Source organism: Myodes glareolus, chromosome 5 (assembly GCF_982192425.1).
Source record: "Myodes glareolus chromosome 5, mMyoGla1.1, whole genome shotgun sequence".
Classification (NCBI taxonomy): Eukaryota; Metazoa; Chordata; class Mammalia; order Rodentia; family Cricetidae; genus Myodes; species Myodes glareolus.
The window spans coordinates 32,507,652-32,643,656 of NC_142030.1; the positions used below are offsets into that span (position 1 = coordinate 32,507,652).

At 41.0% G+C, this 136,005-nt stretch overlaps 3 protein-coding genes across 3 annotated transcripts; 2 read left to right on the forward strand and 1 right to left on the reverse strand.

Annotated features, from left to right (window-relative positions):
• The first annotated feature begins 9,764 nt into the window (after positions 1-9,764).
• On the forward strand, positions 9,765-39,966 carry LOC146894867 (uncharacterized). The gene is made up of 6 exons (XM_087906637.1): positions 9,765-9,921; positions 22,051-22,223; positions 36,922-37,048; positions 37,326-37,386; positions 38,499-38,582; positions 38,667-39,966. Exons 1-6 carry the CDS (start codon positions 9,765-9,767, stop codon positions 39,964-39,966), a joined length of 1,902 nt encoding a protein of 633 aa, XP_087762763.1.
• A 7,060-nt stretch (positions 39,967-47,026) lies between these two features.
• Positions 47,027-47,979, forward strand: LOC148122056 (histone H3.3A-like). The gene has a single exon (XM_087906218.1). The coding sequence runs from the start codon at positions 47,045-47,047 to the stop codon at positions 47,453-47,455; it is 411 nt and encodes a 136-aa protein (XP_087762344.1). The 5' UTR covers positions 47,027-47,044; the 3' UTR covers positions 47,456-47,979.
• Positions 47,980-76,481: 28,502 nt separating this feature from the next.
• On the reverse strand, positions 76,482-103,865 carry LOC146894868 (uncharacterized). The gene is made up of 6 exons (XM_087906219.1): positions 103,774-103,865; positions 103,202-103,241; positions 102,317-102,588; positions 80,589-80,715; positions 80,251-80,311; positions 76,482-79,152 (listed from the first exon to the last, which is right to left on the reverse strand). The coding sequence occupies exons 3-6, from the start codon at positions 102,332-102,334 to the stop codon at positions 77,925-77,927; spliced, it is 1,434 nt and encodes a 477-aa protein (XP_087762345.1). The 5' UTR covers positions 102,335-102,588; positions 103,202-103,241; positions 103,774-103,865; the 3' UTR covers positions 76,482-77,924.
• Positions 103,866-136,005: the final 32,140 nt, after the last annotated feature.

Sequence of the window (136,005 nt, forward strand, 5' to 3'; positions counted from 1 at the left end):
TGCTCAAGTGGGCTGGTAACTCAAAGGTTACTGGATGAAGGAGTTCCTGTAGCAGATAAGGCATATTAATAGGCAAGAATTTCAAAACTATGGACTTAGCCTAGGGAATCCTTTTGTTTTTAGATGGACTTTGATACAGGTTCCAGTCTCCAATTCAGATCTCAGAGCTGCAGGGAAGCAATCCCTCATTTGGATGATCACCCATGAGTTCCTGCATGTTAATCTCAATTCAGATTTGGTTTTCAACATTATCAGATGGAGAAGAAGAATATTCTATACTCATCTGCTTTGATTGGGTTTGGTACTGTTGGGCAGCCTAGCTGAATGCTGAGGCCGTGATGGCCAGGAGGAGGTCATGTTTCTCACAGACACCCTTTGTTTGGATCCAGTAAGCACGGCTGCTGCTGGGTTATCAGCATTGTCTTCAGTGCAGGAACTACAGAGCCTCAACGCATTCATTTATTGAAAAAGTGAAGCCACCAACAAGCTGAGAGACACAGGCTCAGGCTTGGACCCTGTGCGGTTAGCATGATGGTGAAACACAAGTCACATGCCCTTCCTTGTTCATAGGTAGAGACATGAACTTGACAATAATCTGAGTTTGCCTTTGTGAGACTTCTAGAAATTAATATAATGTCACAGCATGCCAGAGGATGCATCCAAACCTCCTCCCCATCCTGGAAACTGATTAAGAGGAAATGTTCTGCCAGAGACCAACTCTAAACTCTCTAGTCTTTTCTACATGTACAAAAAAAAAGTGGGAATCTGCCCAGTGTGGAGGCTCCCTGTGGATGAGTTTTTGTCTCAAGTAACACAAAAAAACTGTCCTAGAAACTTGCTTCTCTTGAGTGAGCATTTCTCTGCTGTTTTAATGCCTTGCATTCTTTTGTAGAAATTTGAGCACTTGACACACTGCAACAAAAACAGTACAACAGCTTCTCCCAGTTTCAATACCATGGCTTTGTTTAAAGGAAGATTATCTGTCAACCTGGATAGAAACTGTGTGCCTCTTAAGCCTGGTCTGGTTTGGGTGTGTCGGTTTTTTGTTTGTTTGTTTGTTTAGTTTTGTTTTTGTTTTTGTTTTTGGTTTTGGTTTTGGTTTTTCAAGACAGAGTTTCTCTGTAGTTTTGGAGCCTGTCCTAGAGAGTGTGCAGTTTTCACTTGAGCTTTGTTCTGGCTCTTCTCCGCAACCTATAATGTGCCCCACACCGCCACCTGGTGTCTGTTGGAAATACTGCAATGTCTTTGACTCTAGAACAACTAAGACCCCTTTGGAAATGTAATTGGCTTTCCACTGATCATCTAAAGAATGCTATTTTTCTCTACTCAGTATTTGTGTTATTTGAGACTCATCCACAGGCAGTTCTGATTTGGGTATGTTCCCACAAATATTTAAAAAATGACCATCAATAAAAAACGCTCTCCAAGAACAGCAGGTGCTCTTAACGGCTGTCATTGCTTTTGTGCTAGAAACTTTAAAGCCTCTCGAGGGTTAAAGATGTGCCTCAGGCACCCCCCCCCCCCCCCCCCCACACACACACGACTTCAGAGTCTCTCTGACAGACTGCAACCGCACAGAGTGGACCAAGAGATGAGTGATAGCTCCCCAGGTGAACAGTCCAATCTCTAGGACCTAGCTCCCAAACCAACACCCGGGGCCCCTCCAGCACACGCTTCAGCTTCACTAGCCAGCTACTAGGCAAGCATCCTGCAGGTAGGCTGTCACAATAGCTGCAGATTGATCAGACTCTGCAGTCTACAAGTTCCACTCCACTCCCAAACGCACACATCTCTCATGAATTCACTGACTCTCTGAGACACAGACAACAATTGCACAGAGCAGATCGAGAGGTGAGCTACTATCTCCACAGACAGACAGCCCAGTCTCCAGGGCCTAAGCCCCTGCAAAACCCCAGACCCCTCCTAAGCCCGGTGCAGCTCTGCTAGCTGGCCAGCAAGCAAGCCTCCTGCAGACAGGCTGCTCCAACACCCTCCCATCAGTCAGACCCTGTAATCTCCAAGTCCCACTCCACCCTCATCTCCAGAGATGTCAACTGCTCCCTGAGAAACAGACAGCGACTGCAAAGAACAGACCAAGAGTAACTCCCTAAGACATAGACAGCAACTGCAATGTTCGCTCCAAGAGAGGATCACTGAGACACAGACACTGACTGCAAGGTACCAAGAGGCAAAGACACTGCCCGCACAAATTAGAGGAAGAGATGGGTAGGAGCCAATGCAAGAATACATTTTAAATATATTTTTAATTGATATTTATTGAGCTCTACATTTTTCTCTTCTCCACTCCCTGCCTTTTCCCCTCCCCCTTCAACCTTCCCCCAAGGTCCCCATGCTCCCAATTTACTCAGGAGATCTTGTCTTTTACTACTTTCTACTTCCCATGTAGATTATATCTATGTAAGTCTATTTTAGTGTCCTCATTGCTGTCTAAGTTCTCTGGGACTGTGGCTTGTAAGCTGGCTTTCTTTGCTTTATGTTTAAAAATCACCTATGAGTGAGTACATGTGATAAATGTCTTTCTGTGTCTGGGTTACCTCACTCAAAATTCAAGCTGTTGTTATTTTTTTCAGCTGTGTAGTACTCCATTGTGTAAATATACCACATTTTTCTTATCCATTCTTCAGTTGAGGGGCATTTAGGTTGTTTCTAGGTTCTGGCTATGACGTACAAAGCTGCTATGAACATAGTTGAGCGCATGTCTTTGGTATGATTGAGCATCCTTTGGATATAACCCAAAAGTGGTATTACTGGGTCTTGAGGAAGGTTGTTTCCTAATTTTCTGAGAAATTGCCACATTGACATCCAAAGGGGCTGTACCAGCTTGTATCCCCACCAGCAATGCAGGAGTGTTCCCTTTACCCTATAACCTCTCCAGCATAAGTTGTCATCAGTGTTTTTTGATCTTGGCCATTCTTACAGGTGTAAGATGGAATCTCAGAGTTGTTTTGATTTTCATTTTTCTGATGACTAAGGATGTTGAACATTTCTTTAAGTGTCTTTCAGCCATTTTAGATTTCTCTGTTGAGAGTTCTCTGTTTAGGTCTGTACTCCATTTTTTTTATTGGATTATGTGATCTTTTGGAGTCCAATTTCTTCTTGAGTTCTTTGTATATTTTGGAGATCAGACCTCTGTCTGATGTGGGGTTAGTGAAGATCGTTTCCCATTCTGTAGGCTGTCGTTGTGTCTTGTTGACCATGTTCTTTGCTTTACAGAAGCTTTTCAGTTTCAGGAGGTCTCATTTATTAATTTTTTCTCTCAGTGTCTGTGCTGCTGGGGTTATATTTAGGAAGTGGTTCCCTGTACCAATGTGTTCAACTGTACTTCCCACTTTCCCTTCTATAACGTTCAGGGTGGCTGGCTTTATGTTGAGGTCTTTGATCCATTTGGACTTGAGTTTTGTGGATGGTGATAGATATGGATCTATTCTCATTCTTCTGCATGTTGATATCCAGTTATGCTAGCATCACTTGTTAAATATGCTTTCTTTTTCCATTTGATATTTTTGCTTCTTTATCAAAGATCAGGTGTTCAAAGATGTGTGGATTGATATCCGGGTCTTCTATTTGTTTCCATTGGTCCTCCTGTCTGTTCTTATGCCAATACCAAACTGTTTTCAGTACTGTAACTCTGTAGTAGAGTATAAAGTCAGGGATTGTGATGCCTCCAGAAGTTCTTTTATTGTACAGGACTGTTTTGGCTATCCTAGTTTTTTTTTCTTTTCCATATGAAGTTGATTACCGTTTTTCAAGGTTTTTGAAGAATTTTGCTGGAATTTTGCTGGGCACACTAAACAATTCATAGAAGCAACATGGCATCATCAGAAACCAGTGGTCATACAACAGGAAGATATAAATATCCTAACCCAGAAGAAGCAGAAGAAAATGATTTTAAATTTAAATTGATGAAGATGATAGAAACTCTTAAAGAGGGAATGAAGAATTCCCTTAAAGAACAAAAAAAAATTGGAAGAAATCAATAAACTTCTTAAAGACACCCAAGAAAACCAAGGAAAAAACAATCAAACAGGTGAAGCAAACAATTCAAGACTTGAAAACTGAAATATAGGCAATGAAAAAAACATAAACTGAGGGAATTCTGGAAATGGAAAATATGGGTAAATGCACAGGAACTACAGATACAAGCAAACCAACAGAATATAAGAGATAGAAGAGAGACTCTTAGGCAATGAAGAATACAATAGAGGAAATAGATTTATCAGCCAAAGAAAATGTTAAATCCAACAAATTCTTAACACAAAACCTCCAGGAAATCTGGAACACCATGAAAAGACCAAACCTAAGATATAATAGGGATTGAAGAATGAGAAGAACTCCAACACTAAGTCAGAGAAAATATATTTAACAAAATCATAGAAGAAAACTTTCCCAACCTAGAGAAGGATGTGCTTATGAAGGTATAAGAAGCTTACAGAACAGCAAATAGACACCAAAAAAGGTCCCTTGCATATGATGATTAAAACATTAAACATACAGAATAAAAAATATATTAAGAGCTGCAAAGGAAGATGAACAAGTAATATATAAAGGCAGATCTATCCGAATTATACCTAACTTCTAAATGGAAACTCTAAAAGCAAAAAGGTCCTGGACAGATGTACTACAGATAATAAAGACCACAGATTCAAACCCAGATTACTATACCCAGCAAAACTTTCATTCACCATATACAGAGAAAACAAGAAATTTCATGGCAAAGCCAGAATTAGAAAAATACCTATCCGAGACCTAAGCTAAGACACCTGTGGGTCTGGTCATGAGTCTAGGACCTCTGAGAAACTATGCCTAAGCCAGGACTTCTGCCAGTCTGCAAGTGAATCTGAGACCCCTGAGGGGGTAGGCAGGAACCAGAGATCTCTGCAGGTCCAGGCATGAGTCTGGAACCTCAGAGGGAGTAGGTCTGAGCCAGGACTTCTTGGGTCTGGGCATTGGTCTAGGATATGAAAGGGAATAGGCCGGAACCTGAAACCTCTGTGGATCCAATCTTGAGCCTGGGACTTCTGAGGGAGTAAGCCTGAGCCAGGTTCTTTGCGGTTCTGGGTGCACCTGAGCCTGGGAACTCTGAGGCAGTAAACCTGAGCTAGAGACCTTTGCAGGACCAACTCCAAGACAGGGACCTCCGCAGGAGGGGATCCAGACCAGGATTTACAGAAACACGGCAAAGCTTAGGCCAAAGTGGGCCTCAGACAGCAAGCTCCAAGGGAGTGGAGCAAAGCCCAAATACTGAGTTATCTCCACGAATAATCGATGGGGTAACTAGAACTGTGGCATTGACTGTACCATGAGGAACAACCATCTGAGCTTTGGATTTACTGGCACCTAGAAGATTAATCAACAGAATCTCAGATAGCCCAAACCACACCTCTTAGAGGAAAAGATGAGTAGAAAAGGTAAAAACAGAAGTAATATCACAAAAAGCAGCACAACACCAGTAAAACCTAAAGACCCTACAACACCAAGACTTGAACAACTAAATATAGATGAAGCAGAAGAAAATTACCTAAAATAATAACTTCAGGAGAATGTTTGAAACTCTTAAAGAGGAAATGAGAACTTCCCTCAAATAAATGGAGTAAAAGACAAACAAAAAAAATGGAAGACATCAGCAAATCCCTTAAAGAAAACCAAGACAAAGTAATCAAACATACGAAAGAAACTATTCAAGACTTGAAAACTGATATAGAGACAATAAAGGAGACACAAGACAAGGGAATTATAGAAACAGAAATCATAAGAAAATGATCAGGAACAACAAACACAAGCATGAACAGCAGAATACAAGAGATGAAAGACAGAAGCGCTGAAGATACAATAGAGGAAATAGACTCATCAGTTAAAGAAAACATTAAATCTAACAAAAGCTTAACCCAAAATATCCAGGAAATATGGAACACCATAAGAAGGCCAAATCTAGGAATAATAGGTATAGAAGAAAGAGAAGTTCAATTCTAAAGCACAGTACATATATTTAACAAAATCCTAGAAAAAAACGTTTCCAATCTAAAGAAAGACATGCCTATGAAGATACAAGAAGCTTACAACACATCAAACTGACTGGATCCAAACAAAAGTCCCCTTGCCACATAATAATCAAAACACTAAACATACAGAGTAAAGAAATAATATTAAGAGATGCAAAAAAAAGGCCAAGTAACATATAAAGGTAGACCTATCAGAATTACACCTGACTTCTCATTGGAGACAATGAAAGCCAGAAGGGCTTGGTCAAACATTATTCAGACATTAAGAGACCACGGATGCCAGCCCAGACTACTATACCCAGCAAAACCTTCAAACACCATAGAAGGGCAAAACAAGATATTTTATGACAAAACCAGATTTAACTAATACTTAGCCAAAAACCCAGCCCTATACAAAATACTAGAAGGAAAACTCCAACCCAAGAAGTTAGCTAAACCAACAAAAAAACAGGTCTCATAGCAGCAAATCCCAAAGAAGGGAAAAGCACACAAATTAACATCACCAACAACAAAAACTAAATTAACAAGAGATAGCAACCACTGGTCATTAATATCCCTTAATTTAAATGGACTCAACTCACCTATAAAAATATGAAAACAGAATCCATCCTTGTTCTGCATACAAGAAACACATCTCAACCTCAAAGACAGATATCATCTCAGAGTAAAGGGTTGGGAAAAAATATTTCAATCAGATGGACCTAATGAACAAGCATGTGTAGCTATCCTACTATCTAACAAAATAGATTTTAAGCAGAAATCAATCAAAAGAGACAAAGAAGGACATTTTGTATTAGTCACAGGAAAAATCTATCAAGAGGAAATCTCAATACTGAACATGTATGCGCCAAATACAAGGGCACCCTCATATATAAAAGAAACACTTCTAAAGCTTAAATCATACATTAAACCCAACATGCTAATAATGAGAGACTTCAACACTACCCTCACACCACTGGACAGGCCAATCAGACAAAAAATGAACAGAGAAATAAGGGATGTTATGACTCAAATGGACTTAACAGATATCTATAGAATATTTCATCCAAACATAAAAGAATATATCTTTTTCTCAGCACCTCATGGAACCCTCTCAAAAATTGACCACATACTTGGTAACCAAACAAACCTCAACAAATACAAAAAAATTGGAATAACCCAATGTATCTTATGAGATCACTATGGCTTAAAACTAGAATCCAACAACAACTAAGTCTAGAAAACTCACAAACACATGGAAATTAAACAATGCTCACCTGAATCATCAATGGGTCAAGGAAGAAATAAAGGGAGAAATTAAAGACTTCCTAAAATTCAATGAAAATGTCTACACAACATACCCAAATTTATGGGACGCAATGAAAGTGGTATTAAGAAGCAAGTTCATAGCCATTAATGCCTACATAAAGAAGCTGGAAAAATCCCACACTTGTGAGTTAAAACTCTAGAACAAAAAGAAGCAAACTCACCCAGGAGTACTAGATGGCAGGATATGACCAAATTGAGTGCTGAAATTAATAAAATAGAAACAGAGAAAAAATACAAAGAACCAATGAGACACAGCATACTCTTTGAGAAAAATAACAAAATAGATAAACCTTTATCCAAAGTAACCAAAAGGCAGAGAGAGAATACCCAAATTAACAAAATGAGAAATGAAAAGGGGGCCATACCAACAGACATAGAAGAAATCCAGAGAATCATTAGGACATATTTTGAAAACTTGTATTCCACGTAATTGGAAAAGTTAAAGGAAATGGACAATTTTCCTTTTTTGTTTATTAAAAATTTCCACTGAAACTGAGAAGCTTCTGTAAAGCAAAGGATACTGTCATTAAAACAAAAAGGCAACCTACTGAATGGGAGAAGATCTTCACCAATCCCACATCAGACAAAGGCCTGATCTCCAAAATATATAAAGAACTCAAGAAATTAGACATTAAAATTCTGAATAACCCAATTAAAAAATGGAGCACCGAACTGAACAGAGAATTCTCAACAGAAGTTCAAATGGCCAAAAGATACATAAGGTCATGTTCAACTTCCTTAGCAATCAGAGAAATGCAAATCAAAACAACTTTGAGATACCATCTTATACCTATCAGAATGGATAAAATCAAAAACACCAATGATAATCTATGCTGGAGAGGATGTGGAGTAAGGGGAACACTCATCCATTGTTGGTGGGACTGCAAACTTGTGCAACCACTGTGGAAATCAGTGTGGCGGTTTATCAGGAAACTGGAAGTCAACTTACCTCAGGATCCAGCATTCCACTCTTGTGAATATACCCAAGAGATGCCCAATCATACTACAAAAGCATTTGTTCAACTATGTTCACAGCAGCACTATTTGTAATAGACAGAACCTGGAAACAACCTAGGTGCCCCTTAAATAGAAGAATGGACAAAGAGCACATATACACTTTAGAGTTCTACTCAGCGGTAAAAGACCATGACATCTTGAATTTTGCATGCAAATGGATGGAAATAGAAAACACTTTACTAAGTGAAATAACCCAGACCCAAAAAGATGAATATGGTATGTACTCACAAATAAGTGGATTCTAGCCATAAACAAAGGACATTGAGCCTATAATTCGTGATCCTAGAGAAGCTAAATAAGAAGGTGAACCCAAAGAAAAACATATTTATCCTCTTGGATATTGGAAGTAGACAAGATCTCCAGGCAAAAGTTGGGAGCATGGGGGTGGAGTGGAGGGGGAAGAAGGGGAGACGGGGAAAGAGGAGGGAGACGGGAGGACTGGGGAGAGCTTGGGGGAGTGGTATGGTTGAGATGGAGGAAGGGTGGATATGGGAGCAGGGAAGAAGATATCTTAATTAAGGGAGCCATTTTACGGTTGGCAAGAGACTTGGCTCTAGAGGGTTTCCCAGGTGTTTAAGGGGATGTCCCCAGTTAGGTCCTTGAGCAGCAGAGGAGAGGGTGCCTGAACTGGCCTTATCCAATAGCCACACTGATGAATATTTTGCATATCACCATAGAGCCTTCATTCAGTGATGGATGGAGATAGAGACAGAGACCCACATTGGAGCACTGGACTGAGCTCCCAAGGTCCAGATGAAGAGCAGAAGGAGGGAGAACATGAGCAAGGAAGTCAGGACCGCGAGGGGTTCGTTCACCCACTGAGACAGTGTGACTGATCGAATGGGAGCTCACCAAGGCTACCTGGACTGGGACTGAAAGAGCATGTGATCAGACTGGACTCTCTGAATGTGGCTGACAATGGGGGCTGACTGAGAAGCCAATGATAATGGCACTGGGTTTTGATTCTACTGCATGTACTGGTGTTTTGAGAACCTAGTCTGTTTGAATGCACACCTCCCTAGACCTGGATGGAGGCTGGAGGGCACTCTGACTTCTCTTAGGACTGGAGAGGGAGGGGGGAGTGAGAGAGAAATGGGAGGAGGGGAGGAGGTGGAAATTCCCCCACTCCCCTCCCTCTCCAGATATTTGATTATAAATGCTGCTGGATTAATCCAACATATATATTTTGAAAATGTATTGACTTCAAAATTTAAGTCAAAAGATATGTACTTTGGAGAATAGGCTCTTCTTTTGTTTCCATAGGAAATGAGAGAGCTCATGGAGGTGGAGGCCTCTTACTCTGAACTCCCCTCCATTGCAGGCAACCCCACCTACGAGCAGCAGGCAGCTCTGCCCTAGGAAGAGACCTGTACTGGTCAGGACTTGGAGATATTGGCATGTGGCCTCCAGGCACACCTGATGCATGGGGTGCAGGAGCAGATCTACATTGCATACATCATGGCCTCTCCAGACTGCCTAGAGCCATATACTGACTGCGGCCTGGAGCACCCTGCTGTCCAGAGCAGTGTGACCCTCCACCCTGTTGCGCCTGTTGGCAGGGACGATGTTTATCCTGGTAGTGGCAGCTGAACCCTGACTACCTAAGCTCACTGGACTCCACCCCAGTGTCCCACAGCTGGCTTCAGTGCCTGCCTCCAGTACAGTTTTCTGTACTCTACCCATCCCTCCAGTTTCTTTCCTCATTTCCCAGTTTCTAACCTCAGATCTAAGTCAAGTTGCCAACCCTGTAGCCCCACCTACAGTTCTATCAGACCTCAGAGTGTCCCGACAGCACTTCCTTCCTTGCAGACAGACACGGCAATCTCTAGTACTTATTGACCATAGTAGAACCATCAGGAAGCCACAGAGAAGCCAGTGCCTTCAGGATCAAGAGTCTGAGTCAACATACAGCCTACATTTCTCAGTTGGCTTCTGTTGCACCTTGGGTAATGGGTCCAGCAAAGCTTTGAATCAGGCATACACTGGTCGTTATTAGGCTACCTACCTCTATCTAGACTCCTTCAAGAGGTCCAGCACAAGAGAGAGAGCCTTTCCCCCGTCCCCAAACATCCGGGTGGTAGCAGCACTTTGTTTCCTCCTCAGTCCACTGGGCCTGAGCCTGGCAACTTTTTTACCTCCAGGTTTTGAGACAGGGACTTCCCCCATCTAGATTTTAGTCAACCATTTTACCTCAACTTCTTAAACTCTAGGATTATATGTGCCCCCTACTGTGTCTGACTGACACAAAGATGTAGAACTTTTCCCAACTTTCTAGTCCCTCCATTTTCCTGGGAAAAATAAAATCAACTGTTACACAATATCAGTCAGTAGTATTTGTTCACCTAAAGCCACTGGAAGGGTGGTCTCTGGGTAGGGATGGAAGTGGGCACACTAACACAAGAGATCTGATGGCAGTAGTGGGCTGGTCAGTTATGATCATGCCACAGGGGAGCTTTTGTCAGATGGATTGGCCATGCAGCCAGCCCCTGTACATGAATGAGAGGTTCTGGCACTGAATGGTCGGTGCCATGCTGGCCTACAGGAAAGAGCAGCATGAAGGCCTTGCATTCAGGATAATCCTTCTTCAGGTTCTGCAACCTGCTGCTCTGGGGTCAGGTGATGAACATCAACATTTTTGCAGAGATAGCAAAGTTCCCTAGGTTCCACAGATGCCACACTGACTTATATACTTGATCTCTTGGAATTCACGGTAGTGCACAGTCATGGAATGCAGAGTCTCTATTGTGCCAATGCCTCAGGTTCTTGGTTGCTTATACCTCAGACCTTGGGGCCACTTCTTCAGGAAGAGCAGGGTCTGGCTCTGAGGAATGCTTCATCCTGTTTCAGCTCAGGAGCTGGGAGTGGGGAGAGTCAAGGCAGAGACATTCCAGGACCTGGAGACTTCAAGGGATTCAATAAAGGCCCGAGTCTTGGCCCCTCTCTGCTGCTTTTGAATGAGAAGACAGAGGTTCTGAGTAGCTATCACTTCTTCCAACCATAATCAAGTCATTAGATGCCTTTCCTCATCCTGCAAAAACATGCCAGGCTACAGATTTGAGAGTTCCTTGCTTGAAAACAGGAAAGCACAGGGCATTGAGACTGACACATGGTAGATCTTCATTGACAGCCTGATTCTTTTCGTCTTTGCCTTTCTTGTCCAATGTCTGCTTCAATTAGGGCCAGGTAGGAGACAGGAACAATGGGAGCTGGTGATAGGGAGGTGGTGATGCAAACCATTAACCCCCCTCCACTTGGGAGGTAGAGGCAGGGAGATCACTTAGATCAAAGACAGCCTGGACTAAAGAGAGTTCTAGGACTCACAGAGGCTCACAGAGGAACCCTGAATTGAAAAACCAAAACCTAAAACAAAATAGTGGTGACTGGAGAATGGAGATGAAGTAAGGGGCATCTTTTTGACCTTGTAGCCTGTCCATTCTCAGTTTGGACTAAGAGCCACTTTTCGTGGTGATGGTGAGACAGGATCTCCTTTATTCCAGGCTGGGCCTGAAATTCCTAAGTAACTGGATGACTTTGAACTTCTGAGCTTCTTGCCTCTACCATCTGAATGCTAAAATTATAGACAGGTAATGCTGTGCCCTCTTTGAACTAGGCTGGGAGAATCAAACTTTGCATGTTGGGCAAGCACTCTACCAACTGGGCCAAACCCCCAGCCCTGTGATTCTCAAAATAGACAAAGAGCAAGAGTTTGTCCTCTTACAAGGCTGATTGCTGTTATCCCAGCTCCAGGTAGGAGCTCTCTCCATGAACGTTCCCCCTGTTGGAGATAGTCCTGTCCCTCAAAATCTCTTCATACAGAGACCCCTTGTGCCTTGACTACAGATGCAGAAGTACAGCAGTTCATTAATGCTCTTTTCTGGGAAATAGTGGTGCCTCTTCTCTTGGAAGTCTCCTTTCTATCCCCACCAAAGGGCCCTGGCAAGCTCTTCAGTACATGGGATGCCCATTCCTTTCTGGAGGTAGAACGAGCAGAGCAAAGCCTCTCAGAACTTTTTCAAGACAGGAGAGCCTGGGTAGCACCTATTTTTAACTCCAGTCCTGCACCTGACTTGAAGACCCACTATGATTACAAGGCTTGTCTTTTGTTTTGAAGGTTGGGTATGGCCTCCTGTATCTCTACCTTGCCCTCCCTCACAGGGATGACCATGACAGATCTACTTAGAATTACTAAAACAGGGAGGCATCTACTGTCAATCATGAGTAAAGAGCAACTGTATTTCAAGCAGGAAAACTGAAAGCAATTCCAATACATCCTCCCTAGGTGATTATTGAGGTTAGAAGGCAGATGGAACGACTTATATCAGTCTGTTATTTTTATAATAAAATATCTGAGGCTAGGTAGCTTACAAGAAGCGGAAATGTGTTTTCCTACTGTTTTGAAGGTTGGAACATTCTGTCCCAGAACCTTCTCTACCAGCATCTTCACTGTGGGTTTCTGTGGTGTCAGGTAGCTTATAAAGTCAGTGATGCCCCTCTCCACACTCATGATTGTCCTGGGCATTGAAATTTAGTACCTCAAACTACTACTGAACTATAATATATTCTTAGTGTTTGATTTTGAAAAATGTTTTACTGTGGGTGAAATGCCACCAAGAAGCCCAGCATACTGATGTGTGTGTGTGTGTGTGTGTGTGTGTGTGTGTGTGTGTGTGTGTAAGAGTCAGTGGACATTGGAAACTTAACTGGTGACCTATTTGAAGAAGTTGTCACAGATACCCAACCTTTAGCCTGTATAGAAACCCTGCATCAAACAACAGCTATGAAAGCCAAAATAATACTGCACCCCCAGCAAAAACAACACACAATGCTGAAGGCTGTGACAACCCCTTTAAGGCAAGTTTTTCTTGTAGCATATTGACCTCAGTATTACCCTCCTGCTGACTCAACTTCCTGAGTTCCAAATGTACACATGTGTTACACTCAGTTGTCCCAGGTTGTTTGGGAGCTCACTATGTAGTCTAGGTTGCCTCAGGCTCCCAAGTGCTACCCTTAAAAACATGAGATTGCACATCTGTTATCATCAATAGTTCTTGGCTGTAGCATACTTTCATTTACATTAATTTCTTATTTATTCTCTCCATGTGCATGTGAACTTGTACTAGGGCCATGTGAGTGTGGAGGTCAAAGGGCAACTCTCAAGTGTTGGTTCTCCAAATAATCCAATAATAAAAATGGAGTACAGACCTAAACAGAGAACTCTCAACAGAGGAATTTAATATGGCTGAAAGACACTGAAGGAAGTGCCCAACATCCTTAGCCATCAGAGAAATGCAAAGCAAAACAATTCTGAGATTAAATCTTACACCTGTAAGAATGGCCAGGATCAAAAACACTGATGACAACTTATACTGGAGACGATGTGGGGAAAAGGAAACTCTCCTGCATTGCTGGTGGGAGCGCAAACTGGTACAGCCCCTTTGGATATCAGTATGGCAATCTGAAACAACTTTCCTCAATACCCAGCAATACCACTTGTGGGTATATATCCAAAGGATGCTCAATCATGCCAGAACGACATGTGCTCAACTATGTTCATAGCAGCATTGTTTGTCATAGCTAGAAACTGGAAACAACCTAAATGCCCCATTGACCAAAGAATGGATAAGGAAAATGTGGTATATTTACACAATGGTACTACACAGCAGAAAAAAATAATGACATCTTGAAATTTGCAGGCACATGGATGGAGCCAGAAAACATCATTTTGAGTGAAGTAACCCAGATCCAGAAAGACAATTATCACATGTACTCACTCATTCGTGGTTTTTAAATATAAAGCAAAGAAAACCATCTTACAAATCACAACCTCATTGAACCTAGACAACAACGAGTGACATACATAGATCTAATCTACATGGGAAGTAGAAAAAGACAAGATCTCCTAAGTAAATTGGGAGTATGGGGACCATGGGAGAGAGTTGAAGGGGAGGGAAATGGAAGGGAGGGGAGCAGAGAAAAATATATAGCTCAAGGAAATCAATTAAAAAAAAAGAATTGGTTCTCCTCTTCCACCATGTGGGTTCTAGGGATGAAACTAAGAGTTTCAGCTTCAGGGGCCAGTGGTTTATCCATCTTATTGGATCTGTAACATACTTCTAAGTTAGTGAACATGTATTATTTAGAAATAATGCAATCATATCACTATTACACAAACTATAAACACAATTTTATATGCTATTGGAAATAACAGAAATAGTAACAACAAAATCCACATGACTTTCTTTAAGGTATTATTTACTTCTGTGGTTGTGCCAGCTAGTTGTATGTCAATTTGACTCCAGTCAGGGTCATCTGAGGGAAGAGAGTGTCAAAATAGGGAAAATATTTTCATAATGTTGGAAATGCTGGTAAAATGTAGGGCATTTCTTCTGTCGATGTGAGTGCTACTTTTGCTGGGCATTTTAGTCTATGCTGGCATCTGTGGCCTGCGACAACTTGTCCAACATCTACCCAGGTATTTCTGTATTTCAGAGTATCCATTGAAAAGTTAGGGATTAGGCTGGTGGGTCATCCTTTGTATGTGGTGTGGTCAACTTCCTATTTTGGCGTTAGTGAACTTTTGCTCTGTTTGTTTGGTGTTTTGGTTATTTATGTGTTATATAGGGTTTCTTTGCTGGCCATGTCTGCTTGGTGTTCCATATGCCTCTTGTTCTTTAATAAACATCCCATTCTTTAGATTGGGAAAATTGTTTTCAGACAATTAATATACAAGAAGTTATCTCAGTACGTTCAATAGAGTCAGGAGAAACTCAAACTAAGTTACTCTAAGAAAAGGCAAACACAAGTTAAGCTCACCATTACACTCCAGACCAGGAAGGTTTGCTGTTTTGAAACAGGGTATATGAATCTATTACCAAGGAATGGCTCAAATTTGTGATTTTTCTGCCTTGATTTTCTTTTTACTTTCTCTCTTTCTTTTTCTTTCTTTCTTTCTTTCTTTTTTTTTTGGTTGTTTTTTAGAGACAGGGTTTCTCTGTGGCTTTGGAGCCTGCTTTGGAACTAGCTCTTGTAGACCAAGCTGGTCTTGAACTCACAAAGATCTGCCTGCCTCTGCCTCCCAAGTGCTGGGATTAAAGGCGTGTGCCACCATCACCTGGTACTGCCTTGATTTTCTAAATACCACAGATTGCAGGTAGGTATATAGCAACTCTTGAATAAATAAATACAAGGAAACAAACAAAAATATAAAATATGTGTGATGCACAATTAATAAAAGCCCAGAGACAAATATTGGGGTTCAAACTGAAGACCAGAAAAGCAAAGGAACCAGTCAATGGCTCTTACCTTGACCTCAGTTTGAAAATGGCAATTCGGGGCTGGAGAGATGGCTCATTTCTGAATTATAGTTCATTCCAGATATAACCAAGTTGTCAACCAAGAATAATCATTATAACAGATTCAAGGCAATGCCTATCAAAATCCCAGCAAAATTCTTCAAAGACCTTGAAAAAACAGTACTCAATTTCATTTGGAAAAGCAAAAAAACCCAGGATAGCTGAAACAATCCTATGCAATAAAAGAACTTCTGGAGCCATCGCAATCCCTGACTTCAAACTCTACTACAGAGATAAGGTACTGAAAACAGTCTGGTATTGGCATAAGAACAGACAGGAGGATCACTGGAACCAAATAGAAGACCCGGATATCAATCCACATGTTTCGAACACCTGGTCTTTGATAAAGAAGCAAAAATTGTAAAATGAAAAAAGAAAGCATATTTTGTTGGACTCAAAGTCCAAACATCAGGGAGGAGTTGCTTCAGACAACACTCACACAACCACAAGTGATGCAAATGCAAGAGGATTTTTATTCTGTCATGACAGGGCCCTTCAGGCTCAGGATACGAAGGACATCCGATAGCTGTTATAGCCCATCCTTTAAAGCAAAAAGCCACAGAAATAAAGGGAGAACCTGAGAGTTGCTTTCCAACTAATTGGATTGGCTTAGTTGATGGGCTACTAGCTGTGTAGCTGTGATTGGTGTAATGGTTTTCTGTCTCTTTAAGAGACAAGCCACGTCCACTCCCTCCCCCATCCGCTGAGGCAGGCTGATCTTCAGCTTCCGTCCTTAGTTCACTCTCTTTTTTCTCTTCCTCTTGGAGAGGCAGCTTCGCTTCTGCCTCTCTCCCCACTTCTCCACTTCCCCCCTTCTCTCTATGTGTCTTTCTCCTCTCTCTCTCTCTCTCTCTCTCTCTCTCTCTCTCTCTCTCTCTGTCTCTGCCCCTCCCTTCTCCCTTTCCTCTCCATAACTCCCTGAATAAATATTCAACCTCACTCAGCATGTCGTGTCTATCCATGTCTCTGTCTCCTGCCCGCCCACCATGTGTCTCCCTGCCTGGGACCAGCCATTGCTCTGGGACTGGCAGCCATCTCTGCCTGGGACTGGCTGCTCCCAGAGCCCGCTACCTGCCACCACATGGCCCGCCACCACCATTCAGGCCACCGCTCTGCCTGGAACTGGCTGCTCCCAGAGTATTTCTGCTGCGTACTGCCACCGGGGATCTTGCAGCATTTTTAAAAAAATTATAAAAATTGGTCTGTGCTAGGGCAGAATAGCTGCATGATCGGGTGAGGTAAGGGGGAGTATCTGTGCGTCATACTGACCTTGTTCCAGTGACTAAATCAATACATTAGGAACTGAGTCAACATCTGTGGGTTGTCTTTGCCTCAATTCCCAGAATGGAGTTGTTTCCAAATGCTAAGAGGCTTCAGAAAATGTCTTTAGAGCTGAGAGGCCTCAGAAATGCATTTGGAGTTTCCAAATGCTAAGAGGCTTCAGAAAATGTCTTTAGAGCTGAGAGGCCTCAGAAATGCATTTGGAGTCTTTCAATTTAATGAAGTGGTGCTGGCATAATTGGATATCAACATGTAGAAAAATGAAAATAGATCCATATCTATCACCATGCACAAAACTCAAGTCCAAATGGATCAAAGACCTCAACATAAAGCCAGCTACAATGAATCTTATAGAAGAGAAAGTGGGGGGGGGGTTGGAGAGATGGCTCAGTGGTTAAGAGCATTGCCTGCTCTTCCAGAGGTCCTGAGTTCAATTCCCAGCAACCGCATGGTGGCTCACAACCATCTGTAATGAGGTCTGGTGCCCTCTTCTGGCCTGCAGGCATACATACAGACAGAATATTGTATACATAATAAATAAATAAATATTTAAACAAAAAAATAAAAAAAAAAGAAGAGAAAGTGGGAAGTGCACTTGAATGCATTGGCACAGGGAACCACTTCCTAAATATAACCCAAGCAACACAGACACTGAGAGAAATAATTAATGAATGGGACCTCCTGAAACTGAAAATCTTCTGTAAAGCAAAGAACACGGTCAACAAAACAAAATGACAGCCTACAGAATGGGAAACTATCTTCAATAACCCCACATCAGGCAGAGGTCTGATCTCCAAAATATACAAAGAACTCAAGAAATTGGACACCAAAAGATCACATAATCCAATAAAAAATGGAGTACAGACCGAAACAGAAAACTCTCAAAGGAGGAATCTAAAATGGCTGAAAGACACTTAAAGAAATGTTCAACATCCTTAGTCATCAGAGAAACGCAAATCAAAACAACTCTGAGATTCCATCTTACACCTGTAAGACGAGCCAAGATAAAAAACCTTGAGGACATCTTATGCTGGAGAGGTTGTGGGGAAAAGGGAACACTTCTGCATTGCTGTTGGGAATGCAAGCTTGTACAACCCCTTTGGATGTTCACTGTGGCAACTTCTCAGAAAATTAAGAAACAACCTTCCTCAAGACCCAGTAATACCACTTTTGGGTATATATTGAAAGGATGCTCAATCATGCCACAAGGACATGTGCTCAACTATGTTCATAGCAGCATTGTTTGTCATAGCCAGAACCTGGAAACAACCTAAATGCCAATCGATCAAAGAATGGATAAGGAAAATATGGTACGTTTATACAATAGAGTACTATACAGCAGAAAAAAATAATGACAACTTGAATTTTGCAGAAAAATGGAAGGAGTTAGAAAACATTATTTTGAGTGAGGTAACCCAGATACAGAAAGATGATTATCACATGTACTCACTCATAGGTGGTTTTTAAACATAAAGGCAAGAAACTAGTCTACAAACCACAATCCCAGAGAATTTGGACAACAATGCGGACTTACATGGATATAATCAACATGGAAAGTAGAAAGTAGAAAAAACAAGATCTCCTGAGTAAATTGGGAACATGGGGATCTTGGGGGAGGGTTGAAGGGGGGGAGGGAAAAGGCAGGGAGGGGAGCAGAGAAAAATGTAGAGCTCAATAAATATCAATACAATAAAAAGAAAAGAATAAAAAATAATCATTATAACCCACCCCTTGTTTACTTGACACACAATCATATCCCCTTATGTCATGATTAATTTCTGAATGGAAAACAATAACTAAGTCATAATCATGGCTAAACATAACCTATCGATCTTACATATAATTGCAAATATATTATATATTTAGAATAGTGGCAATATCTTTTGGGGGGACATCTTCCTAATATATCCAACTTATATATTCTCTTAATTGATGTTTCAACATATGATAAGGCAATTGAAAGACCATATGAATATATGTACAAATACATTACTAAAAAACAGAACAGAAGCATTCATGTCAGTTATAATTTTCATTTCTGCAACTAGTCACAAGACCTTCGAGGGTATGAAGAGCTACCTTCCTCTACTGCCCATTCTCTATTTCTTACAACCTCTTCAAGCGCTTCAGCAGGTCTTGGTGATCCATACCTTCATTCCTGAGGGGTCTGTGTCCTTTGTCATCCTTCCTCGATTAGAGTGTTGTAGTTTCCAGTTAACTTTAGGACCATGAGATGCCCTAAAGGATTTCCTGAATTCTAGAAAAAATCCTTCTTATCTCCATTGTGAAGGAGCAATCCAATTTCCACATGGTAACCTGGAAATATTACCTCTCCTGTAGGTGCTATTTCTTTCTTAGTCTGTTGGTTTCAGGGCATTTGAAGTCCAAAATGAACAGAGGGAAGTCTGAGTTGCCACTTAAATGGAAGGTTTTGTTATGGTATCTGGCAGGGACACTCCCCACTCTGGAACCAATACTTCTAGTTCAGCACAATTTAAGAGTTCCAGAATCAGGAAGCAAAAACTTTTGCTAGATTGTATTGGAGTTTAAAAAATTGCCACAAAGAGAAGTTGTGCCATACAACAGAACTCTCATGGGAGGTTTATTTGAAGAGGAGAGAAGAAGGGCACAAGAAAGCACAAAAGAGGGTGCTGGAGAGATGGCTCAGTGGTTAAGAGCACTGGCTGCTCTTCCAGAGGTCCTGAGTTCAATTTATAGCAACCACAGGATAGCTCACAACCATCTGTAATGGCGCCCTCTTCTGGCATGCTGGCATACATGGAGGCAGATAATTGTATACGTAATAAATGAATAAATAAATCTAAAAAAAAAAAGGTAGTCAACCAAATTTACCTGGTCAGTGGTCATACTTTTTTAAAAAAAAGAAAGCACAGAGGGTGCAGAGATAAGTCCTTGGGGACAAGAAGAGAGGGAGAGAGAGAGAGAGAAAGAGAGAGAGAGAGAGAGAGAGAGAGAGAGAGAGAGGAGGTGGGCAAAGCTGACCTTTTAATAGGGAACTTAGCAAGCATACACAGGGGCCACTCTTAGTAACTGCAGCTGAGGGTGTATCCTGTTAGTACCCCAAGGGTGGGCACACCAGTACAGATGCATAAATACCAACAAATGGTCACTTGAGGTGTTGGTGAGTGGAAATATTTCCCTTTCTACTTCTTGATTCCTCAGTCCATGCATTCAGGTCATATTAGAAACCATACCACAGTTGGGCAGTGGTGGCTCACGCCTTTAATCAAAGCAATGAGAGGCAGAGGCAGGCAGATCTCTGTGAGTTCAAGGCCAGCCTGGTCTACAAGAGCTAGTTCCAGGTTAGTCACATTTTCATCAGACTGGTTTCTTCAGGATGCTATGTAATGTGTAATGTGGTAAGATCAGTGGGTTCCATAACTGCGGGCCCACTGTCAAGCTTCTCTGCCAGAAGCAATACTATGTGAAATAGCATGTTAGTGGGTGTAATATTCTCTAAATCCATTGATGGTGATTTTGGCAGAGTCATTACATGTAAGAAAGGTAAATCCATAAACAGGATTAGTACTACTTATTTAAAAGAGTTGTCTTTTCCATGGAGGAAGAGGTTCAACCTGCCACTAGGTTGCTGGCTGGTCACCCCAGGGAATGGTGCCATATCTGGGACTCAGCCTTGGACTCTGCTATTGGCTGATCTACACTCAGCAGCAGCTACAGCCAAGTCAGCTATAGTGAGTGGAAGTCCATGCCTAACCCTCATCTCTGCCACCATGATTACTTTGTTCATGGGTCCATTGGGCAATGGCATGAACAACTTGGAAAAGAGGCTGACTGTCCACAGAAAGAGTCATCCTATCTACTTGATCAATGGACTCTTCCTCAGCTGAAGTCACCTTTTGGTGAGCATTTACATGGGATTTACGAGGATCTTCATACCCTTTTCCCATTTGATGAGATCTATCCACATACTTCTTCCCCAGGTATCTTTTCTCACCAATTTTCCAATCATGCTCTTTCCAAGTCCCTGACCATCCTGTCAATCCACTGGCTACAGCCCATTAACTAGTAAGTAGTTGCACATTTGGCCATTTCTCCATCCAAACCATCTGTATAAAGATGTGTATTGTTTGAAGCTCTCTCCACTATGAAGATTTCCCTTCACCAGTATCTTTCAGGGTTTTTCCCAGAATGGAGCTGTAATGCTGTAGCTGTCCACTTATGGGTGGCGCCTCCACGATGTACAGAACCATCAGTAAACCAGGCACTAGTCTTCTCTTCCTTAGTTGACCAATCATAGGAAACACCCCATGAGGTAATAGGTGCAAGCGGGCAGCAGAAGGCAGTGCAACAGGAGTGGAAGCCATGGGCATTTGGACAACTTCTTCAGGTAGCTTGTTTGAGCCTTCTGGACCTGCCTAGGCCTGATCTCTTATATACCACTATCATTTGATAAGAGATTACTGTGCACGTTCTACTTTCTGATTTACTGAGTAGGATAACAGCTCATGAGAGATATTTGAGATTGCTTGGTAAGGTGGTGGCCCACTGTCGAACATTTAGTTTCTCCAAGAGACTGGGATAGGCAGCATGTGCTCAAATGCCTGGCCAGATATATTTTTGAAAATGATTCCATGGGCACCGGTGGCAGACACTTGAATTTACTTTATGAAGTATTACATTGTCCCATTTCTTCAATGTTCCTTTTCTTGTATGTTATTCAGTTTTCTTCTTTTCCTGTGTGTGTGTGTGTGTGTGTGTGTGTGTGTGTGTGTGTGTAGACTATGTGGCACAGGCTTTAAACCTCAAAGTGATCTTCTTGACTCTGTGTCCAGATTGCTGGTACTAAAAGAATGCCCTACCACACAGAGCTTGAAAAATAATTTTTATTGTGCAATTCTCCTCTTCTTCTGACGGCCAAGGAGGCCAGGAGACGGTATCAAAACCCCTGATACTAGAGTTAAAGATTGTAGTGAGCTTCTATGTGTACTGAGAGTGGAAGCTGGATTCTTTGAAAGAATTTTTCATGTTCTTAACTGCTAAGGTATTTTCCGCCCTAAGTTTTCTACTCTTAATTGTGTTTCTTGTCCAAGGCAACTTAGTCAGTATCAGACACCTGATGCTAATTAAAAGTGGAATTCTCCTCCGTTTTAGAGAATTAGCCTCAGGCAGCGATGAGCTTCCCAACTTCATCCAATGCAATGTGCCCAACCCATTATCCATATTTACACAACCAACAAAAATGGATGCAGCAGGTCGTACTCATGTATTTCAGCATGTTTATTCCCTGGTACTTAACAAGGAAGAAATTGGAAGGATTTCAGAAGGGATGGAATGAAGAGGTAGAGAGGAAGAGTGATATATTATCTTTTAATTAACAATTTATGGAAATAAATTTTAAATAAAAAAGAGGCATTAGATAGATGGTTCAGCAATTCAGAACACCGAGTCTTGTTACAGAGGACTCACATTCCTTTTCCAGAACCCACATGGTAGCTGACCATTTGCTGTAACTCTAGTCCCACGCATCTCCTGCCTTGTTCTGGCCTCTGTAGTTACTGTGTACAGGCACATACAGGCAAAATGACAGATAACTATTTTTTTTTTAAAGTAGAAAAAGGAAAGAATAAAATTCTTTATAGTGATGTCACAGTCCTGAGACACAGAAGCTAGGGTTAGTTAAAATGAATTCCTTCTGGTCTTGCATGGAAGTAGTCATGGCCTTCTGCCAAGCCTGCCTGCTCAGAGGTGAAAGCAGATTCGTTCTGAGGTTAGTAGAGATCATCATTGCCTTTCATCTAAAAGCAGAATATACAGTGCTGTTAGGTGCTTTTTATTGATGTTTTCTTATTTGTCTTCTCTATCTTTTGCATCTGTGAGAACTGTGGCATTGGTACAGTTATCTTTAAGATCAAGAGGATCAAGACTGCATTGGCAAATTGGCAAAGCAATTGACTTTTATTTGTGTCATTTACTTGATTTTCAGGTATTTCTTTCCATCATTTTTATCATTTAAATGCCCCGGAAAGACTTTGTTGCAAGAGTGTCCCTATGTCCCTAAATGTCTTTGATTTTAAATTGTGATCTTATTCAGACGTGGATTTGTTATCTGAGCAAGCTTAGCACCAGGCAGAGCTCTACATGTGCAGATTCCCTAAGTAAAATCTCCATGATCCCTTTGTTTAGGAAAAACATTGTTTTAGAAATAACTCCCATGCTCTTCTTGCCTCCTGCAGGTAGGAACTCTTTCTCATTTCTTCTGTCTTGGATGTTGTGATGGCTATTCTTGGTATTCAAATTTTTACCTCTGAAATTAAAACCCACAGAGTTGGGTACACCTCTAGGGATTTTTCTTAAGATTTTGAAATTAAGACCCATTTTAATCTGTATCATTTGAGATGATAATATCCACATTTAGCTGCTTGGTGGCAGTGCACACCTTTAACCTCAGTACTCAGGAGGCAGAGACAGTCACATTTTCTGAGTTTGAGGCCAGCCTGGTCTGTGGAATGAGTTCCAGAGTCACACAGATAAACCCTTTTTCAATAACACCAAAAACATTCCCCCCCAAAAAAATCAAACAAGGAACAAAGTTCATTTTAATCTGAATTGTACCTCCTGGGAGCAACTGACTTATATAAAGGATATTTAAGAAGGAATTTTTGCATGCTTGCACCATTATTTCTTTACTAACATTAGAGCCTATTTTATTGGAATTTTTTTGTATACTGTAGACCAGCTGAAACATTCAGCCTCATGGATTGAGCAACTATTGGACTCTTCAAATTTTGATTAGTAGGCAGCTGTCAATGGACTACCCAACCACAGCTGCCGTGTGACATTTTAATCCACTTACTATCCACATACATGGAGAGATTAATTCTATTGCTCCTGCTCATGTAGAGAACCAAGAATAATGTAGGTGTGATTTTTTTTTTATTACCGGCTCACTGAAGAAGTTGTGCTAGCTAACAATAGTGTTCATAAACACATTAAGCCTAGCTCCATTATTCTCTAAGTAGTCAATTTTGCACAAAGACTGCTGTTTTTATTATTATTCATATGACAAGAATTTGTTCTGAATTTCAGGAATAATACTACTAAAGCAACAGAGCCATCACCCAGCCTTCTGAGTGGAGAAAGACTTATTACCTTGTTAGAGGTCAGGTTCCTGCTTTTCCTGGTTGTCTGAATTCCCTGTGACAACCTCAACATGAAATCACAGAGCAAACATCTCCTTTTCTGTCCTTAAATGTCTTTTAAATATTAATGTTCCGGAAAGCTTCCACCTGCTTGAAACCATGATACAGCAGGCTGTACAAGCTAGCTAGACCTGTTGTGTCCAGAAGGAAGAAGGGGCAGGGCCTATGGAGTGCAGGAAGACAGCAGGGACTGCTAGCTATTGGATCCAGGGGCAATTGCTATTGTAATGCATTTCTCTGCTGATCCAGATAAGGTCTTTGTCTGGTGTGCAAGGCAGGATCAGGAACCCTAGTGCTGTGTCTTTAAGCACAGCCTAACCCCATGGAAGGTGTTCTTGTCACTCAGGCCTCACTGGCCAATCAGGCCCTCCAGACAACCTGCCAGTCAGAAGTGGTGCAGGGCCCTTCCTGCACAGGTTTTAGGCTTGGCTTTGAAGAGGAACTGGCACTAGTGGTTTTGTGTGTTGTCCTGCAAGTTGTACTACAGGGAGCTGAGTGGAAAGCTTGGGCATGCTGGGAAATCACAACATGGTGAGTAGGGGCTGTTGTCCCCAGACAGGAAGGAGATGATGGTGAGGTGTAGGAGCCAGTGTGGTGGGGCCTCCCATATCAGGTTTGGAACCTGCAGCCATATTCCCTATCCTGTGAGGTCCCACGTGGTCCTTGCCACTCCCTGGACCTAGGAGTAAGCCTCTGAATAGCTTAGCTCTGGGGACTCTATACTGAGAGCATAGGGTACAGGGAGTTGTGTGTAAAACATCAACATGCTTTAGGTGCATTCATGGAAAGCAGGTCACTAAACTCAGGCCTATTTTCCCCACTATCTGCCAGGTGTTCAGCACTTCATATTTTTCCTTAATGTTTTTTCTCTTTTTTTAATTGAAATTTATTGAGCTCTACATATTTCTCTACTCCCCTTCCCTCTTTCAGCCCTCCCTCAAGGTTCCCATGCTTTCAATTTACTCAGGAGATCTTGTCTTTTTCTATTTTCTACTTCCCATGCAGATTAGATCTATGTAAGTCTCTCAGTGTCCTCAGTGTTGTTTAAATTCTCTGGGATCGTCGTTTGTAGGCTGGCTTTCTTTGCTTTATGTTAAAAAAAAACCACCTACGCGTGAGTACTTGTGATAATTGTCTTTCTGTGTCTGGGTTACCTCACTCAAAATAATGTTTTCTAGCTCCTTCCATTTTCCTGAAAAATTCAGGCTGTCGTTATTTTTTTCTGCAGTGTAGTACTCTATTGTGTAAATGTACCACATTTTCCTTATCCATTCTTCAATCGAGGGGCATTTAGGTTGTTTCTAGGTTCTGGCCGTGACAAACAAAGCTGCTATGAACATAGCTGAGCACATGTCCTTGTGGAAAGATTGAACATCCTTTGAATATATACCCAACAGTGGTATTACTGGGTCTTGAGGAAGGTAGTTTTCTAATTTATTGAGAAATCACCATACTGACATCCAAAGGGGTTGTACCAGCTTGCATTCCCAACAGTAATGCAGAAGTGTTCCCTTTTCCCCACAACCTCTCCAGCATAACTTGTCATCAGTGTTTTTTATTTTGGCCATTCTTACAGGTGTAAGATGGAATCTCAGAGTTGTTTTGATTTGCATTTCTCTGGTTACTAAAGATGTTGAACATTTCCTTAAGTGTCTTTCAGCCATTTTAGATTCATCCTTTGAGAGTTCTCTTTTTAGGTCTGTACTCCATTTTTTTTTTATTGAATTATGTATCTTTTGTTGTCAATTTCTTGAGTTCTTTGTATATTTTGATCAGACCTCTGATGTGGGGTAACTGAAGATCTTCTCCCATTCTGCTGGCTGTCATTTTGTCTTGTTGACCTTGTCCTTTGCTTTACAGAACCTTTTCAGTTTCAGGAGGTCCCATTTATTAATTGTTTTTCTCAGTGTCTGTGTTTCTGAGGTTATATTTAGGAAGTGGTTCCCTGTGCCATCCTTAATGTTTAAGATCCAATTTTTGCTAATTTGGTTCACTGAAATGTCGAAGAATTGGAGATATAAAGAATTTACCAATGCTTAGGAAATAGTAAGTCTCACAAAGTAGAACTTAAGCTGATAGAGGAAGGCCTCTAAAACACCCAAAAGATAAATCTATGCTAACCAGGCCTGTTAGAGATTGGGATGATAGGATACACATTGCTCACTAGGGTTGTCCAGACATTTGGCTCCAAATCTTTACAAAGAGACCTCCCCTGATATACAAATCAGCCATTAGGCCCATCCCCATCATCAAAGAGCAAGTCTCTAACAAGCTACTCTAGGAGGCATTTCAGGGTCACAACTAACCTTAAGGCCTGGTGTGCCATAAAGTTCCAGATTTCTTCTTTTGAAAAGCATAATTCTGTCAGGTGGCAAATAGGACATCAGGTGACAACTATTTGAAAGGTAGAACTTTGTTGTGTTAAGGGTTAAGGACTTAGCTGAGCAATCAAGGCTTTCATTTAGGCCCTCAGACAGGGAGGAGGAACATTCTTGTGAGAGATATTAATAGCCTGGGGCCTAGACCTTGGGATCTTTCCCTAAGGGCCTGCTGTATTGACAAGAAAGCAGAGCCCCTTTTCTAAAAGCAGAACTATGCTTGGGACAGCTGATAATAGTCTAGGGCCAAGGCCTTTATGGAAGGGTTGCTTCAGTTCCTGAAAACCCATCTCTTCTTACCCTGTGAAGCTTTGGTTACCAGTCCCAAGGCCATTGTTGGCTTAGTAGTAATATTCTTGGAATAGCCTGTTGTCCCCTTTTGTAACATTGTTGGAGTAGCCTCCTCTTGAATTTGTCCCATTGTATGATAATTTCTACTGACTTCATAGAGTTCCCCTATTTCCTTTCATTTTCCCCCTGGAAGTAGTATACAAGATACAGTTCATCTTAAGAAGCTTGTTTGGCATAGACCATGGCTTGTGCAAGATCAACCTACGCAATCTCTTATATTTTCTACCTTATATTTTTCCTAACTTTCTCATCCCCTGCTACATTCACCTCAGGACCCCGTCACTGAAGGTCACTGGTGTACTTAGAACATTATCCTGGGAATATCTTTGTTGTGTAACCCTATTATCAGTCTAAGTGGCTAGACCTGCAAGTTGCCTGTTTCTATTTAAATTGTTCAAAGTGTAAACTGGAGCATGAATGGAAAAGACACTTAAGGCTGACGGCATGTGTGGAATACAAAATCTGTCTAATCAGGTTCCTCTCTGAGCCTTAGCCAGAGATGAATGTCTACCATTGTTAAAGAAACCTTTCTTTATGATTCTCCCAAGTATGTGAAGTGATTTCCGAAGGGGAAGGCATATTCTAAAGCAGCTGCATTTCCAATCTGTTGGAAATAATGGTCTTGAGTCAAATTTTCATGTTACCTCAGGTGGCCTTGATTCCAGTATATTTTACTCCAGGGAGATGACCTTGCTTCCTCTATATTACACCTTCAAAATTCTTAAATGACGGTACCACCTTAGAGTTTTACATTTGAGTCATGTAGTCAACTATCCAATGCAGTCACAGGAAAAGGATTCATGTATGCAATATTGCTTCTGTCTTCAGGACAAAATAGGAGGAATAGTTTATCCTGCATATTGCAGGAGAAGCAATCAGCTGCTAGATTCACCATTATGGAAACTGACATGATTGTGGTAGAAGGTATTTCCCAGCATATTTCAATTCTTGTCATGTGAGTGAACAGAAATCAGTGTGGGTTACAGTTTGGGAAGGCTATCTCGAGGCAATGACTATTGAATTTTCAATGAGGCAACTATCCTATGAAGGTGCTGGTGTGTTCTGTAAGCTCAGAAGTTTGAGAAACAGGTTATTGACTGTAACTCTATGTGTCAGGTTATAGATCTCAGCAGCCAACATATCCATATAGATAACACTAATTTATCTCTTATTAATGATATTCCCTCACTATGGAAGGGACTACTCTTTTGCAAAGTCAATACCTCTAAGTTCTTTCAATTTTAAGAATATTTTATTTTTGTCATTTTACAAAACACTTTTTGACATGTTTTTAAAGCACATTGTTTCTCTTCTTTCTGTTTGTGTTCTGCAGTTTTTCTAGGTCATTAATAGTTTCATTCCTTTTCTCTCAAGTGATGGTGATTATTGATTTCTCTATAGAGCAATGTGTCCTATAGCTTAGACTTGCACTGTACTATGTAATTGAAAATACCTTTTAACACCTAACCTTGACTCTGCTGCCCAGTGCGAAGAAGACAGACTTGTAACTCCTTCTAGGCTGGGCCGTGACTGTTCATTCATTGAGAAGGAAAAGTAAACCATTCATTGGGTAAACTCTAGCCTATCTGGTTTCCTCATTGTTGTCTAAGTTCTCGGGGATTGTGGTTTGTAGGCTGGATTTTTTTTTGCTTAATGTTTAAAAACCACCTATGAGTAAGTGCACGTGAATCGTCTTTCTGTGTCTGGGTTACCTCACTCAAATTTCTTGCTTATTTGTCAAAAATCAGGTGTTCGAAGATGATTGATGTCTTTGATTAAGTTCTATTGGTCCTCCTGTCTGTTCTTATTCCAATACCAGGCTGTTTTCAGTACTGAAGCTCTATAGTAGAGTTTGCAGTCACGGATTGTGATGCCTCCAGAAGTTCTTCTATTGTACAGAATTGTTTTGGCTATCCTGGGTTTTTTTTTTTTGATTTTCCATATGACGTTGAGTACTGTTCTTTCGAGGTATGTGAAGAATTTTGCTAAGATTTTGATGGACATTGTGTTGAATCTATATTCCAATTTTCCTGTATTTGTTGAGGTTTGTTTTGTTAACAAGAATGTGGTCAATTTTTGAGACAGTTCCATGAGGTGCTGAGAAGAAGGTATATTCTTTTCTGTTTGGATAAAATATTCTATAGATGTCTGTTAAGTCCATTTGAGTCATAACATCTGGTAGTTACCTTATTTCTCTGTTCATTTTTTGTCTCACTGACCTGTTCAGTGGTGTGACTGGAGTGTTGAAGTCTCCCACTATTAGTGTGTGCAGTTTAATGTATGATTTAGGCCTTAGAAGTGTTTCTCTTATACATGAGGGTACCCTTGTATTTGTAGCATAGATGTTCAGTATTGAGATTTCTTCTTGATGGATTTTTCCTGTTGACTAACAAGAAATGCCCTTCTCTGTCTCTTTTGGTTGATTTTAGCTTGAAGTCTAGTTTGTTAGGCATTTGGACAGTTACACCCTCTTGTTTTTTAGGTCCATTTGATTGAATATTTTTCCCAAAGCTTTACTCTGACAAAGTCTGTCTTTGACTCTGAAATGTGTTTCTTGTATGCAGAACAAGGATGGATTCTGTTTACTTATACAATCTGTCAGCCTGTGCCTTTTTATAGGTGAGTTTGGTTCATTTATAATATGAGATATTAATGACCAATCATTGCTATCTTCTGTTAAGTTTGTATTCATTCTTGGTGATGTTAATTCACCATTTCACTGTTGGTGATGCGTTTTTCCCTTCTTTGGGATTTGCTGCTATGAGACTATCAATTGTCTGTGGTTTTGTTGGTGAGGCCAACTTCCTTGGGTTGGAGTTTTCCTTCAAGTATTTTGTGTAGTCCTGGGTTTTTGGCTAGGTATTGCTTAAATCTAGTTTTGTCATGGAATATCTTGTTTTGTCCTTCTATGGTGATTGAAAGTTTTGCTGGGTATGGTAGTCTGGGCTGGCATCTGTGGTCTCTTAATGTCTGCAAAACACGTGACCACACCCTTCTGGCTTTCATTGCCTCCAATGAGAAGGCAAGTGTAATTCTGATAGGCCTACTTTTACATGTTACGTTTCTTTTTGCCTTTTCAACTATTAATATTCTTTCTTTACTCTGTGTGTTTAGTGTTTTGATTATCATTTGGTGAGGGGACTTTTTTATCTCATCTATTTGGTGTTCTGTAAGCTTCTTGTGTCTACCTAGGCATATCTTTCTTTAGGTTGGGAAAGTTTTCTTGTATGATTTTGTTAAATATATTTTCTGTGCTTTTGAGTTGAACTTCTTCTCTTTTTTCTGTACCTATTATTCTTAGGTTTGTCCTTTTTATGGTGTCCCATATTTCCTGGATATGTTTGGTTAAACTTTTGATAGTTTTAATGTTTTCTTTAACTGATGAATCTATTCCCTTTATTGTATCTTCAGTGCTTGAGATTCTGTATTCCATATCTTGTGTCCTGTTGTTCATGCTTTTGTTTGTGGTTCCTGATCATTTTCTCATGATTTCCGTTTCTATGATTTCCTCAACTTGTGGGGTGTTTTTTTTTTTGTCTCTATTTCAATTTTCAAGTCTTGAATAGTTTCTTTCATATGTGTGATTTTTCTTTGTTTGTTTTCTTTAAGGGATTTGCTGATGTCTTCAAATTTTCTGTCTTTTCCTCCACTTCTTTGAGAGAATTTTTCATTTTCTCTTTAAAAGATTCTAACATTCTCTTGAAGTTATTTTTAGGGCATTTTCTTCTGCTTCATCTATTTTTAGTTGTTCAAGTCTTGCTGTTGCAAGGTCTTTAGGTTTCAATGGTGTTGTGTTGCTCTTGCTGTTGCATGTGTTCTTATCTGTTCTACTCATCTTTTCCTCTAGTACATATGGTTGGGGCTATCAGAGATTCTGTTGATTAGTCTTCTAGGTGCCAATGAATTCAAAGCTCAGATGGTTGTTTCTCTTGGTATAGTCAGTGCCACAGTTCTAGTTACCCTGTTGTTTACTCTGTGTTCCTAGAGATAGCTCAGCCCTCCTGGGCTTTTCTCCAGTCCCTTGGAGTTTGCTGTCTCAGGCCCACTTTGGCCTGCATTGCTGGCTTTGACCTCTTTCTGTAAATCCTGGTCTGGATCCCCTCCTGCAGAAGTGCCTGTCTTGGAGTTGGTCCTGCAAGGGTCTCTGGCTCCAGTCTACTGCCTCAGAATTCCCAGGCTTGGGTGCACCCAGAATAACAGAAGACCTGACTCAGGCTTATCCCTCAGAGGCCTCACACTCAAGTCTGGCCCCACAGAGATCTCTGATTCCTGCCTACTCCCTTGGCAGTCCCAGATTCATGCGCAGAACCACAGAGGTCCTGGCTCAGGTCTCGTTCGTTGGAGGTCCTAGACTCATGCCCAGACTCACAGGAGTCCTGGCTTAGGTCTACTCCCTTGAAGGTTCCAGATTCACATCCTAACTCTCAGCAGTCTCTGGCTCTGGCTCAGTCACTCAGCAGTTACTCCCCTGTACCTTTTCCAATGCAGTTTGCTGTCTCTGGTGCTCTGGACCAGGTCGCTGGCTCAGACCTCCAGACATTCTTTTCTTTATCATAGAAAATGAGATCCCATCGGTAGTCAATACTATTGTCTAAAAAGTTAATACATAAGAAGACATCAAGTGAACCTCTTCAATTTTTGTGGAACAAGCCTCTACACTAAAGTCATTTTTTGCTATTGTTAAAAGAGAAAACGGGAGTGCATAGGATGAGTCCTGCTCAGTGATTTCTTGGAGTTTTATTTTTGTATCAAACCTGTAGTTCTTATTTAAGGAATGGTAATATGTATTTGTAGGTCTCTCTTTGTGTCATTGTTTGTCAGTGGAGCCCATTTTTGTTGTTATTTTATTCATTGTTATCCAAGTATATTGTTAATATTCTGCAAAATGGTGGTCTCACCAATTTTGTGTTCAGAAAATTTCTCATGTTATGAGTTCCTTGAGTTTGTGTTGGTTTGGGAAGTGAGACAGTTTTGGTTTCCTCTTCTTGATCTTAGATACTTGCCTCTTTCCATTTCCTGGCATCTTCATGCTTTTGTTTTTTCTGCTTATGTGATTGATTAGTACATTGACTTTTGAATCTTTATAGCCCTCTTGTATATTATTGTCTCTTTCCTAATTAGCCTCAGCTATCAAGATAGCATAGCCTAGAGTGATCTGAGGGAATACCAATTGAGGGTATGTCTAGATCAGAATATCTGATTACTGTGTCTGAGAGAGATTGTGTTGATTTTGGGCTCTCTCTTCCATAGAGTTGGCAATATCTTGACCAGGCAGACCTGGGATGGATAGGAGAGCTAGCTGTGCACAAGACACCGACAAAGCAAGAGAGAAAGCCAGAAAACAATTCTCCCTGTTTTGCTCTTTGGTATTAGCTTGAGTTTCTATCCTAAGCTCCCATAAGGAAGGACTGTAAAATAGGAGTAGCAACCAAATAAACCTGTTCATTACCTGAGTTGCTTTTGGTTAGATAATTTAATAACAGCAACAGACCAGAAAGTTGGAACAAAAATAGGACTCAAAGAGATTTTGTTGCTGCTAGGTACCTGGAAATGGTGCTTCTTGGAAGAATGTTGAAAATATCAGAACTTTAGATGGCAAAAACCATAGAGAGTGGGACAAAGAGCTTCATCAGTTCTTCTTGTAGGACGAAGAAGATGGGAATGTTGAATGATGGACAGTGGAGGTCAATGGTGTAGGATTTTAGTGGGCAATAGGCTCTGTAGGGAACCTTGGTATTGACCTACCTGCCTTGAGAGACCAGTGTCATGGGTAATTCAGGTTAAATCTGGGGTTTATGGGACATAATGTGCTTCCAAGGTCCTGACAGACTATTGCATTCCCTCAGGCAGCGAAATATTCGGGCTGATTTGTGCTTTTTTTGTATGATCCCTTAGTAGTCAAATAATCATGAAAGCATTTTTAAAAAATATTTCTTTATTTACTTATTATGTATACAGTTTTCTGTCTGCATGTATGCCTGCAGGCCAGAGGAGGGAACCAGACCTCATTACAGATGGTTGTGAGCCACCATGTGGTTGCCAGGAATTGAACTCAGGACCTTTGAAAGAGCAGGCAATGCTCTTAACCGCTGAGCCATCTCTCCAGCCCCTGAATCAGGAAAGCTTAGAAGGACAATTGGACTTAGACATTAATCTTGTATATGTGGTAGAGGATGCAAACTTCATTGTATCCTGGAAACTACAACTGTATGGATCCTAGAAATTTCCATTTTCTTCTGTTTCTGATAAAGAAATAAAGAGTCAGCAAGGAATTCAAGACCATGATGTGTTCATCCATCTAGACAGTTTATCTGAGCTAATGGTAGCTCACCAATTCCAAATGAACTGGGAATAAATGAGTGTGTAAACAAACAAGTCCCTGTGGATGACAGTTGGGTCAGACTAAGGGGCCACTGATAATGAAACTGGGATTTGTCTCTACTGCATGTACTGGTTTCTTGGAATCCTATTCTTTTTGGATGTATACCTTGCTCAACATGTAGTAGGGAGGGGCTTGGACTTTCCACAGGGTGGGGTGCATTGGAGGGGGTGGGGTTGGAGATTCTGTGGAGGGATTGGGAGGCGAATGGGAGGAGGGGAGGGAGTGGGAATTTGAATTGGTATTTTTTAAGCAATAATGAAAAAAAGGGTGGAAAAAAAGAAAAGAAATAAAGAGTCTGATTCCTCTCAATAAGACATAGCCTTGCCTTACTATGGCCTTTCCAGCCCAAGTCTGGCTTCCTTCCTCGTGGCCCCATCAGGTGATTGTAGCTTGGTACATAAGCACAGGTGCTTAGAAGAATTCATGAAAATTTTATCTAGAGATCATTTGTGTGATATTTTTACCCCTATCTTTCTTATTTTCTCAATGTGCCGAGAAAGTAAGCAAAGCAGAAATAAAACGGAATAGACTGACTTCTTATACAAAATATTGCTTCTATTCGATGGTTATTACTGATGGCTCATTCAGGTCTAGAGTGAAAAAGAAACAAGTAGGAAGAAATAAAAAATGTAGCTGCAAGTTTCTCTCCTGTTTACCAGCTACCAAATAACTACTCAGAGGCTTATATTAATTATGAATATTTGGACAATGGCTCAGACTATTACTGGCTACCTATTACGTTTAAATTGACTCATACTTTTTATATATGCTTTGCCACATGGTTCATGGCTTGTTATGTCACATCTTGTTTCTCCTGTGCCTCTTGGATTCTTGACTTCATCTCCTTTCTCTCTGTATCCACTTGGATTTACCAGCTAGCTATATTCTGTCCTGTCATAGGCCAAACAGCTTTATTCATCAACCAATAAAAGCAACACATATTAATAACATACAGAAGGTAAAGTCTGTGTTTTGTTAATTAAAACTATACTAGGTAGTTTCAGATGGCAGTCCAGTGGTGAAAAAGGTGCGGACAGTGTCAAGAATTTCAGCACCATCAAAGCGTAGAGCCTGACTGTGCATTTGAAGCCTAGGGACATGCTCCAGGTGTAAGACTGCATCTAGTTAAGTCCTTAATTTATGGAAGGAGTATATACAGTAATTTCTTGTGTCAGAACAACATCATGCAGAATTTGCAGCAAATTTTGCCCAAACTTGGCGGGGTCCATCTAATCTTGGCAGGATCACCTATGTCATACAGATACAGAAAACAAGAAAGATGTAAAATGTAAAGGTCATGGGTTCTTCTCTGTGGTTAGCTCATCACGATTGTACTCATCTATGTTTGGCAGAGTCAGAGCTGCAGTGAAGAAGATATTGTAAGTGTTCATTACACAAAATGGTGAAGATGAAGCTGGGTTGCATTTCAGACCACAGGATGTTGAGATACCAAAGCTATGAGGCATCTGCCATGGAGAACTGCATAGGGGCGTGGAAGTTGCAAGAGTGAGACACAAGAGAGGTTGCAGGGTGCTGTGTGATATTTTGATCATAGTTTAATCATGAAGAATGTTTGGAGTCAGAGAGCAAAGCTTACATATTTATTGAACAAAAATGGCATAGGGGTTTGGAGGGCTGTCGATAGGAGACAAGAAGAAGTATGGTTCAGATGAGAGAAGATCATGGGCTTTATTTAGATGTCAGAATGGAAAAGGGAGGAGTCCCTGGTGGCTTCTCCACTGCTTCTCTGACAACCCCCATATCTGACTTCCACTTTATAATGATAAAGATTAATGAGTTAACACTTCATCTGGCCCCCTGAAAGACATGCTTAGTAAACAGAAAGTGGAAATTAAGACTCCCAGATATAGATTACACAGTAGTTTATTATCTTTAAAAGTTTTTAATGCTAATGAAAAGGAAATGGCAGCTTGCAGAAGCCATGGAGCCACCAGAGGGGAAAGATGCGAGCTCCCAGTTGGTACCTTGCTGGTTGGCAAGGAGGCATGTTCACTGCCTCTGAGAGACATTCTCTTTGCACCAGATTTAGGGTCACAGTGGGTCTGTGCCACCTTTAAGCAATGTGTAACACTTTGTTCACAGACCCATTTTACTGCTTGGCTTCCTGAGAGAGCCAGAGTTTGTACTGCCAGCATGAACCAGGAAGCCACCATTTTGAAACCACATGTATTTCTGCTACCAAGAATCAGGAAGACCTCTCTTAAAGGACCCATGGCACCCTGTTTACTACCAGCAAATAGAGCCTGTCAAAAATAAATAAATAAATACCGGCTACCAATAAGTTGTGCTTAACTCTGTTGTTGGTTTTTTTCGGCCTAGAATTGCTTTCCAAGCTCTCTCAGGTTTTCTGAATGTAGTCAGTCACATTGGTGCCAATTTCTAGGTGGAAGTGTTCATTCATGCTCAGATGGCCAGAGCCAAAGTAATCATACAGAAACTACAGTATTTGCAGTGCTATTTAGCCAATAGCTTAAGATACTTCTAGCTATATCTTATTTCCTAAACTAACCCATCTCCATTAATGTGTATATCACCATGAGGTTGTGGCCTACTGCCAAGTTTCTGGCTGACTCTGGTGAGGGCATCTGTCTCCTGCAGAGGCTACATGGCTTCTCTCTGACTTTGCCTACTCTCTCTCTACATCTCTGCTCTGATTTCCCTCCTGACTTTACTGTGGTAAACCATTGGCTGAAAACAGCTTCATTAATTAACTAATAAAAGCAACACATATACAGAAGGACTTCCCACACCATACATGGATATGCCCCATGTATGGACCTAGTCCTTACAGTGATCAAAATATGGTACCAGAAACCTCGAACTTGGAATGATGGTAACTTGGATCTGCCATCTAAGTCCTTGAACCCACCTGTATGCAAGGCCAGGAGGGCTCTTTACTGTCAAGCCATATTTCCTGCACAGTATTGATTATTTGTGAACATCATAAATGTTGGTAACGATTTTATTTGGTTATTTGTAACTTTTAAGCACACAGTGCCTTTTGGTAAAATCTTATTGATATTACAATTTAAATTGAGGCATTTTAAGTTTCTGGACGATGAATACAGAGCTGGAGTGAATGCATAGCTCTTTGTAGGAAATTCAGAAAAAACTCTGGGTTCTTTTTATCTTTATGTTTGTTTGATTTTTCATGGTAAACAGGGAGTTAATATGTATTTCTGACTGTCCTAGAAGTGATTTCATAGATTATGCTGGCATTCAACTGAGAGGCAGATATTCATGCCTCCAACTTCTGAGAGGTAGGATTAAAGACATGACCCAAGGCATACAGCTTGACTCTCCTATTTTTTTCTTTGTAGTTAGGAATTAATCATCCATAGAACATCTCTCACATGTATTATGTACTGTTCATTTGTTCACGTGTCTTTCATTGTTTGCTAATAGGCATTTCTCGTGCAAGTGATCTTCCTTTCATAGGCTTCATAAATGACAGGTGAACCTCCTATTTAGTTTGCTTCTCAAGTGACTTAGTGATTAAACTATGATGTCTGTGTCATGGAGTAAGTACAGGAAAAACCACATTTCTATGACCATACTGTCAAAGAAGTATACATTTACAGTGCTGTCAATATCATGCTTTTTGTTTTACACATGTATGGGATATTTTAGAATACAGTGACATATGATGATGTGCATGTTGACTTCACTTGGGAAGAATGGAGTTTGTTGGATACTTCCCAGAAGACTCTCTACAAAGATGTGATGCTGGAGACCTATGGAAACCTTACTACTATAGGTAAGACAGAATTTTCTTTCATGTTTCAAAATAAGGGTTAAGTATGAGAGCTAAGCTAGTTCCAGGACAGCCAGGACTGTAACACAGAGAAATCCTGTCTCAAATAAAAAGTACTCAAAATCAGGAAAGAATCGTTCATTGGTGACTGATGGTCTTTTGTAATATGACTGAGAAAGAAGAAGAAGTCAGGCATGGTTGTAAGGTTCACTGAAGATAGTAATTAATTTTTTAAAAAAATTTAACTACATAACATACATTTTCTCTTACTATATTTTAGGATACAATTGGGAAGACCATAATATTGAAGAACATTGGCAAAGTACTAGAATACATGAAAGGTAATGTTCAATCTATAAGCTGAGAGGAATTTACCTTTGAAGAATTTGCAATGTTTCCTAAAAGTTTTAAAAGGAAGCAACAATGTAGATAATAAAGTGTACCAATGTTTATTGAATTCTCACAGAATTGTATACCTCAATTTTAGGTAACCAAACTGCATTTGTAGGCCATTTTTTAAAAGAAAGAAGTTAAGAAAACAATGCCTTAACCTATATCACCATTTGAATCATAATACAAGAGCTATGTTGTAAAATTGTCAATCCATTTATTTCATACTATTCATGTAATAAAAGGTATACATTTTGAAAAGTGATAAATATATCTCTAAAACTGTCTACTACACTAATAGTCCATAGAAAAGCTAATGTAACCCATGTACTTGTGACTATGCTAAGTTTAGAGAGGGGGTACTCAGAGTAGAGCATCAAGGTTTTGTTGTTATGCAGAAATATGCAGAAACATAAATCCAGATACCACAAGTCTATGAGGACATAAAGTTAAACTGGGAAAGTGTGGTAACCTTACATTTATTATTTTTCCTTAAGTAGGTACATCATATGCTACTGTCTATGCAAGCCATGTGAGCATAGGGATGGGTCTAGCTATACCTCTCTCTCACAACAATTAGAAGATGTGTAGCGGTCTACATGCTGCATATACTTGTTGAATTTGACGAACAAGTGTACAAGTAATAGGAATAGGAATACTATGAATACTAGCAGTATTAGAACTGTGTGAAAATTTGTGTTTGTCATACTTCACTTAAGAAATATAGTATCACTCACAGTATAGAAAACTTTATGTATGCGATAAGGGTAGTAAAGTTTTGAACTTTTTTCATTTCCTTTCAAATATGTGAAAATTCTCATAGAGGAAAAAAGATTCTGTAAATGTGAACTATGTAATAAAGGATGTTATTATCATTCATCTTCAAAGATGCAAAGCAAGCCTTAATGTAGGGGAACAACATGAGTTTAAACACCATTATAAAACCTTAAGATATAATTCCTCTTTAAAATTGAATCAAATTTTATATTAACTCATAGAAATGAAAATATTCAACAATGTATTCAATGTCATTATGCTTTGACATGTATCATTATCATTGCAGGAATGAAAGAAGTCAAACTAGAGGGAAAACTTCTTCATATACTCAATGTGTTGAAGACGTTGCACGTGACAGTCATCTTAAGAGGCATGAAAAACCACAAAATAGATTGAAACCCTATGAATGCAATGAGTGTAGTAAAGCCTTTGCACAACACAGTCATCTTCAAAGGCATAAAAGAACCCATACAGGGGAGAAACCCTTTGCATGTAATCAGTGTGTTAAAGCCTTTGCAGTTCGCAGATCTCTTTACAAGCATGAAAGAAGCCACAGTGGAGAGAAACTCTATGAATGCAATCAATGTGGTAAAGCCTTTGCACAACACAGTCATCTTCAAAGGCATGAAAGAACCCACACTGGAGAGAAACCGTATGATTGTAATCAGTGTGGTAAGGCCTTTGCACATCGCAGTACTCTTCAAATACATCAAAGAACCCATACTGGAGAGAAACCCTATAAATGCAATCATTGTGGTAAAGCCTTTGCACATTCCTCTCATCTTTACAGTCATGAAAGAATCCATACTGGAGAGAAACCCTATCAATGTAATCAGTGTGGTAAAGCCTTTGCACAACACAGTCATCTTAAAAGGCATAAAAGAACCCATACTGGAGAGAAACCCTATGATTGTAATCAGTGTGGTAAAGCATTTACAGATCACAGAACTCTTCAACGGCATGAAAGAATCCATACTGGAGAGAAACCCTATCGATGTAATCAGTGTGGTGAAATCTTTGCAGTTCGCATATCTCTTTACATTCATGAAAGAAGCCACACTGGAGAGAAACCCTATGAATGTAACCAGTGTGGTAAAGCCTTTTCAGATCACAGAATTCTTCGAATGCATGAAAGAAGCCATACTGGAGAGAAGCCCTATAAATGCAATCATTGTGGTAAATCCTTTTCAGATCACAGAATTCTTCGAAGGCATGAAAAAAGCCATACTGGAGAGAAACCCTATAAATGCAATCATTGTGGTAAAGCCTTTGCAGTTCGCAGTAATCTTCAAACACATCAAAGAAGCCATACTGGAGAGAAACCCTATCAATGTAATCATTGTGGTAAATCCTTTGCACAACACAGTACTCTACAAAGGCATAAAAGAACCCATACTGGAGAGAAACCCTATGATTGTAATCATTGTGGTAAAGCCTTTTCAGATCACAAAACTCTTCAAGAGCATGAAAGAATCCATACTGGAGAGAAACCCTATGAATGTAATCAGTGTGGTAAAGCCTTTGCAGTTCGCAGTACTTTTCAAAGGCATCAAAGAACCCATACTGGAGACAAACCCTATGAATGTAATCAGTGTGGTAAAGCCTTTGCCCAACACAGTCCTCTTCAAAGGCATAAAAGAACCCATACTGGAGAGAAACCTTATGATTGTAATCAGTTTGGTAAGGCCTTTGCACATTGCCGTAGTCTTCAAATGCATGAAAGAACCCATATAGGAGAGAAGCCTATGTGTTAAAGCCTTTGTGTGTCATAGTACTTTTCACATACATGAAAGAAGCCATACTTACACATTGTTTACATTTTGAAGGCATTATCCTCATTTGTTGCACATTTGTTTACAGATTATTTAATATTTGGACATGAATTTTTAGTCTTTAAGTTAAACAGATATTAAATATTATTGTTCAATAGTTGTTCATGTTTGTTGTATACACATTCATATCAGTTAAGTCCTTTAGATAGATAGGTAGATAGATAGATAGAGGTTGTATTTTGTCTAGATAGGAAGTTTTAACCACTCAAGGATCTGTAGAACATAGCGTTGAAATAACTTAGGGTTCTGTTGACATGAGACATGATTGCTCCTGACAGCATCAATCTACTCCCAAGAAAATGTTTAACAGCGAAGACACTCCACTTAAAGTTTGTTTTCTTTTTGGCACAATTGGTCTTTGGGCAAGGAACTGCCCACACCTCAACCACTGACAAAGTACATGGTTTTCAGATATGGATAAGCAGGACACAAGGGAAAAGACTGTCAAATCTTGCCCAGACAAGGTAAGATGGTTCTGAAAATTTTCCTACCTTTGAAAATGGATTGCCAATTACACCAGGCCTTAGCCAAAGTTGGTTGCTTCAATGTTGCAAAATGAGACTTTGGGTGATGACTTAGATAGCTAATTGTCTCTGCCATATACTGCTTACTTTGGAAGCTGCTTTGCTGTACTTTCTGTCTGCTCAAGTAATATTATGTCCCTTCTCAGGCCTTCAGTGGGGCTGAAGATTTTATAGTCATATTTACTGTGCTCTTAGGATCAAGCCAAGCCATTTCCTATACAAGTCTTAGACTCCTAGGATAGAATGTTTATTAAAACATTTTGCATGCATTCCTTGCTTAATATTGTTTATGCTGCTTGTAATTCTAATTATAATTGATATCCGTTCCTGTTGTATATAGTTTTGTATTGGGTTTGATAGTCTTACATAAACAAAAGCAGGAAGTGCTGTTGGAGCACATTCCACCTCTTCAGCCAGTAGCATTTAAGATACCAGCCCACTTGAGTGTGGTCTCTAGTAATGTAAAAAGCATCTGTAAAATGTATGCTCTGTCTTGCTTCTGGCTCCTGTTTCCAAATGCTAGACTCTGTTGCCTTTTTGCACAGAAGACTGTTATCTAGGACAGTGATCTGTACGTTTCCCCTAAAATAAATAATCCTTTTATAAATCTGAAGTGGTGTGGGATTATTTTATGTCTTTCATCTTCACTGTGTCTGTTCAGTGGGTATCTGCCCATTTACTCCCTGTCAGAGGCAGCCACTCTTTTGGATTCATCCCTTCCATGTAAATCTCTTGAATGAGTTTTGGGTGAAGACATTTCACCAGAGTGATCAGAAAATCTGTAGTGATTTTGAACATAGAAACATTGATCGCCTCTGCTGGCAAATACCCTTAAAGGAACAGAGGAGAAGTAGCAACTTTTCACCAGAGATTGCAACATTTCTGCAGCAATTTCCCCTATACTTAAGTGAAGCAGAGAAGAAGCAATTTGTGCTAAAGCTGAGAAAAAATTGAAATCTCTGTTAGGAAACTCCCTTGTAGAGTGAAATGTAGAAGCATTGGACACTTCTGCTGGAAAATTCTCTCAGGGCAGTGGAGCAGAACAATAATGGAATCTCTTCTTTGAAACACTCTTTGCAGTGTAGAGCATGGTCCAGTTATAATAGTTCTCTGTTGGAGAGGAGCAGGATTGCTACATCCTACAGGGAGCACATCCCCCACTGGAACACAGCCTCAGGTATAATTAGAGATCCTTACAGTCAGGATATGTCAGGGACCAGCTTTGACAAGGATAGCACTTACCACTAGGAGTATGGGAATTAGAAAAATAAGGAAAGATTCAATACGGGCTCTGTGTAACCCTCCCATAATCCTGCACCCATACTTGGGGGACATAAGAGGTGAGTATGCAGCAGTCTTGTGGCTCCAGATCCTCAACTCCCTAAGTCCTCCATGTGGGGAAAAAGCCAGGGGCCCCACCCCAGGTCCCTTGTCCATTCTAGCTGCCATCAGGGAGCTTGCCAGCTAGCCCTCAATCCACCTTGACCCCAACTCACCATTCTCTGTGAGCTCAGTGGAACCCTGCCATATATCCTGCCTCACTTCTTAGGGGACATAAGAGTTCCCTGGGCATTTCTAGCTGTCAGCAGGGAACTTCCCTGCTAGCCCTAACCCACCATTTCCTGTGATCTCCATGGAGTCCTGTGAAACACAGCCTGCGCTAATGCTGAGTGGACCTAAGAGATAGCCACAGCAAAAACTGGACCAGGAAGTTAAGACACTGCTGTTCTCATCTGAATGAACAGATGGGTAGGCACCAATGCAAGAACTCCAACATCCTAAAATACAACATGGTAACACCAGAACCCAGCAGGAAAACTTAATCATCCTAACCCAGAAGATGGAGAAGAAAATGACTTTAAACACAACTTTATGAAAATCCGGGAGAGCTTTAAAGAGCAAGTGAAATCTCCCTTAAAGAAATATACCAACAGAAAGCTGGAAGAATTTAATAAATCTTTCATAGTAATCCAAGAATACAAAGAAAAAGCAATCAAACAGGTGAAGGAAACATTTCAAGACTTGAAGATTGAAATAGAGATAATAAAGAAAACACAAGTTATTGAGGGAACTTGGGAAATGAAAAACCTGGGTAAATGAACAGGAACTACAGAGACAAGTATAATGAACAGAATATAAGAGATAGAAAAATCTCAGGCACTGAAGATACTATAGAAGAAATAGACGAAGTGATCAATGAAAACAACAAATCCAACAAATTCTTAACACAAAATTTCATTAATTCTGGGACACCTTGAAAGACCAAACCTAAGAATAATAGGGGTAGAAGTAGGAGAATTCCAGCTCAAAGGCACAGAAAACATTCAACAAAATCACAGAACTTTTCATCCTACAGAAGGATATCCAATGTAGGTATAAAAAGCCTACAGAACACAAAATAGACTGGATCAAAAAAAAATACCCTTGCCATATAATAGTCAAAACACAAAACATACATAACAAAGAAAGAAAGGTACAAAGGAAAACAGTCAAGTAACATAAAGTAAACCTATCAGAATTATTCCTGACTTCTCAATGGAAATCATGAAAGCCAGAAGGTCCTGGATAGATGTGCTACAGACACAAAGAGACCATGGATGGAAGCCCAGACTACTATTCCTAGCAAACTTTAGTTTACCATTGATGGAGAAAACAAGATATTCAATGACAAAAACAGATGTAAACAATATGTATCCACAAACCCAGCCTTACAGAAAGTACTAGAAGGAAAACCCAAGGAAGCTAACTACACCCACAAAAACACAGATATCTGATAATCTCCCACCAGCATAACCCAAAAAAGGGAAACACACAAACACTACTACTGAAAGATTACCTGAGTTAACAACCACTGATCATTAATATTGCCTAATATCAATGGACTCAATTCACCTACAAAAAGACACAGGTTAAGAGAATGGATATAAAAACAGGATCCACCATTCTGCTGTTTACACAAAACACACCTCAACCTCAAAGACAGACACTACCTCAGAGTAAACAGTTGGGAAAAGATTTTCCAATCAAATGGACCTAAGAAACAAACGGGGTAGATATCTTAATATCTAACAAAATTGATTTCAAACTAACATCAATTAGAAGAGATGGAGGACACTTTATGCTCATAACAGGAACAATTCATCAAGATGAATTCTCAATCCTGAATAACTGCTCCTAATACAAGAGTACCCACATATGTAAAAAAAAAATACTAAAAGTTAATTTGCACAAGAAACCCCACACACGAATAGTAGATCTCAACACTCCTTTCTTGACAATGGCAGGTCAAACTGACTATAGAACATTCCACCCAAACAAAAAGAATATACCTTCTCAGCACCTCAAGGAACCTTCTCTAAAATTGATTACATTCTCGGTAACAAAGCAAACATCCACAAGTAAAAAAAAAAAATTGGAGTAATTCAGTGTGTCTTATCAGATCACCATGAAATAAAGTTAGAATGCAACAAAAATACTACTCCCAGAAAGCCTACAAACTCAGGGAAACTGAATAGTCAACTACAGAACCACCCCTGGGTCAAGAAAGGAAGAAATTAAGGAGACAAGCTCCACTGGGAACAGAAGCCAGGAGCAAATCCAGCCCTGGGAGAAAACCCAGTCTTGGGACACTGGCAGACCAGGAATGAGCTAATGACCTTACTCAGAGTTTGCGACCTCTACCGGAATCAGAGTGGGACTGAACCAGCTACCTAAGACACAGAACAAGCACCACCAGGAGCAGAAGCCAGGAGCAAACCCAGTTCCATGACACAGGCAAATCAGGATTGACCCAGTGACCAGACCTAGAGCCAGCAATTGGCACCAGAATAGGTCCAACTCTAAGCCAGGGACTTCTGCAAGAGGAGATCCAGGTCAAGATTTACAGATACAGCCAGTAGCCTAGGCCAAAGTAGGCCCAAGACAGTAAACTCCAAGGGAGCTGACCAAAGCACAGGAGAACTGAGCTACCTCCAGGAACACGAATAACCAATGGGGTAACTAGAACTGTTACACTGACTGTACCATGAGGAACAACCATCTGAGCTTGTATTTACTGGTACCTAGAAGATTATTCAACAGAATCTCAGAAAGCCCCAACCATACCTATTAGAGGAAAAGATGAGTAGAAAAAGAAAGATCACATGCTAAAGCACAAAGAGCAACAAAATGCCTGTAAAACATAAAGACCCTACAACATAAAGACCCTACAACAGCAAGACCTGAACAACCAAATAGGGATGAACCAGAAGAAAATGATCTAAAAAATAACGTTAACAGAATATATAAAATTCTTAAAGATGAAGTGAGAAATTCCCATAAAGAAATGGAGGAAAAAACAAACAAAAAATTGGAAGATATCAGCAAAACACTTAAAGAAAACAAAGAACTCAAACACATAAAAGAAACTATTCAGGAATTGAAATGGAGATAGAAAAAATAAAGAAAACACAAGCCAAAGGAATTATAGAAACAGAAATAATAAGAAAAAGAACAGGAACCACAAATGCAAGTATGAACAACAGAATATAAGAAATGGAAGAGAAAATATCAAGCACTGAAGATAAAATAGAGGAAAAAAACTCATCAGTTAAAGAAAACATTAAATCTAACAAAAGTTTAACCCAAAATATCCATGAAATATGGGACAACATAAAAAGGCCAAATCTTAGCATAATAGGTATAAAAGAAGGTGAAGAAGTTCAACTCAAAGGCACAGAAAATTTATTTAACAAAATCATAGAAGAAAGATTTCCCTACCTAAAGAAAGATATGCCTATGAAGATAAAAGAAGCTTACAGAACACCAAGTAGACTAAATACAAAAAAGTCTTCTCGGCACATAATAATTAAAATACTAAACATACAGAGTAAAGAAAGAATATGAATATCTGCAAAGAAAAAAGGCCAAGTAGCATATAAAGGTAGACCATCAGAATTACACCTCACTTATCAGTGGAGACAATGAAAGCATGAAGGTCATGACCAAGCATTATGCAGACATTAAGAGACCACAGATGACAGCCCAAACTACTATACCCAGCAAAATTGTTGACCACCATAGAAGGACAAAACAAGATATTCCACGACAAATCTAGATTTCACCCTTATGTAGCCACAAACCCAGCCCTACACAAAATATGAGAAGGAAAACTCCAACCCAAGGAAGATGGATACACCAACAAAAACACAAACAATTGATCATCTTATTACAGCAAATCCCGAAGAAGAAAAGAATGCACAAATTAACATCACCAACGATGAACACTAAATTAACAGGAGATAGCAACTACTTGTCATTAATATTCATTAATGTAAATGGACTCAACTCACCCATAAAAAGGTACAGGCTACCAGACTGGATAAAAACCCAGAATCCATTATTCTTTTGCATACAAGAAACACATCTCAACCTCAAAGACAGACATCATCTCAGAATAAAAGGTTGGGAAAAAATATACCAATCAAATGGACCTAAGAAACAAGTGGGTGTAGCTATCCTAATATCTAACAAAATAGACTTCGAGCTAAAATTGTTCAAAAGAGGCAAAGAAGGTCATTTCATATTAGTCACAGGAAAAATCCATCAAGAGGAAATTTCAATATTGAACATGTATGCCCCAAATACAAGGGCAACCTCATATGTCACAGAAACACTTCTAAAGCTTAAATCATATATTAAACCCCGCACACTAATAGTGGGAGATTTCAACACTCCCCTCACACCACTGGACAGGACAATCAAACAAAAAATTAACAGAAACATGAGAGAACTAACAGATGTTATGACTCAAATGGACTTAACAGACATCTATAGAATATTCTATTCAAACAGAAAAGAATATACCTCATGGAACCTCCTCAAAAATTGACCACATACTCAGTTACAAAACAAATCTCATCAAATACAAAAAAATGGAATAACCCAATGTACCTTATCAGATCACCGTGCTTTAAAACTAGAAGTCAACAGCAATACCAGTTCCCGAAAACTGAGAAGCACATGGCAATTAACCAATGCTCACCTGAATCATCAATGGGTCAAGGAAGAAATAAAGGGAAAAATTAAAGACTTCTGAAAATTTGATGAAAATGACCATACAATTTATCCAAATTTATGGGACACAGTCAAAGTAGTGTTAAGAGAAAAGTTCATCGCACTAACTGTCTACCTAAAGAAGCTGAAAAAAAAATTCCACACTAGTGAATTAACAGAACATTTGAAAACTTTAGAACGAAAAGAAGCAAACTCACCTAAGAGAACTAGACGGCAGGAAATAATCAAATTGAGAGCTGAAATCAACAAAATAGAAACAAAGAAAACAATACAAAGAATCAATGAGACAGAATTGTGTTTGCAGCCATTGCTGCGCCACCGCCGCTCTCTAACACCAGCGCCGCCTCTCGCTTGCTGAGCTCCAGCCGAAGGAGAAGAGGGTTTTTTAAATGCTGGTAGGTAAGTAAGGAGGTGCCCATACCATGGCTCATACAAAGCAGACTGCCCGTAAATTCACCGGTGGTAAAGCACCCAGGAAACAACTGGCTACAAAAGCCGCTCGCAAGAGTGCGCCCTCTACTGGAGGGGTGAAGAAACCTCATCGTTACAGGCCTGGTACTGTGGCACTCCGTGAAATCAGATGCTATCAGAAATCCACTGAACTTCTGATCCGCAAACTCCCCTTCCAGCGTCTGGTGCGAGAAATTGCTCAGGACTTCAAAACAGATCTGCGCTTCCAGAGTGCAGCTATTGGTGCTTTGCAGGAGGCAGGTGAGGCCTATCTGGTTGGCCTTTTTGAAGATACCAACCTGTGTGCTATCCATGCCAAATGTGTAACAATTATGCCAAAAGATATCCAGCTAGCACGCCGCATACGCGGAGAACGTGCTTAAGAGTCCACTATGAGGGGAAACATTTCATTCTCAAAAAATTTTTTTTCCTCTTCTTCCTGTTATCAGTAGTTCTGAATGTTAGATATTTTTTCCATGGGGTCAAAAGGTACCTAAGTATATGATTGCGAGTGGAAAAATAGGGGACAGAAATCAGGTATTGGCAGTTTTTCCATTTTCATTTGTGTGTGAATTTTTAATATAAATGCAAGATGTAAAGCATTAATGCAAGCAAAATGTTTCAGTGAACACATTTCAACAGTTCAACTTTATAACAATTACAAATAAACCTGTTAAAATTTTCTGGACAATGCCAGCATTTGGATTTTTTTTAAAATAAGTAAATTTCTTATTGACGGCAACTAAATGGTGTTTGTAGCATTTTTATCATACAGTAGATTCCATCATTCACTATACTTTTCTAACTGAGTTGTCCTACATGCAAGTACATGTTTTTAATGTTGTCTGTCTTCTGTGCTGTTCCTGTAAGTTTGCTATTAAAATACATTAAACTATAAAAAAAAGAATCAATGAGACAAAGAGTTGGTTCTGTGAGAAAATCAACAAAATAAACAAACCTATATGCAAACTAACCAAAAGGCAGAGAGAATATCCAAATTAATAAAATCAGAAATGAAAAGGGGGACATAACAACAGACATGAACAAAATACAGAGGATCATCAGGTCATATTTTGAAAACCTGTATTCCACAAAATTGGAAAACGTCAAGAAAATGGACTTTCTGGAAAAATGTCACTTAAGAAAATTAAATCAAGACCAGATAAGCAAATTAAACAGACCTATAACTGCTGAAGAAATAGAAACAGTCATCAAAAGTCTTCCAACCAAAAAAAGCTCAGGACCAGGAGGTTTCAGCTCAGAATTTTACAAGACTTTCAAAGAAGAAATAATACCAATACTCTTCAAGTTAGTCCACACAATAGAAACAGAGGAAATATGGCCAAACTCTTTTTATGAGGCTGCAATTACCCTGCCCACCCAAACCACAGAAAGACATTACTAAACAAGAGAATTACTGACACACTCATGAACAGTGATGCAGAAACACTAAATAAATTACTAGCAAATTGAATTCAGGAACACATCAGAACCATCATCCACCATGATCAAGTCAGATTCATCCCACAGATGCAGGGATGGTTCAACATATGAAAATCTGTCAATGTAATCTACCATATAAACAAACTAAAAAATAAAAACCACTTGATCATCTCATTAGATGCCAAAGAAGCTTTTGACAAAATACAACATCCCTTCATGATAAAGGTCTTGGACAGAGCTGACATAAAAGGAACATACCAAAGTATATTTAAGGCAATATACAGCAAGCCAACAGCCAACATTAAACAAAATTGAGAGAAACTCCCAGTGATTCCAGTGAAATCAGGAACAAGACAAGGTTGTCCACTCTCCCTATATCTATTCAATATAGTTCTTGACATCCTAGTTAGAGCAAGCAATAAGACACCAAAGGGAGATAAAGAAGATACAAATTGAAAAAGAAGAAGTTAAACTCTCACTGTTTGCTGATGATATGATAGTTTACATAAGTGATCCCAAAAAATCTACAAAGGAACTTCTACAACTCATAAACAGTTTCAGCAATGTACCAGGATGTAAGATAAACTCAAAAAAAATATCAGTACACAGATGATAAAAGGGCTGGTGAAGAAATCAGAAAACCAACACCCTTCACAATAGCCACAAATAGCATAACTTGGAGTAACTCTAACCAAACAAGTGGAAGACTTGTATGACAAGAACTTTAAATCTTTGAAGAAAGAAATTGAAGAAGACACCAGAAAGTGGAAAGACCTTCCATGCACTTGGGTAAGGAGAATTAACATAGTAAAAATAGCAATGTTACTGAAAGCAATCTATAGATTCAACACAATGCCCATCAAAATCCCAGCAAAATTCTTCAAAGACTTCGAAAAAAATGGTACTCAACTTCATTAGGGAGGTACCAAGAAACCTGGCTCTAGAATAATGCCCAAGAACCCACAGGGATGACCCCAGCTAAGACCCTAAGCAATAGAGAAGAGGGTGTCTAAACTGGCCCTACCCTGTAGTCAGACTGATGAATATTTTAAATATCACCATAGAACCTTCGTCTCAAAACAGATGGGAATAGAGGCAATCACACACATTAGAACTCTGGAGTGAGCTCCCAAGATCCAGTTGAGGAGTTGAAGGAGTGAGAGTATGAGCAAGGAATTCAAGACCATGAGAAGTTGATCCACTGAGATAGTTTGCTTGAGCTTACCAACTACAACTGGACTAGGACTCAACTCTGAAGTGTGTTGACAGTTGGGACAGACTGAGCGACCACTGGTAATGACACTGGAATTTGTCTTTACAACATCTACTGGCTTCTTGGGATCCTATTCTCTTTGGATGTAATCCTTGCTCAACCTAGATGTAGTAGGGAGGGCCTTGGACTTTCCACAGGGTAAAGAGAAGTGCATGGCCCTCTCTTATGATTGGACGGTATGGGGTGGGAGTGTCTGTGGTGGGGGTGATAACTTGGATTGGTATTTTTAAAGTAATAAAACAATAAGAAGAAGAAGAAGAAATAAAAGTAAAGAGAACAAAGGCGCAAGTTAAAATAACAAAACACAAGTATAGATTAGTACAGGGAGGGAGTTCCAGTGAATACTGAAATCTGCCTATGTTTAATTTTCCATACATTTTTTATTTTTATTGAGCTCTACATTTTTCTCTGCTCCCCTCCCTGCCTCTCACCTCAATTCAATCCTCTCCCAAGGTCCCCAGGCTCCTAATTTACTCAGGGAATCTTGCCTTTTTCTACTCCTCATGTGGATTAGATCTATGTAGGTCTCTCTTAGGTTCCTCATTGTTGTCTGGTTTCTCTAGGATTGTGATTTGTGGGCTCATTTTCTTTGGTTTATATTTAAAAGCCACTTATGAGTGAATACATGTGATAATTGTCTTTCTGTGTCTGGGTTACCTCACTCAAACTCATGTTTTCTAGTTCCATCCATTTTCCTGCAAAATTCAAGATGTCATTTTTTTCTTCTGTGTAGTACTCCATTCTGTAAATATACCACATTTTTCTTATCCATTCTTCAGTCAAGTGGCAATTAGGTTGTTTCCAGGTTCTGGCTATGACAATCAATGCTGGTATGAATATAGTTGAGCACATGTCCTTGTGCATGATTGAGCATCCTTTAACTATATACCCAAACAGTGGTATTGCTGGGTCTTGAAGAAGTTTGTTTCCTACTTTTCTGAGAAATCACCACACTGACATCCAAAGGAGCTGAACCAGCTTGCATTCCCACCAGCAATGCAGGAGTTTTCACATTACCCCATAACTTCACCAGCATAAGTTGTCATAAGGGATTTTGATCTTGGCAATTCTTACAGGTATGTAAGATGGAATTTTACATTTGCATTTCTCTGATGACTTAGGATGTTGAACATTTCCTTAAGTGTCTTTCAGCCATTTTAGATTCCTCTGTTGAGAGTTCTCTGTTTAGGTCTGTACTACATATATATATATATATATATATATATATATATATATATATATATATATATATATGATTATGTGATCTTTTGGTGTCCAATTTCTTGGGTTCTTTGTATATTCTGGAGATCAGACCTCTGTCTGATGTGGGGTTAGTGAAGACCTTTTCCCATTCTGTAGACTGTCGTTTTGTCTTGTTGACTGTGTCCTTTGCTTTACAGAAACTTTTCAGTTTCATGAGGTCCCATTCATTAATTGTTTCTCTCAGTGTCTGTTGTGCTGGGGCTCTATTAGAAAGTGGTCTCCTGTGACAATGCATTCAAGTGTACTTCCAACGTTCTCTTCTATAAGGTTCAGTGTGGCTGGCTTTATGTTGAGGCCTTTTATCCATTTGGACTTGAGTTTTGTGCAATTTTCTCTATGTTGATATCTGGTTATGCCAGCACCATTTGTTAAATATACTTTCATTTTAATATCAGATATGTTTTGCTTCTATGTCAAAATCAGGTATATGAAGGTATGTGGATTAACATCCAGGTCTTGGATTCAATTCCATTGGTCCTCCTGTCTGTTCTTATGTCAATAACCGGCTGTTTTCAGTACTGTAGCTCTGTAGTACTTTGAAGTCAGGGATTGTGATCTTTCCAGAAATTCTTTTATTGTACAGGATTGTTTTGGCTATCCTGGATTTTTTTTGCTTTTCCATATGAAGTTGAGTACCATTTTTCAAGTCCTGTGAAGAATTTTTCTGGGATTTTGATGGGCATTACACTGAATTGATAGATTGTTTCGGTAATATTGCCATTTTTACTATATTAATTTTATGTACTGAAGAGCATGAGAGAATGTTCCACTTTCTGGTATCTTCTTCAATTTCTTTCTTCAAAGATTGAAAGTTCTTTTCACACAATTCTTCCACTTGTTTAGTTAGAGTTACTTCAAAATATTCTACGCTAGGGGGCTGGAGAGATGGCTTAGAGGTTAAGAGCATTGCCTGCTCTTCCAAAGGTCCTGAGTTCAATTCCCAGCAACCACATGGTGGCTCACAACCATCTGTAATGAGGTCTGGTGCCCTCTTCTGGACTGAAGAAAGAATACTGTATACATAATGAGCAAATAAATAAATATTAAAAAAAATATTCTATGCTATTTGTGGCTATTGTGAATAGTAATGTTTATCTGACTTCTTTCCCAGCCCTTAATCATCTGTGCATAGGAGGACTATTGATTTTTTGAGTTATTGTTATATCCTGCTACATTACTGAAAGTGTTTATGAGTTGTAGAAATTCCTTGGTGTAATGTTTGGGGTCACTTATATAAACTATCATATCATCAGCACATAGTGAGAGTTAGACTTCTTTCCTGATTTGGAGTCCTTTGATCTCCTTTTGGTGTCTTGTTTCTGATTTCAGTGGGATTGCTGTGCATTCTCTCCATTTAGTTTGATGTTGGCTGTTTGCTTATTGTATAGTGCCTTAATTATGTTTAGGTGTGTTCTTCAACTCTGTCAAAGACTCCAGAAGGATATAACATTACCTAAGCAAACAAGAAGAAAGCAACTTCCAAACTCTAGAAATGACAGAGACATCTCACTGCCTATACAGTCACCCAAAGTTGTTTTATACTGTTGGGGCATCCATCTTCGGTCTACAGGCCCATAGTATCCAGCAGACGTTTCCATGAAGCAGGAAATTCCAAAGACAGTTCAGTCACTTTCTGCTGTGTCCTGCAGAATGTCTCACAGACACTTTCATGAATCAGAAACCCTGAAAGACCATCTCACCTTTAGGCAAGTTCAGCAGTCCTCTCACTGCGGGTTCGGTGTGTCCAGTTTATGCAACAGTCCAGGCAAGAGCAGTTTCTTGCCCAAATGACAAGCCAACTCCATAAGGAGCCTTTTCGATGCCCATCTTCCTCTTGAAGTAGATTGGTGCTGCCAGGAGCAAACATGTCTCACTGTCATGGAAAGTCCTAAGTTATTAAAACATTAAATGCCATATTCTGTAGTCTTTGAAAGATATGAAGAATGCCTATCTGAAATATATCTATGAACATCTAGAAAGTCTAACTAACATGACTAAAAACTTGATTATAGATGATTATCCATTAACAACCTATATTTCCTAACTATACATTACATTTTTAAATGAACTACACAATCACAATACCTCAATCAAGAGCAGAAATGCATATACATATAACAAAATTGACCTTAAATTTATGTCAACAAAGCAAAATTTATACCAATGTAAATTATTCATATATATATATATATCATATCCCTCTTTAAATGTAAAAGAACATTTATAAACAATATTTGGGAACATGGGTGCAGTGTTTTCTCTCCAAACTGCTTCCTGCTGTAAGAGGGCGCTGTTAATCAGGTCTTTCACGGTAAAACCTGTGTGCTAGTTTCATCTCAGTTGGCAGTTGAATGAAGCAATTTTTTGAGGGTGTTCACAGCAATCTTTCAGGAGAGCATGGTCTATCATACCCTATTGGGATAGAAGTAATCCACAGGGTCTCCTCCTCTGTGAAAACAAAAGAAGGATCTCCTTCCCAAAGCATCATATTCTTAGACCAAAATTTGGAAGTCATGATACCTTTAGAACATACATGTTGGATCAGCATAGCAGCCCATACAATGAAATATCTCTTTGTATTTAGCTCCTTAACAGTCAAAAATTTTAAAGAAAACACAAAGTACATAATCCAGACTCTCTGTGAATTTTCCATTTTTACGTGGTTTATTTTTCTTTATTTTAATCTATAACTATCTGTAATATGTCTCTTTAAAGACTTTACCCTTTTTTAAGGTATTAACTTTATTCTCTATATTCTTTTTCTTCTCTCTCCCAAGCCTATATATACTCATCCAACACTGTGACCCATTTGGAGGTCTTTTATGTCTGAATCTGTCCTATTGTGAATCTGTAATATTTTTACTATCCAGGAGCATTTTTGTTTTTGCAGTTTTAAATCACTAAGCACTTAAGAATCTAAGTTGTGACATTCCTAGGTCAAAAACAGGTACTACCTGCTTGCCCTGCCCAGCCCAACATGGTGGAGCCGCTTGTGACTGAATCAGTTGTGCCTCTGAGTTGTAGAGCCTCCGAGTTGCAGGTCCACCTCTCTCCAATTTCAAAATGGAGGATTTACCATTTTCAGCTAGCTCTGGGGCCGTCAGGTAGGAGCCGCACTCAGCAGTTTAACTCTGAGACTGAGTATGAGGCATAGAAACTCTTTTCATTCAAGTTACAGCCAAATCTGACACGCAGAGCACTGCACAGCCTTGAAACATCTCTCTGTATGGCAGCAGAAATTGGCCATGCTCTCCAGTCTGCCTAAGCCTGATTTGGCTGTCTGCCCAGGTGCAGGCGGGGAGCGCTGAGTCATTGGCATGGGCTCAGAGTACTTCCCTCCCGATCCTGAGTGGGCACACAAACATCCAGTCCCATAAAAGCCATTGAAATGCTTTAAAGCCAGAGTTTGCACTGGTGGCACAGCTCAGGAAGCCGCGTTTTTAAACAGTGCAGCTTTTTTCCTGCCGCTATTGCCGAAACAGAAAATCTCTCTATGGAACGTCCTAGCAGACAACAAAAAGCTGTGTTAAACTCTCTATCCCTTCTTTTTAAGCCCTCTTAGGTTTTTAAGTGGATTTAGTTACCACGTTGGGCAGCCACTCTGTAAAAGGAGCAGCAGGCTGCGTTCTCGGAGCAGCAGGTTGTGTTCTTGCCCGAATTCCGGCTAGCTTACCCCCAAAATAATTACACAGAAACTGTATTCATTTAAACACTGCCTGGCCCATTATCTGTAGCATCTTTGTGACTAACTCTCTCATATTGAGATCTGTGATCTCTTAATGTCTGCATAACACTTGTCCATGACCCTCTGGTTTTCATTGTCTCCAATGAAAATTCAGGTGTAATTCTGATAGGTCTGCCTTTAAATTTACTTTTCCTTTTTCCTTTGCAACTCTTAATATTCTATCTCTACTCTGTATGCTTAGTGTCTTGCTTATTTGGCAAGGGGACTTTTTTATGATGCAGTCTATTTGGTGTTCTGTAAGCATCTTGTATCTTCCTAGGCATATCTTTCTTTAGGTTGGGAAAGTTTTCTTCTATGATTTTGTTAAATATATTTTCTGTGCTTTTGAGTTGAACTTCTCCTTCTTCTATACCTATTATTTATTCTTAGGTTTAGCCTTTTCATTGTGTCCCATATTTCCTGGAAATGTTGGGCTAAGCTTTTGGTAGATTTAATGTTTTCTTTCACTGATAAGTATATTTCCTCTATTGTATCTTCAGCACTGAGATTCTCTCTTCCACCTCTTGTATTCTGTTGTTTATGCTTGTGTTTGTGGTTCCTGGTCATTTTCTCATGATTTCTGTTTCTATAAATCTCTCAGCTTGTGTTTTCTTTGTTGTCTCTCTTTCAGTTTTCATATCTTGAATAGTTTCTTTCATATGTTTCATTGCTTTTTCTTGGTTTTCTTGAAGGGATTTGCTGATGTCTTCCAATTTTTATTTGTCATTTCTTCTATTTCTTTGAGTGAATTACTCATTTCTACTCTAAGAGTTTCGAACATTCTCCTGAAGTTATTTTTTAGGTAATTTTCTTCTGCTTCATCGATATTTAGTTGTTCAAGTGCTGTTGTAGGGTCTTTAGGTTTTTAGTGGTGTCATGTTGCTCTTTGTTGTGTTGCCTGTGTTCTTATCTTTTCTACTCATCTTTTCCTCTAGTGGATGTGGTTGGGGCTGTCTTAGATTCTTTTGATTAATCTTCTAGGTGCCAGTGAATCCAAGGCTCAAATGGTTGTTCCTCATAGTACATTGAGTGCCATGGTTTTTGTTACCCCTTTGGTCACTCTGTTTTCCTGGAGGTTGCTCAGTGCTCCTTGTTCAACTCCATTGTCTCAGGACTGCTGCTACATTGTCAGCTCAGACCTGCTTCTGTAAATGTCCCTGGTCTGGATCCATTCCTTCAGAAGTCTCTGGCTTGGCGTTGATCCTGTAAAGTCTACTCCCTTGGAGTTCCCAGGCTTGGATGCTCCCAGACCTGCAGAAGACCTGACTCGGGCTTACTCCCTTAGAATTTCCAGACCTGCAGAGGTTTCTGGTTCCTGCCTATTCCCTTTAATGTTCCAGACCAACGCCCTGACCTACAGAGGTTCTGGCTGAAACCTGCTCCCTCTGAGGTCTCAGATTCAGAGCTGGTCCTTCAGAGATCTCTGGTTCCTGCCTACTTCCTCAGAGGACCTGGATTCATGCACAGACCCACAGAGGTTTTGGATCAGGCCTAGTCCCTCAGAGATTCTACACTCAGGCCCAGACCCACAGGGGTTCTGTCTTAGGTCTACTCTCTTGAAGGTCCCAGATTCACATCTGTACTCTCAGCGGACTCTGACTCTGGCTCACTTGTTCAGTGCGTGCTCACCTGTATCTGATCCTGTGGATTTTGCTGTCTCAGGTCTGCTCTGACCCAGGTTGCTGGCTCAGTCCACATCTGCCAATGTCCCTGGACTGCATCCACTCCACTTCCATAGAGCTTGCTTTGTGAGGCTCAGTCTGGCCTAAGTAGCTAGTTCAACCCCACTCCTTTGGAATTTGTTGTCTCAGGTCCACTCCAGGCCTAGGTGGAGTTCCTTGCCTCAGGCCTGCTTTAGCCTAGGTTACCAGATTTGACCTGTTTCTGTAAATCCTGGTCTGGATTCACTCCTGCAGAGGTCCTTGGCTTAGAGGTGGTCCTGCAAAGGTCTGTGTCTCTGGTCTACTCCCTTGGCATTCTGAGGCTCTGGTGTGTCCAGACCTGCAGAGAACCTGGCTCAGACTTACTCCCTCAGAGTGTCCAGACTCACATTCAGACCGGCAGAGGTTCTGGTTCCTACCTTTGATGTCCCAGGCCAATGCCCAGACCCACAGAGGTCCTGACTCAAGCCTAGTCCCTCTGACATCCCAGACACATGCCTGGACCCACAGAGATCTCTGGTTCATACCTACTCCCAATATACTTTTATACCCCATTACAACACGGGGAAGAAGACAAAAGACTGCTTTAACACGATACAAAGGACAACTTGAACAGTTACTTGCTTCAATACTTGGAGCCATGAAGTCCTTAGTTCTTGAGAGAACATTCTGTTGTTTAGACATTGAATTCACCCTAGACCTCGTATCCTGAAGGCAGCCATTCTCTAGGTTAAACCTCTTAATTAAAAAGAAAGAATGGAGGTATGTTTGAGTTCTCTGACCTTTGGTCAAGGTGGTGTAAGACTTTAAGACAATTCTGAAGCCATTTCTGACAATTCTGAACCCTCTCAGCCTTTGTGCCTTAGTGCTTCCCCTCCTCCCCCCTGGGAACCAAGGACCTAAGAGCTACACATGCACATATGTTCTCCAGAAATTGGGGCAAGATAACCTTTAAGATGTTGACTCAGTTCCTGAACAATTACCCATACACATATGTTTTGATTCAGTCCCCTGGGAAATGGGGTCAAAATGACCTCACCTCATCTGATCTGACATAGCTCTCCAGCCAATTATTGATATTAGGCCTTTTCAAATAAACCAATCATAATGGTCAAAGAACAACCACCCTTGCTTTTGTGGCCTTCTCCTTTAAAAGTAGACTGTACCAGCTATTTGAGGTCTCTCGGCTTCCCAAATGCTAAGGGACCCTGTCATGACAGAATTAATAAAATCCTCATGTTTTTGCATTGGCTGTAGTGTGAGAGATGGTGTCTGGGGCAACTCTTTCTTGGTGTTTGGACACTAGAGTCCAACAGTGGATTTACCTGCATGGGCCTTCTTAATGTCCCAAACACAAAGCAACCACACTTTAGACATGGTGTTAACAACTTTGAACAATCTCAAGCTCTCTGATGAGAATAGGCTTATATTTTTGGGCTTCCACAATGATACTTTTTCCCTTATAGCTGTAGGTATCCAGTACACCTTCCCTTCACAACTTTAGGTCTAGCCTGAGTTCTTATAGTCAGGGTACCATTTTCTTCATAGCCCTAGGTATCAGGATACCTTCCCTCCACAGCTTTAGTTATAGCCAGACTCCTCAACAGTCTGGATTCCTTTCTTTTTCTCCTCATACCTCTAGGTATCCAGTATACTTTCCCTTCATTGCTGTATGTATGTCCTGACATGACATCAGGGTACCTTTCCTCCACAGCTTCAGGTATAGCCTGACTTACCAACAGTCAGGGTAGCTTTTCTCTCAGCTGTAGATATCTAGGATTGTAGTCAGAGACTGCCTGTTTCCCAGCCTCCTAGACCCAATTAATCACACAGAAAGTATATTAATTATAGCAGTGTTTGGCCTATTTGCTCAGGCTTCTTTTAACTAACTCTTACATCTCAAATTAACCTATTTCTATTAATATGTATATTGTCATGAGGCTGTGGCTTACTGGTTAAAGTTGTATTCTGGTGTCTTTCTACTTCAGCAGCTACATGGTGTCTCTTGGATCCCACCTACTCTGTCTCTTCCAGCCTGACTATAGTCTGTCCTGATGTAGGCTTAAGCAACTTCTTTATTAACCAATGTTAAGAAAACATATTCACAGCATTCAGAGGGAAATCCCACAACACAGGACAACTTCCCTTCACAGATGTGAATATAACCAGACTTCTGATAATCAGGATACCTTACTCCACACAGCTGTAGATATACAAGATGCCTTCCTTTCTTAGTTGTAGGTATAGTCTGACTTCCATCAGTCAGGATAACTTTCTCTCCAGAGCTGTAACACTTGAATTTAATGTAACACTATGAATTTAAATGATAATGTAGCCCTCTTAGATTTTATTTCTTTTTAATTAAATGAAACACTGATTCAGGTATAAAATTTAATTGATTTGTATTAGTTCCTTTTCTGTTGTGATATCATGTCTAGGTCAATTTATAAATTTTAATTTGACCCTTGGTTTCAGAGAGATACAGGATTACCATGAATATGGCATGGCAACTGGTCGGTGGTAGCATATACTTTTAATCACACCACTCAGGAACAGAGGCAGGTGGATCTCTGTGAGTTCAAGGCCAGCCTGGTCTACAAGAGCTGGTTCCAGGACAGGCTCCAAAGCTACAGAAAAACCCTGTCTCAGGGGGAAAACAGAAAAAAGAGAAAGTGACATGGCTACATGTGTCTGACATGGCAGCTAAAACAGGAAGCTTCACATCCTTAACCTGTAGAATGAGGCAGAGAATGTGAACTGGAAATGGTGTGTGTATGTAAATTCTCAAAGTCCACCCCCAGTGACATATGTTTTCCAGCAGGACAACATTTCCTCAGTCTTCCCAAATGATACCATCAACTTACAAGTATTGCTTTCTTGGACTTCAAGCCTACCTGATTGCTTCATGGTGAAGAAAAACTTTGTAAGTAAGTCATTAGGTGCATAAACACCTGTGTTACAGGAATGAATGCTTATAAGAAAAAACTTTCATGAGTGAAAAATTATGGAGAGTTGTTTTAATTGTAATTATGTGATGGCAGTGTGTGTTTGTGTGTATGTGAATGTGCATGTTCGTTTCTGAGAATGTGAGACCCTAAAATCTTGTAGCAAGAATTACAAGAAGTTGTCAAAAATTAGACCTTGATCCTAGGAATGAACATTTCTTAACTGCCCAGCAATGTTTCTAGTGCTGTAAATATTTTAAAGCCTATTTGTATCATTTTGAAGTCACAAAATAAAGATAAAATCATACAAGAGAAAAACTCTATTCCTGAAAACATTTTTGTAAAAATTTTAGACATCACAGTCATCTTCAGCTTCAAGAAAATAAATCATGTTTCATCTATTTTTCATCATAGCCTTGAGAAAAGTAAATTACTTATCTTGTTCACTGAAGACTGATGGTAGAGACCACCACATCATGGTTTCTATTTTGAAACGTTTGAGGTAGATACTCAAGTGTACTACATGTGTAACCAATCCATTTAGTGAAGTTTATTTTGTGGTCCTTATATGTCTTCTGTGACTTTTGTTTATCTATTGTGCTTTTACTTAGTGATAGGTATTTTTCTGCTGTAATATATCATCTAAGTGGTCCATTGTTTATTCACATTTCAGGCAGTGTGTGATCATACTTTTTAAGTAAGGGTGTCTATGAAATGATGGTGGGTTGTTGTTTCTGGTTTTGTTTCACATCTTTCCACAAATTGCCAAATTTTCCTGAGGTTTTCTTGTTTTTTATTCAACTCAGATTTGATGTCAGTAATAATTTAGGGTTACATATGAACTCATGATCCTCATGTGTGAGTACAAGTCTAAGGGTAGATGATGTACTTCCAACATTGGCTATTTTGTCAACACAATTTAACAATGTTAATGTTAAAATGCTTAATAAAGATAATATAGACAACATTAATGACCTCATGTATGTTTTCAAGGCAGTATTTTCATTTCTTTGGTATCTAGACAATCAGTGTTTATTTAAAACATAATAGACAGAATACAGAATTGTCCCTCACCATTTCTGCCTCTTTTTTTTAAACAAAGGAAAATATTCATAGTCCACTTTTTGGGAATGTGGGCATAGTATTCCAGGCTCCTTGCTGCTGGTTGGGACACTGATAATCTTATGGGAACGTAAAGAAAATTTTGAATTATGATCATGTCCTGACTAGTGTATCCTGTGAGTCTTAATCATCTCAGGCAGCAGTCGTGAATCTGTTCTGAATGTAGAACTCAGACATACAGGCCATCTTTTCCTACCAGAGATTTCTCAGGTGGTCTTCCTTGACCAAACCTGATTTTTCTTAACTCAGAATGAATTCACAGTCTCTCATTTTCTGTGAAAACAAAGGCAAAATCTCTTCTCCAAAGTAACATACCTTTTGACTTCAATTTTGAAGTCAAGGTATTTTTAAAATGCCTATCTTGGATTAATTCTGCAGCATTTATAAGAAAATATTGTTTAGCAGCTGTTGTTCCTTCCTCAGCACTCAAACAATTCAAAGAAAGCATAATAACATACACTATCCAGATTTTCTGTGTGTTTTCCTTCTTTATACGGCTTTATTTTAAACTATCTTTTACTTTTATTTTTTTGGCTTTTTGAGACAGGGTTTCTGTGTATTTTTGTCCTGGAACTCCCTCTGTAGACCAGGCTGGCTGTCCTTGAACTCATAGAGATCCACTTGTCTCTGCCTCCCAGTGCTGGGATTAAAGGTGTGTGCTATCATACCTTGAACTCACAGAGATCTGTCTGCCTCTGCCTCCCAGGCATTGGGATTAAAGGTGTGTGCTACCACACCTTGAACTCACAGAGGTCCGTCTACCTCTGCCTCCCAAATGCTGGAATTAAAGGTGTGTGCCACCACACCCAACTACTACTCTCTTTCTTTTTTATTGTAAGGACTTTAACTTTTTTTCAAGCCTTCATATATTTTTAACACACTATAAACCATTTAGAGGTTTTCTTCATCTTTGACTCTCTCTTTACTCTATATCTCTCCTTTTCTGACCACATGAGACTTTAATTTGCTAAGCATTATGGAGAGGATTAAAGCCCTTTCCTTAGCTTTCTGAGATATAGACTCATGGTGGAGGTATTGGCTGTATCCACATTTATTGTCAGAACTCAGTGGCATTTCAAGGTCCCTGCCAGCAAGCAAGCTGCAGCAGTCTGCTCACAAATCATACTCAAATGCTTCTTAGTCGGACTGCCAGCCTGAAAGAGTCAGCGTTTGCCCTGGCAGAAAGGCCCAGAAAGCTGGCATTTTAAAATGGCACAGCTTTTTTACTGCTACGGCTGACAACTGAAAAGCATGTGGTCAGCTTTTTATCAACACTATTTAAGTGTTTTGTGGCAGGACCTCTTAAAGAGCTGCAGGGTTTTGCAGTTAAAGCTGAGTTAGGAAGCCTCTCTTAAATGAGAGCACTTGCCTCTAGCAAGCAGAGCAGACCTGAGAAATTGCTTCTACCAAGAAACCATGCGTAATGCTGTTATTTTGTTCTATAATTACTTCCCAAGCTGTCTCTGGCTTTATGTGGATACAGTTGTCCACATGTTGGTGCCATTCTGTAACATTAGGGTCTGCTTGTTGAGGTTTCTGTCCTAGCAAGTTCCCACAGCTGGTAAATCCCAAATAAAATCACACAGGTCTACATAAGTTATAAACTGATTGGCCCATTAGCTCAGCTTTTGTATTAGCTCTTATAACTTATATTAGCCCATTATTCTTATCTGTGTTAGCCACATGACTCAGCACCTTTTCAGCGGGACAGGTCACATCTTATTCTTTGGTATCTGGACAGGGCTGGAGAGGAATAAGGATATTATATGACACATTTAAATTTCTCTCTTTGGCTAACAAATCGTTAGCCATAATAGGCACTATGAAATTTGACTTTCCCTAGATTTTTTCCACTGTGGAAAAAGACTGACTCCTTCAGGTGAGACTATCTCTACTAAAGAAACATTTAGTCCTTATCTAACCACCATACAGGAGAGACAGGAGTTGAGGTTTGGGGAGAGTTTTAGAGATGGGAAGGCTTTCATTATATGAGTTAGTTATGTTAACTTAGTTGTGTATATCCCTTGCCATATATCTAAACCTGGTAGGACCCCAAGGATAAATTAATTGCCTTATATCTTCATCACCGTTCCAAATTAGTCACACAGAAGATATTGTGTTTATGACTTTTATTACTTATCTTAAAGAATACCCTCATTATGAATCTCTAGCTGTCCTGGAACTCACTGTATAGACTAGGATCTTGTAGAACATCAGAGAGATTTGACCACCTTATCTCCAGTGTACCTGAATAATAGTTGGTCATTTCACAGACAACTAAATCAGTTCTTTTTTGGTGTTCAAGACAGGGTTTCTTTGTGTAGTCTTGGCTGTCCTGCAACTAGCTTTGTAGACCAGGCTGGCCTTAAATTTATAGAGATCTGCCTTTGTCACACTATGTAATTGAGAATTGCTTTGAACACCTAATCCTGCTTCTGCTGCCCAGTGCTGAAAAGAGTGTTCTGCAACTGCTTCAAGGCTGGGCCTTAATTGGCCAGTGAGAAGGAAAATAGATGAGGAAATGAGTAAATGTCCTCCAACTAATCTGGATTTTATTGTGAACTTGCAAATGAAGAGGAACTTGTGTAAGAATCAAATTCACTGATAAACTGTAAAGAGGGATGGGCAAGAAGGAGCATGAAAGCTTCTCCCCTTAGACTGTAGCTCACATTAGAAAAAAGTAGTGAGGTATTCAATTTTAGATGATTCTTAAATGTTCTGACTGGACATTTCTTGCATCCACAAAACAAGGAATCAAGAATCTGGATAAAGAACCGTACGTATCGTGAAACCAAATTACAGTAGTTACACTAGTTTGATCAAAATATACCTGATTTATCAGCCAAAAGTCAGCATGAATCCATTCCCATGAGGCTTCTGGATAGGGAGAGAAGAGGTATTTAGCATCATTTAATTTGGAGGTTAAAATAATCATGGGAATAATATTATATATTATATTTAATATATTAATTTAGAGGTTAAAATAATAGTGGGAATAATAAAACCTGTCCTTTGCTGTGTTCAGGTGCTCTGGGAGCCAAGTTCTGATGTCTCACATCTAGATAATATCTTTTTATTGAGAAGAAAATATTAGTGAGATCTGCTATCTAAATAATATCTCACGTAGACTTACATCTAATGTCTGTAAGAGTGTGATCGCTGTGTTCTTACCAATTCTCTTATCCTTTGACTAAACTTTCTTCTTGAGTACTGAAGACCAATGCAGATAGCAAAACTGAACCTTTCCGTGTCATCAAGATCAATTGAGCAACTAGTTTTAGAGGTCACTTGTGCTTGGAGAAAATCTCAGACTCTTCAAGTCTCTTTTATTAGTTGTCCATCAATGTGAGGATAAGTCAAAAGCTTCGCTTTATGTACTGTGGCTTCCTTTGAAGCCTTGAGAAAAACTTTCCCACATTGATTCTCCTTTTGTAGACTTGATAATGTTTCTGATTCATTGAGTTTGTTCTCCAAGGCCTCCATGAACAGGACAATAAATGATCAACAGCCTTTGTTCCTAGAGACCTCACTGACCTTGTATGGAAATGGGAGGAATATTCCCCCCTTTAGTCTCTCTAACCAAGTTAGAATAGCCTCTAAGAATGATTATTAAACACCTAGAAAATCTGTTTTACCCCAGTTGTGTACTTTTAACTACTTTATAATATTTCAATAGTCAGATACAACTCAATAAACTTTGCCTGACACACATTTTTGCCAATCCTTGAAATAGCTGAAATCTGACCTTGCCAAATTTAAAAAATATATGATCTCCAAATCTCATCCTGTATGTACCTTAAACAACTTACTCAGACCTTCATAACTTGCAAAACCTTTTCAGTATTCTTTATTCTGGAGTCATCCACTCATCATGTTCATATAATTAAGTCATTTTTTCTTTAACTAAGGTCATTTACACATTTATATTCTTCTAATATGTTCTTTTATGTACTGCTTCCTTTTTCTAATACCATGAGAGGTAGGAACATTAGCAAATATGTTTATGATTTGTTGTAAGAACTTTCTCCCCATGGATAAGGAGGAGGCAATGTCTAGCCCATAACCATAAGTCTCAATGAAGATACAGTTTCACCAGAGTCTATCCTGGGGAATCAATGAATTTACTGAGTTTACTTACTGAGCATAGTTGAAAAGATACAAGGGTGTTTTGATTCTGTAGTTGTTTGAATCGAAATGACCCCCAAAGTCCCATGAGCCCCATGAAGAGTAGCATTATTAGGAGGTGCAGCTTTGTTGGAGTAAGTAGTCATAGCCACTTACTTTCTGTTGCCTGCTGATCTGGATGTAGAACTCTCAGCTCTTTCTCCACCACCATTTCTGCCTGCATCCACCATGCTTTCTGCCATGATGATAATGGACTAAACCCTCTGAAGCTCTAAGCCAGCCCCAATCAAATGTTTTTTCCATTAAGTGTTGCTGTAGTCATGGTGTCTCTTCATAGCAATAGAAGCTCTAACTAAGATACCCAAAAGCAGCCACACAGGAATGTCTCCACCCAGTATGTACAATGGCTCTCTCAGCCACATAAGTGGAGCTTACCTTCTCTCTGTTCTTCCACAACCCATATACTCTCCATTACAATATGTTTTTCAGTGAACGTAGGAAGTAAGCCTGATAGCACTCAAGGTAAATTCTCACTTTTAAAGATGGCTTTCTCATAGGTGCATACACAGAATCTACATCCTCACAAGTCTTTCCCAGGCTATGTACTCTAGCTCATCCCTAAAACCACAGGTCACATATTATTAGGCATGATTTATAAACAGTTGCCTTGGAAAGAGGCTGTGTACTCAGATGGAGGGATACTTTCTTTCATGATGGAATATCAACGGTCAGCAAACCTGGTGGTGGTCGTTCTTTGTAAGCAGGCACAGCTGATCGTAGCAAGGTGCCAATTGTTTGTCTTAAGATAGTGCTGAGCAACAACAAATAAAAGAAAGCTGAATAGAAACTGTATAATATAATGTAATAAATTAATATTTCCTGTAACATGAGGGCCGGCTTGTTGGGGTTTCTGTCCCGCCCGGTACCCCACAACCGACAAGTCCCAGAGAATCAATCACACAGAGATCTCTATAAGTTATAAAGCTGATTGGCCCATTAGCTCAGGCATCTTGTTAACTCTTATAACTTTTGTTACCCCATTATCCTTATCTACATTAGCCACACAGCTCAGTACCTTTCTCAGCTGGACAGATTACATGCTGCCTCTTCAGTGGTCTGCACAGGAATGGAGGAGGCTTCCTGCTTCCTAGAATATTCCTGTACTCATTGCCCCACCTCTACTTCCTGTCTAGTTGACCCGCCTATACTTCCTGCCTGGCCAATCAGCGTTTTATTAAAATACATGATTGACAGAATACAGACAATTCTCCCGCACCAATTTCCTAGGTACAAACTGTTCAACTAAACCTTAGATAAAACACAAGACATTCTTCATATGATACATGGCATCATTACTATAACCATGCTTTTGCATTTTAATGTATGTAGTTGATACCAAGAAACACCAAATACATAATAAAACATTGTGGAATTGATGTTTACAGCACCTAGCACAACTAAGAAAACCCTCTTAAAACTATGATGCTCCAGATTACTCTAGAGAGTTCTTTACACAGGGGCTTCTCTATCTTCTCTATGAATGAGCATCTCATTTGTTGTTTTCACTACAGAAGTAAATAAACATTTACATCTTAGCATCCAAATCTCTAACAGGCCTGATTAACATACTATTGGTCTTTAGGGTATTTCAAACGCATCCCTCAGCCAAATTCTACTTTGTGTGACTTACTATCTTCTAAGCATTGGTTAATCCTTTATATTACCAATTCTACTCTTCTACATTGTGACTTAGTAGTGGAGTACTACACAGTACATGAGATTTCATTTACAACTTCCACAAATTAACTCCAAATGGACCTTACACCTAAATGTCAAATGCTGAGTGCAGAACTTCTAGAAGATACTTGAAACTAGGCCTCTCTGAGTTTGACAAACTGCCTAGGCTTTGGGAGGTTTCTCTAAGGTCCTGATGTATAGAGCAATAACAGAGCTCTGTCTCTAATCTTGGGAATACACTTGGGAGAGCTGGTAAAGGTGTGGGGTCAGGGCCTTTAGAAAAGGGTTGTTTCAGATCCTCAGAATCCAAGACTTTTCACAGAAGGGTGAAAATTGTGGTTATAATTCCCAACACCAATGTGAACTTTGTTTATAATGTTCTTGAGTTACCAATGTTCATCTTGTGCAACATTGTCTGATTAGCCTCTTTCTGAATTTGTATACTTCCTTTTAAAACTGCACCCATTGATTTACATAAGCAAGAGACTTGCTGTTGAATTTGGCCAGCCAATCTGGGAAAAGTCTGTCTTTAGATTAGCAGTCAGTGCTGGGAACAATGTGTTGCGTCCCTTCTGCTCACCTGGTTCTGTCACTCAGACCTCACTAGCCAATCATAGCCTCCAGCAGACCCACCAGTCAAATAGGAGGGTTCTTCCAGGAGCCAGACTTCCAGTTTAGCTCTTCCTGAAGAAATCATAGTCTCTCTCATGCACTGTGCCTTGGGCTTCCTTGTAGGGGGATAGCATGTCAGCTCAGCAGCTGCACCATGGTGAGTGAGGGGTTGCTCTCCACAGACAGAAGGAAAGGTGGGCCAAGGTGAGTAAGGGGCCAATGTCCCCAGATGGAGAGGAATGTCTGGCCTTGGTAAGTGAGAAGCTGCTGTGCTCATGTGTGGAGGAGCGACTGGTCTTGACAAGGGAGGGGCCGCTGTCCCCAAACTAGGTGCAGCGGCCTGCTGAGTCTTGGAATAGGTGTGGTGGGTCCTCTCCTTGCTGAGCGGGAGCCAGTGGTCAGACACAGAGTTTAGTATGCTCCTGCCTTGTCCTACCTGGTCCTAAGTGATCCTTGCAACTCCCTGGGCCTGGCTGGAAGCCTCTGAATAACTTCACTCCCAAGGCTGTGTCTGCTCAGAGGATTGGGAGCCGTAAATGGTGGTGCCCATAGTGCACATATTGTTACATGTGGAGAGATTCATCAAATTTGTCAAACTCAGAGAATGCTGGTATTATGATCTGCTCTTCTTTTAAGAGACAAGCCCTGCCCTCTCCCAACACTTCCCCTTCTGCTGAGGGAAGCAGATATCCTGCCTCCTCTAGCCTGCACTCTCTTTCTGTCTCTCTCCTGAAGAAGTGACTTCTATTCTCTCTCTCCCCCTTCTATCTCCTTCTATCCCCCCTTTCTACCTCTATCTTCTTACCCCTTGTCTCCTTCCCCATTCCTTTTCCCTCCATAATCCACTAAATAAACTCTCTACCCAAGCTCCTTCTGCATGAGATACCTGTCTGTCTCTCACCCACCGAGGTCTCCCATCAGTCAAGGTAACTCACCAAGGCCTCAGGCTAGGGTGACCCATCACTATCCCTTGAAGGAGTGGCTGTCCCTCATGGGCCCAACCCACCACCCTTATATCTTTAAAAAAAGAATAACAACTGGTCTCTCTAGTATCTTTAGAAGTTCTGCACTTTGAACATTTAGGTTTAGGATTCACCAGGAATTAATGATGTGGGAGGTTCTTCTGTTTATATGCTGATTTTATTGGTTAATGAACAAAGAAAACTGGCTTGGCCTATAGCATGGGAGGAGGAAAGTAGTGTTAGGGGAAGTCATAGATCTGCCCCATGAGACAGATGCTGGGAACTTTAGTTGGTAAGCCATAGACATGTGGCAACATACAAAATAATAAAATGGGTTAGTTTAGGATATGAGTTTAGCCAGAAGTATGCTTAAGCTACTGGCCAAACAGTATTGCAAATAAAATGGTTTTCTGAGTGGTTATTTTGGGTCTGAGCTGCCAAGCAGCTGGGAAAAAACTAGTAGCCTCTGTGCAACAGATTGGCACCCAATGTGGGGTATGAACCAAAGACCCTGAAATTAAAAGTCTCATGCTCTACCAACTGAGGTAGCTGGGTCATTTCCAATACAAGACTTAGACTCCTTAGGATAGAATGTTTATTAAAACATTTAACATATGTTCCTTGCTTAATATTGCATATGCTGATTGTAAGTGTAAATTTATACTTGATATCTGTTCCTAGGGTATATAGTTTTGTATTAGGTTTGGAACTCTCTTATTTAAACAAAAGGGGGAAGTGCTGTGGGAGCACAATCTGCTCCTGCAGCCAATAGCATTTAAGATACCAGCTCACTTGGGTGTGGTCTCTTATACTGTAAATACAGCTGTAAAGCATGTGCTCTCTCTCTTGCTTGTAAATGGTATCTCCTGTGTAGAGTAGCTATGGCTAAACTGTGATGTGAAAGAGTAGAACTGATAATAGAATTAATGATATAAGGACTTACCAGATGTGAGGAGACATTAAGTCACACAAATGTCTTATGTAAGGGAGGGCTGCATCCCAAATACCCCAAACATAAGTAGTATACTGACAATGCCTGTTAAAGACTAATATGATGAGATGTAAATGTTTGTTTACCAGGATTAATCAGCCATTAAGGTACATTCTATAACAAATGAGAATGTTATTTCTCATTTATTTATTTATTTATTATTATTTATTATTTATTTAAATCATGTTAAAACACCATGATTTACAGTCAGTTAAAAGACCCACTTCTTCATCAAAGGCCTCTAGCATGCTGCTCAAGGGGGTGTTACAGGGTCACAACCTTGTGTGCCATGAAAGTATAATAATTCTAGAACAGCTGCATCTGCTTTTAGGAAAGAAGTTTTGAGTCAATATCTCTTATATTGATTGAGGTGGACTTGAATCCTGTCTGTAGCCCCACAGGGCATTGCCCTTGCTATCCTATTGGATAACCACCATAAATTCTTGTATTAAAAGTATGCTGCACCATAGTTCTAAAATTACCAGTTTGAGTCATATAGTAGGGCTGTTCACTGCAATAACAGTAAAAGGATTTGTGTGTGGAGCATCACTTCTCCCTTCAGACCAGAAGAGTAGGAACAGTGTATTGTGTACACTGGAGTGGGGGGAAACAGACTGGACAATAGCTAGATCACAGACTAAAGTCAGGGGTCAGGGTTAAGGGTTAGGGGTTAGGGTCAAGGTCAGGGTCAAAGCTAGGGTCGAGTTTGGGGTAAGGAGTAGGGTCAGTGGATTAGGGTTAGATGGGTTAGGGTTAGGTTAAGGTTAGAGGTTAGGAGTTAGGGTTAGGGATAGGGTTGGGTTAGCTTTAGGGTTAGTGGTTACTGTTAGGGTTAGGTTTTGTGAAAATGCACTTACCTTCTTTAGTACAATTGTTTTCTTCCATTCAAGGAACCCATGATTCTTTCTATGAAAGAAGCACTTTTCTTTTAACTCTTGCATGTACTTTAGCACATTAACATAACCTAAACCTAATCCCTAACATTAATGCTAAAACACTAAACTAAACCCTAATGTCTCGGTGGATGAACCCCTCATGTCTTGAATTCCTTGCTCATACTTCCTCCTTCTACTCTTCACCTGGATTCTGCAAGCTCACTCCAGAGTTCTGGTGTGTGTCATTGCCTCTGTTTCCATTTGTTGTTGGATAAATGTTCTATGGTGATATTTAAAATAATCATCAGTCTAGGGCTGGATAAATGGCTCAGCATGTAAGAGTACTGACTACTCTTCCAGAGGACCCGGGTTCAATTCCGAGCACCTACATGGCAGCTCACAACTGTCTGAAAATCCAGTTCCAGGGGATCTGACACCTTCACACCAATGCACATAAGATAAAGATAAATAAATCATAAAAAATTTTAAAAAAAAAGAAAAAATCATCAGTCTGACTACAGGGTAAGGCCTGTTCAGATACCTCTTCTCTACTGCATAGTGTCTTAGCTGGGGTCATCCCTGTGGGTTCTTGGGCATTATTCTAGAGCTAGGTTTCTTGATACCTTCTAAATGGCTTCATCAATCAAAATATCTCATTCCTTGCTCTCATATCTGTTCTTCCTCCATCTCGACTATCCCATTCCCTCAAGTTCTCCTCAACTCCCCATTCTCCACTTCCTTCTACCCTCTGCTCCCATGCTCCCAAATTTTTGTCAGTTTCCAATTTCTAGGAGGGTCTATATATGTTTTTTCTTTGGGTTCACCTTATTACTTAGTTTTTCTAAAATCATGAACTAAAGGCTTGATGTCCTTTGATTATGCCTAGTACCCACTTATGAGTGAGTACATACCATATTCATTTTGGGGGGAGGGGCAGTCTGGGTTACCTCACTCAGGATAGTGTTTTCTAATTCTATCTATTTCCATGCAAAATTCATGATGTCATTATTTTTAATGCTGAGTAGTACTCTAATGTGTGGATGTGCCACACTTTATTTATTCATTCTTCAGTTGAGGGGAATCTAGGTTTTTTTCCAGGTTCTGGCTATTACAATTAATGCTGCTATGAACATTTTTGAACAAATGCTTTTGTAGTATGATTGAGTATATTTTCTGGGTATATTCCAAAGAGTGGTATTGCTGGATCCTAAGGTAGGTCGATTCCCAGTTTTCTGAGAAACCACCACACTCATTTCCAAAGTGGTTGCACAAGTTTGCATTCCCACCAGCAATGGATGAGTGTTCCCCTTCTTCCACATCTTCTCCAGCATAAGCTATCATTAGTGTTTTTGATATTAGCGATTCTGATAGTAGTGATATGGTATTTCAGAGTTGTTTTGATTTGCAATTCCCTGATAGTCAAAAAAGTTGAATATGTCCTTAAGTATCTTTTGGCAATTTGAAATTCTTCTTTTGAGAATTGTTTAGTTTAGTATACCACTTTTTAATTGGGTTACTTAGAATTTTAATGTCTAGTTTCTTGAGTTCTTTATATATTTTGGAGATCAGTTCTTTGTCTGATGTGGAGTTGGAAAAGATTTTCTTCCATAGAGTAGGCCTCCATTTTGTCTTATTGACTGTGCCCTTTGCTCTATAGAAGCTTCTCAGTTTCAGGAGGTCCCATTTATTCATTGTTGCTCTTATTGTCTGGGTCACTGAAGTGGTCTCCTGTGCCCATGCATTGAAGGTTGATTGCCACTTTCTCCTCTGCAGGTTCAGTGTGGTTGGCACTATACTGAGGTCTTTAATTCATTTGTACTTGACCTTTGTACATGTATACAGATACGGATCTATATTCATTCTTCTACAGGTTGATATCTAGTTATACCAGCACCATTTGTTGAAGATGCTTTAATTCCATTGTTTAATTTTTGCTTTATTGTCAAAAATCAGGTGTTCACAGATGTGTGAATTAATATCCAGGTCTTCAATTTGATTCCTTTGATCAACATCTCTGTTTTTATGCCAATACCAAGCTGTTTTTATTACTGTAGCTCTGGCATCTTCTTCAATTTCTTTCTTCGAAGACTTAAAGTTCTTGTCAAATAGGTCTTTCACATCCTTTATTATTACCCCAAGATATTTTATGTGAGTTGTGGCTATTGTGAAAGGTGATATTTCTGATTTCCCTCTCAGCTTCTTTATCCTTTGTGTATAGAAGGGCTACTTTTTTTTAGTTGATCTTGCATCCTGCCACTTCACTGAAGGTATTTATCAGCTGTAGGAGTTCTCTGGTAGAGTTTTTGGGGCAACTAATGTACACTATCATATCATTTGCAAATAACAAATGTTTGACTTCTTCCTTGCCCATTTGAATCCCCTTGATCTCCTTATGTTGTCTTATTGCTATTGCTATAACTTCAAGAAATATGTTGGAGATATGGAGAGAGCAGACAGCCTTGTCTTGTTCCTGATTTTAGTGGAATCACTTTGAATTTCCCTCCATTTAATTTGATGTTAACTATCAGCTTGCTATATATTGTTTTTACTACATTTAGATATGATCCTTGTATTCCTAATCATTCCAAGACCTTTTATATGGAGGGGTGTTGAATTTCATCAAATGCTTTTTCCTCATCTAATGAAATGATCATATGTTTTTTTTCTTTCAGTTTATTTATATGATGGATTACATTGATAGATTTTCATATGTTGAACCAGCCCTGCATCTCTGGGATAAAGCCTACTTGATCATGATGAATACTTTTTTTGATGTGTTCTTAGATTCTGTTTGTCAGTATTTTATTGAGAATTTTTGCATCAATGTTCATGAGTGAGATTGGTCTGGAATTCTCTTTCTTGGTCAAGTCTTTGTGTGGTTTTGGTATCAGGATAACTGCAGTGTCAAAAAAAGAGATTGGCAATGAGCCTTCTGTTTCTATTATGTGGAACACTTTGAGGAGTATAGGTATTAGCTCTTCATGGAATTTCTGGTAGAATTCTGCACTAAAACCATCCAGCACTGGACTCTTTTTAGTTGGGAGGTTTTTGATGACAGCTTCTATCTCCTCGCAGCTTATAGGTCTATTTAAATGGCTAACCTGGACTTGATTTAAGTTTGGTAGATGATATCTATTTAAAAAATTGTTCATATCTTTTATATTTTCCAATTTTGTGTAGTACAGGTATTTGTAGTAGGACCTAATAATTCTCAGAATTTCCTCCATGTCCATTGTTATGTCCCCCTTTCATTTTTGATTTTATTAATTTGGATATTCTCTCTCGGCTTTTTGATTAGTTTGGATAAGGGTTTGTCAATCTTGTTGATTTTCTCAAAGAACCAGCTCTTTGTTTCATTGATTCTTTGTATGGTTTTCTATGTTCCTGATTTGTTGACTTCAGCCCTCAATTTGATTATATTCTGTCTTCTACTCCTCCTGGGTGAGTCTGCTTCTCTTTTTCTAGAGCTTGAAGGCATGCCATTAGGTCACTGATGTGAGCTTTCTCTGTTTTCTTTATGTGGGCACATATTGCTATCAAATTTCCTCTTAGTATTACTTTTAGTGTCCCATAGGTTTGGGTATGTTGTGCCATCATTTTTGTTAAAATCAAGGAAGGTTTTAACTTCTTTCTTCCTTGACCCAGGGATGGTTCCGTAGTTGACAGTTCAATTTCCATGAGTTTGTAGGGTTTCTGGTAATAGTATTGTTGAATTCTGACTTTACTCCATAGTGATCTGATAAGACACAGTGGATTACTCGAATTTTTTTGTATCTGTGGATGTTTGCTTTGTTACTGAGAATGTGATCAATTTTAGAGAAGGTTCCATGCGGTGCTGAGAAGGTATATTCTCCTTTGAGTGGAATGGTCTATAGATGTCTGTTAAGTCCATTTCATTCATTACATCTGTTAGTTCTCTTATTTCTCTCTTAAGTTACCGTTTGTTTGACCTGCCCATTGTTGAGAAGTGCTGAGATCTTCTACTATTTGTATGTGGGGTTTGATGTGCAATTTAAGTTTTAGTAATTTTTTTACATATGTGGGTGCTCTTGTATTAGGGCACAGATATTCAGGATTGAGACTTCATCTTGATGAATTGTTCCTGTTATGAGTATAAAGTGTCTTTTCCATTTCTTCTGATTGATTTTAGTTTGAAATCAACCTTGTTAGATATTAGGATAGCCCCCTCTTCTTGTTTCTTAGGTCCATTTGATTGGAAAACATTTTCCCAACCCTTTACTCTGAGGTAGTGTCTGTCTTTAAGGTTGAGGTGTGTTTCTTGTAAACAGCAGAATGCTGAATCCTGTTTTCATATCCATTCTCTTAGCCTGTGTCTTTTTATTGGTGAATCGAGTCCACTGATATTAAGCAATATTAATGACCTGTGGTTGTTAACTCTGGTTATCTTTCGGTAGTAGTGTATTTTCTTTCTTTGGGTTATGCTGGTGAGGAATTATCATATGTCTATGTTTTTGTGGGTGTAGTTAGTTTCTGGGGTTGACATTTTTCTTCTAGTAATTTCTGTAAGTACTTATATTGTTTACATCTATTTTTGTCATTGAATATCTTGCTTTGTTCATCCATGGTAAATGAAAGCTTTGCTGGGTATACTAGCCATGGTCTCTTAGTATCCACAGCATATCTATCCAGGATCTTCTCATTTTCATGGTTTCCACTGAGAAGTCAGGTGTAATTCTTATTGGTTTAATTTTATGTTCCTTGACCTTCTTCCTTTTCAGCTTACTTTTTCTTTGTTCCCTATGTTTTGTGTTTTGATTATTATATGGTGAGGGGACTTTTTTTTCATCTAGTCTATTTGGTATTCTGTAGGGTTCTTATATATTCAAAGGGATATCCTTCTTTAGGTTGGGAACTCTCTTCTATAATTTTTAAAAATTATTTGTTATATGTGCATTGGTGTTTTTCCCTGAGTGTCAGGGCCCCTGGAACTGGAATTATAGATGGTTGTGGGTACTGGGAATTGAACCTGGGTCTTCTAGAAATCAACCAGTGCTCTTTACCATTGAGCCATATCTCCAGCCCCCCCTTTTCTATAATTTTATTGAATATATTTTCGATGCCTTTGAGCTGGAGTTCTTTTCTTTCTTCTATCCCTATTCTTAGGTTTGATCTCTTCAAGGTGTTCCAGATTTCCTGAATTTTTTGTTAAGAAATTATTTGATTTAGTGTTTTCTTTGATCAATGATTCTATTTACTCATTAGTATTTTCAGTGCCTGAGATTCTTTCTTCTAGCTCTTGGATTCTGTTGGTTATACTTGTCTCTGTCGTTGCTGTTTGTTTACCCAGATTTCCCATTTTCTGGGTTCCTCTGTTTGTCTCTTTTCTATTTCTTTAAGAAACATTTTCACTTCCTCTTTAAAGGTCTCCCTGATTTTCATAAAGTTGTGTTTAAAGTCACTTTCTTCTCCATCTTCTGAGTTAAGAAGATTAAGTCTTCCTGCTGGGTTCTGGTGTTACCATGTTGTATTTTAGGATGTTGGAGGAGTTCTTGCATTGGTGCCTACCCATCTCTTCATTCAAAAGAGGCCAAAAGTGTCTTGGCTTCCTGGTCCAGTTTTTGCTGTGGCTGTCTCTTAGGTCCACTCAGTATTAGTGCAGGCTGTGTTTCACAGGGTTCCATGGAGCTCACAGGAAATGGTGGGTTAGGGCTAGCAAGGATGGTCCCTGCTGACAGCTAGAAATGCCAAAGGAACTCTTATGCCCCCGCAAGAAGTGGGGCAGGATGTATGGCAGGGTTCCACTGAGCTCACAGAGAATGGTCAGTTGGGGGCAAGGTGGATTGAGGGCTAGCTGTCAAGCTCCCTGATGGCAGCTAGAATGGACAAGGGACCTGGGGTGGGGCCCCTGGCTTTTTCCCCACATGGAGGACTTAGGGAGTTGAGGATCTGGGATCTTAGGGAGTTGAGGATGCCAAAGACTGCTATATACTCACCTCTTATGTCCCCCAAGTATGGGTGCAGGATTATGGGGAGGGTTACACAGAACTCGCAGTGAAAATTTTCCTTAATTTTCTAATTTCCATGCTCCTAGTGCTATCCTTGTCAAAGCTGGTCCCTGACATATCCTGACTGTAAGGATCTCTAATTATACCTGAGGCTGTGTTCCAGTGGGGGATGTGCTCCCTGTAGGATGTAGCAATCCTGCTCCTCTCCAACAGAGAACTGTTATAGCTGGGCCATGCTCTACACTGCTAAGAGTGTTTCAAAGAAGAAATTCCATTGTTGCTCTGCTCCACTGCCCTGAGGGAATTTTCCAGCAGAAGTGTCCAATGCTTCTATATTCCACTCTATTAGGGAGTTTCCTAACAGAGATTTCAATTTTTTCTCAACTTTAGCCCAAATTGCTTCTTCTCTGCTTCACTCAAGTATAGGGGAAATTGCTGCAGAAATGTTGCAATCTCTGGTGAAAAGTTGCTACTTCTCCTCTGTTCCTTTAAGGGTATTTGCCAGCAGAGGTGATCAATGTTTCTATGTTCAAAATCACTACAGATTTTCTGATCACTCTGGTGAAATGTCTTCACCCAAAACTCATTCAAGAGATTTACATGGAAGGGATGAATCCAAAAGAGTGGCTGCCTCTGACAGGGAGTAAATGGGCAGATACCCACTGAACAGACACAGTGAAGATGGAAGACATAAAATAATCCCACACCACTTCAGATTTATAAAAAGGTTATTTATTTAAGGGGAAACTTACAGATCACTGTCCTAGATAACAGTCTTCTGTGCAAAAAGGCAACAGAATCTAGCATTTGGAAACAGGAGCCAGAAGCAAGACAGAGCATACATTTTACAGATGCTTTTTATATTATTAGAGACCACACTCAAGAGGGCTGGTATCTTAAATGCTATTGGCTGAAGAGGTGGAATGTGCTCCAACAGCACTTCCTGCTTTTGTTTATGTAAGACTATCAAACCCAATACAAAACTATATACAACAGGAACAGATATCAATTATAATTAGAATTACAAGCAGCATAAACAATATTAAGCAAGGAATGTATGCAAAATGTTTTAATAAACATTCTATCCTAGGAGTCTAAGACTTGTATAGGAAATGGCTTGGCTTGATCCTAAGAGCACAGTAAATATGACTATAAAATCTTCAGCCCCATTGAAGGCCTGAGAAGGGACATAATATTACTTGAGCAGACAGAAAGTACAGCAAAGCAGCTTCCAAAGTGAGCAGTATATGGCAGAGACAATTAGCTATCTGAGTCATCATCCAAAGTCTCATTTTGCAACATTGAAGCAACCAACTTTGGCTAAGGCCTGGTGTAATTGGCAATCCATTTTCAAAGGTAGGAAAATTTTCAGAACCATCTTACCTTCTGGGCAAGATTTGACAGTCTTCTTCCTTGTGTCCTGCTTATCCATATCTGAAAACCATGTACTTTGTCAGTGGTTGAGGTGTGGGCAGTTCCTTGCCCAAAGACCAATTGTGCCAAAAAGAAAACAAACTTTAAGTGGAGTGTCTTCGCTGTTCAACATTTTCTTGGAAGTAGATTGATGCTGTCAGGAGCAATCATGTCTCATGTCAACAGAACCCTAAGTTATTTCAACGCCATGTTCTACAGTTCCTTGAGTGGTTGAAAACTTCCTATCTAGACAAAATACAACCTCTATCTATCTATCAATCTAAAGGACTTAACTGATATGAATGTGTATACAACAAACATGAACAACTATTGAACAATAATATTTAATATCTGTTTAACTTAAAGACTAAAAATTCATGTCCAAATATTAAATAATCTGCAAACAAATGCGCAACAAATGAGGATAATGACTTCAAAATGTAAACAATGTGTAAGTATGGCCTCTTTCATGTATGTGAAAAGTACTATGAGACACAAAGGCTTTAACACATAGGCTTCTCTCCTATATGGGTTCCTTCATGCATTTGAAGAGTACTGTGATGTGCGAAGGCCTTACCGCACTCATTACATTCATAGGGTTTCTCTCCAGTATGGGTTCGTTGATGCCTTTGAAGAGTACTGCGAACTGCAAAGGCTTTACCACACTGATTATACTGATAGGGTTTCTCGCCAGTATGGCTTCTTTTATGACTGTAAAGATGAGAGCAATGTGCAAAGGATCAACCACAATGATTGCATTTATAGGGTTTCTCTCCAGTATGGCTTCTTTCATGCCATTGAAGAGTGCTGTGATCTGTAAATGCTTTACCACATTGATTACATTTAAAGGGTTTCTCTCCAGTGTGGCTTCTTTCATGTTTGTAAAGAGATTTGCGAACTGCAAAGGCTTTACCACACTGATTACATTGATAGGGTTTCTCTCCAGTATGGATTCTTTCATGACTGTAAAGATTAGAGCAACGTGCAAAGGCTTTACCACAATGATTGCATTTATAGGGTTTCTCTCCAGTATGGGTTCTTTGATGCGATTGAAGAGTACTGAGATGTGCAAAGGCCTTACCACACTGATTACATTGATAGGGTTTCTCTCCAGTATGGATTCTTTCATGACTATAAAGTAGAGAGCAATGTGCAAAGGATCTACCACAATGATTGCATTTATAGGGTTTCTCTCCAGTATGGGTTCTTTGATGCGATTGAAGAGTACTGAGATGTGCAAAGGCCCTACCACACAGATTACATTGATAGGGTTTCTCTCCAGTATGGATTCTTTCATGACTGTAAAGATAAGAACAACGTGTAAAGGCTTTACCACAATGATTGCATTTATAGGGTTTCTCTCCAGTATGGGTTCTTTCATGCCATTGAAGAGTGCTGTGATCTGTAAAGGCTTTTTCACACAGATTACATTTAAAGGGTTTCTCTCCAGTGTGGCTTCTTTCATGATTGTAAAGAGATTTGCGAAATGCAAAGGCTTTACCACACTGATTACATTGATAGGGTTTCTCTCCAGTATGGATTCTTTCATGACTGTAAAGATTAGAGCAACGTGCAAAGGCTTTACCACAGTGATTGCATTTATAGGGTTTCTCTCCATTATGACTTCTTTGATGCGATTGAAGAGTACTGCGATGTGCAAAGGCCTTACCACACTGATTACATTGATAGGGTTTCTCTCCAGTATGGCTTCTTTGATGCGTTTGAAGATTACTGCGAACTGCAAAGGCTTTACCACACTGATTACATTCAAAGGGTTTCTCCCCAGTATGGGTTCTTTTATGCCTTTGAAGATGACTGTGTTGTGCAAAGGCTTTACTACACTCATTGCATTCATAGGGTTTCAATCTATTTTGTGGTTTTTCATGCCTCTTAAGATGACTGTCACGTGCAACGTCTTCAACACACTGAGTATATGAAGTTTTCCCTCTAGTTTGACTTCGTTCATTCCTGCAATGATAATGATACATGTCAAAGCATAACAACGTTGAATACATTGTTGAATATTTTCATTTCTATGAGTTAATATAAAATTTGATTCAATTTTAAAGAGGAATTATATCTTAAGGTTTTATAATGGTGTTTAAACTCATGATGTTCCCCTACATTAAGGCTTGCTTTGCATCTTTGAAGATGAATGATAATAACATCCTTTATTACATAGTTCACAATTACAGAATCTTTTTTCTCTATGAGAATTTTCACATATTTGAAAGGAAATGAAAAAAAAACTCAAAACTTTACCACCCTTATCGCATACATAAAGTTTTCTATACTGTGAGTGATACTATATTTCTTAAGTGAAGTATGACAAACACAAGTTTTCACACAGTTCTAATACTGCTAGTATTCCTATTACTTGTACACTTGTTCATCAAATTCAACAAGTATATGTAGCATGTGGACCGCTACACATCTTCTAATTGTTGTGAGAGAGAGGTATAGCTAGACCCATCCCTATGCTCACATGGCTTGCATAGACAGTAGCATATGATGTACCTACTTAAGGAAAAATAATAAATGTAAGGTTACCACATTTTCCCAGTTTAACTTTATGTCCTCATAGACTTGTGGTATCTGGATTTATGTTTCTGCATATTTCTGCATAACAACAAAACCTTGATGCTCTACTCTGAGTACCCCCTCTCTAAACTTAGCATAGTCACAAGTACATGGGTTACATTAGCTTTTCTATGGACTATTAGTGTAGTAGACAGTTTTAGAGATATATTTATCACTTTTCAAAATGTATACCTTTTATTACATGAATAGTATGAAATAAATGGATTGACAATTTTACAACATAGCTCTTGTATTATGATTCAAATGGTGATATAGGTTAAGGCATTGTTTTCTTAACTTCTTTCTTTTAAAAAATGGCCTACAAATGCAGTTTGGTTACCTAAAATTGAGGTATACAATTCTGTGAGAATTCAATAAACATTGGTACACTTTATTATCTACATTGTTGCTTCCTTTTAAAACTTTTAGGAAACATTGCAAATTCTTCAAAGGTAAATTCCTCTCAGCTTATAGATTGAACATTACCTTTCATGTATTCTAGTACTTTGCCAATGTTCTTCAATATTATGGTCTTCCCAATTGTATCCTAAAATATAGTAAGAGAAAATGTATGTTATGTAGTTAAATTTTTTTAAAAAATTAATTACTATCTTCAGTGAACCTTACAACCATGCCTGACTTCTTCTTCTTTCTCAGTCATATTACAAAAGACCATCAGTCACCAATGAACGATTCTTTCCTGATTTTGAGTACTTTTTATTTGAGACAGGATTTCTCTGTGTTACAGTCCTGGCTGTCCTGGAACTAGCTTAGCTCTCATACTTAACCCTTATTTTGAAACATGAAAGAAAATTCTGTCTTACCTATAGTAGTAAGGTTTCCATAGGTCTCCAGCATCACATCTTTGTAGAGAGTCTTCTGGGAAGTATCCAACAAACTCCATTCTTCCCAAGTGAAGTCAACATGCACATCATCATATGTCACTGTATTCTAAAATATCCCATACATGTGTAAAACAAAAAGCATGATATTGACAGCACTGTAAATGTATACTTCTTTGACAGTATGGTCATAGAAATGTGGTTTTTCCTGTACTTACTCCATGACACAGACATCATAGTTTAATCACTAAGTCACTTGAGAAGCAAACTAAATAGGAGGTTCACCTGTCATTTATGAAGCCTATGAAAGGAAGATCACTTGCACGAGAAATGCCTATTAGCAAACAATGAAAGACACGTGAACAAATGAACAGTACATAATACATGTGAGAGATGTTCTATGGATGATTAATTCCTAACTACAAAGAAAAAAATAGGAGAGTCAAGCTGTATGCCTTGGGTCATGTCTTTAATCCTACCTCTCAGAAGTTGGAGGCATGTATATCTGCCTCTCAGTTGAATGCCAGCATAATCTATGAAATCACTTCTAGGACAGTCAGAAATACATATTAACTCCCTGTTTACCATGAAAAATCAAACAAACATAAAGATAAAAAGAACCCAGAGTTTTTTCTGAATTTCCTACAAAGAGCTATGCATTCACTCCAGCTCTATATTCATCTTCCAGAAACTTAAAATTCCTCAATTTAAATTGTAATATCAATAAGATTTTACCAAAAGGCACTGTGTGCTTAAAAGTTACAAATAACCAAATAAAATCGTTACCAACATTTATGATGTTCACAAATAATCAATACTGTGCAGGAAATATGGCTGGACAGTAAAGAGCCCTCCTGGCCTTGCATACAGGTGGGTTCAAGGACTTAGATGGCAGATCACAAGTTACCATCATTCCAAGTTCGAGGTTTCTGGTACCATATTTTGATCACTGTAAGGACTAGGTCCATACATGGGGCATATCCATGTATGGTGTGGGAAGTCCTTCTGTATATGTGTTGCTTTTATTAGTTAATTAATGAAGCTGTTTTCGGCCAATGGTTTACCACAGTAAAGTCAGGAGGGAAATCAGAACAGAGATGTAGAGAGAGAGTAGGCAAAGTCAGAGAGAAGCCATGTAGCCTCTGCAGGAGACAGATGCCCTCACCAGAGTCAGCCAGAAACTTGGCAGTAGGCCACAACCTCATGGTGATATACACATTAATGGAGATGGGTTAGTTTAGGAAATAAGATATAGCTAGAAGTATCTTAAGCTATTGGCTAAATAGCACTGCAAATACTATAGTTTCTGTATGATTACTTTGGCTCTGGCCATCTGAGCATGAATGAACACTTCCACCTAGAAATTGGCACCAATGTGACTGACTACATTCAGAAAACCTGAGAGAGCTTGGAAAGCAATTCTAGGCCGAAAAAAACCAACAACAGAGTTAAGCACAACTTATTGGTAGCCGGTATTTATTTATTTATTTTTGACAGGCTCTATTTGCTGGTAGCAAACAGGGTGCCATGGGTCCTTTAAGAGAGGTCTTCCTGATTCAGTGGTAGCAGAAATACATGTGGTTTCAAAATGGTGGCTTCCTGGCTCATGCTGGCAGTACAAACTCTGGCTCTCTCAGGAAGCCAAGCAGTAAAATGGGTCTGTGAACAAAGTGTTACACATTGCTTAAGGTGACACAGACCCACTGTGACCCTGAATCTGGTGCAAAGAGAATGTCTCTCAGAGGTAGTGAACATGCCTCCTTGCCAACCAGCAAGGTACCAACTGGGAGCTCGCATCTTTCCCCTCTGGTGGCTCCATGGCTTCTGCAAGCTGCCATTTCCTTTTCATTAGCATTAAAAACTTTTAAAGATAATAAACTACTGTGTAATCTATATCTGGGAGTCTTAATTTCCACTTTCTGTTTACTAAGCATGTCTTTCAGGGGGCCAGATGAAGTGTTAACTCATTAATCTTTATCATTATAAAGTGGAAGTCAGATATGGGGGTTGTCAGAGAAGCAGTAGAGAAGCCACCAGGGACTCCTCCCTTTTCCATTCTGACATCTAAATAAAACCCATGATCTTCTCTCATCTGAACCATACTTCTTGTCTCCTATCGACAGCCCTCCAAACCCCTATGCCATTTTTGTTCAATAAATATGTAAGCTTTGCTCTCTGACTCCAAACATTCTTCATGATTAAACTATGATCAAAATATCACACAGCACCCTGCAACCTCTCTTGTGTCTCACTCTTGCAACTTCCACGCCCCTATGCAGTTCTCCATGGCAGATGCCTCATAGCTTTGGTATCTCAACATCCTGTGGTCTGAAATGCAACCCAGCTTCATCTTCACCATTTTGTGTAATGAACACTTACAATATCTTCTTCACTGCAGCTCTGACTCTGCCAAACATAGATGGGTACAATCGTGATGAGCTAACCACAGAGAAGAACCCATGACCTTTACATTTTACATCTTTCTTGTTTTCTGTATCTGTATGACATAGGTGATCCTGCCAAGATTAGATGGACCCCGCCAAGTTTGGGCAAAATTTGCTGCAAATTCTGCATGATGTTGTCCCGAGACAAGAATTTACTGTATATACTCCTTCCATAAATTAAGGACTTAACTAGATGCAGTCTTACACCTGGAGCATGTCCCTAGGCTTCAAATGCACAGTCAGGCTCTACGCTTTGATGGTGCTGAAATTCTTGACAATGTCTGCACCTTTTTCACCACTGGACTGCCATCTGAAACTACCTAGTATTGTTTTAATTAACAAAACACAGACTTTACCTTCTGTATGTTATTAATATGTGTTGGTTTTATTGGTTGATGAATAAAGCTGTTTGGCCTGTGACAGGACAGAATATAGCTAGCTGGTAAATCCAAGTGGATACAGAGAGAAAGGAGATGAAGTCAAGAATCCAAGAGGCACAGGAGAAACAAGATGTGACATAACAAGCCATGAACCATGTGGCAAAGCATATATAAAAAGTATGAGTCAATTTAAACGTAATAGGTAGCCAGTAATAGTCTGAGCCATTGTCCAAATATTCATAATTAATATAAGCTTCTGAGTGGTTATTTGGTAGCTGGCAAACAGGAGAGAAACTTGCAGCTACATTTTTTATTTCTTCCTACTTGTTTCTTTTTCACTCTAGACCTGAATGAGCCATCAGTAATAACCATCGAATAGAAGCAATATTTTGTATAAGAAGTCAGTCTATTCCTTTTTATTTCTGCTTTGCTTACTTTCTCGGCGCATTGAGAAAATAAGAAAGATAGGGGTAAAAATATCACACAAATGATCTCTAGATAAAATTTTTATGAATTCTTCTAAGCACCTGTGCTTATGTACCAAGCTACAATCACCTGATGGGGCCACAAGGAAGGAAGCCAGACTTGGGCTGGAAAGGCCATAGTAAGGCAAGGCTATGTCTTATTGAGAGGAATCAGACTCTTTATTTCTTTTCTTTTTTTTCACCCTTTTTTTCATTATTGCTTAAAAAATACCAATCCAAATTCCCACTCCCTCCCCTCCTCCCATTCGCCTCCCAATCCCTCCACAGAATCTCCAACCCCACCCCCTCCAATGCACCCCACCCTGTGGAAAGTCCAAGGCCCTCCCTACTACATGTTGAGCAAGGTAAACACCCAAAAAGAATAGGATTCCAAGAAACCAGTATATGCAGTAGAGACAAATCCCAGTTTCACTATCAGTGGCCCCTTAGTCTGACACAACTGTCACCCACAGGGACTTGTTTGTTTACACACTCATTTACTCCCAGTCCATTTGGAATTGGTGAGCTACCATTAGCTCAGATAAACTGTCTAGGTGGATGAACACATCATGGTCTCAAATTCTTTACTGACTCTTTATTTATTTATCAGAAACAGAAGAAAATGGAAATTTCTAGGATCCATACAGTTGTAGTTTCCAGGATACAATGAAGTTGTCTAAGTCCAATTGTCCTTCTAAGCTTTCCTGATTCAGGGGCTGGAGAGATGGCTCAGCGGTTAAGAGCATTGCCTGCTCTTTCAAAGGTCCTGAGTTCAATTCCTGGCAACCACATGGTGGCTCACAACCATCTGTAATGAGGTCTGGTTCCCTCCTCTGGCCTGCAGGCATACATGCAGACAGAAAACTGTATACATAATAAGTAAATAAATAAATATTTTTAGAGAATGCTTTCATGATTATTTGACTACTAAGGGATTATACAAAAAAAGCACAAATCAGCCCGAATATTTTGCTGCCTGAGGGAATGCAATAGTCTGTCAGGACCTTGGAAGCACATTATGTCCCATAAACCCCAGATTTAACCTGAATTACCCATGACACTGGTCTCTCAAGGCAGGTAGGTCAATACCAAGGTTCCCTACAGAGCCTATTGCCCACTAAAATCCTACACCATTGACCTCCACTGTCCATCATTCAACATTCCCATCTTCTTCGTCCTACAAGAAGAGCTGATGAAGCTCTTTGTCCCACTCTCTATGGTTTTTGCCATCTAAAGTTCTGATATTTTCAACATTCTTCCAAGAAGCACCATTCCCAGGTACCTAGCAGCAACAAAATCTCTTTGAGTCCTATTTTTGTTCCAACTTTCTTGTCTGTTGCTGTTATTAAATTATCTAACCAAAAGCAACTCAGGTAATGAACAAGTTTATTTGGTTGCTACTCCTATTTTACAGTCCTTCCTTATGGGAGCTTAGGATAGAAACTCAAGCTAATACCTAAGAGCAAAACATGGAGAATTGTTTTCTGGCTTTCTCTCTTGCTTTGTCGCTGTCTTGTGCACAGCTAGCTCTCCTATCCATCCCAGGTCTGCCTGGTCAAGATATTGCCAACTCTATGGAAGAGAGAGCCCAAAATCAACACAATCTCTCTCAGACACAGTAATCAGATATTCTGATCTAGACATACCCTCAATTGGTATTCCCTCAGATCACTCTAGGCTATGCTATCTTGATAGCTGAGGCTAATTAGGAAAGAGACAATAATATACAAGAGGGCTATAAAGATTCAAAAGTCAATGTACTAATCATATCAATCACATAAGCAGAAAAAACAAAAGCATGAAGATGCCAGGAAATGGAAAGAGGCAAGTATCTAAGATCAAGAAGAGGAAACCAAAACTGTCTCACTTCCCAAACCAACACAAACTCAAGGAACTCATAACATGAGAAATTTTCTGAACACAAAATTGGTGAGACCACCATTTTGCAGAATATTAACAATATACTTGGATAACAATGAATAAAATAACAACAAAAATGGGCTCCACTGACAAACAATGACACAAAGAGAGACCTACAAATACATATTACCATTCCTTAAATAAGAACTACAGGTTTGATACAAAAATAAAACTCCAAGAAATCACTGAGCAGGACTCATCCTATGCACTCCCGTTTTCTCTTTTAACAATAGCAAAAAATGACTTTAGTGTAGAGGCTTGTTCCACAAAAATTGAAGAGGTTCACTTGATGTCTTCTTATGTATTAACTTTTTAGACAATAGTATTGACTACCGATGGGATCTCATTTTCTATGATAAAGAAAAGAATGTCTCGAGGTCTGAGCCAGCGACCTGGTCTAGAGCACCAGAGACAGCAAACTGCATTGGAAAAGGTACAGGGGAGTAACTGCTGAGTGACTGAGCCAGAGCCAGAGACTGCTGAGAGTAAGGATGTGAATCAGGAACCTTCAAGGGAGTAGACCTAAGCCAGGACTCCTGTGAGTCTGGGCATGAGTCTAGGACCTCCAACGAACGAGACCTGAGCCAGGACCTCTGTGATTCTGCGCATGAATCTGGGACTGCCAAGGGAGTGGGCAGGAATCAGAGATCTCTGCGGGGCCAGGCTTGAGTGTGGGGCCTCTGAGGGATAAGCCTGAGTCAGGTCTTCTGTTATTCTGGGTGCACCCAAGCCTGGGAATTCTGAGGCAGTAGACTGGAGCCAGAGACCTTTGCAGGACCAACTCCAAGACAGGCACTTCTGCAGGAGGGGATCCAGACCAGGATTTACAGAAAGAGGTCAAAGCCAACAATGCAGGCCAAAGTGGGCCTGAGACAGCAAACTCCAAGGGACTGGAGAAAAGCCCAGGAGGGCTGAGCTATCTCCAGGAACACAGAGTAAACAACAGGGTAACTAGAACTGTGGCACTGACTATACCAAGAGAAACAACCATCTGAGCTTTGAATTCATTGGCACCTAGAAGACTAATCAACAGAATCTCTGATAGCCCCAACCATATGTACTAGAGGAAAAGATGAGTAGAACAGATAAGAACACATGCAACAGCAAGAGCAACACAACACCATTGAAACCTAAAGACCTTGCAACAGCAAGACTTGAACAACTAAAAATAGATGAAGCAGAAGAAAATGCCCTAAAAATAACTTCAAGAGAATGTTAGAATCTTTTAAAGAGAAAATGAAAAATTCTCTCAAAGAAGTGGAGGAAAAGACAGAAAATTTGAAGACATCAGCAAATCCCTTAAAGAAAACAAACAAAGAAAAATCACACATATGAAAGAAACTATTCAAGACTTGAAAATTGACATAGAGACAAAAAAAAACACAAATTGAGGAAATCATAGAAACAGAAATCATGAGAAAATGATCAGGAACCACAAACAAAAGCATGAACAACAGGACACAAGATATGGAATACAGAATCTCAAGCACTGAAGATACAAGAAAAGGAATAGATTCATCAGTTAAAGAAAACATTAAAACTATCAAAAGTTTAACCAAACATATCCAGGAAATATGGGACACCATAAAAAGGACAAACCTAAGAATAATAGGTACAGAAAAAAGAGAAAAAGTTCAACTCAAAAGCACAGAAAATATATTTAACAAAATCATACAAGAAAACTTTCCCAACCTAAAGAAAGATATGATTAGGTAGACACAAGAAGCTTACAGAACACCAAATAGATGAGATAAAAAAAAGTCCCCTCACCAAATGATAATCAAAACACTAAACACACAGAGTAAAGAAAGAATATTAATAGTTGAAAAGGCAAAAAGAAACGTAACATGTAAAAGTAGGCCTATCAGAATTACACTTGCCTTCTCATTGGAGGCAATGAAAGCCAGAAGGGTGTGGTCACGTGTTTTGCAGACATTAAGAGACCACAGATGCCAGCCCAGACTACCATACCCAGCAAAACTTTCAATCACCATAGAAGGACAAAACAAGATATTCCATGACAAAACTAGATTTAAGCAATACCTAGCCAAAAACCCAGGACTACACAAAATACCTGAAGGAAAACTCCAACCCAAGAAAGTTGGCCTCACCAACAAAACCACAGACAATTGATAGTCTCATAGCAGCAAATCCCAAAGAAGGGAAAAACGCATCACCAACAGTAAAATGGTGAATTAACATCACCAAGAATGAATACAAACTTAACAGAAGATAGCAATGATTGGTCATTAATATCTCATATTATAAATGGACCAAACTCACCTATAAAAAGGCACAGGCTGACAGATTGTATAAGTAAACAGGATCCATCCTTGTTCTGCATACAAGAAACACATTTCAGAGTCAAAGACAGACTTTGTCAGAGTAAAGCTTTGTGAAAAATATTCAATCAAATGGACCTAAAAAACAAGAGGGTGTAACTGTCCAAATGCCTAACAAACTGCCTAACAAACTAGACTTCAAGCTAAAATCAACCAAAAGAGACAGAGAAGGGCATTTCTTGTTAGTCAACAGGAAAAATCCATCAAGAAGAAATCTCAATACTGAACATCTATGCTACAAATACAAGGGTACCCTCATGTATAAGAGAAACACTTCTAAGGCCTAAATCATACATTAAACTGCACACACTAATAGTGGGAGACTTCAACACTCCAGTCACACCACTGAACAGGTCAGTGAGACAAAAAATGAACAGAGAAATAAGGTAACTACCAGATGTTATGACTCAAATGGACTTAACAGACATCTATAGAATATTTTATCCAAACAGAAAAGAATATACCTTCTTCTCAGCACCTCATGGAACCGTCTCAAAAACTGACCACATTCTTGTTAACAAAACAAACCTCAACAAATACAGGAAAATTGGAATATAGATTCAACACAATGTCCATCAAAATCTTAGCAAAATTCTTCACATACCTCGAAAGAACAGTACTCAACGTCATATGGAAAATCAAAAAAAAAAAAAAAAAACCCAGGATAGCCAAAACAATTCTGTACAATAGAAGAACTTCTGGAGGCATCACAATCCGTGACTGCAAACTCTACTATAGAGCTTCAGTACTGAAAACAGCCTGGTATTGGAATGAGAATAGACAGGAGGACCAATAGAACTTAATCAAAGACATCAATCATCTTCGAACATCTGATTTTTGACAAATAAGCAAGAAATTTGAGTGAGGTAACCCAGACACAGAAAGACGATTCACGTGCACTTACTCATAGGTGGTTTTTAAACATTAAGCAAAAATATCCAGCCTACAAACCACAATCCCCGAGAACTTAGACAACAATGAGGAAACCAGATAGGCTAGAGTTTACCCAATGAATGGTTTACTTTTCCTTCTCAATGAATGAACAGTCACGGCCCAGCCTAGAAGGAGTTCCAAGTCTGTCTTCTTTGCACTGGGCAGCAGAGTCAAGGTTAGGTGTTAAAAGGTATTTTCAATTACATAGTACAGTGCAAGTCTAAGCTATAGGACACATTGCTCTATAGAGAAATCAATAATCACCATCACTTGAGAGAAAAGGAATGAAACTATTAATGACCTAGAAAAACTGCAGAACACAAACAGAAAGAAGAGAAACAATGTGCTTTAAAAACATGTCAAAAAGTGTTTTGTAAAATGACAAAAATAAAATATTCTTAAAATTGAAAGAACTTAGAGGTATTGACTTTGCAAAAGAGTAGTCCCTTCCATAGTGAGGGAATATCATTAATAAGAGATAAATTAGTGTTATCTATATGGATATGTTGGCTGCTGAGATCTATAACCTGACACATAGAGTTACAGTCAATAACCTGTTTCTCAAACTTCTGAGCTTACAGAACACACCAGCACCTTCATAGGATAGTTGCCTCATTGAAAATTCAATAGTCATTGCCTCGAGATAGCCTTCCCAAACTGTAACCCACACTGATTTCTGTTCACTCACATGACAAGAATTGAAATATGCTGGGAAATACCTTCTACCACAATCATGTCAGTTTTCATAATGGTGAATCTAGCAGCTGATTGCTTCTCCTGCAATATGCAGGATAAACTATTCCTCCTATTTTGTCCTGAAGACAGAAGCAATATTGCATACATGAATCCTTTTCCTGTGACTGCATTGGATAGTTGACTACATGACTCAAATGTAAAACTCTAAAGTGGTACCGTCATTTAAGAATTTTAAAGGTGTAATATAGAGGAAGCAAGGTCATCTCCCTGGAGTAAAATATACTGGGATCAAGGCCACCTGAGGTAACATATGAGAATTTGACTCAAGACCATTATTTCCAACAGATTGGAAATGCAGCTGCTTTAGAATATGCCTTCCCCTTGGGAAATCACTTCACATACTTGGGAGAATCATAAAGAAAGGTTTCTTTAACAATGGTAGACATTCATCTCTGGCTAAGGCTCAGAGAGGAACCTGATTAGACAGATTTTGTATTCCACACATGCCGTCAGCCTTAAGTGTCTTTTCCATTCATGCTCCAGGTTACACTTTGAACAATTTAAATAGAAACAGGCAACTTGCAGGTCTAGCCACTTAGGCAGATAATAGGGCCACACAACAAAGATATTCCCAGGATAATGGTTTAAGTACACCAGCGACCTGAGACAATAGGTCATTCTTCAGTGACAGGGTCCTGAGGTGAAGGTATCAGGGAATGAGAAAGTTAAGAAAAATAGAAGGTAGAAAATATAAAAGATTGGGTGGGTTGATCCTGCACAAGCTATGGCCTATGGCAAATAAGCTTCTTAAGAGGAACTGTATCTTGTATACTACTTCCGGGGGAAAATGAAAGGAAATAGGAGAACTCTATGAAGTCGGTAGAAATTATCATACAATGGGACAAATTCAAGAGGAGGCTACTGAAACAATGTTACAAAAGGGGACAACAGGCTATTCCAAGAATATTACTACTAAGCCAACAATGGTCTTGGGACTGGTAACCAAAGCCTCATAGGGTAAGAAGAGATGGGTTTTCAGGAACTGAAGCAACCCTTCCATAAAGGCCTTGGCCCTAGACCCTTATCAGCTGTCCCAAGCATAGTTTTGCTTTTAGAAAAAGGGCTCTGCTTTCTTGTCAATACAGCAGGCCCTTAGGGAAAGCTCCCAAGGTCTAGGCCCCAGGCTATTAGTACCTCTCAAGAATGTTCCTCCTCCCTGCCTGAGGGCCTAAATGAAAGCCTTGATTGCTCAGCTAAGTCCTTAACACAACAAAGTTCTACCTTTCAAATAGTTGTCACCTGATGTCCTATTTGCCACCTGACAGAATTATGCTTTTCAAAAGAAGAAAACTGGAACTTTATGGCACACCAGGCCTTAAGGTTAGTTGTGACCCTGAAATGCCTCCTGGAGTAGCTAGTTAGAGACTTGTTCTTTGATAATGGGGATGGGCCTAGTGGCTGATTGTATATCAGGGGAGGCCTCTTTGTAAAGATTTGGAGCCAAATGTCTGGACAACCCTAGTGAGCAACAGGTATCCTATCATCCCAATCTCTAACAGGCCTGGTTAGCATAGATTTATCTTTTGGGTGTTTTAGAGGCCTTCCTCTATCAGCGAAATTCTACTTTGTGAGACTTACTATTTCCTAAGCATTGGTAAATTCTTTATATCTCCAATTCTTCGACATTTCAGTGAACCAAATTAGCAAAAATTGGATCTTAAACATTAAGGATGGCACAGGGAAGCACTTCCTAAATATAACCCCAGAAACACAGACACTGAGAAAAACAATTAATAAATGGGACCTCCTAAAACTGAAAAGCTTCTGTAAAGCAAAGGACAAGGTCAACAAGACAAAATGACAGCCAGTAGAATGGAAGAAGATCTTCAGTTACCCCACATCAGAGGTCTGATCAAAATATACAAAGAACTCAAGAAATTGACAACAAAAGATACATAATGCAATTTAAAAAAATGGAGTACAGACCTAAAAAGAGAACTCTCAACAGAGGAATCTAAAATGGCTGAAAGACACTTAAGGAAATGTTCAACATCTTTAGTAACCAGAGAAATGCAAATCAAAACAACTCTGAGATTCCATCTTACACCTGTAAGAATGGCTAAAATCAAAAACACTGATGACAAGTTATGCTGGAGAGGTTGTGGGGAAAAGGGAACACTTCTGCATTGCTGCTGGGAATGCAAGCTGGTACAACCCATTTGGATGTCAGTGGGGCGATATCTCAGAAAATTAGGAAACTACCTTCCTCAAGACCCAGTAATACCACTGTTGGGTATACATCCAAAGGATGTTCAATTGTTCCACAAGGACACGTGGTCAACTATGTTCATAGCAGCTTTGTTTGTCACAGCCAGAACCTAGAAAGACCCTAAATGCCCCTCGATTGAAGAATGGATAAGGAAAATGTGGTACATTTACACAATGGAGTACTGCACTGCAGAAAAAAATAACGACAGCATGAATTTTGCAGGAAAATGGATGGAGCTAGAAAACATTATTTTGAGTGAGGTAACCCAGACACAGAAGGACAATTATCACAAGTACTCACACGTAGGTGGTTCTTAAACATAAAGCAAAGAAGGGCAGCCTACAAACCACAATTCCAGAGAATTTAGACAACACTGAGGACACTAAGAGGGACTTACATAAATCTAATCTGCATGGGAAGTAGAAAATAGAAAAAGACAAGATCTCCTGAGTAAATTGAAAGCATGGGAACCTTGGGGGAGGGCTGAAAAAGGAAAGGGTAATAGAGAAATATGTAGAGCTCAATAAATTTCAATTAAAAAAAGAGAGAAAACATTAAGGAAAAATATGAAGTGCTGAACACCTGGCAGATAGTGGGGAAAATAGGCCTGAGTTTAGTGACCTGCTTTCCATGAATGCACCTAAAGCATGTTGATGTTTTACACACAGCTCCCTGCGCCCTATGATCTCAGTATAGAGTCCCCAGAGCTAAGTTATTCAGAGGCTTAATCCTAGGTCCATGGAGTGGCAAGGACCACGTGGGACCTCACAGGACAGGGAATATTGCTGCAGGTTCCAAACCTGATGTGGGGAGGCCCCACCACAGTGGCTCCTACACCTCACCATCATCTCCTTCCTATCTGGGGACAACAGCCCCTACTCACCATGTCGTGATTTCCCAGCATGCCCAAGCTTTCCACTCAGCTCCCTGTAGTATAACTTGCAGCACAACGCACAAAACCACTAGTGCCAGCTCCTCTTCAAAGCCAAGCCTAAAACCTGTGCAGGAAGGGCCCTGCACCACTTCTGACTGGCAGGTTGTCTGGAGGGCCTGATTGGCCAGTGAGGCCTGAGTGACAAGAACACCTTCCATAGGGTTAGGCTGTGCTTAAAGACACAGCACAAGGGTTGCTGATCCTGCCTTCCACACCAGACAAAGACCTTTTTTAGATCAGCAGAGAAATGCATTTCAATAGCAATTGACCCTGGATCCAAGAGCTAGCAGTCCCTGCTATCTTCCTGCACTCCATAGGCCCTGCCCCTTCTTCCTCCTGGACACAACAGGTCTAGCTAGCTTGTACAGCCTGCTACAGTATGCTGTCACACAGGTGGAAGCATCCCAGAACATTAACGTCTAAAGAAATGAACTTGGTAACGAATAAAGGTGAAGCAACAGAAAATAGATAAATTCTTTCTTCAATATCCTTAATATAAGTCAGTTGCTTCCAGGAGTTGCAACTCATATTAAAAGTGGACTTTGTTCTTTGTTTCATTCTTTTTGGAGGGGTGTTTTTGGTGTTATTGAGAAAGGGTTTATCTGGGTGGTTCAGGATCTCATTCTGTAGACCAGGCTGGCCTCAAACTCAGAAAATGTTGACTGCCTCAGACTCCTGAGTGCTGAGGTTAAAGGTGTGCACTGCCACCAAGCGGTTAAATGTGGATATTATAATTTCAAATGATTCAGATTAAAGATGGGTCTTAATTTCAAAATCTTAAAAAAAAAATTCAGAGGTAATCAATTTGACTACCAAGAATGGCCATCACAACATCCAAGACAGAAGAAATGAGAAAGAGTTCCTATCTGCAGGAGGCAAGGAGAGCATGGGAGTTATTTCCAAAACAATGCTTTTCCTAAACAAAGGGATCATGGACATTTTACTTAGGGAATCTGCACATGCACATGTAGAGCTCTGCCTGGTGCTAAGCTTGCTCAGATAAAAAAAATCCACGTCTGAATAAGATCACAATTTAAAATCAAAGACATTTAGGGACATAGGGACACTCTTGTATCAAAGTCTGAAAGGGATATTTAAATGATAAAAATGATAGAAAGAAATACCTGAAAATCAAGTAAATGACACAAATAAAAGTCAACTGCTTTGCGCCGCCAATGCAGTATTGATCCTCTTGATCTTAAAGATAACTGTACCAATGCCACAGTTCTCACAGATGCAACAGATAGAGAAGACAAATAAGAAAACATCAAGAAAAAGGCACCTAACAGCACTGTATATTCTGCTTTTAGATGAAAGGCAATGATGATCTCTACTAACCTCAGAACGAATCTGCTTTCACCTCTGAGCAGGCAGGCTTGGCAGAAGGCCATGGCTACTTCCATGCAAGACCAGAAGGAATTCATTTTAACTAACCCTAGCTTCTGTGTCTCAGGACTGTGACATCACTATAAAGAATTTTATTCTTTCCTTTTTCTACTTTAAAAAAAAATTAGTTATCTGTCATTTTGCCTGTATGTGCCTGTACACAGTAACTACAGAGGCCAGAACAAGGCAGGAGATGCGTGGGACTAGAGTTACAGCAAATGGTCAGCTACCATGTGGGTTCTGGAAAAGGAATGTGAGTCCTCTGTAACAAGACTCGGTGTTCTGAATTGCTGAACCATCTATCTAATGCCTCTTTTTTATTTAAAATTTATTTCCATAAATTGTTAATTAAAAGATAATATATCACTCTTCCTCTCTACCTCTTCATTCCATCCCTTCTGAAATCCTTCCAATTTCTTCCTTGTTAAGTACCAGGGAATAAACATGCTGAAATACATGAGTACGACCTGCTGCATCCATTTTTGTTGGTTGTGTAAATATGGATAATGGGTTGGGCACATTGCATTGGATGAAGTTGGGAAGCTCATCGCTGCCTGAGGCTAATTCTCTAAAACGGAGGAGAATTCCACTTTTAATTAGCATCAGGTGTCTGATACTGACTAAGTTGCCTTGGACAAGAAACACAATTAAGAGTAGAAAACTTAGGACGGAAAATACCTTAGCAGTTAAGAACATGAAAAATTCTTTCAAAGAATCCAGCTTCCACTCTCAGTACACATAGAAGCTCACTACAATCTTTAACTCTAGTATCAGGGGTTTTGATACCGTCTCCTGGCCTCCTTGGCCGTCAGAAGAAGAGGAGAATTGCACAATAAAAATTACTTTTCAAGCTCTGTGTGGTAGGGCATTCTTTTAGTACCAGCAATCTGGACACAGGCAGGAAGATCACTTTGAGGTTTAAAGCCTGTGCCACATAGTCTACACACACACACACACACACACACACACACACAGGAAAAGAAGAAAACTGAAAAACATACAAGAAAAGGAACATTGAAGAAATGGGACAATATAATACCTCATTAAGTAAATTCAAGTGTCTGCCACCGGTGCCCATGGAATCATTTTCAAAAATATATCTGGCCAGGCATTTGAGCACATGCTGCCTATCCCAGTCTCTTGGAGAAACTAAATGTTCGACAGTGGGCCACCACCTTACCAAGCAATCTCAAATATCTCTCATGAGCTGTTATCCTACTCAGTAAATCAGAAAGTAGAACGTGCACAGTAATCTCTTATCAAATGATTGTGGTATATAAGAGATCAGGCCTAGGCAGGTCCAGAAGGCTCAAACAAGCTACCTGAAGAAGTTGTCCAAATGCCCATGGCTTCTACTCCTGCTGCACTGCCTTTTGCTGCCACGCTTGCACCTATTACCTCATGGGGTGTTTCCTATGATTGGTCAACTAAGGAAGAGAAGACTAGTGCCTGGTTTACTGATGGTTCTGCACATCGTGGAGGCGCCACCCATAAGTGGACAGCTACAGCATTACAGCTCCATTCTGGGAAAAACCCTGAAAGATACTGGGGAAGGGAAATCTTCATAGTGGACAGAAGTTCAGACAGTACACATCATTATACAGATGGTTTGGATGGAGAAATGGCCAAATGTGCAACTACTTACTAGTTAATGGGCTGTAGCCAATTGATTGATAGGATGGTCAGGGACTTGGAAAGAGCATCATTGAAAAATGGGTGAGAAAAGTATGTGGACAGATCTCATCAAATGGGAAAAGGGTATGAAGATCCTTGTGAATCCCATGTAAATGCTCCCCAAAAGGTGACTTCAGTTGAGGAGGAGTTCATTGACCAAGGAGCAAGGGTGACTCTGTGAACAGTCAGCCTCTTTTCCAAATTGTTCATGCCATTGCCCAATGGGCCCCTCAACAAAGTGACCATGGTGGCAGAGATGGGGGTTAGGCATGGACTTTCACTCACTATAGCTGACTTGGCTGCAACTGCTGCTGAGTGTAGATCAGCCAACAGCAGAGTTCAAGGCTGAGTCCCAGATATGGCACCATTCCCTGGGGTGACCAGCCAGCAACCTATTGGAAGGTTGAACCTCTTCCTCCATGTAAGAGACAACTCTTTGTCCTTAAATAAGTAGTACTAATTCTGTTTATGGATTTGTCTTTCTTACATGTAATGCCTCTGCCAAAATCACCATCAATGGATTTAAAGAATATCACATCCACCAACATGCTATTTCACATAGTATTCCTTCTGGCAGAGAAGCTTGACAGTGGGCCCGCAGTTATGGAACCCACTGATCTTACTACATTACACAGCAACCTGAAGAAACCGGCCTGATAAAAATGTGGAATGGGCCTGACCTGGAACTTGCTCTTGTAGACCAGGCTGGCCTTGAACTCTCAAAGAACCACCTGCCTCTGCCTCCCAAGTGCTGGAATTAAAGACGTGTGCCACCACAGCCCAGCTGTGGTACTGTTTCTATTATGACCTGAATCCATGGACTGAGGAATCAAGAAGTGGAAAGCAAAATATTTCCACTCACCAACACCCCTAGTGACCACTTGTTGGTATTTACACATCTATACTGGCCCACCTGCCCTCAGGGTACTGACAGGATACACCCTCAGCTGCAGCTACTAAGGGTGGCCCCTGTGCATACTTGCTAAGTTCCCTATTAAAAGGTCAGCTTTGCCCACCTCCCATCTCTTTCTCTCTTTCTCCCTCTCCCTCTCTCTCTCTTTCTCTCTCCCTCTCTCTCTGTCCTGTTACCCTTGTACAAAACGTCTGGTCTCTGCACCCTCTGTGCTTTCTTTTTTTCAAAGCATGACCACTGGCCAGATAAATTTGGTTGACTACCTTTTGTTTTTTAGATTTGTTTATTTACTATGTATACAACAATCTGCCTCCATGTATTCCAGCATGCCAGAAGAGGGTACCAGATATCATTGCAGATGTTTGTGAGCCACTATGTGGTTGCTGAAAATTGAACTCAGGACCTCTGGAAGAGCAGCCAGTGCTCTTAACCACTGATCTATCTCTCCAGCGCCCCCCACCGTCCCCCGCAATTTCTTGTGCCCTTCTTCTCTCTTCCTCAAAGAAACCTCCCATGAGAGTTCTGTTGTATGTCATAACTTCTCTCTGTGGCAATTTTTAAAACTCCAATTCGATCTAGAAACGTTTTTGCTTTCTGATTCTGGAACTCTTAAATTGTGCTGACCTGAAGTATTGGTTTCAGAGTGGGGAGTGTTCCTGCCAGATACCATAACAAACCTTCCATTTAAATGGAAACTCAGACTTCCCTCTGGTCATTTCAGACTTCAAATGCCTGGAAACCAACAGACTAAGAAAGAAATAGCACCTACAGGAGAGGTAATATTTCCAGGTTACCATGTGGAAATTGGATTGCTCCTTCACAATGGAGATAAGAAGGATTTTTTCTAGAATGCCGGAAATTCTTTAGGGCATTTCATGGTCCTAAAGTTAACCGGAAACTACAACACTCTAATCCAGGAAGGATGACAAAGGACACAGACCCCTCAGGAATGAAGGTATAGATCACCAAGACCTGCTGGAGCACTTGAAGAGGTTGTAAGAAATAGAGAATGGGCAGTAGAGGAATGTAGCTCTACATACCCTTAAAGGTCATGTGACTAGTTGCAGAAATGAAAATTATAACTGACATGAGTGCTTCTGTTCCTTTTTTTAGTAATGTATTTGTACATATATTCATATGGTCTTTCAATTGCCTTATCATATGTTGAAACATCAATTAAGAGAATATATATTTGGATATATTAGGAAGATGTCCCTCCAAAAGATATTGCCACTATTCTAAATATATAATATGTTTTCAATTATATGTAAGATAGCTATGTTATGTTTAGTCATTATTATGACTTAGTTATTGTTTTCCATTCAGAAATTAATCATGACATAAGGGAATATGATTATGTGTCAAGTAAACAAGGGGTGGATTATAATGATTACTCTTGGTAGACAACTTGTCTATATCTGGAATGAAATATAATTCAGAAATAGAGGGCACAATTTTGATCTGGATCTTGAGGCAAGAAGACAGTGTGCCTCTGAACCAGATCCTAAGGCTGGATGACTCACACTGCACTCCACACCCTGAGGTTGGAAGGCACACCTTTAATCTGGGTCACACCTTTTGCTGGAAGGACAATGGAAGAAGGAAGGTTCTTCCTCTGCCTTCCCTCACCTTGTCAGCACAGCCATTCCTTCCCTGGCTTTGAAGCCAACTTCTTTGGGATTCCAGCAGAAACAAAATACAAGCTGAGGCTCCCAGCCTTTAGGGACCGAGCAAATCTAGATTCTTAGACTTTATATTCACTGCTAACTCTTGTTGGACTGCATCCTCTAAGACATTCCAATAAATCCCCATACAGATAGATAGATAGATAGATAGATAGATAGATAGATAGATGGATAGATAGATACATAGATACATAGGTGCATACATACATACATACTTACATACATAAATGGATTCATAGAGGGAGAGAGAGATTTATTCTATAAATTCTGTGACTCTAGAGAACCCTGACTCATACATGGGCATTTCCACTCAATCAAATTTCTATACTTTTATGAGCCTTTAGATACATGGTAACTTATTTTGATCAGGTTGGTAGGTACTTGTTACTTACTGAAAAGCTACTTATTTATTAATTTAGCTTTGTCTGCATTCATTCTTTAAACTTTCTAAAAATAAAAATTAAAGAAATTGATGCTTAAAAGGGAAACACTATCATAAACCTCCAATCCCCAAGAAAGGAGACAGTAAACTTCGGCTCTCATTCTAAAGCCACCCCCCCCCATTTAGAATTGTAGTTAAAGAGCTGAATGATTGGCTGGAGAGATGTTTCCAGCAGTTTAGAGCACTGATTGCTCTTCCAGAGGATCTAGGTTCAATTTTCAGCATCCACATGGTGGCTCACAACTGTCTGTAGCTCCAGTTTAAGAGACATAACACATTCACACAGACATACATGGAGGCAAATCACCAATGCACATAAAATAAAAATAAATAAATTTAAAATACTGAATGAAGTTTAACATCTCTTTCTAAATAGAGGGATCTTATTGTAGTATCATCCTGACTGAATGGATTTCTCAGAGTTATGTTTGTATGCTTCAGGTGCTAAATCTGAAGATATAAAATTTGAACTCTAAAATTTTAAACGTATGAGTTAATAATGAAGATTTATTCTAGGAAACGATATGAATGAGAAAATTTGGGTTTTTTTGAAATTTATGAAATGTATTTAACATATTATTTTATTTGTAAATGTAAAGTAACTTACGTCTTCAACACAATTTCTGCTATGCTCTCTCTCACACACAAAGCCTGTTATTCAATGGGTATTCATTGACATTTGCTTTGGTTTTATGTTTGATTTTCTATGTTTTAGGGATTTTTGTGTATGCATAAATTAGTAGTTTCTTTTCTTTCTTTTTTTTTTTTTGTTTTTGTTTTTTGAGTCAGGGTTTCTCTGTAGCTTTAGAGCCTGTCCTGGAACTAGCTGAGGTTGGTCTCAAACTCACAGAGAGCCGCCTGCCTCTGCCTCCTGAGTGCTGGGATTAAAGACGTGCACCATGACCACCTAGCCTTTCTATATTTTTTTACTCTTTGGGGAGTTGAAACCCAGCAACCAAATAAATACAGACTTATTCTTAATTATGAGTCCCAGCATTAGAGGGCCTTGTTTCTAACCAGCTTTTCTAGCCTCGACTATTTCATTTCTCTTTAACTACATTTTGCCTCTGGGACTTTTACCTTTCCTTTTTCTCTATGTCTTTCTTTCCTTCTTACTCTCCGGCTGGCAAGGTGGCTGGATGGCTGGTCCCTGGCTCCTTCCCTTCTCCTTTTCTCACTCCTCTCCTCTTTACTCTCTCTACCCATCAGTCCCATCTCTCTCTCTCTCCTGCATAGCTATGGACTATTCTTTTTTAGACCAATCTGGTGTTTTAGGCAGGCAAAGTAACACAGCTTTATAGAATTAAACAAATGCAAGTTAAAAGACTGCAACATACCTTTGCATCATTAAACAAATATTCCACAGCATAAACACATGTAAAACATATTAAACTAATATTTCAAAGCGTAAATTAGTCCATAACTCACTAAAGTCAAGACTTGGGGTTTATGTGAAGTTTACATTGACTGAAGTACCTCAATGATAAGATATGTTATTGTGTGAGTTGTAAATCACAGTCTCAGGAAATGTTGGCTATAACTGAATGCTATCATTGATAAACCATAGTTGAATTTAAAAGTATTGGTAATGGCATTTTACCTTTTGCTGTGACATCAAAGTGTCTTCTAAACTCTTGATATGTTATAAGTGGAATTTTAATGGCTTGCAGCAATGGGTAGTAAGCACTGCAAAAGTGCTGTTTAGAGTAACCAGAAGAAATAGGGCAGACTCCCAGAGTGTATGTGAAGTGAACCTGTGATGAACTTAGACTTGCCTCTGGAGTTATTTAATTAGAATAAGTTAAACTATTAGGTGTGCTCTTGCTAATAAGTGTAATACTGGTAGGATAACTAATATTGTGTCTTTTGATAAAATGTAAGCACTCATGTGTGAAACCTTTTTGCATGACTTGTTTATCGAGATTAGTTTGTAGGGGAGTACATATATATTTAGTTAACAAGGACTCCTTCATCTACTGCCTATTTGTTTTGTAATCATAATGTGTAATTTATATCACTTTAAAAAATATTAAGTAGACAAATGAGAAATATATTTACAAACAAGCATTCTTGCTTATTGTTTAATTTTTAAAATTCCTTATTTTTCTGATCTTGTGACAAAAACAAAAGAGCAACATTGTTTATAATCAGTCATCCTTAAAACATAGCAAGAAAAACACCACTGACTTTTTGTATTGGGTGTGTTGAGTTTACTATAAGAAATTTTTTTCTGAGAAAGATTTTACTCCTATGAATTTCTCAAGGCTCTAGTTAGTATATCACTGTGTCTTAAATTAAAAAGTATCCAAGAGTATTTTTTAACAGACTGATTTATTTAAAATAGTAAGAAGTGCTCAGATAAAATTTCTCCTCTTGAGGGTTCTGGAGTTAGAATCTACAATAAGTACCAATCAGTCCTCATTTTTCATTTTAGGTATTGGTTTTAGAATTCCCAAGCAAATGGGTGGACATGCATTAGGTTTGGGAAACAGTAAAATGAATGCCAATCTGAACCTTTTGGTGAAGGGAAATCATTTGACACTGATTTTCAGAGGATACCTTAGCCTTGTTGAAACTAGTGATAATCCTCTGCATCAGTTCACTAAGTACTGAAACCTGAGGTGTGATCCACCAAAAGGGCATGTATTTGTTTTGTTCTGGGACAGGTTCTTGCTATGCAGAATAACCTGACTGAAAAATAAAATCCTTTTGTCTCCATATTCACTTTGCTGAAGTTATAGCTGTGGAACAATGCGCTCAGCTGAAATCTGGCTCATTTGTTAACCTCTGATGGGTTTCAAAGTCCTCAGCCTTGAGCTGGGTAGATTACTAAAAATGTAAAGGCACTTCCTGCCAAAAAGATGACCTCAGTTAAATTTCCTGTATCCATGTGCTTGGAATGAGAAAAACAACTCCAGAAAGTTGTGTTCTGACCTCCCCACACATGTACTGTTTTATCCTTATGTTCTCAAACATAGATACATAGACACTCATAACACACGCACACGCACACGCAGATGGACTTGGTAGGAGAAATAAATAGTAAGAACTTCACAAATATAAACAGCACCAACAAATCCTCTCAACATTGAGACCTGGTCTCACACATCAGAAACACAAAAATACTCTACTCTCAGAGAAAGGATTTTGAAAGCCCTAGGACCCTGTTATGATTTTTCTTGTGCAATTTACAGACTCTGTTTCACTCCAGAATTCCCAGAGCTTTACCTGGAAAAAGAGCTGCATGGGGAATGACAGGACCTAAAGGTCCAGGCGGAGGTGGGAGGTTGAAGAGTCAAGCTGTGGGAAATCAAGCACGCCTCCTAGGGCTGAAGTCCTGGTCAGGAGAAGGAGAAGCCCCGCCTCTTTTCTCCTACGTATGCACCAGAAAATACTCTGAATGGCTGTACATCAGAAGATGCCAGGTAGACTGGATATCCTGGAACCTGCAACTTGATGAGAGGCTGGGATCTTCTCAATTTATGAACGGGTTTGTCCACCTAATGAACACAGAAGAAAGGAATTTAATGGAGGTCACATTTTTGGAGATTTAGGTAAGAAGCATTAGTGAGTCATTGGCAGAAAATTCCCTTGGAAATCTAGGCGCCCTCCCACCACTGGCTCCTTCTACCAGAGAGAATTGCTCACAGCCCCATTCAACAAATATACTCCCTTCAAGTAGACACTGGAAGGAGGATTTGTGATAGAGGGTAGCATCCCTTCCAAACTTGAGGACCTTAGATCTCCATGATGCTAAAAGTCCATCCCCTGTCTCTCAGTGGGGAACAATGCCACAGTGAAGTCAGTGCTCCGCACATTAGGAACCCTGGCTTCCTCCTGGCTTCACATCTCTTCCTTCCTTGCTTTGTCTTTGCCTATTTAGTGCTCTTTTTCCCTAGTGCCATATTTGATCTTTTAGAAGACCATGGAATATGCCATAGTTTTGGTCTAGTTCAGGAGTCGCAGAAATATCTTGCAAGATCTCATCCATAGTGCAATTAAAAAGGCTATAGAAACCTCGAACAGTGATATTGTCTGACCTCTTTTATCAAAAGAAATCTTAGTTGTATTTATTTATTTATTTATTTGTTTTTTGGGGGGGGAGGTTATTACCTGTAATGACCGTTGCCTGCCAGTAGGTGGCGGGGTGCACCTGGATCCACAAGGCAGGGGAGTCAGACCCGGAAGAAAATTATGAAATATATATATACTCAAATCCAGAGGTTAAATTCACAGACTGTATGCTGCGTGGATTACAGCCAAGCAGCGCGGGGCGGTGTTAGGCGTGCCTGCTAGGCATGCAGGGCCAATAAGCCGCGGCCTTGATCGCGGTAGTGCAAAAGAAGTTTCCCCCGCCCCAATGGTGCTGGTGCACACAGGGAACGCTTTTCGCTCGTTCTGCAGTGGCAGCACAAGTCGGGAAGTTCAAGCCGGGCTAGGGCGGGCGAATGAGGCTCGGGCAGGGCACAGCGCGGCACGACGTGGTGTGTGAGAGCCCGCCAGGGAGAGGAGAAAGCAGAGTGCGGGCCGTGCTGTGGAGCGTAAGCTGCGTGGAAGCGTGGGGGTGGGGTGGGGGAACGACCGCACGGTCGGGAGCCAAATGTGGCAGGCGTGCTCGATCGATAGAATAAACAGACCAATATTATATAAAAGATTTAGCTTTTAGTCAAAAGGGGAAAACTTACAAGACCCGAGATCCCATGAACACCAATGGAGCCGGAAAACCGAAGGGGCAGGAGGCAAGGCACTTAGATCTTTTATAGCCCGAATGGCTACACCTTAGGCAGAATGTGATTGGCTGAGATTCCCCATCACATGGAATATGCCATAGTTTTGGTCTAGTTCAAGAGTCATCACTTGTCAGAACACAGTCCATATTCCCTGTAAGAATTCTAAGAAGTATTATAGCTTCCCCGTGTTCTAACCCTCCTCTTATCCACAGATTCTGCTAAAAAGCATTCAACCATCCATGGTTTAAAAGAAAAAAGTATATGTCTCTATTTAACATTGTACATATGCATGTACACACACACATTGTACTTATGATGCAAGCATGTAAAATTACATATGGTTTTAATTTTTAATGATGATTAACTACCTACACCTATGAAGTTGCATTTCTTTTGTATTTTAATGAGAAAAGCTTGCCTGAGAATCAGAAAAGTAAAACAGTCACAATGGCCAGCCTTACAGGCAGCAATGACACACACCTTGAATACCAGTAGCCACACTCCTTTATCATAGAAACCAGACAGTAGTGGTGCACACCGTTAATTCCAATCTAAGAGGATTATAAAACAGGAGGAGACAGCTCTCAGTCTCAGTCTCATAGGGTTTTCTGGAGACACGATTGACATTTTCAGACTGAGGTCAAGGTAAGAGCCAGTGGCTGGCTGCTTTGCTTTTCTGGTCTTCAGGTTGAACTCCAATATTTGTCTCTACGCTTTTATTCACTGTGCATCACAAATATTTTATATTTTTGTTTGTTTCCTTGTATTTATTTATTCAAGATTTGCTATATACCTATCTGCAGCCTGTGATATTTAGAAAACCAAGGCAGAAAAATCACAAATTTGAGCCATTCATGCATTCATGGGTAATAGATTCATATGCCCTGTTTCAAACCTTCCTGGTCTGTAGTGTACTGCTGAATGTAACTTGTGCTTTGCCATTTCTTCTTCTTCTTCTTCTTCTTCTTCTTCTTCTTCTTCTTCTTCTTCTTCTTCTTCTTCTTCTTCTTCTTCTTCTTCTTCTATTTTGGATTTTTGAGACAGGGTTTCTCTGTAGATTTTGGTGCCTGTCTTGGAACTAGCTCTTGTAGACCAGGCTGGCCTTTAACTCACAGAGATCCGCCTGCCTCTGCCTCCTGAGTGCTGGGATTAAAGGTGTGTACCACCAATGCCCAGCAGCTTTGCCATTTCTTAAAGTAACTTAGTTTGAGTTTCTCCTGACTCTATTGGATGTACTGAGATAACTTCTTGTATATTAATTGTCTGGAAACAGTTTTCCCAATCAAAAGAATGGGATGTCTATTAAAGAAACAAGAGGTACATGGAACACCAAGCAGACACGGCCAGCAAAGAAACTCTATATGACACATAAATAATCAAAACACCAAACATACAGAGCAAAAGTTCACTAACGCCAGCATAGGAAATTGACCACACCACATACAAAGGATGACCCACCAGCCTAATCCCTAACTTTTCAATGGATACTCTGAAATACAGAAATACCTGGGTAGATGTTGGACAAGTTGTCGCAGGCCACAGATGCCAGCATAGACTAAAATGCCTCTCCCATGGTTCCCATGCTCCCAATTTACTCAGGAGATCTTGTCTTTTTCTACTTCCCATGTAGATTAGATCCATGTATGTATCTCTTAGGGTCCTCATTGTTGTCTAGGTTCTCTGGGATTGTAAATTGTAAGCTGGTTTTCTTTGCTTTATGTTTAAAAACCACTTATATGTAGGTACATATGATAATTGTCTTTCTGGGTCTGGGTAACCTCACTCAAAATGGTGTTTTCTAGATTCACCTCTGTAACATGAAGGCCGGCTTGTTGGGGTATCTGTCCCACCCAGTACCCCACAACCGGCAAGCCACAAAGAAAAATCACACACAGGACTCCATAAGGTTATAAACTGATTGGCCCATTAGGTCAGGCTTCTTTGTTAACTCTTATAACTTATGTTACCCCATTATCCTTATCTACGTTAGCCACATGGGCTCAGTACCTTTCTCAGTGTGACAGCTTACATGTTGCCTCTTCGGTGGTCTGTGCAGGAGTGGCAGAGGAACCTCTCTGCTTCCCAGAATTCTCCTGTTCTCATTGCTCCACCCCTACTTCCTGTCTGGTTTTCCCGCCTATACTGCCTGCCTGGCCAATCAGCATTTTATTAAAATATGATTGACAGAATACTGACAATTCTCCCGCATCATTTCCCTCTTTTTTTTTTAAACAAAGGAAAATACCCATAGTCCTTTTGTTGGGAATGTGGGCATAGTATTTCAGGCTACTTCCTGCTGGTTGGGGGCGCTGATGATCTTATGGGGACCTAAAGAAAATTTAGAATTATCATCAAGTCCTGACTGGAGTATCCTGTGAGTCTTGATCATCTCGGGCAGCAGTCCTGAACCTGCTCTGGATAAAGAACTCAGACATCTGGGCCATCTGTTCCTGTCGGAGATTTCTCAGGTGGCCTTCTTTGATAATACTGGATTTTTCTTAACTCAGAATGAATCCACAACCTCTCATTTTCTGCGTAAACAAAAACAAAATCTGTTCTCCAAAGTAACATACCTTTTGACTTTAGTTTTGAAGCCAAGGATTTTTTCAAAATACCTATTTTGGGTTAGTTCAGCAGCAGCTGTTGCTCCTTCCTCAGCAATCAAACAATTCAAAGAGAGCATAATAACATACAGTATCAAGATTCTCTGTGTATTTTTCATCTTTATGCGGCTTTATTTTAACCTCTATTTCTTTTATTTTTACTTTTACGTTTTGAGACAGAATCTCTGTATATCTTTGTCCTGGAATAACACTGTAGACCAGGCTGTCCTTGAACTCACAGAGACCCTCCTGTCTCTGCCTCCCCAGTGCTGGGATTAAAGGTGTTTGCTACCACACCTTGAACTCACAGAGATCTGTCCGTCTCTGCCTCCCAGGCATTGGGATTAAAGGCGTGTGCTACCACACCTTGAAGTCACAGAGGTCAATCTCTACCTCTGTCCCTTGAAGTCACAGAGGTCAATATGCCTCTGCCTCCCAGGCATTGGGATTAAAGGTGTGTACTACCACACCCTATTTCTCCCTTTCTTTCTTTTTTCCCTAAGAACTTTAACCTTTAGCCTACATATATTTTTAACTCATAGTAAACCATTTAGAGGTTTTCTTCCTCTTTGAATCTCTCTTTACTATATATCTCTCTTTTTGTGACCACACGAGTCTCATGAGAGGACTAAAACTGTGGCTTTTATGGCTGGAATTAGCCCATTTCTTAGCTTTCCAGCCTCATGGCTGAGATACTAGCCAGAGCTGTGTTCACTGCCACAACTCTATGGCGTTTCAAGGTCCTTGCTAGCCAGCAAGCCGCAGCATTCTGCTCACAGACCACTCTCAGTCGGATTGCCTGCCTGAAAGAGTCAGAGTTTGACCTGGCAGGACAGTCCAGAAAGCTGGCATTTTAAAACAGCGCAGCTTTTTTCCTGCTACGGCTGAAAACTGAAAAGCATGCGTTCAGCTTTTCATCAACACCGTTTAAGTGTTTCGTGACAGGACCTCTTAAAAGAGCTGCAGGGTTTTGCAGCTAAAGCTGAGTCAGGAAGCCTCTCTTAGATGAGAGCATTTGCTTGCCTCTAGCAAGCAGAGCAGACCCGAGAAATTGCTGCTACCAACAAAATATGCTTTACTCTATTCTTTCCCACGCTTTCTCAGGCTTTCTGTGGATTCAGTTATCCACGTCTGGGCGCCATATGTAACATGAGGGGGCCAGCTTGTTGGGGTTTCCCGTCCCACCCGGTACCCAACAGCCGTCAAATCCCAAAGAGAAATCACACACAGGACTCCATAAGGTTATAAACTGATTGACCCATTAGGTCAGGCTTTTTTGTTAACTCTTATAACTTATGTTACCCCATTATCCTTATCTACGTTAGCCACATGGGCTCAGTACCTTTCTCAGTGTGACAGCTTACATGCTGCCTCTTCGGTGGTCTGCGCAGGAGTGACAGAGGAACCTCTCTGCTTCCCAGAATTCCCCTGTTCTCATTGCATCACCTCTACTTCCTGTCTGGTTTTCCTGCGTATACTGCCTGCCTGGCCAATCAGCGTTTTATTAAAATATGATTGACAGAATACTGACAATTCTCCCGCATCACACCTCCTTTCTCCTGTTCACAACCACTCATCTTTCACAAAGAAAGAGAAGTATTGGGGATTCGTGATCAACATGTGCACAACCTCCTTTGCCATCTATCCTTGAAAGGGTCCTGGGTAGAATTTCAATAGATGTCCTATTTCATCTCTTCAGGATCAAAGAGGCCTAAAAATGAAGAAAGTCCATGGAGAACAGCATACCAGATAGTAAGGACAACACCCCCCCCAACACAAACTTTTCTACAGAAGGGTTGCAAGACAAGAAATGAAAGCTAATATCATGATGTGTCAAAGATGGGTTCAAGGATGCCTGAAGGAGCTCTCTGTGGTTCCAAACATATTTGACTCCCTGCAAGAACACAGCCAATCTACTAAGTACATACCTTCAAAGCACAGCCCTCACAATTTTCTGCTATGACCATTGCTCTTGTGACCCCCCAATACCTGGTGTTTGTCAATCACTCTTAAATTAAGTTGCATCCATATAGCCTGGTTCCAGTCTAACCAGTGTTAGCCGGATATTACTATTGTGAAGTCCCCCTCTTGAAAAACAGAAACTTGGGGCCATCACCAAAGATCAACTATAATCAGAGGTGTACTTGGAACCCAACTGTTTCTCTATTCCCACTAACAGTACCTAGTATCAACAGGTCTGTGAGAAGGGCCTCTTTTTGGCTGCACTGTCTCTACCCACCCCCACCAAACCCTCAGCTAGCCTAAAGGACTCAGCTCAGAATGTAGACTGCGTAGGATTCAGTGTGTGACACCTTGTTCCAGCCCTACTCCCCCACCTTTGGCAGTCCCATCAATTTCATGTTGAGATGAGCTGTATAGAGATGTCCTTGCAGGCCTCCTGCAGTGCTGAGGAGATATTTCTGCACCCGAGTACCAATTATAGTTCACTGTGTATATTTAGGTGCTTATTGGTGAGGCATGCTGCACTGAGTTGGTGGTCACCAATCCCATTGCCTTTCCTGCAGGAAAAGTCAGGTGAGTCACGCAGTCCATTAACCAATACATGCCTATGTCCTCAAGCCTTTTGTTGCCTGAGGTTTCTGCCCTAACCAGTCCTACAGCCATTCAGTCCCAAAGAAATGCACAGAGGCCTACATAAATCATAGACTGGTTGGAGTAGTAGCTCAGGCTTCTTATTAACTCTCATTGGCCCACCTATACTTCCTTCCTAGCTACTGGCCAATCAGCATTTTGTTAAAATACAAGTGATGGGACACAGAACATTGTCCTACTGCACTCCCCTTTTCTTCAAAACAAGAACTCTGAACTGATTCTCCTTTCTTTAGCTTTTCTCCTGACCATTGTCCATAACAACTTGCAACCAACATTCTAAACAAAGAAAATCAACCATAATCCATTTTTTGGGGAATGTGGGCATAGTTTTCCAGGCTACTTCCTGCTGATTGGGGGCACTGATAATCTTACAGGGACCTAAAGGAAATTTAGAATTACAGTCAAATCCTGACTGGAGTATCTTATGATGCTTGATCTCAGCCACAGTCTTTCAACTGTTCTTGATGTAGAACTCAGACATCTAGGCCATCCACTCCTAGTGGAGATTTCTCAGGTGGTCTACCTTGATCAAACCTGAATTTCCTAATGCAGAATGAATCTACAGTCCCTCATTTCTTGTGGAAACAAAAGGAAAACCTCTTCTACAAAGGAAAAATCTTTTGACTTAAATTTTGAAGTCAAGGCATTTTCAAAATGTATACGTTGGATTAATCCAGCAGCATTATAATCAGATATCTTTTAGCAGCTTTTGCTTATTTCTCAGTCATCAGACAATTTAAAGAAACATAATAACGTACAATATCCAGAGTCTCTGTGTATTTTTTATCCTTATGTGGCTTTATTTTAACTTCTATTTCTTTTAATTTCTTTTAATTTTTCTTTTTTTTAAAGTTTTTTGAGACAGGATTTCTCTGTGTATCTTTACCCTGGCACTCACTCTGTAGACCAGGTCATCCTTGAACTCACAGAGATCCACCTGCCTCTGCCTCCCAAGTGCTGGGATTAAATGTGTGTGCCACCTCACCCAGCTACTCTCCTTTTTTTCTTTTTTCTTTTAATGATTTTATTCTTTTTCTTTTCTCTCCCAAGCCTACATATATTTTTCAACACACAGTAAACCATTTAGAGGTTTTCTTTGTCTATGAATCTATCTTTACCATGTATCTCTCTTTTTCTGACTACATGAGTATTTAATTTGCTAAACAATATGCTAGGACTAAGGCTGTGAATTTGACCGCTGGATCCAGCCCACTCCTTAGCCTTTTTTTGAGAATCTAGCCTCATGGCAAAGGTCCTGACTGGAGCCATGTTTGTTGCACAACTCTCTGGAAGTCCATGCTGCCACCAAGAAGCACGCTGTAGGCTATTTATCAACATCATTTAAGTGTTTTGTGGCAAAGTCTCTTAAAAGGGCTGCAAAGTTTTTGCAGTTAAAGCTGAGTTAGGAAGCCTCTCTTAAATGAGACACATTGCCTCTAGCAAGCAGAGTCCACTAGAGAAGGTGCTGCTATCAAGAAGCCATGCAACTCTGTTTTTTTTTGTCTAGAACTACTTCCCAGGCTCTCTTAGGCTTTATGTGATGCAGTTTCCCACAAGTTGGGTACCATTTGTTGACACCTGGCCTGTTCCCTGGTACTGTGCAGATAACAGGAATGTTTGTGGCCCCCAGAGCAGATGGGAGCCTCTGTCTAGGTCCCCCATCTACAAAGAGTCTGAGGCTTTTGGGGGAGTGATGGGCTCCACCCACTGAGAACATCCCTGGACCCAAGCATCCTTTTCTATTTGGAACATCATTTGTTGGGTGTTTTTCTTGTCAAGGAGTGGCTGCCAGGCTTCCAGCTAGTGATTCATGGCTGTGCTTCCAGCAATGCCTGGTCTTAAGGCTCTGAGGCCCTTTCCAGGTGCTGGAGCCCCATGGACTGACTCCCTAGCATAATCAGAAGGTTAATTTGGCACCAGAAAGCTGTGCAGAGTCATCTGGAATCAGACTGGGTGTTAAAATTCCAACCCTATTTAAATATTTCCCTGGTCTTAGATCAACCCAGTTATAGACAAACTCTCAGCAGCCTCGAACCAGGTAGGATGTTCAACTCCCTGACATCTCCTAGAGTCTCACTTTCTTCTTCTTGGTCAGTTCATTCATTGGCTGCCTCCCCCTTCCACCTTCTACTCCGCCCCTACTGCCCAGATTGGAAAGAAGACTTTTTTTTAAGATAGGGTATCTCTGTGTGGCTTTGTATGTCCTGGAATTGCTCTGTAGACCAGGCTGGCCTCGAACTTACAGAGATTCTCCTGTCTATGTCTCCTTAGTGCTTGGATTAAAGAGAGAAACAGAGGGGGGAAGAGGAGAATTGGGGAGAGGCAGAAGCTGCCTCTTCAAGAGGGAGATGGAAAAGGAAAGGACTCAAGCTAGAAGCTGAAGATCAGCTTGCCTCAGTGGGTAGGAGAGGGAATAGGCAAGGCTTGTCTCTTAAAGTGACAAGACAGTTCATTACACAGCCACCTTCTCTCTTCAGTAGTCATGAGGACAACCTGATCTCTGGCCAACTGGCAGCAGGAATCTATGTGTGCAGCCAGCTCTAGGTGCAGCTGCTTCCCCCAGGCCTGCTGCCCATCTCACATTCCCCAGTGGCCCCATTCAGACTGAGTAAAGGCCCCCAGGAGAGTTGAGAGGAAAGATGCTTTCCCCTTCACTTTCTTTGCTTCCTCTTCCAACCCCTTCCCACTTGCTACTTCCTTCTTATCTTTTCTGCCCTGTACTAGGAGGGGCAGTTCCAGTGTAGTCTTCCCAATGGGTTTAGAACATGTCCAGGGGCTCTGTCTCCTCCTTCCTTTTAGGTTGGTTCCCTGTTTGGTGTTTCCTTTCATTTCCATGGGTGCCTACCACTGATCTCTTTCAGTGGAGCTGAGAAGGTTTTTTTTTCCCCCACAGTGTTGGGTCTCCACTTTATCTGTGAGCAGAGGGAGGAATGTAAGTTCCCTGGAGCACAGAGCTCTTTAGGTAGGAAAAACTTGACCATTAGGGGCTGGTGTCTTGGATACACATGGCCTTGCTGTGTGGGACAGAAGGTGCAATTGGACAGATGTTGGAGGCTCTGACAGAGCTCTCATAAGGTTTGCAGAAGTTCCTCAAGTTCCTGTCAGTCCAGGAAAAGTGCAGGTGAAGAAATACCAGCAGCCCTTTGTTTTAAGTTCTGAATTTGTTGCTGAATTTGTGGCTGTGTTGTGTTGAATGACACCTCTGATCTTGTGTCTGTGTTTTATGACTCCCACGCTGGATTCACTGGCACCCACTATGCTTAGCATATGTACCCAGGTCTTAACTCTTGCTTTCCACTATTAATTTGACCTTTTAAATTGTCTTATTGGAGATGGGTGACTGAACTTGGCTTGGGACATAGTCTATACCCTCAAGTGATTGGCTGAGCTTCCCCATCATCTCCCCCTTTTGTCTAAACAAGATCGAACCAAACCCAATACAACTATATACAATAGGAATAGATAATAAATATAAAATTACAAGCAACAAACAATATTAAGCAAGAAACATATTACTAAGCATTCTATTTCAAGGAGTCTAAATAATGTATTGAAATTAAGTTTAGCTAAATCATGAGGAAGGTAACTACAATTATCTAATTGAGTTAATTGAGAAGAGAAAAATCTGAGAAGGGAAGTAATATTACTTGAACAACAAGGAGGTACCAACAAGAAACTTCCAAAACGTGCAACAAATGATAGAGACAACAGACTACCTGGGCAATCACCCAAAGTCTCATTTGCAATGTTAAGGCAACCAACTTTGACTAAGGCCTAACATAACTGACATACCATTTTCAAAGGCAAGGAACTTTTTAGAACTATCTTACCCTGTCTTGGCAGGATAAGACAATCCTGTTTTTATCCATTTATGGATACTCTGTATCTCTGTCAGTGGTCGAGGTATGGGCTTTTCTTTGCCCAAAGGCCAGTTCTGCCAAGAAGAAGACAAGCTCCAATTGGAGCGTCTTTGGTGCTCAACATTCTCTCAGGAGTAGAGTGGTGTTGCCAGGAGTAATTGTGTCTCACTAACACAGAACTCTAGGTTAGATTAAAGGCCATTTTCTATAGCTCTTCGAAGAGGTTGAAGATTATACTATCTATGGCTTTCTGACTGTGAACCTGGCATGGTCTTGCCCCTAGCAACATCTGCCACATGCAAACAGTTGCTGAATTTTTTTTAGTGTATCCTTGAGGCTCCTTGATGTCACTAGTGTTTCCTAGGCAACTGCTGCCTGAGAGTAGTCAACTTTTAGAGGGATTTGTCTGCCCGGCAGCGGCAAAAAAAAAAAAATTGACTCCCACCCTCTTGTAAAGGAGTTCTCCCAGTAGGGTCCATATGCTGGGATTGAGTGTTCTCATATTTGTATGTAAAGTGGGGGTGGAGTTTAATGAATATATTTTAATATACACTTAAGCATGGGAGTTAAGAGAGAGATGCCCAGAAGAACGTAAGCCATACCCAAGGGATGACAAATGGGTCCAAGTGTAAAGATACTTGCTAAACCTGAAGGTCTGACTTTAATCCTAAAAGCTGTCCTCTGACCTTCACATGGTCACTGTGGCCCACAAATACACACACACACACACACACACACACACACACACGCATGCATGCATGCATACATGTGCATGCACAAACAGTAAGTGTAGCATGAGGGCCTTCTTGTTGGGGTTTCTGTCCTGCCCAGTTTCCACAGCCAGCAAGTCCCAAAGAAAATAACACAGAGATCTCTTAAGCTATAAAACTGATTGGCCCATTAGCTCAGTCTTCATATTAGCTCTTATAACTTATATTAATCCATTATTCTTATCTATGTCAGCCATATGGCTTGGTACCTTTTTCAGCAGGGCAGGTCACATCCTGCTTCTTCAGTGTCTGGGGAGGACTCTGGGAAGAGCTTCTTTCTTCCCAGAAGTAAGTAAATAAAATATAATAATAATAAAGGGAAACCTGAGACATGGATGTGGGTTTCTTGGGGAAGTCATGGAAAGGGCATGGGTTCCTCAAGGGAAAGTTGCCTTATTTTTGAGACAGGTCTCCCCTGAGGCGTAGCTCATGACTTTGACTGCTCCTTGAAGTCTAGGGACTATATCTCTGCTGGCTTTGGTGTTGGCATGACAGACACATGTTAATACATTCGGTGGTTTATTGTTTTTGATTTTTATTTTATATGCATGAGTGTTGGACTTGCATACATACATACATACACACACACACACACACACACACACACACACATGTCTGGTACCCTCACTGGTCAGATGAGGGCATTGGATCCCCCTGGAATTGAAGTTATGAGTGTCTGTGAGCCACCACATGGGCATTGAGAACCAAACCTGGGTCCAAAAGCAGCAAGAGCCCTTAAGAGTTGAACCTTTGCTCCAGTCCCCGCACATGTTCTCTTATATAGGTGCCAGATTTGGAAGTGTGAGGACCATGACCACAAACAAGTTGGGGAGGGAAGGGTTTATTTGACTTACACTTCCACATCATAGTCATCACTGACGGGAGTTGGGACAGGAACTCAAGCAGGGCTGGAACCTGGAGACAGCAGCTTATCCAGAGGCCATGGAAGGGTACTACTCAACAGCTTGCTACCCATGCTTGCTCAGTTTGCTTTTTATAGAACACGGGACCACCAACCTGGAGTCCACATGGGCTGGGCCTTATTCCCACCAATCTCCAATTCAGAAATGCTCTGCAGATGTGCTTCTCAGCCTGTGGGTCACAACACCTCTAGGGTCAACCAATCCTTTCACAGGGGTCACCTAAGCCCATTGGAGAGCACAAATGTTTACATTACAATTTTACTAGCAGCAAAATTATAGTTATGAAGTGGCAATGAAAATAATTTTGTGAAATAGAAAAAGACAGGATCTCCTGAGTAAATTCGGAGCATGTGGACCTTGGGAGATGGTAGAAAAGAGGGAAGAGGAAGGGAGGGAAGCGAAAAAAAAATGTAGAGCTCAATAAAAGCAATTTAAAAATAAATAAACAAAACAGCAAAGTTTTAAAACTTAAAAAAATAATTTTGTGGTTGGGGGTCACCACAATGTAAGGAAATGTATTCAAGCATCATACCAACAGAAGAGTTGAGAACCTCTGCTCTGCATGCTTGTCTACAACCCAGTCTTATGGAGGCATTTTCTTACCTGAGGTTTCCCCCTTTCATATATTTGAGCTTGTTTCAAGTTGACATAAAGCCACCCAGCACAGGTCCTCAAGCTTGCCGAGTAAGGGCTTCATGATTAAGCCAACTTTCCTTCCTTGATTGTTCTCAGTTCTTCTTTGGAAAGAGGAACGTGGGGGCGAGTCTGTCCTGCAGAAGCTGAAGAAGTGGGGTGGTGCAGGAGAATTGTCTGTATTCTGTCAATCATGTTTTAAATAAACGCTGATTGGCCAGGCAGGAAGTATAGGCAGGAAAACCAGACAGGAAGTAGAGGTGATGTAATGAGAACAGGAGAATTCTGGGAAGGAGGAAGTTGATTCCTCCCACTCCAGCCCAGATCACTGAAGCAGCAGGATGTGACTTGCCCCACTGAAAAAGGTACTGAGCCACATGGCTAACATAGATCAGAATAATGGGTTAATATAAGCCACAAGAACGAATAAGTAGCCTGACCTAATGGACCAATCAGCTTTATAACTTACAGAGTCCTCTGTGTGATTTTCTCTGGGACTAAACAGCTGTGGGGACTGGGCAGCACAGAAATCCAAACAAGCAGGCCCTCATGTTACAGTAGGGAGTCATGGTCCCCTGGCCTGGTTTTTGTAAATGATGCTGAAAAGGGCTTCAGAGAATCAGGCATAATGCCTTTCTTCCAAGACCTGCTCACAACAGAGCATCAAGAGGGCCCTTCCTCTTTTCTTCCCCGAAATGGTACAAACATCTCAGCACGTGTTGGTTTTCTAGCTATTCTTCCTGCCTCTGAGAGACATTTTGGACAAGAATGATAAGGTATGGAAATTACTTCAACAACTTGGAAAAGGAGGCTGGCTGGAGAGGTGACTCAGTTCTTGCTGTTCTCCCAGATTACTGGAGATCAGATCCCAGCATCATCCATGCCAGGAGGACTCACAACTACCTGTAACTCCATCGGATGTGGCACTGGAAGTCGAGGGCAGTATCTCTCACCTAGCTTGATGGGATGTGCTAGATGTGCTTCAAAGCACACACAGATGGTCACTATTCTAGTTCTTGCCACAAAAATTATTAGGCAAAATTTGAGAGCATAGGTAACTGAGCGGACTTTCTGTTAACTGTCAACACAGTGACATCATCACACATGTATCTTCTGGAAGATGATTGTCCATTACTGACAGACTATAAACTAACAAGGGAAATAGTTTCTTTGCAGTTGTGAGTGTATAGATCTGTTCCTGGATGGTGCGGGAGAATTGTCTGTAATCTGTCAATTATATTTTAAATAAATGCTGATTGGCCAGGCAGGAAGTATAGGTGGGAAAACCAGACAGGAAGTAGAGGTGATGCAATGAGAAAAGGAGAATTCTGGGAAGCAGGAAGCTCCCTCCACCATTCCTGCCCAGATCACTGAAGAAGCAACATGTGAGCTGACAACTGATAAAGGTACCAAGCCATATGGCTAACACAGACAAGAATTATGGGTTACTGTAAGATGTAAGAATTAGTTAACAAGAAGCCTGAGGTAATGGGCAAATTGGTTTATAATCTTAGGGAGTCCCGTGTGTGATTTTCTTTGGAGCTTGCCGACTGTGGGGTACTGGGTGGGACAGATACCCCAACAAGCAGGCCTCTTCATGTTACACCTGGAGGTTGAGGTTTGTGTCTGGGTCCTTTTACTCAAGAATGAGATGGGAGTCCACACAGATTGTGAGGAAGCTTTATTCAAAGCAAAGCAATAGAAGACATTGAATACGCCATTGAGATTGACAGCAGGCCACATGGATTAAAGTCCCCAATGACCCCAATTATTTGGGAGATTTTCCTTATGAGGTTCAAGAGAATGAGCTTGGCTACTATGGGGTGGTTCTTTATTTTGATTGAGAGATAAGATTATATAATCATTTTTCTACTGTGTTGTCCCTTCCCATAATGCATCTGATTTTAATCACAAGCATGCCCAATTATGCAGAGGCTTAAGATGGTAAATAGGAGTTTATCCGTAAAGGTGAGCTCTGGGGATGCAGTTTGCCTTATTATACATACACCCTAAACTAGTTGAGGCCAGATCAACCTTCTACCTTCCATATGAGACTTAACAGGAGTGTGATTGAAAATAATCAAGTCTGATGCTCCTTAAAGTGATCATGGAGAGAGAGAGAGAGAGAGAGGGAGAAAGAGAGAGAGGGAGAAAGAGAGAGAGGGAGAGAGAGAGAGAGGGAGAGAGAGAGAGAGAGAGAGAGAGAGAGAGAGAGGCCTGCAGCTTGATGCAAATAGGGTCTTAGGTTGCTAAGAGTGTAGTGCACTGCTCAGAATGTGGGTCTGAGGCTACCATGTGCACTGTTGGAAGGAGTATGCGCACAGCCTCAACCAAGTGGAGTCCCATATTGCTAAGCTATTCCCTATGTCTGACTGCCTCAGAGCCTTGAGCAGAATCTTAGGGACCTTCAGGAAGTCCCAAGGCACAGTTGGAGAATGTTAGCTTAAATGAATATTTACTAGTGCTTGTAAATCCTCAGGCTGACTAGGGTCTCTTCGGGTCCTGCCTGGGCCCAGTGACTTGTCTGTGATTAGCGACGGTGGGTGGTGACTTTTGAACACAGTCTGTTGTATGGGTATCATTTGAGAGAGGTGAGTCCAGGATGGCCTCAGCTGAGACAGTGTTATCTCCTCCTGTTCAATCATTCTTTGGATAGGCTTGGGCTCTGCATGTATCATGGGCAGGGTTCTAGGATAGATGGGTAGAAAAGGCAGTAGAGGGAAGAAGGAGGCAGGTTCATGGCCTTGTGCTGCCTGGGCTACGAACAGGCATGTGGGCACTGTTGCTGTGACATATTGACTGAGGTACACTGCATGGCTGAGGAGTGTGTCTTGGATCCCTCTTCTTCATGGGAATCAATGGGCATCACACTGCAGAGGCATGGAGGGAGGTTAGACCCCTTAGTCTCTTCCAGCCTCTGGGCTTCTGTAGCTGCTGCCAGGGTTCCCACTGAGTGGAAGGCTGTCATCTTCTCAGTTGCTCGACATTGCAGGTGGCTTTTATGTTTTGGTAGGAGTGAGACTGGAACATCCTTGTGCAGCTCTGACCCTACTGTTAGGATAAACTCCTAGAAGAAAACTTCAACAGAGAGTTCCTTTTGTTTTTTTTTTTTTTTTTTGTTTTCTGAGCCACGAGGCTCACTGTGTAGCTCAGGCTGGTTTTATAAGGAAGCTCAAGCTGGATTCACTAAGGAGCTGCCATAGTTAGGGTTTCTATCACTTCAGCAAAACACCATGATCAGAAAGCAAGTTGGGGGGAAAAAGGGTTTACTTGGCTTATACTTCCGTATAACAGTTCATCATCAAAGAAAGTGAGGACAGAAATTCAAACAGGGAAGGAACCTGGAGGCAGGAGCTGATGCAGAGGCCATGGAGGGGTGCTGCTTACTGGCTTGCTCAGTCTGCTTTCTTATAGAACCCAGAACCACCAGCCCAGGGATAGCCCCACCTGCAATGGACTGGGCCCTCCACCATCCACTAATTCAGATCCCCTGTAGGCTTAGCTATAGCCTGTAGCTATGGAGGCATTTGCTTATATTGAGGATCCCTCTTCTCAGATGATTTAGCTTGTGTCAAGTTGACATGAGTCTAGCCAGCACAGTGGCTTTGAATTCATCCTCTTGTTACATAGCCTCTGTACCACCACTTCCAGTTTCTGCTAGAGTTCTCAGTCCACTATACCCACTCTATCTACAGAGCACACGATGGTTTCTGCTCTCACCAGTGATGAGGAAGGAGCCCACCTGGTGAGAGGAGAAGTCAGCATCTCAGTGAGTGAGGATACTTGCTGAAAACCCCCTCCTTTCTTCTTATTAATTAATAGAATTTATTTTTTTAAAACAATTAGTGAGTATGTGTACGTGCCACAGTGTTCATGCGTAGGTCAGTGGACATCTTTTGGGAGTCAGATTTCTCCTTCCACTTTGTGGATTCCAGGGATTAAACAGATCACCAGGCTTCATGTGAAGTGCCTATACCAGCAGAGTCACATTAACACCTTGGTCCCTGTTGTGGAGACAGGATCTCGTATAATCCTGATCAGCCTCCAACTCACCACATAGCTGGCAATGACTTTGAACTTGGGCTCCTCCTTTCTACATGAGTTAAAAGCATGTCACCATGCTGGGTTTCTATGCTGGGGATCACACCCAGAGCTTTCTTTAATAATGCTAGGCAGTCACTCTGGACTACTTCTCAGCCCAGTGAGGAGTTCTTTCCCTTTATGCATGTTGCCAGTGGCCATGGCTGGGGTCCAGCCTGGTTCCTATGCTGTTCCTAATACCACACACTGCTTCTCTTCCTGGTCCCTTGTCATCTTAGTGACTCATTAGAGACTCCTCTCTCTCCAAGGGAGAAAAAAGACAACCAAGAGCCCTGGGATAGGTGGCTCAGCTGGTTCAGGAATGGAGTCCTCAGTCTGGGGGCACTGATCGTCGCTGGTGTCCAGGTGTGAGGAGGAGGATCAGGACCAGCTAAATTGTTTACAAGTCTCCAGTTAAATCCTGCTCCCTGTTCCTTCTTCTCATGGTGCTGACCCACCTCTGCCTAGAGTCCCAAGTCAGTAATCATAGGGTCTCCTCCGCAGGCAGCAGTGGGTTCTGACTTCATTTCTGTACAAAGCATCCAGCTCTCACTGACCTTAACTTCTCACCAAACCACACACATCCTCATCTCCAGAAAAAGTCACATGGCGTGGTCTCTAGTCTAGGGCTTCTTTCTCTGCTGTGGCCTCTTGGCATTTCTGTCCCCACCTTTACTTGTTCTCAGTCCTTGGGCAGCTACTTTGAGCACACATCCAAACCCTGCGGAACATAGCTTGAATGTTCATGCTTGAGGTAGGTCAGGGACTCTTAGAGCTTGAACTGACACCTTAAGGGACAGCCACTCTAGGAAGTCCAGTGGTTCTTTGTCACCCTCACCGTGTGATCAATCTGACCTACTTCTCAGATCTCTTCCCTAAAATGAGGTTGTGTCAGGCACCTCTGTCATTTCTGCTTGCTTAGATATACAAATCAATAAACAGAAGTGCTTGCCATCATAAGTAAATTAGTAAGTAAACCAGTGCGTATTAATTGTCCAAAATGATGGACTTTGTTATGTATCTTAATACAGATATATATTTAGGTCATAGTTACTCCCCACACCCTTCCCCATTGTTCTCCTCCCCTTCCTTAACAACCTCTCTTCTGCTTTCACATCTTTCCTTTAAACCTAGCTTCTCTACAAGAGAGCAGCGATGCTGTCTTACTGAGTCTGGCTTATTTCACTGTACACGATGCTCTCTGGTTCCTCTCATTTCCCTGGCTGAATATACTGTGTGCATACACTGTATTTCCCTTCTATTCATCTGGTGCTGGTCATCTATGACTCGGCCACAGTCGCCATGACTATGCCAGTGTCTCTGTTGCATGCTGTTTTAGATGCATGGGCATGTGTCCAGAAGTGGTATAGCTACTGCTGTTCTGTGTCTGGTTTTTTTTTTTTTTTTGAGGAATACCCACACTGATTTCCATACTGACTTCACCAGTTCACATCTCAACAGCAGTGGATAAGAGCTACTTTTCCTACATCCTCGACAGTGTTTGTGGTCCTTTTATTTCTGGGCTTGAGAAGGAATCTCAAAGAGGTTTTGATTTGCATTTCTTCAGAGGCTAAGAATAGTGGATACATTTTTCAGCACCTGTCAGCATAATCGCAGACACCTAGAAATTGTTGAGAGTGGGGCTACTTTGGGTTCCGGGAAAGAAGAGTGAGGCACACAGAGAGTTTATCTTAAAGAAATGATTCTTAGAAAGGACATGGGGAATGGGAGAAAGTAACAGAGAAGTATTTGGGCCAGCCCAGGCTGCATTAATGAGAGTTGTTGCTGGAACCAGAGCTTCTCTGTATATCCCTGCAGAAAGGACCTTACCATCATCCCCAAGATGTAGAGGCAGGGTGGTGGTATACTGATTTGATCAGAATACTTCTAGGACTTGCTCCCTAAAGTCTCCATGCTGCAATATGGAGCATGCTCATAAATACCTACTCTCCAGCAGAGAAGCCCTGCAGGCAGTGATGGGGACGCTGTGCAAAGCAACTGTCATTGCTGGATGCTGATTCCATGTCTGGAGCTTGATGTGGAGCAGACGTTGCCTGTGTGGTGCTCACTTAATGCAGGGGAAAGCTCTGTCTGATTGGCTTCTGCCTCTGGTCACAGCAGCCAGATGTTCCCCTTTGGAGAGGGCATTCAACTTATGTTGAATTTCCAGAGGCACTGGGTTGGATGATGACTTTCCCAGCTTGTTCTCTAGGGAGCCTGTGGACAGAGCTGTAGCTTGGGTAGTAGCACGGTTGCTGTTTTCGGAATGTCCCTTCGCTGCCCTACCGCCCATCCTCCTGCCTCTCCTTCTGTGCCAGTTTCTCTGATGTGATGCCCCAGAGGCCACAGGCACAGCAGCCATTTGCACAGCCTGCCATTGCCAAGACACTTCATGGAACTTTAGTGCCATCTCCACTCTGACATCAGCCGCAGGGCTCCATTCACATCTCTCTCAGGCATTGAAATTGAATGTGGATTAGTTGACATTTGGGTGCAAGTGACAGAAACCAGCTTCCCTAAAAAGACAAAGCTAGCCAGAGAAGTCTGTCACTGGAAATCTTCGAGCAATGCTGTCACACTTAGTCTAGAGGTAAGACTATGCATTATAGTTCTCAGAACCTGTCTAGAGGGTCCCAGAGTGGGCAGTGCCTTGTGATTCATGACCATCAGCTCTGTGTCAATGGAAGGATACATCCACCATTTGATAAGAGTATCCCATGGCTGGGGAGATGGCTCAGCGGGACAAAGCTCTTAACATGCAAACCCAATGGCCTGTATTTCAATCCTCTAAACCCACACAAAATGCTAGTACTAGTGAAACTGAGGCAAGAGGAGGTACTAGACTGTACTAGACTGTGTCTAGACTGATTCCATAGCTAGACCCTGTCTCAAAAAACTGAACAAAACAAAGGTTGGATAGAAAGAAAGTCTCAGGCAATATAGTCCCAGGAAAGCACTGGCGGACTTGCCAGCCATTCAGGAGAGAAAGTCAGCCATGAGCAGACTGGCACCTGCCTCAGAGTCCCCAGTGTATGGCATCATTGCCTGGAACTGCAATGGCAGGGGAGGTGTGCATGGTGAGCTGACACTGTTTTTATTTTTCATTTTTTTAATGTATGGCGTGTGCGTGTGCATGTGTGTGTAAGCATGTCCATGCCACTGTGCACAAGTGAACAATTTTCAGGAGTCTGTTTTCACCTCCCAGTTTGCCAAGACTGGGGTCTCTCTTGATTCTACCATTGTTCAGTGTACCCCGGGCTAGCTGGCCCTCCAGCTTCCAAGCAGCTCTCCCATCTCCACCTCCCATCCGGCTGCAGAATGCTAGGATTACAGGGATGTGCCGGCATACCCTGTTTTCTACCTTTTTCCTTCCCCATGTGCTCATGGGAAATAGGCTGACATGGAGGGCTTCCAGCCCCTCCTGCACTGTTTCACCCAATAAAGCTCTTGCACATCTGGCCCCATCTTTGTACATGCTTCCCACAAAATATAAATTAATTGAATTTTCTCATATCTTAATCCCAGTATATGTATAATATTGGAAAGTTGGAGCCAAGAATGGTTAAATGACTCATTCAAGGTCACACAGCTAGTGAGTAGCAGAGTTGGTAATTTAGCTTAGATTACAGGGGACACTTTTCTCACTGATCTTTTGTTCACTATGAAAACAAGACTCACACAGACCCACAGCTCTCAGTGGGTAGGAGACCTATGATGTCACTGTCTGAGACTTTATGGTCTGGGAAAGGGAAGAGAGAGACCATATTATGACCTTGATGCCTACATGGCCCTCAGTTTAATCTGGTGTCTGCTTCTCTCCCAAGTTCCAGGGAGTCAGTTCACATAGTGTGGTAGCAGGGCCTGTAGCTGGGGAGAGCCCACTGCATCACTGCGCCCCTGGTACAGCAGGGCGCTGTCCTTTTCTCTCCCCACGGCCATCAAAGGGGATGTGAGGGGAGTCAGAGCTTCTGAAGAGCTCTCCGTGTGCCACTGCTAGGGGTATGTCATGGGGCAGAGACCCTGTCCTAATCTCAGGAATAATCGCTACTTCGTCCATTAAAATAAAACATTTATTTTTCCTTTTGTATGTTTGTGTCTGTGTCTGTGTTTGTGAGTGCTGTGCCTGAGAAGGCAAGAAGAGGGTTACAGGCCTCTGTGAACTGTGAGCTGCCCAACATGGGTCCTGGAAACCCAATTCAGATCCTCTGCAAGAGCAGTACTTTTTAACCACTGAACCGTCGAGCCCCGTCATGCATTTTTTTTAATTTTAATTTTTTTTTATTTTGCTGGGATATCAAGAGTATTAAAGAGAAAACGAACAGTAAACTTACAGAAATAAGCTCTGCTAGCCCCAAACAAAGACATTTGTAAAGAAGGTGTCAGAGCTGCAGAGAGAGGCTGAACAGTAAGGTACAGGGTGTTTTCCAAGCTTTCTGGGACAAAGGACCAGAGAACAGACTGTGATCTCTGCACAGGCTCATGTTTGCAGAGTGCTCCTGCAGCTGACGAAGGGCTGTCCTCTATGACCCTTCCAGCTACCATGCTCTATCAGGGAAGGCAGAGCTTACCACTCCAGGTTTTTGATTACCAACTGTCTCATGTGCCACTGCAAACCAATTTTTCCTGCTGGTCATTTTAATATGGCTTCCCCCTAGCAGGATGTTGATTTGGGGGACAAGGAAGGCAGTAATGGTTGTCTTAGACAAAGGAGAAGACATTTGTTGAAAGGATGTCAGAGGTGGGATGTGACTCAGTTGGTAGCGTTTGCCTAGTGTGCACAAGGCTGGCCGTGTGTGCAGTCCTAAACACAGCATAAACAGGCAGGGTGGTATATACTTGTGGTCCCTTGCTCAGGAAGAAAGATCAAAAGTTCAGTCACTTTTGGCTACGTAACAAGTTCAAAGCCGGTCTGGACTGCATAGGACCTCATCTTAAAAAACAAGTCAGAGCCGGGTAGTGGTGGCACACGCCACCTTTAATTCCAGCACTCGGGAGGCAGAGGCAGGCAGATCTCTGTGAGTTTGAAGCCATCCTGGTCTACAAGAGCTAGTCCCAGGACAGGCTCCAAAGCTACAGAGAAACCCTGTCTCGAAAAAACAAAACAAAACAAAACAAAACAAAACAACAAAACGCAAGTCAGGATTGAGGACAAGGGATGTCACCAAGTGTTCCACAGGCTGTCCTGAGTGCAGGGTGCATGCTTGGGCTTGGCTGACCACTATAGACCTTTTTCATCCAGTCACAGGACAGAGGACAGGAAGCCCTGGTGTGTTAGCCACCCTATACATCCAGGTTTGAGGGGCAGCAAGGGAACATATAGGGCCCCTGTGATTGCTACAGTCATGATGTGCAGACCTGTGTGGGGAAGATGTGGAGTTGGGTGGCACAACCTTCTTGTGGCTCCTTTCTATTTGCCCCTCTTCTGCAGTATCTGTGCTGAGTCTTGTGGTTGAGTGTTGCCAGCAGGGGCTCAGGTTGCTGGGAAAGGGGCTCCATGGCTCTGTGCTACACAGATTTCAGTTTGATGGCCACTCTTTTCCTTGGGACTTTGCTCCATAGTCTCACTACCTTTCCTCTTGGATGAGGCTTTGTATTTGCCTGAAGGCAGTACGGTGCCGGGACCTTGGCATTCTGTGGCTCAGCCCTAGCATTAAGGTCTTTGTGCTGGGACTGGGAGACTATAGGGAACCATAGGCAGCCTGAGTGGGGCTCTGATAGATGGAGGCTGGGGCATGGGTGGTCCTGGCTGCCACAAAGACCACATACACTAAGAGAAAGATGCTCAGATTGGACCTGGTGTGGTCCAGCAAGCTTCCCTTGTTTGCTTGCAGAAGAGACTCTTCAGAGTGTGAGCCTGGAACTCCTGGGCATGGGAAGTCTGAAAGGGTCTCAATTGCTTCTCAATTAGTTACCATTTTTAACTCTGTTTGTGGCCTTTCTTTGAGTCGGGACATAGGTCACATGCTGTCTTACTATTTGACTCTTCTGGCTTCTAAGATCCAAGTCCCATGACCCAAACCTTTGATAGAACAGGCTACTATTACAATTTCATTTCCAGTAGATGGTCATTAAGGATCCTGTGTGACCGTATTTGTCAGGGCCTCGGCATGGTGCTGCACAATTTAACATGCCCTCTCTTCTTTCCTATTTAATTTCTCACTGGTCCTCAGATCTTCACAGTCCTTGGAGTAGACTTTCTCTAACTGAGCTATCCTTGCTTCTCACCCTACTGTCCATTCTATGCTGTAATCCACCACAAACCTTGACACTGTCTTTATAATTTGCATGGATTTTTTTGATTTCTGCTTGTCTTGTGCTCTGAAAGAACACTCACACAGGAGACATTCAATAAAAATGTTTATTTTCCACATCTAGCACAGCTCCAGGTACTTGACCTGACTGGGGTTGGTGAGGGAATGAAGAAAGGACAAAAGAAGGACAGTGAGACCACGGTGCCTCGGAAGCTCAGGTAAAGAAGGAGATAATTGTTACATAAGGCAGAACAAGGAGGCATGTGTAGCTCAGCTCCCTAGGAGCAGGCTCCTCTGCAGTGGGGGGGGGCAGTCTTCAGGTGATAAATGTCTCGGGGGCAGATCTATGTGGACTTTTTCTGCACACTGAACAAAGAGGAAGGGTTTGCCACCTGTTGAGCCTTACTCTGGCAGGGAAGACAGCCATTTTCCCATGGGTCTGACGCTGTGGTTCTCACAGACTCAGGGCTTCCTCTGTTGCCCATGTTGAGTAAAACAGTGAGTGCTTATTTTTACCAGAATCTTCCAGGATAGATTTGATACAGAGGCTCAGAGAGGTTAAACATGCAGTTCAGAGTCAAACAACCAAACAACTGGTAATGATGCAGGTAAAATGTAAACACAGGACTTCATCATTGCACATGAAGCCTTATGATTCTAAGCAAATTGTTCTTCTCCTGCCTGGCTCTACCTGGGAAGGGCAGAAGACCCTGACCTCCCTCTCCATCTGTCTCTCGTCATGTCCCTTCCTGGCCCTCTGGCTAGGGTCCTACCGCTCAGCCCCATGACTCTTCCAGCTGCAAGTTCTGCCCTCTGCAAATTCCTTGGATAACATTCTGAAGTCTCTTGGCTGCCAGCACTAGTCTCCATCTGCCACAGTGGCTTGGTGCCCATTCACAAGACAGCATGCTACTTTTACTCAGCTTAGGTGTCAAGCCAGCCAGATGTTTTTCAACAGGAAAGGAAAGCTGAACGTGGCTGAGGATAGAGGAGGGTTCCAAAGGGCTGTTCTATGGAAGTTCTGAGATCTCTGTGAGTTCGGGGGCCGACCTGCTTCATTGTACATCCACAGGGCTTTGTTTTTGAAATTCTAAGAGACAAATGCACTGTATCCCTGCTAAGGTTGTGTGGGTAGCAGTGGTGGCTTCAGACCTGACTGGGTTTTCAACTATGGAGCCACTTCTGCTCTGGGTGAAGACCTAGAGAGACCAGAGGAGATGGCTTACCTTCAAACTAGCTCTTCACACTCTTCTCATCATCGGACCCCCTCCCTGCAGAAAATACCCATGGTGCCTTGTGGGACTCAGGTCGCTTGATGTCTCAGCTCACGAGACAGTTTGCTGGTTTGGCATGGGTTGGTGACAACAGGCTCCTGGGCTGCCTGGGGATGTTACCCTTTGAGGCCCTTCCGTTCCTTTCAGTTTAAAACATTACAATTTGTCAATGTAGCCAGGTGCCCAGATAGCATACCTGTGGAGGGTGTTGGTTTTGAGTTTTCTTTAGTAAGTTTATTTTTACTAGTGGGGAAAGAGAAAGAAAAGGGCGAGGGTGGGAAAGAGGGAGAGAGAAATAGGGAGACAGGGAGGGAGATGTCAGAGGACAATTTATGGGAGTCATTTCTGTCCTTTTGCCACCAGTTCTGGGACGTGAACACCAGTCCCTAGCTTAAATGGAAAGAATGGGAATACACCGAGCTGCTGAACCATCTGTCAGGCAAGGATTGGTGGTTTTGAAGGGGTTTTGTGTTTCAGTTCTACCTGAACTCAGTGGAGGTCCAACATCCCAGGCCTCCTCCCTCCCCACACAGGGCCTGTCACAAAGCCCAGCCCACAGCTTCCTTTCCTTGTGACCATAGGTCTGACTGTCTAGTCTTCACTGGAGAGAGGCCTCAAAGGTGGGCACCCTCGGCTGCTCTGAACAAGGAAGGATTGCCAGGTAGCTGCTGCTTGCTCCTCCAGGTTAATGTTAGCAGCTGTTACAGGGTATGGCTATGAATGGCTCCATCTCAAGAGCTTTTGTTTTACCCAGCTTCCTCTGTGATTGGGCGGGACCCAGTAACACACCCGCCTAACCCAGTTTTCTTGGTTGGGGACACGGAGGAGGGGTGTGGTGTGTGTGAGTAAGTGGACTTTTTCCTCCATGACCTGAGATGCCAGCTCAGACTATATTATCACCCAGAGAACCAGCTCTCAAATCCCTCTAGTGAAACAGCAAACCTGTCGTTTTTTCCCACCATGCCCCAGGCCTGCCTAGTTCTGCTCACCTTTGCTGTTTGTCTCCTGGTTGCTCTCTGCTCCTGTCTAATTGATTGATACCCAGTAGGAGACAGCTCTCCTCCCATTCACACTGGGGTCAGGGAGGCTTTTGTGTGGCAGAGTCAAGGGCCCGTATTGATACACAGATGCAAGAGCCAGGCTGATAACAGAGACCAGGGAGCAGATGACTGTGACAGAGCCTAGCAAGAAGGTGGAGGTGGTAGCTGGATGTGCTTGGTGTTTCCCCTTTAGTGTTGAAGATGGCAGAATCCAGTTGTGCTGACTGTCGGCTTGGCAGGCACTAGACTTACAAACCCAGAGACTTTCAGTGTTGAGTTGAAGTAGGAAACCTTCCTCCAGCTGCAGGCACTATCATCCAATGGGCTGCGGGCCCAGACAGAGTGAAAATGAGAAAGTGGCATCGGTGCCAGGGCTTCCTGACCATAAGTGCCATGTATTCAGCTGCCTCAAGCTCCTGCTGACCTGTGTCTCTATCATAATGGACTGTGCAATGAACCTGTAGCCTGCCTGCCTGCCAGCCTCCCTCCTTCTTTCCTCCCTCCCTCCCTCCTTCCCTCTTGCCTCTCTTCATTCCTTCCCTCCTTCCTCTTTTCCTTCCTTCCCTCCTTTCTCTCTCCTCCCTTCCTTCCCTCCTGTCCCGCGCAACTGTCTCGCCAGCAAGAACGACGCGGGGCACGTAGGATCCTTCTGCAGAACAGCTTTTTAATGCATCTTGAGAGCGAGAGCATAAGCCGACATGGCGGAGACCCAGAGCGAGGTGAACCCAGCCCTTATAAAGGAAACAGTCCCCGCCTCGGACGTGTCACTCTCAGATTGGTCAGCTGCCCATCATCCCAGATGACGCCTCGGGAGAGGCAGGGACTACAGCGTTGGAAATTTGCCAACACATGCGCATTATCCTGTTCACCGGGCGGGGGAACCGGATGTCAGCGCCATCCTGCAATGGCGAATGTGGTTGCGGTCCTCTACATCTCCCCCTTTTTTTACTTCTTTGCAGAAAGGCAACTCCCTCAGAAGGCAGAGATAGAGGTCGCACTTCCCAAAGTGGAAAACATTATAATGGGCTTGCATGGAATCTGCCCCTAGGTTCATGACACCTGGAACTTATCCGGCCTGCCCTCTGCCATTTTTCTGAGAAAGGGAATATACGGCAGGAAACCCTTATGCAGGGCGACATATCTCTCAGAGAGGGCCATTCTCTGTGCGATGCTCTTTAGCTCGACAACCTTCAGGGCTAGCTAAGCCAAGCACTCCACCCTGTGCAATGGACAGAGGTGTCCTAGGGGTGCAGGAGCTGGTTGGCATAAACCTTACTGCTTCAGCATAGATAACCACATCAGTAGAGGTTCCCTGTTCCAGGGCAGCCAGCGCTTGTGCAATAACCACACTTTGTCCCTACGACTTTGGGATTTGAGTCAGCAGACCATCCAGAGGAGAAACACTGATCCTCAGCATAGGGCTGTTCCAAACATTCCCACCCCCACCCAATAAGCTTATAAATAGAAGGTAGGGGAGCCCCAGAGTCTTATTGGTTGTAAAATAATAAAAAAAAGACGAGGAAACACTGCCACTCTATGGCTGACTGGTGTCGGCTTCAGGAAGGCTGAGAGTATCCCCCATCGCTGCTCCTTCGTAACCATTGTCATCCATCCGCAAAATGGTAGGAGGAACAGAAGCCAAATCTTCAGGCGAGTCCGCGTGTTGTGGGTCACCCCTCACCGTTCGGGTCAGTCTTTCTGGCACCCAGAATGGATTTTCCTGGTCCTGTGGGAACACACAAACAGCTCCCCTGGATCTCAATAGGATGGAATCCGGGCCTTTCCATTCATTAGAAAACACATCTTTCCATATAACCAAATCCTTGGGCCGCTGCGGATCCGAACTATGTCGTGTTGCAGCATTCTGGCCATTATCGTCCAGATTTAAAAAATTTATAGTGAACAGAGCCATGGCAATGGCTACTCTTGGTGTCAGGGGTAATTCCTTCAATATTCCCCCTTTTTGTTTAAGTAGATAAGATTTGAGTGTGCGATGTGCTCGCTCTACAATACCTTGCCCCTGGGGGTTATAAGGCAGGCCTGTAATGTGTGTGACTTGCATCTGTGCACAAAATTGTTTAAACTTTTGAGAAGTATAGGCTGGCCCATTATCTGTCTTTAAAGATGTGGGTTTGCCCCAAGCACTCCATGCCTCAAGACAATGTTGAATGACATAAGAGGTTTTTTCTCCTGTAAGTGGTGTGGCATGAATAACGCCAGAGCTTGTGTCAATTGACACATGCACATACTGAAGTTTTCCAAAGGCAGTGATATGAGTCACATCCATCTGCCATATTTGCAAAGGCGCAATCCCTCTGGGGTTTACGCCAGTGTGTCTGACAGGGAGAAACTGGCAACAATTGTGACTTTGGGTTACAATATCATGAGCCTCCTTTCTGGTAAGAGAAAAACGTTCACGCAGGGTTTCAGCTGTAACATGAAAATTATCATGAAAGGTTTTAGCGGTCTGTAATGGGGAGGCAAGAGCTACCGCAGCAAGCTGCGTAGCACGATCAGCCAGATCATTACCTAAACTCATGGGGCCCGGGAGCCCCGAATGTGCTCTTATGTGTGTGATAAAAAATGGAGCTCTCCTATTTAGTAAACAGTCCTGTATCCTCTGGAAAAGAGCTGCCACTGTACTAGTAGGTTTTATAATTCCAGCGGTCTCTAATAATTTAACAGCATTAACCACATAGGCAGAATCAGAAACAATATTAAGAGGACAATGAAATTTTTGAAGAACCTCTAAAACCACCATACATTCCACCACCTGGGGTGAGGTGGCAGAAAAGTTCTTTGTATATATTTTAGAATCCACAACATAGGCTCCCACACCATTTTTGGAGCCATCTGTATACACCATCACCCCGTCTTTTAGCGGGGCAGAAGACGTAACTCGGGGAAACACAATGGGATGATATGCAGCAAACTGCAGCAGAGGGTGTTTGGGATAATGATTATCAATTTTTCCTGAAAAGGTGGTAACCAAAATTGCCCAATCGTCAGAGGTGGCAGCCAAAGTTTGTATCTGAAAGGAGGTATAGGGAACTATCATAACCGCTGGATGCTTACCAAAATGACTAACAGACATTTTAAGGCCTTTAAGGGCAATTTGAGCTATAGCAGCTGGATACCAATCAATACTTTTGTTAGGAGAAGCATGCGGATGGATCCACAGTAACGGTCCATCCTGCCATAACACAGCAGTGGGTAGCTTTCTTGTTTTAAACACACATAGAACAAATGGTTGCGTTTCATCAATACGGCACAGCTGTGCCTCCTTAATGGATTCCTCCACTAGTAATAAGGCTGCTTCTGCTGCCGGCGTCAAGGCCCGAGGGGAGGTAATATGAGTATCCCCTTCCAAGATATCAAACAATGGCTTCAAATCAGCAGAGGGGATTTTTAAAAACGGTCGCAGCCAATTAATATCTCCTAACAACTTTTGGAAATCATTTAATGTTCGCAAATCGTCCCTATAAATTTTTATTTTTTGTGGTAGAATCTTTTCAGGAAGAATAACAGAACCTAAGAATTGGCCAGTGTCTGTAATCTGGACCTTCTCAGTGGCTATTTGAAGACCCCATAGCTGTAAACTCTTAATGAGCAATGGGTAGGCTTCCCTTAGGACCTGTGGATGGGCCCTTTGGGATGACCTCATGGCCCTACCGCTGGTTAATTCTGCCTCCTCCTCTGAATCTAGTTCTTCTACCTCTTCTCCTGAGCCAGAACTTTCATGCTCACTTTCATGGTCACTTTCAATTTGCAGAGCTTCAAGCTCCTGCAGAGGATATAAACTACTGTCCTTTCCTTTTTTCTTATTGTTGGTTCCAGAAATCTTTCGACCTTGTAAATCAGTCTTCTCCCCCATTCTTATTTTCTTAAAACCACTGGAGGGTCCTTTTTCCTTATTTGAGACTGTGCGCGCACCTAACCTCTCACTGTACTCAGTTTCTGACATGCTATCCTGGACTTCCTCTGTTGCAGCAACCGCCTGGCAGGATTCATCTTTTAAGCAATCTTTGGCGAAAAATAAGAGGACTACTAAAGGAGGTAGCAAGGCCCCTATGAAACCTTCCCAATGTGGAAACAAGTCAAGCCCAAAACCAAAAAATCCAGGAAAAGCCATACCTCTCTGAGTATACAGGCCTGCAGTTCTGAATCCTCCTTGTGTCCAAGGGGTCTCCGGTGGTGCGAGCAGTTGTCAGGGTCCCTCAGCGTCCCGAGGGATTCGGCACCAGATGTCCCGCGCTACTGTCTCGCCAGCAAGAACGACGCGGGGTGCTGTGGGAGTTCCTTCAGCTCCTTCAGCCAATCGCCGCTGAGTTACCAGCCCATTGGGGCGTGGTCTCTCCCTTTAAAAAAAGCAGCGGCTGTCCTCCACTCTCTCTTTGTCTTCCGGCTCCGTTTCCGGCCCCTGGACTCCTTTCCTGTTCGCGCGGAGGGGCTGTTGTCTGGGACGGTAATCTGTAAGTTTTTTCCCCTTTGAATAAATAACCATTCTATTAATCATAATTCCAAACTGGTGTGGGATTGTCTGTGACTTACGCCTTCATCTGGCGCCCCACGTTTGGTTGTAGAACCCCCCCTTCCCCCCACTCAACTGTTTGCTACCAGCTCGGCTAGTCACGAGACCTCCCTCAGCTGCGGCCTGTGCCCTGTGTGTGGAGCCAGCAGTTCAGTTAAACCCCACGCCTCCCAAGCTCCACAGGCTCGGGACAGTCTCTGCCTGCCTGGTTTGCTCTTTTCTGAGTTGTTTTTAAATTTCCCTTGTAAGTGCGGTGCTTTAGTGGCGTGAATCAGAACGACTCGGTCACGTGGAGGCATACGCGGCTTCCGGGTTGCTCTTTTCTACCCCTGGATTCTGGGTTTCTGGTTCCGTGTATGGAATTGATTTAATTAAACTTTCTTTCTTGAGCAACTTATATTTCCTAGTTTTTAACAAATACTAAGGCAGACACTGAAACAGGACCTGTTTAAGTCACCTTTGCAGTGGTTCTAGTCGCAACTTGGCAACAGCGCCGCCAACTAGACAAGAGGTAATATGGCAGTTTTTGTTTCCAACGCCAATTTTACTGTTTTCTTTATTAATACAATGGATTATGTCATGCAAGGTTTATATGACTATGGGAATATATTAATTTACTTGTTGCTAGGTTTCAGTTTTCTTTTCAATATTTTATCATTAAGAAAGATACGATTTTTACGGACTAATATTGAACAACTAGTTGAAAGGATTAAAATTATTGAAAATCAGGGGTTATCTGAACAAGTGGATACTATGATAGACAAAATTGACTCCATGTCCAAGGGTACTAGGAAGTTACCTGAAAGGGTACAGGCTGTTGAATTTGACGTTCAGATGTTACCACAAAGTTTTGATAAGGTAACAGATAGAATGAACCTCCAGAATGGGAACCAAAAAACTGATACCTTAGTGAAATTACTAGAAACACGGGTAGGTCAGGAGATTCAGGATTTAAGGGATACAATGATAAAAAGATTAGAAATGATTGAAGAAACTATTGGAGCTGGTGAACAGAGTAAGAAGGCACAAGGACAGGATACAATGCCACCACCAGCTGTTAGAACTGGCTTACCCAGGGTCCTAACAACATACCCTGTAATTTATTCTGACAAAGGGTTAACTTCCAAAGGCTCAAAGGGAGTTAAAGAAGCTAGATGGACACCAATAGCAATGAATGATTTAAAAGAAATTAAGCAAGCTGTCGTTAACTTTGGCTTGCACTCTGCATTTGTTAAGGAAATGATAAGGACTTGGGCTTCTAATGTCAGAGCTACCCCCCATGATTTCTCTCAGCTAGTGTCTGCAGTTTTAGATGATGGGCCTTCCTTGATGTTTGGAATTTATTTCAGAGAAGAATCCAAACATATGGAACAGCAAGGAAGAGCAAAAGGTGTGGAGGTTTCCCAAGATCAAATTCTTGGTGTAGGAGCATATGCTGATCCACAGGTCCAAGCTCTTTATGATGAAGAAGTGCTGTCCTTATGTCACAAAGCAGCCTTGAATGCTTTGAATAGAATACAAGATCCAGCAAAAAGGGTCGAATCATATACCAGGGTTAGGCAGGGACAGAGAGAACCCTTTACTGACTTTGTGCAAAGATTAATTAAGGCTCTGGACATAGGGGTAACAGACCCAGAAGCTAGACGAATACTTCTTGAATCTCTAGCTTTTGAAAATGCAAATACTGAATGTAAAAAGATAATTGGGCCTTTAAGATCTAGATCAGCACCAATGGAAGAATGGATACAGCATACAATGAATGTTGAGATGTTTAGCTATAACGATGAATCCTGGGTAGGAGAAGCGATTTCCAAAGCTATGAGGAGACATCAAACTACCAAGTGTTTTAATTGTGGTAAATTAGGACATCTGAAAAGGGATTGCAGGCAAAGAAATCCTAGGAATAATATCTCCTCTGGGAATGACAAAAGTAGGAGATCTCAGCCTTCAGGTATATGCAGAAGATGCGGTAAAGGCCGACATTGGTCCAACGAATGCAGGTCAACAACAGACAGACAAGGCAACCCGATACCATCGGGAAACTCCTTGAGGGGCCTCTCGCAGGCCCCCAAGCCAAAAGTGGCCCAGTCATTCCCAGTTACAGTCGAAAATGTGTCTCACCAAGAAAATTAAAAACTCCAATGTCTGCCGTAAAAAGTAATACTGGTCTAAATGATGAATTACATGTGGAGAATGAGTCAAAAAATTCAGGAGGACAGAGTAAACGTATATTTTGGCAAACGTATATTAACGATCAAAGACCAAAGCTAAGAGTCTGTATAAATGGCATTTTTATTGAAGGCTTATTAGACACAGGTGCGGATGTAAGTATAATTACTCCAGAATCCTGGCATCCGAATTGGCCTCTTCATGAGGTAGATGTTCAGTTCCTGGGAATTGGAACCCTATCTCGTGTAAAACAAAGCACAAGATGGGTGGGATGCATAGGGCCTGAAGGGCAAATAGGAAGATTAAGGCCATATATAGCAAATATTGCAATAAATTTATGGGGCCGTGACCTGCTACAGCAATGGAATACCCAGATTAACATTCCTGTAGTTCCAGGAACTCACAATTCTGGGAAGGATATAATGAGGTATTATGGAAAAAGGTCACCAGCCATTCAGGCTGTACAAGAACACACAGCCAATAGCAAACCTTTAGAGGTACCAACAGCCCTACCTTTAAAATGGCTAACTGAGAAGCCAATATGGATCAAGCAGTGGCCTCTAGCTGAAGATAAGTTACAGGCTTTGGAACAGCTGGTACAAGAGCAACTAGATGCTAACCATATTGAAGAATCAACCAGCCCTTGGAATTCTCCTGTGTTTGTTGTAAAAAAGAAATCTGGTAAATGGAGAATGGTGACAGATCTAAGAGCTGTCAACAAGGTAATTCAGCCTATGGGTCCGCTACAATCTGGAATTCCTTTGCCTTCTCTATTACCAAGAGGATGGCCTCTTATAGTTATTGATTTGAAAGATTGTTTTTTCACTATACCTTTGCAAAAAAAGGATAGAGAAAAATTTGCCTTCACAGTGCCTACTTATAATAATTCTCAGCCTACTAGGAGATATCAATGGACTGTCCTCCCACAGGGGATGCTCAATAGTCCCACATTGTGTCAATATTTTGTTAATAAGCCACTGGAAATAATTCGTAAGCAATTTCCCAAGTCCATAATTTATCATTACATGGATGACATTTTATTATCTGATTCAAATAAAGATATTTTGGAAAGTATGTTTGAAGAAGTAAAGAAAGTTTTGCCTAGGTGGGGATTACAAATTGCCCCTGAAAAGATTCAAAGAGGAGATTCTATTAATTACCTAGGCTACAGAATAGGGTTAGAGAAAATTCGAACACAAAAGGCACAAATTAGGAGAGACCGGTTACGGACTCTTAATGACTTCCAAAGATTGTTAGGAGATATTTCCAGTCTACGACCAGCTGTTGGGATAACACCTGATCTAATAGTTCATTTAAACAAAACCTTAGATGGTGATAAGGATTTGAATAGTCCCAGAAAATTGACAGTTGAAGCAGAAAAGGAACTGACAATGATTGAGGAAAAATTACAGGAGGCACATGTGGATAGGGTCAACCCGA

What these genes read in the sequence shown, in the direction of transcription:
- LOC146894867 (XM_087906637.1), top strand. Translation starts at nt 9,765, where the DNA reads ATGCATGGGGTGCAGGAGCAGATCTACATTGCATACATCATGGCCTCT. An exon ending in TGGAAACCTTACTACTATAG is followed by an intron (nt 37,049 to 37,325) that starts GTAAGACAGAAT and finishes ACTATATTTTAG; the next exon opens with GATACAATTGGGAAGACCAT. An exon ending in CGTGACAGTCATCTTAAGAG is followed by an intron (nt 38,583 to 38,666) that starts GCATGAAAAACC and finishes TCATCTTCAAAG; the next exon opens with GCATAAAAGAACCCATACAG.
- LOC148122056 (XM_087906218.1), top strand. Translation starts at nt 47,045, where the DNA reads ATGGCTCATACAAAGCAGACTGCCCGTAAATTCACCGGTGGTAAAGCA.
- LOC146894868 (XM_087906219.1), bottom strand. An exon ending in TGGAAACCTTACTACTATAG is followed by an intron (nt 80,312 to 80,588) that starts GTAAGACAGAAT and finishes ACTATATTTTAG; the next exon opens with GATACAATTGGGAAGACCAT. An exon ending in AGTACTAGAATACATGAAAG is followed by an intron (nt 79,153 to 80,250) that starts GTAATGTTCAAT and finishes TTATCATTGCAG; the next exon opens with GAATGAACGAAGTCAAACTA.